Genomic DNA, 144,179 nt, shown 5'->3' with positions numbered 1-144,179 from the left:
GTTTTGTATTGGAACATAATTACCGAGGGGCCTGGCGCAGAACAAGAAATACAAGTCCTTTTCTTACACAAACATTTGCAGTTTGAGTTGGCTGGATACCTGAATACCAATTCTCTATGGGTTGGGATCCTGTAGGTTTATTTATCCAGTTACATTCCTGTTTTCAAATTTAATGACTCCCTAACTATCATCACCATGGTAGAAAAAATATTGATATGTAAGGTACAGGAGACAATTTTATGTTCAATTTCAACAGCAATTAAAAAAACTATTTAGCCAGAGACATCACAGAACAGTTCTATCTACACAAGAAATTGGATGAACTACATTACATTTTGTATTTCTTCTGCTTTCCAGAATGGGGGTTTAAAACTGAGACACAAGTAAACAGCAACTTTTTCTTAAGGTCTCTCCATTCTGATAAGAATACTTCATTACAGGAAACACAAAACCAAAAACAGAATCGCAGAACATGCTGAGTTGGAAGGAAACCTCAAGGATCATCAAGTCCATCTCCTGGCCTTGCACAGGACCATCCCCAAGAGTCACACCATGTGCCTGAGAGTATTGTTCAAACACTTCTTGAATTCTTTCAGGCTTGGTGCTGTGACCACCTGCCTGGGGAGCCTGTTCCAGCACCCAATCATCCTCTGAGTGAAGAACCTTTTTCTAATATCCGACCTAAACCTCCCCTGATGCAACTTCAGGCCATTCTCTCAGGTCCTATCACTGATCACCACAGAGAACAGATCAGTCCCTGCCCCTTCTCCTCCCTTCACAAGGAAGTTCTAGACTGCAGTGAGGTCTCCCCTCAGTCTCCTCTTCTCCAGGCTGAACAGATTAAGTGACCTCTGCAGCTCCTCATATGGCTTCCCCTCAAGGTACTTCACCGTCTTTGTTGCTCTCCTTTGGAAACTCTCAAATAGCTTAATATCTTTCTTATGTTGTGGTGTCTCAAACTGCTCACAATATTCAAGGTGAGGCTGCCCCAGTGCAGAGCAGAGTGGGACAATCCCCTCCCTTGTCCGGCTGGCGATGTTTCCCTGATGCCCCCCCAGGACATGGTTGGCCCTCCTGGCTGCCAGGGCACTGCTGACTCATATTCAACTTGCCATTGACCAGGACCCCCAGGTCCCTTTCTGTGGCACTGCTTTCCAGCATCTTATTGCCCAGTTTGTACGAACATCCAGGGTTGCCCCATCCTAGGTGTAGAATCCGGCACTTTCCCTTGTTGAACTTCATATGGTTGGTGATTGCCCAGCCTTCTTATTTGTGGAGGTCTCTCTGCAGGGCCTCCCTGCCTTCAAGGGAGTCAACAGCTCCTCCCAGTTTTGTATCAACTGCAAACTTTCTGAGTGTTCCTTCCAGTCCTGTGTCCAAGTCATTTATGAAGATGTTGAAGAGCACAGGGCCTAAGATGGGGAGCCCTGTGGAACTCCACTACTGACAGGTCTCCAGTCTGATGTTACCCCATTCACTACTACCTTCTGTTCTTGACCCATGAGCCAATTTTTCACCCACCAGATCATGTGTTTATCCAGCTGTGTGCTGGACATTTTGTCCAGAAGGATCCTGTGAGAGACAGTATTGAAAGCTTTACTGAAACCCAAAGAGATGACATCAATGTCTATAATGCCTATTGCCATTAATACATTTGAAAAAACTCTTTGTATTGTCCCCCACAATTCTGTCCAGCTCCAACTAAGCAGCAATATTACTACTTTGCAAGGATGCAAGGAGTACTACAAGAAGAAAATGGACATTTGATAGATAAAAATTATGAAGTGATCAATGGTCATGCGTAAAAGATAGACTTGTTCTGTTCTTATCTGTATTTGGAAGCCAGAAAGCTGATGAGCATGAATGCCTTCTTGCCACTCATAAAGCAAGACTACGTTAAAACACACTGACTCAGAATTAACATTTTGAAAATCAACAGACCTAGAAAACTTGCAGTCAGGAGATCTACAGAAGGGATGGAGAAGATCCAGGCCTAGAAATACTCATTTTTAGTGAATTCTGAAACACCAGAAGGACATTAGAACAATGCAGAGTGTTCAGCCATCACAGTAGGTCACCAGCACACTTGACAGCACGGCAGCTTAGTCTGTCTGACAAGGGATACTAGGCAGCAGAAAAATGAATTGTTAATAAAATTAGATGGGATCACAGTCACTAGAAGTCCACACTGGTTTACAAGATAGCATTTTTGTAAGAAACTAATGATACACAATGTCTGTGTGTTTTCTTCCAAAGGGATTAACACAGTGCTTGAAGCCACTTCAAAGAACTCATTAGCTGGTTCCCTTCGGACAGCCATCTATATGGAACAGGTTATTCAGTGCTGCTGATATAAAACCAGACTGTACCAACAAGCAGGTAGTAGAGTAGTACAACAAGATTGTAGTTTGACTACAGCATCTCAATCATCAGCTGTAGGTTACAATTAAGACCAAGGTAGTATCGATCTTACCACATTGGCAAGGAACTGCTCAGGTGAGAGATATGTGACTGATCTCCTCTGTAAAAAGAGGTGAAAATTTCACAAATGTCCTTGGTGATTTAACTTTTGAAACCAAGTCAAGTGGTTGGTATAACTTTGAGCATGTGAGTGAGAGACAACATCAAAGCACCTAAGAGAGTGGGACTTCATTAGTGACTGGAGTCCACATCAGCTTCTGATAGCAGTTGAAAAATCACAGAAACAGAAGACTTGACTACCCCAATCCAGTTTGAGCAGGAATGTGCTTTTATCCCTGGGTACAGTTTAAGGGAGACTATTTCAATGCCCACAGTTTTAGAGGGTTGTTGAAATATTAGCATGGGTGTGGAAAACAGCCAAAAAATTGTGCAAGATCTAGTGAAAAAGGCCATAGCCATGGCTTGGAGAACTGAGTCTGCTGAGTTGAATCAAGACTTAGAAAAAATGAAAAATTACGTGATTACAGAGGATGTTTCCCTCCTGACAGAAAATGTCATGGATGAAGTAGCTCTTAATCTAGCAGAGAAATGTGCAACAAAAGCCAGTAGCTGAAAGTGGAATCCCAGCAAATTCAAATGAGAAAATAATCAGAAATGTTTAACAGTGAGAGTAAGCATTAGAACAAATTGCCAAAGGAAGTAGTCAGTTTTTCTTGTCAAGCTATCTTTATATCAAAGCTCCAGGCATTTCTAAATTACAAGCTTCTGTTAGTTAAGTCATTGGGGTCCTTATGAGAAAGCCAGTCCAAAACCTAACGGCCCATGCCAGGGTCTGAAACTTACCTAGCTTCAGGAAACTCGGACCAGGTGAGTTATTGACTTCTCTAGCCTTCATTTTGTGGGTCTAAGAGATTAGTACAGGTTATTTTAAATTCTTAAATTCTTATCTACCAGCCTTATTTGTCATCTCTCTTGTAAACAAAGAGTTCCTCCAGCTTTTGCCTGTCTGAACTGCATGGGTAGGCGAAGAACTGTCTCTGCATCTCTAGAAATGCAAAGGGAATTTCTCCTTGTGGCTAAGTACCCTGTAGTAGCACAGGCTTGTCTTTTCTCAGACTTCTCTGTTTTTCCTGGAAAGAGGGTAGTTTCTCTCTATCCATTGCTCTCTTTCTCTCTTTTCTCCATCTCAAGCCACAATTGCCATGTCTCCTGGAAAATATTTTCTAGCTTCTGGAACAGATTATTATCCCTGCTTGATGCATATCTTCTGCAATGTATTTCTCTGGGTGGTTTTCAGAGCCTCTCAGGGCCCACTACTTCTCATGGTCTGGCAAAATCCCTGACCACCAGTTGGGACCTTGGTTTGTTTATTTTAACATTTTTAGTGAAAAAAACCTGAAATCAATCAATGCCAGCCATTGGTACAGAACAAAAAAATTAATATAGACCGAACACATTTTTATCTGCTAAAGAAAGACATAGAATAAAGCCCTCACCCAGTGTCAAATTAAATAAAGGCTAGTGTTAAACGTTTTGTCTTGCAACACATTCTACAATTGTTCAAGCTCTGTGGCAAGAAGCAATAAATGCCAGAGCCAAAGGCTTGTGGGGGACAAGTCATCCTGCCTCGTTGCAGAAGCTCAGGCCCAGAGACAGACACCAGGAGCACTATGGTTCATTTTGACTACTGTAAAAATTGGACAGCTCCAGGACAGATACTGGTGCCTGTTGGAAAGGATGGGTCAGACAAAGAGCTCAGCTTCAGGAGAGCTGGTGTCTCAGATAAACACATATGACACAGAAGCACTTACCTCTCACCTCAGGCCCTACCTCCGTGATACTTTGGTTTTATACTGCCTTCCTGCTCTGAGCGGGAGTGGGACTGACTTACACCATGGTCTATACTTCGATCTTTGCACTTCTCTTTGTAGTCTTCCCAATTTGGGGGATTTTTCTGCTCTGTTTAAAAACAGGAGACAGAGGAAACAGGTGTCACTGTCGTATCTGGGAAAAGCTGTCTTACACTTCACTGTGGCGTGCACACCCAGGCTGAAAATGGTGATCTGCCTCAATTCCGCTTTCTGGATCTCTGATGCTGCTTCTCATCGGGTTTCCAGCCCTTAGTTCCTTGCCTCATACAGTGCCAAAGCCATTGTTTTTTATGATGGAGCTATGTGGTTTCTGTGCCAGAATTATAAGTAAAAATATTAACATTTTTGTGTAGACTTATGCAACTTTTTCCATGAAAACCCTCAAAAATAGCAAAAGTCTTGTCTTGTCAGTAACCATAGGGAAGTGTATGGTACATGTGTGTCTTCTTAAAGCCACAAATGTTTCTCCAGAAAGAGCATGTTTGCAGCCCAGAGATATTCTGAAGGACATCATTTACAAGGCTTCCACCACAAGACCTCTGCAAAGGCCTCGTTAAGCAGATATATATGAAATCTCCTTTCCAGGCAAACTTTGGTCTACAAACACAGCTGCTCCTGCTCTTGAGCAGTCACAAAGCATGGCTACAATGTCAATTGGGTTGGGGCAGAGTCCCAACAGGGTACCACTTTTTAATAAGAGTGGATGCCTTTTCTATCCTGGACCAAGAACAGCAGTCACCAGCAGGGAACCATTGACTTCACCACTGTCTCACCTATGGCCCCAGCAATGCTTCCTGTTCTCTCCTACCAGGAAACACTATTGTATGTGAGATCCCAAACACTCTATAAAGCACTTTCAGCCTTAGCATGCATATCAGCACTTTGTAAAACACAGGGGGATGGAAGCACACATGCCAAATTCTTTAAGCAGAGAGACTGATTAGTAATGCAAGGTTCATCCTGAGGAAATGCTTGCTCTTGTAAAGTAGTGGGCTGCTGACACTCACATTTGAGCAGCCTTCGTTGCTCAGGGACTCAGATATATCCTGTGAAATCTGTACATACCACCATGTGTTTCTGAGGTTGGTGGGTGGATGTATGCCCATTACAGAGACTAGCTGCACAAATGCTCAATAATTAAGCAGTTAGTGGACTGCTACGCACTTATAAGGTACACAAGGCTCAGGGAGAGCCTGCCAAGAGCCTCAAGAAGTAATAGTTCATGACACTCTTGAGATATCTGCCAGATGCCGACACAGTGTTGTGAAGTTCCTATTTCAGGACATAATTTAAAAATACTTCTAGCTCAGGATTTAGATGCCAAAAAGCATTTGTGTTTGAATGGTAATGTAAACCATAAACCCAAGAGGAAACATCAGAGCCTTCTCCTTTTGTAGATACTTTATGACTAAGGAGAGTTAAGAAAATATTCCTTTATTGGCAACAAAACAAATCGTCCCATATGTGCAAAATAAACAACCAATTAACATATATCTACAAAGAAGGAATATTTTTACCTTCCAGCATTGCCCACACATCCCCAAATTTATATTGATTGCAACATTTGTGAGTATTGCACAGAGGGCAGATGGTGAACACTCTGCTGAGCACCGAGTTTGGCTGACAAGAAGGCATGGCAGTTTTAATAACAGCATCAGCAATTCAGCTTAGCCTGAATTTTCTCACGTTTCTGGATCTCACACCGGGAATGCTCAGTGGCCCAATAATTGCTTTAACATAGTTGCTTTCATATCATCAACTGGCTGGCATAATCACTCTCATGGTACTAATATAATCTTATCCTTTCAGTAGACACCAAAATTATTTGCAGTAGAAAAGCAGTCCCAAGAAGAGACACTTGTCTTCTTTGACTCACATAGGATCTACATTTGTAGATCTAAGTTCTATAAAAAGTGGACACTTGTATGTGTTGTGTATGTGTGTTTTCAGTATGCTGACCCACTGAAGCGGGCTGTTTGGGTTTTTTTTAATTTTTTCTCAATTAAGACTCAGATGGGTCTAAGCAAGTCTTAAAGATAACAAGACACAAGGCCTGCTTTACCCAGTATGTTTCTACAGGGGAAATGCAAAGACAACAGCATGAACAAGAGAATGCAACTCCCATGGCCGCAGCCATGCCTCCCATGCAGCATGTTTTCAGTGCATGTTTTCAGCCCAGCCACACCAGCCAGAATAAAGAATGTATTTGTTATTTCTCGGGTATTGTCACAGTCTCTTTGTAATTGCTGAATATATTCAATTGCCCCATACCACCCTTTTGAGCCAGCCCCATCTTCATTGAGTTTGAATATGTTGGGCCTCTGAGTGCACTAATTACTGAGCTGCAATGAGCCTCAGGTGGGGCTTCCAGTCACAGCCACACCCACACCCATGGGCCCAAAAAGCTGCATTTCAGCTGAACCCTGGCTGAGCTGTATTGGAGGAGTGTTACTCTCTAGCTTGTCCTGGCCATCACTAGACCTGGTCTTAACCCTTACCTACAGACTGAATTTCCCACGTGGTCTCAGACCTGTTTCATCGCCACGTATTGCCTCATGATCTGGGCTCTTCACTGGTTCTGACCATCGTCTCCAGGTTAGTCCTGCTCTCTCAAACGTGATTGGAACTGACTACCAGATTCAAAAGTACCTGAGAGTATCTGGGGAAAGGGCTGATAGACAGAAGGACTTTACATAAGACCTTGTTCCTCTACACTCTTGAACTATGAAGTGAGATTCAAGTGCTCAGGGAGTGGAGTTATTTTACCTCCCTCATACTTTTAAATTCATCCAGTAACAACTGCAATGGTGTATTAAGTGTATTTAAAAACATATTTAAACTCTCTACCTTCTGTTTTCAGAAGTACAGTGCAAGATCAGCATTTTACCCTGGGTAGTGATAAGAAAGAGCTTTTGAACTCCCATTACACTGCACAAGTGTGTGGGGAACTGCTCCTCATTAATTTAGAACAGAGGGAATTTTTGAATTCCAGAAGATAGACTAGTAAGTGTACTTTGAATGTGCCTCTCTCCTTTTCTCTTTTCACTGTTTTTGCATCGGCCTGATGTGTAACCAGATAGTTTTCCGAGATCTCTGTTAGCAAGCAGTGTTTAGTGTGTGAGCACCAAACCGAATATTATGGGAGCTTAGGGGCCTTTGACTGCAGAAAAAATGGTTTTTAAAGCAATAGCAATTGTAAAAGGATCATATTACAATAATAGATTTGAAAGCTTATACTGTGAAGGATGCGGTGGATGAGAGCTGATGATATAGACGAAGTACTTTGTGAGCTGCTGGGAGCAAAGCAGGTCTTGATTATTTCATTGACAGAGGTGGGTTGTGGGGGCAGCTGACACCACATTAAAGTCAGAGCTTTCAATCTATCCATGATTACCGTGGTACTTGGGGAAGGTGCAGCAGCAGCACTGTCAGTCATAGTCTGGATAAGGGAAGGAGGAGAGCCTGTATTTGTATATTCAGTAGAGCTTTGCGCTGACTAATGTAAATGCTGTTGTGATAAATATAATAGTAATTAACTCAAATGGAAAATTAGGAAGAAGGAAAAAAAAAAAAAAAAAAAGGAAAAGGGGAGTCCCAAGTAAAAGGAATTCTAAAGAGATCTACATGACCCTGACAGAAGATACCAAGGCCCAGATCCCCAGAGCTGTTCAAATGCGAGTCAGGTGGCTGAATAATTTTTAAGATCTCAGCCACAGTCTGGGAGGACAGAAAAAGAGCTGGCAGTCTACAAGCTGCTTCTTGACAGACTGCTCTTCTTTCATACTAAGAGGAAGCGTGAAAGGCTGAGCTGTCAATATTTTTCAGGATGTTCATGCTACTGAGAATTTCTCTTGCTTTTATTTACTGTGTCATAATGTTTGCATTCTGGTTTACATGTGGTATATGCATTGAAAGTAACTTGAAATTCTAGAGATTTCTTTGTCTGGTTGCCCAAATACAACAGACTTTATTGGCAGACTGAAGAAAAATTAAAAATGTTTTGGCTATAACTTCCTGCCATGATCAAATCAAGACCTTGGTTTCCTCAGACTCCTTGTTAGGACCACACTTAAGCAGCAGTGGTTTTTGTCTCTAAAACAGAATAGTTATTATTAGCTAAAGGCAAAACACATTCAGTCAATCAGATTCTGGTTTGGAGATGTTATGGATGGCATGTAAAATGAAGTACTGACAACTGACAAAATAACATAGCAATGAAATTCTATTCATAAATTCATGCTGACTAGTTTCCAAACTATTGTTAATGGCAACTTCTCTATGGATGTCAACAAGGAAGGAATGGGAAGGCAGAAAAACAAGAATCATTAAACTAAACTTGAGTGTGCATACACATAGAAGCATATGCACGTGTTTATTTTTACAAGTAAGATAATGCCATGTCCATTCTAAGTGCCACTTTTCTGGTGTTCCATCTGTGCAAAGGGCTCTTAGAGCAAACATGAAAAAATACAGGAGATGAAGGGAGGAGTAAGGGAGTATATGACCCAAGAGAAGTGAATAAATCATGTGGACACATACTGTGTGGGTAGTTTGAGCTGGCTCACAGGCAGCACAAGATGAGTCTGTCCAGCAGAGTATGCTACTTTGTGCTCTATCCCCTGGCTTTAATGTTCCACAAACATCCTGCTGCTCTCAAATGGCTGTAAGGATGGTTTTGAAAGCGTAAGACAAAGATAAGCAATACAAAGGTGTCCATAAGCAGGCAGAGCAAGATCTCAAAAGATCTGAACTTTTGCCATTTATCTTAATGGCAATAATGGTTATTATTTAAGTCATGCAGCAAGACACAGTTTATTGTTGCTAACTATGGCATTGCTGGTTAAAACTGGCAAGGTAAAACTGGACTGACAAGTAATAGGAAGATACACACTAGTCACTCCCACTGGCATCTCATTTTGGCCTTGCATCACAGTAACATTTTTATGAGTTTCATATTTGCATTATAAAGGATTGTCTTGAAACTCTTTGCTATGAAATAAGCTGATATTCTGACTGTTCTGTTCTTTACCTGGCAGCCTGCCTTTACATTACAATTTGATATTACTGTGACCATGAGATGATAAAATTTAAGTCCCTAAGAAAAGAAAGCCAGGATGATAATATTAGTCTTTAGGAGAGCAGATTTCATCTTCTTCATCTTAAAGCAATGGCTCCAAATGGGCAAGAGAGAGAAAAGTACACAAATATCTATCTTTTCTTTTGCTTTTGAAAAGTCTGTTGGAAAATGGTGCAGATATTTTGGTCATTCCACTCTGTGCCTCAGACAGCTGTGCAAAGGGGAACCCAGGCCCATCTCTGGGTCTGATAGAAGAATAGATCTGTGACTGTACAGCTCACCAGAATAAATATTGCTTCACCAGTGGTTATAGTGGCAAGACAGAGACTTGGTCAGGCAAGAGACATGGTGGGCTCCTGGCAGTTTATGCAGGAGGTAGAAGGTCTGGATGTGAGTGAAGAACAGAGTACTCAGGTGCAAGTCACAGAGGCAGGTTGGGAGTTTCAAAAAAGACAGAGTCAGAGGCAGCAAGTATGTGTGTAGGAAGCTGAGAGAGCTATTCCTTAATGAGTTTGCAGCATGCCAGTCCTTAGATTGACATGACTCAACCATTTGGTTTTTAATCTCTTCCTCTGCATGCATAGTGACTATTCATGAGAGGATTACTGTAAAGTACTCCAAAACTAAATGACATGTTTAGGCTCTCATGGCTACAGGAATAAAAGACATAGGCAAGCTTGAACAGCACAAGAAAGATGCATTTTTGTTCATGTTTTATGAGAAAGAAACTTAAAAGATCAGATACTCAGTGTCACACTCTTACTCACATATAATCATAACTCATAATGCAGCATCAGCTCTAAAAGTTCAGCTGCTGTTGCCAGTATATAAGTGAAATACCTCACATGGGTGTCACCTCCTCAGGATCACCTTGTTCTTACTGTTCAAGAGTATCAAGTAATGGGAACAGGTGATCACATCAGCTCAGAAAGTAAACAAGCCTGTATCTTCTGCAGATCTAATGTGTTAAAATGTTCTAAACAAGCAAGTGCCTGCCTAGATTTGGCCTGTAAGACAATAAAATACCCAGCTGTGTAACTGCAGAGTCACTGCTTGCCAAAACAAGACTCCTATGAAGCTGAAGTTTTATGTAGATTCAGGTACTGCAGGCTCACCCTCCTCTCCAGAGCACATTTTGAAATGTTTCATATTTAAAGCTCCACACGTATGTTCAGCAAAACAAGAGCCCTTCCTCCGGGGTGAGGGAGGGGGTATGGCAGCTAACTACCAGCCTAAAGAAAGAGGGAAATGAGTCACAGTAATTAAGTAGGTCACTTTCGCTTTGCGTAAAAGTGCTCTTCTAGTAGTCAGGTTAATCTCTGAAATAAAGAACTGTCTGGATTTCTGTCTGAGTTTGCTGTTTCTGCTTCAGATAAGTGGGGAAAGTAAGGAAAAATTCCCTGTAAAAAATTGGGGTTTTCAGCAGATGAATGTATGATTGTGGATTCTAGGTAAACTATTCTAACTCCCACTGATTGAACATGTGGTTTAGTAGCTTCTTAAAAAAAAAAAAATTCTTTAAAAAAACCAAATTCAACCCTCTGTAGCAGCTGCATTGGCTTCTGCTAATATTTGCTTCCCTTACAGTAAAACCTAAGCAGTTCAGCAAAAGCTGAAAACCTTTTCTTTAATCTTATTTCAAATCATGCATTTGAAATAATGAGTTTCTGCTGGAAGACAGGACACAACCTTAACCGTAGTGAGTGGAAGGTTGTGGTATTAGATCTACTTTCAGGAAGGCTCTTTGACCCCCAGAGGGTCGCAACATTTTTGGCCATCAAAACCCTCAAACAAGGGAGAAGTATTCCTATTGTCATTGTTCTGATGTAGCAGATAGACTGCTGGCTGGAAATATTGTCCCTGATGGAAAATTGATTATGGTTCAGTTCTGAAAAGTAGGTGTTTCTTCTGCTTTTAGTTACCATATTAGGTTTTCATAAGAAAAAACAAACAAACAAACAAAACCACAACCCACCCTCATTTCTCATGTTCCTGTTGCTTCCCTTAGAGCTCTGTGTCACAGCGACTTACTGAATGTGAAGCAAGCTGCTACTTCATATTTTTATCCTCCCCTTCTAGGGAACAGTTGCTTTAGGACTGATTCTGGTAACCTGATACCACTTGATGTATTTTTGCTGGAATATGGAGCCTGCATAAATTGCACCATAAGCAAATTTCTTTATAATGGAAGGATTGGGAAGCTGCAGCTTGGCAGGCCATTTCATTGGTGTGATTCTTTTAAGGTGGATTTTCCAGATGCTTTTTAACAGATGATATTGTAGACTCCTCAAAGGATATAAGGAATACATAGTTGCCACTATTTTTTAAAGCATCCCACCTGTAGACAAAATGCTCTACATTTGAAAAAGCTCCTACCTGCCTGACAGATACCCCTTGACAACCTGAAAGAAAAACTGCAGTTGTTTACACTTTCCAGTGTGCCTAATTATTTATTATCAGTGTTTCATGAGCCTGCAAGCTCCTGCTGAAATTGAGTTCAATCTTTGCAGTCTCAAATACAAATGAAAAGTTAGGTCTCCCCTCCCACAGAGATGAACTGACAAAAATCCACAAAGAGTAGTAAAAACCTATGCATTCATAAAACCAAAAACTTCTTTCCTTTTTTTTTTGGGGGGGACACAGTAGTTGATACAGGAAATTGTTTAGATACAGGATGGGCAGATGTAAGTGACTCCTCCCCAGTGCTGGTCCCAAAAAGGAGTTGGAACAGAACTTCAAGTAGAGGAACTTCCCCTCTGAGTAAAAGCTCCTGTACGTTATAGTTAGAGTGAGATCAGTCAAACCAGCTGGATCCATTGCACACAGAGGGCATCCATCCCAGGAGTCTGGGCTGGTAAGAGGCTTCGTCTTCTTACTGGTGTCCTGAGACACTCGCCACTTCCTGTAGTGTGAGTGACTGGCGCTGTCTGTCAGTCTGTCTGAAGCAGCATGTCCTTTGTCTCAGAGCTTTCCAGGGTGCCTATGCCTTTGCTAGGATTTCCTGACAGCTCTGAGAAAAACACTTCCTCCTAAGGCCAAGACTTATTGCTGCAATCATTGGGAGCTGCCATCCCTTTCTGCATTCAAATAACAGAGTGGAAAGCCCTAGCCAGTGACTTTGAGATGGAAAGCACTTTCCAGAGAGTTTAAAACTCTTGTTGTTTGCCTGGCATGGTCTGAAGTACTGAGGAATGCTCTGAACTATAAGGACCATGCAACCTCTGTCACCACATCATCCCAACTGGAGAGCTCTGTTACCACTCATTAAAGCTCCTAGACCATTCAGACTTGATTGTACTGTCATTACAGTATTATCTGTCCCTAAGATATTGCAGAGTAGTGCACCTTCCACCAGTTCTTCCTCTCACTGCAGCATGAGAATGCAAGTTGCACGTGGCTGAGCTGTTTGTCAGGCTGTGCCGAATGGGAATTTCTCCTGCTAAGGTAAACCTCCGTGTTCTGCCCGGAAATGGAGCCTAGCCCTTCAGAATACAGGAAAGAAAGAGATTTACACTTTATTCCTTCCACTGGAAAGAATGCTGCCCAGTGGTCAGACTGAAGTAAACATGAGATAGGAGGCTGGAATGCAACTCTTGCCTTATCAGCTCCTGGTCCCTGCCTCAGGAACCCTCTGTCATCTCATGACATTTATTATGGGCTTACCAAACATTAGAAAGCCTTCTGGGTTTTGGGCTTCTCTGCTAAATAACTTGTGTGATGATAAATGAGTAATTTAAACTTACAGCACTTTGCTTCATTCATCTCCAAAATCCTCTTAACGGGAATTTCACTGGGCTCCCTGGAAACTCAGTGTTGGTTTAAGAGTCTTCCCTGAAAGGCTGCAGACACAAAACATATCTTCTTGTTATGTACAAATAGTGTAATAACCTTAAATTGAGGTTATAATTCCACAGACAAGTGGTGAACAGCAGCTGAAATTCACACTGCTTGGGTTTTGTCTTCCCTGGAATGGGGTGGCTGCATTCATGCTATGCTGCTTCTTTCCACCTGGGTTTCCTTTACGTGCTGTGTAGCATAATTGTAACTGTGAAAATTAGCTTTTCTTTATAGAGTATCTTTTTGGATTCAAAGTCTGAAATAACCCGATCCCCTGATAAATTGTTGAATGAAAAAGTCTTTTTTAAGATTGTCTCAGAGGCTCCTGATCAAAGAAATGGTTAAAAGAAACTAAGCTACACATCTTCACATAATAATTAGGAAAATTAGATCCTCTCCCTTAGTCTTATGCTTTTACTCTTCAAAAACGAGGGTATAGCCTTTAAAAAGCGCTTTTTAAAATGTATTTTAAGAATATGTGGTAACCTGGTTTCCCCAGGCAAAAAATCATCTCTGCTGCTTGCTGACTGCTAAGGTGGAGCTGGTCTGTACCTTAAGGAGGGATTTCCCAAAAATTCAGCACCTGGGGATCTCAGTCCTCAGACACTGACTTTGTTCTATTGGTTACCCAAACACCTTCAGCTGTGAGAGTTGCCCGAGGTCATCTCAGCTTGAAGGTGTCCATAGCCATTAGGTTTGGGATTAAGTTTCTTTATATTTTATTTGTATTTTCAAAATGTGCAACAAAGAGGGGGTGTTTTTCGACACAAATTTTTTAGATAATTTTCATTTGTCTCCCAAATTCTTAAGTAGTAGCTGCTGAGATCTTACTTTCATCACAGATGCCTTACCCTCTACAAGGACCAAAAACTAGATGTGAACCAAGGGATGCAGCTAAAGGGGTGAAATGTTTTATTTTACTATAGCTGTGAAGAAAACAGTCAGGAAAGAGAGGTGGAATGCTCAAAAGTATGGAATGCGATATGAAACTACGGAGGTTGCTGTTTTATTAGCCTGAAAAAAGAGATAACTGTGAGGAGATGTGATAGAAGGGGAGAAGATACATAGGAAACACGTTTTCCTTACATCTTATATCAGAAAAAAAGTGTCATCTGCATGATCAGGCATCAGGTTTAAGTCAATAAACACAAAGCACAATTATTCTGTGGCATTCACCCATTCAGGACACCATGGCAGCCAAAAGAATAAATTAATTCATAGCAAAGTATCAGGTAATTTATAGTGAATAACTCAATCAAGACCTATTAATACAACAATCCGGATGTCACTTCATCCTGAAATCCCCTACCTTCTGATTGCTGGAAGCTGAAATGATGTATCAGAGAAAGATCACCCTGCCCGTACTACTTCTGCTCTGTCTCTAAGCATCTGCTATGGTCTGTGACAAGAAACAGGATCCTGGATCAGAACAAATGATACAGATATTCATACTGCCCAAGCTTGCACTGATTATGTAAGCTAAGTAATGCTCCACAGTGTAATCAAAAGCGAACATTATTTGTAAGAGCTACGTGTTCCAAAGAATTGTCAGGCCTTAACATTGCATTGAATTGACCAGAAGTGTTAGGAATAATAAAATTAGACACAGAAGTTCAGTTCATGTTTTTTAAAGTCTGTGGAAATAATAGTAACATCATTCAATCAACAGAAGAGTGATTAACTGGATACGTGTTTTCCTTACCAGGTTCTTTTTTACCTTTGGGGATGCAGAAAAAGTATTAGAAACTAATCATCAGGGTCCTTAATTTTGACCCAAATTACCATGACATTATTTATAGCAAGGAAAAGTTACTGTTTCACTCAGGGTGGGAATGTGAAACTTCTTAAAGCTTGTGGCCTATTGCCCCCTGGAAGAAAAGACAGCACTCTCATAGAGCAGAACCTGGCCAGGGTGGCTGTCAGAGGGTTTTGCTGTGAGAAAAGCTGCAAACTGAGGTACTTTCAGAAACAAAGTGAAAAACCAGTAGCTTTTGTTTCAGTGTAGCAAAGGATTTCCTATTTCCATTTCAAGACAGATGAACTTTTGATGAATAACAACCCATTTGGTCTTTGTATACCCCTTGATAGCCAGGGTGTGAGTGCCTGGCGGGTAGTGTCTTTCCAAAAACTTTGCTTCAGGGCAAGGGCAGTGAATGTTGTTATCTGAGAGGTTCATGACATTTTTCTAAGGCCATGAAACAGTTAAGCATGTTATAAGTATTTGTATGTATTGATACGTGTAAGAATACATGCACTCACACTTACGTATTCAATATATTCAAATAGGCTGCAAATTTCTAGCAAAAGTTGTGCAACTGAATCTGTTTGACAGTATACAAAATTATTAATTTTGGAGGTTTCTTAATTTTGTAATTTTTATTAAATATTTTTAAAGAGTCCTCACAGTTTGACTGTGGTGGTTTAGAAACACTTGTTTGTTTCTGTTGCTGAGTTTTCACTCTGGGGGGAAAAAAAAAAAGATATTTTCTGCTGGAAAAGATTCCTTACATACAAATATTTTACTAACTTTAATAAAAAGTCAAAGAAAAGAAAACATTCAGGTCTCTCGGCTCTTGCCAGCTCCTGCTGCTGCTATTTGTTTATAGTTTATTCCTCTATTTTTATTATTACCGACCATTTATTAGTACTGTAGTGGTGCCCAGATCTTCCCCATAATGTTCATTACTGCATGTTGCAGCACGATTTACAAACAGACTAGCTGATACCATTTCTTCCACAGAGACTCCCAGCACACAGTCAGCCGACCTGGAGCCAGGAAGAGCAATGCAATAAAATCACATCCAGGCTTTAGGGTATACGTTATGAGCAAACAAAATCAGGGAGGGTTTTGAACAGCTGCTGGCAAAGACTCAGATCTGCATGCTGTGGACACTGCTTTATCCATCCTTCTTAGGAGAGGAAGGGGCATTCCTCAGACAAAAAAAAAAAAAAGGCTTTTGGTCATCCTTCAGAAATAGTCAGTACTAGATTCTGGAGAAGGTGTATACTGTACCTTCAGAATTCAGTCAGGACTGAGTAGCACAGAGGGGATCAATGGCTCTGCAGTAAAACAAGCACTGGGTAGGACTGCAAGGACTTAACTGGTACAAAGAGGAGAGAAAGCCAGAAGTAAGCCTGAAGTAGGAGAAAATGAAAATGAATGAGTAAAGAAACTAAGGTTGCTGGGCCATTGGAGTGAGATGTGTCTGCTGGGATGCAGCAGCAGGATAGAGCTCAGTAAGCCCAGCCGTCCTCCACTATGAATCAAAGTAATTCCCTTGAAGCTAATGGACATGGTTTGACATTCATTAGGCGAGGACAGTGAGGGGATGACGGAAGATGATGATGATGCAAAAAAAATCCCTGGAACATAACTCATCTTTAAACCTGCTGGATGATATCTGGCTTGGGCAAGGCTGTGCAGTCAGGGATACCAACAGCAGGAGAATAACTCCATACCTGCCGTGACTGTGAGGCTGAAGGAAATGAAAGGAATTATTATCTGTAGTTTTATGTCAACAATGGCATAACATTAATCCTGCATGAACTAAACTGATAATAACTGGTAAGAACTGTTTATGGCTTATTCAATGTAAATTAAGCCAACAGTGAGTAAAATATAATCAGATAGTCAATAAATGTTAATTAACGAATTAAAAGCTTGGAGACAATCATTGGCAAGCATGATTATAAATGTTTAAATAATGCAATAGATGCAATAAATTAAAAAATAATGCAAAATATGTAAATTAAGTTAAATGGTCAGTCTCAGTGACAGAAAACATATATGTAACAGGTAACAGAATCAGCGAATAAAACTGCAGTGGTCTTGGAGGGTAGTATAAGGACAAAGAGAACAATATTGCCATATATCAGATGTTTTGTTTATAACGAAGCAATGATTTCTGGTTCTTTATAAGAAAACAAAAGATAAAACATACACATTCAGTCCATGAAAGAAACCATATCAGCAAAATTCACCAAGACAAGTCTGAAAGAGAGTGGAAAGTTATCCTTCTTTTTAGTTCAGCAGTCTGGAGACACCTGCCTTGGGAAGGTATGAAAGACATTATTTGCAATAACTTAATACTATATTAAGGATGAAATCCAAGTAAGCTCAGCAACTTATTGCAATCAAGGGTAAATTGGCATGTTAAACCTACAGTTTGTTTACAGTGATTATATAGCAGCCTCATAGCATGAAAAATGCAATTTGTTGGAACACATATCACTAGGGTATGTCTCTTTTGGCTGTTGGGAATTGTTCTGTAACTCAGATCATGCCCAATAAAGAAAAAGGCTTCATCTGAAGTATTGCTGTTGTCACAAGGTATTTGTGTCGCTGATTAACAGGAAAACGCTTGCTCCGCATCTTATTGTAAGGTCATTGTGAAGCAATAAGCAGTTTCTGAACTACGTGGATGAAGCCTATATTTTAAGGTTAAAACCTGAAAAATTATGTATGAGATAGGAGTCTTTTTGTTAATTTAATGTGTTCGTTCTCTTATCCCTCCCTGGCAGAACAAAGTCTCCCTGTTGGAGCTGTGATGCTGAAGTCTGGAGCTTTGTTCTTAGCACAGTTTTCTAGCTGGGGAGACCTGTACACTCTCACCATCCAACTAAGTCAGGTTTTTATGTGGCCTCTGCAAATCTACTGTCTTTCTCTTGTCTCCTGTATTCAAGTATTTAATTCCTAGATTCTATACTCAGGGAGCATCAGTCAGCATCTTCTTTAAAAAGCCCATTGGGAAAAGGGAAATACTTCTTTTCCTTCCTTACAACATGGCATATTCATTCTTCAGAATAAGCTCTTTCTGGGTATAGTTTGGTTAAAAATAATAATAATAACAAAAATAATAAATAAATAAATTAAAAGCAGCTGAAGACAGAATGAGTGAAGGTTCCTGGTTTGAAAAATACATTTTCTATTCTGTGTTTTGGAGGAGATTTTTATTGCATTTTTTTTCTGTTTGATTGTTTTGGTTTTGTTAGTGAAGAGGAATTCAAAAGAATGAAATTAAGCCTATGAACTAGTACCAGTAATCACGTTAAACATGAGAGAATTGAACTAGCAATTTCCCCCCAGCTGTAGGCAGTTTGTGAACTGCCAGGCAATAAACTCACTGCCATCTACCACAGACAGTACTGTTGCTGGTTTCCCTTCCCTTTGCCTTGGGATTTGCTTTGTATTCAGTGGATTGTTTCAAATCCTTGCCCACATTCAGTACGAAGGCTGCAGTCCAAGCACAGCCAAGGGTTTCCGCCTTTGCAATCACTGACCCAGGACAGGCCTTTCAGTAATAAACATGCTTCAGGGGACAGGCACAAAGAGGTGATCAGGTGCTGGAGAGCTTCCTGTTCCTGAACTCAGAAAATAGGTCAGGCGTCCTTCAGCTGCCCTGAAAATAATATAAAGTGGGTGAGGAATAAACTTGTTTTTCTTTCTTTCCTATCAACATTGTTCCAAATGCAGAGGGGAGGGGAAACTATCCATCTCCTACAAGCTGTACAAATACTGATGTTCAGATTATAGGTTGTTTAATCTTTCTTCTGCTGTGAGTTCTCCACTCTTTGGGCTGTTAAGGGATGTGGGTGGTTGAGCAGTACTGGGGCAAGCAGGAATGCTCTTGAAGCAGATCTCCTGCTAATCCCTTGGAGCACCATGGTGTCAGGGCACTGCACTGCTCTGCTTCTAGCACCTTCCCAAGCAAAATCACAACTTGGTAGAAAGACCTCCTTTGACTACTCTGGCTTTAATTTCCTCACTAATCCTGCAAACAGGGGGCGAAGGGGGTGGGAGGGGGTGTGTTTCTTTTCTTTCTTTTTTTTTTTTTTTTTTCTCCCCTCTGTACAAAGAAAAACCTCTCTGAAAAAGAGGGCCCGTACTTGGCATGTAGCATAGTAACATGAGCATAATAAACAAGAGTGGCTGTCCCCATAAATAATAAAAGGAATGTTTCTACTCACATGGCAGCTTTTCAGAGGAGAAAAGGCAGGGAATAGGTAGTCCTATGTAGTGCAATGTTGCAAGCTCTAATCCCCACTTCTGTTGTTTTCTTTGGCAAGCCACCAGCTAGTGAAGAAGGGGGTACCTCTCTGCTCTGCACTGCCTTCTGACTTTTATTCTCTTTCTTATCTCATGCCTTGTGCCTGCTGGAAATTAGAAGGCTCCTTAAAAACACCATTACATTTTTTCCTTCTGCCTGTGTGGCGTTTTATATTCTCATGACAATGGAGTCATGCTCAGCTAGCGATGCACTTGGACTTAATACTGGCATGAAGGTGAAAATAGACCATTCTCAGTTTAACATCTTCCTGATTTATTCCTGCAGCAAAGGTGATGAGCTCTTGATACAAGTGAATAACTGTATCATTGGAAAATGTTTCTGATGTTGTTTCAGCTGCTTATGTAAAAATGTCAAACTTTCTCACCATTAGGGACATGATTTACTGACATGTCAAAATTTCCCTTTTCTGGCCACTCAGTTCAAACTTTGAATATATTGTAGTTGGCTTCAGTTTTCAGAGCCATGTGTTAGCTACTGAAGTAGCTGAAAACACATGCAAATTATCCTTTTATTCTGGCTGAGGTTATGACATTAAAACAACAACAACAAAGCAAAGCCTGTGCAGAGAGTATCATAAATAATTTAGCTTAAGTGAATGCTGAAATTAGTCAAGGCACCGCATTGCTTGGCTCCAAGCAGTCTATTTACAGCCAGATATGTAGAGTACCCTCTGGCCAAAGCCTAGCCTTTCAAAAATGGAAAGCAGGAAAAACAATATGATCTTCTTTTAAAGAAGCATGTTGGAATGATCTGCGGGGTTAAATATACCTAGACAGTTCTCTGTGCCATAGCTCCAGCGGTCTTGGGAGAAAACAAACTGTTTATAAAGAGCCCTGAGCTAGGGAAGGAGATAATGAAATGTGCTCGTGTATTATTGGCAAGTGCTCTGAACGGTACAGGCAAGCTAAGTGCATACAGTATTATCTTGCGTAATTATTGGGTCACTGTACTGTAAACTAAGTGGCTTCTATACTTAGCCCTACTACTGCACTCACTGCCTGATTAAGGACTAGATTCAGCTCTCGCTCCAACTGGCTGTATTACCCTGAGCTCAAAGGACTGAATCACGGCCTACTGATTCTTCTTGGGATGGCCTTCATTTCTGGATAGCTGAGATGAACAGGGGGACAAATTAGTGATGGGCATTTCTAATCATAGCAGTAGGGATGCTCCTACTGCAGTCAAGCACCACACGACCTTTCCAAGGATCCCGGGGCGTTGCAGACACAGCAGGGCAGCCAGTGGACAAACCCAAACAGATGACTTGGAGAATTTCAGAGAAAGACAGAGAACTGATGTGAACTACAGACTACACCATTTCACGGTTAATCTCAGCTGGGAAGAAAGTACATGTTTCTCATACATTCCCTTGAATGTGGGTATAATGTACAAGGTAGCACTTGAGGAGAAACTTCTACCAGCACAGTACAGCAGATCAGGAAGCAAGTTATCTGTGGACCCACAGAATGAAAGATGACTGTAACAGGAAGGGGAATGGAAGGGGAAAAGTTGAAGGAGTTTTATTTTTGTGAGCGCTTTCAAAACCAGCCTCCTTAGCACCCTCCTTCAAGGGTCCCAAAGTGGCTGTTTAGTTGAAATAGTCATGGAGAATGGGGAAAAACCCCTAGATAGACCATGGCTGTTAGGTAAGCTGAAAAGTATGTGGGCATGTGTGTGTGCATATGTGTATCCCCATGCAAAACCACAGAGCTACAGAGAGTTTAACAGGCTAGTTGTAGTAACACAGGAGGACTGTGTCAAAGTCAGGAGGAGAGGCTGTGATAGCAATGGGTGAGAGGAGGAAAAGAAGCCAAGATTACAGACTGAGATGAGATGGAAACAAAGGCCAGGAACTGAGAGAAATGGGAAGTAGAAAATGCAGGAGCAACAGATGAAGTTGTAAACAGAAGACAAATGAAGAGAGAAGGGAAAATAAAATTAATTTTTTTGTTGGTTAAAAGAAGAATAAACAGCTTGAGACTTGGGAAATATGCAACGTGTTAAAATATATGAAACAGAAATCTTATGTGAAGAAAGTAGTGCAAGAAATCATTGAATAGCACTAACATGGCAAAGGAGACAATAAATCTGTCCCAAGATACTAATGGCAGTATTTTCTCTTAGCTGACAAGCAAAAACTGGATTGGATCTTATATCCTTAAGATATATCCTTATCTCTTAAGCAATGATACTACTTCTTCTAAGTGGGTGTGCCATGCTTTGCCAGGTCCCTACTAGTCTATACTCTGAAAAGCCTGCAGTATAGGAGTGAAAACAGAGATAACTGAAAGTGTAGATTTATTTATATGTCTGTATCATCTGACATATTACTAATTCTTTTCAAGTCCCAGAGTAACACCCTAAATTTCTAGATCATAAGGCAAAGTTAAAAATGTTCTTCATAACTAGGGCTTCTTTCAATTTTGCTTTCATGGGAAAATGTAACAACAAACCCTTAGCACTAAGGATTTCCTGTGCATACAGCCACTGTCTCCAAGGCAATCACTGGGTATATTACATTGTGTGAAATAGAGAATTTCCTCTGCCAGTCATGCCTGCCCTGTAAACCATGACCATCCAAACAAGTGGGCATGAGGAGAGAATGGTCATCTCTTGGAGAAAGAGGAGATGGTGAATGTGCCTTAGGTAGTAGACAAAGAATCTTTGACTACTCTTCACATCTAACGCATCCTTAATGCCACTTCCACAGAGGGGAGAGAAGGCAAACAGAGTCTGCTTGTGTCAGTTCCACATGAAATGTTAAATTCTGGCTCAGATTCTTCTAACCCTGTGTGTTTTAAGCTCTATAAATTTTCTTTTCCAAAGATTCAATTCTGTTTGTAAACAATGTAAAAAAAAAGGAGCCAAGATGTGACATAAAATCTTAGAAAAACTCCATTAAGACTTTCAGCCTTCATATAACCTGTGGAGTAGCAGTGGAAATAGAGGCTTAACCCTTTCACCTCTTTTCCAGTTGCAAGGTAGAACAGGCGTGCAGGCACACACACAAGGAAGTGGCTTTTACTGCATGACAATGCAACATGTGCTACAGCTCACCTCTTATCATTGGACTTGTACTTGCTATGAACTTTGTGTATTGATGTGGTGTTGTGAAATACTGTGGTAATGATGCTTCTATGTCTTTCTGTCTCTCTCTCTCTCTGTTTTTTGTTTGGTTGGTTTGGGTTTTTTTAAAGAGAAGACTGCTAGTGTAGTCTTTGGTAGCCCAGAAGTATATCATTTTTATGGCACAAAAATTCATATTTCTACCAGAGTGAACCAATCCACCTATGGTAAGTGCAGGTGGTTTGAATTCCTTGGATGTGTTTACCTGCTTCAGAGATGGCTAGTTATGAAAAAGGTAGCTTGGTTTTTGAGACTGAGAGGTGTGACTTTGTAACACTATAAATTAATGATGATATATGCTGGCAAAAAGTATGCCCAAAGCAACTTTATCATGAGAACTGTTTGGTTTTTTCATTTTTAAAGAGCTGAAGTCTGCTTTACGTATTTAAGATTAGGAAAAAAACCCTAACCTTATTGCACAGGACTATTTGCCTTATTAAGTCATGTTCACCCCAGAGATATAACCAGAGCACTGAACAAGATGCCATTAAGGACAGGTACAGTTATTAGAAATTTACTGCAAGTCAGAAGATCTCACAAGATGATGAACTTAGTGTTTTCATGAGCAATCTTCTCATTTCTCCTTGTGGAAGGGTCAGGATGCTCCCTGTGAATTTTAGGGTGAGGTCTAAACAAATGTTTCAACAAGCAGAAATTATTTCTGGAGCTTTTAGATCTTCAATAAGCTTGCACATGAAACAAGTTGTCATGACTCAATGATATTTTTTTCTGAATCCTTGCCTGGTTTGTTTGGTTTGTTTTGAAGGAATTAAATTGTGCTTGCAATTCAAACCTGCAGTCCGTGAATGCAAGGTAGAAGGAGGCTGATTGGGAGGAAAGTGTTATACATTCAGTAACCTTTCTGTATTTATTTGTTCAGCATGCTAGTTCTTGTGCTATTTGCTGTGAAGGAATGCCTGTACAAAAAGCTATGAGGTGGCTCAAATAAAAAGACCTTGAATGTTTTGAAAGCCTCCCCCTTGACTTCTGATTGAGGGGATCTGTAGAATTTTTGGCACATTATAAATCTGTGTTTACTGAAAAAAAAAAAAAAAAAAAAGAAAAAAAGCAACCCAACAGCCTCACTCTGTTTCTGGGTTTACATCTCTGAAAGTCTATGCCAGCCCCAGTTTATAGAATGTCAAGTGTTAATATTTCACAATAGATCCAAGACAAAAGAAGACTTTAACTACATTTTGGGTCAAAACATGTACAATTTTAAAGTCTAAAAATACTATGCAATTTGATCTTAAGAGAATGAGAAGATCCAAGCTTACTCCACATTGTTCCAATTCTTCTCCTAGAAACTTGAATATAAACTTTGTGTTTAAATATAAACCCACCTCTGGGGTTGGCCTATTCTCTTTATTTATTTTATTTGCCATGCTGTTGAAAAGGTCACATGCACAAAAAGAATGACCTGCTCCTAGTCTTTTTAAGCTATTGACAGAGTAGCTCATGCAAATCACTTAGTTTCATTGTGCCTCTAGCAATGGAAAGCAAACTATCTTTCTTATTCCTCAGTCCTTTTCTTTCACATTGCTGCAGGTTTTTTTTTTTCTCTCCTAAATACTCATTCTGGCCTTTGGTTACAGAAACACACATTCGGTATGGGATATAGATACATTCCACAGTTTAGAAGTACTCTTCTTCTAGCACAAAACTCTTCTTCTGGCAAGATAAAATCTTTCTTTACAAAGTCCTTGCTAATATCAACAGAAGTTGGTATTTCAGGACATACTATTTATTTTAATCCTATCTGCCAATTGTTCATATGCTTCCTGAAAAAAAGGCAAAAGAACTTTGGGAATAGTGGATTGTGTGGTATTACCCAAGGTATCAGTAAACTTGTAGCCTAAATCAGAGCTCTGAAGTCGAAATCTGTGAGTTTGTGTCATTTTCTGCACAGGGCCTTCTCATTTTTCCTGAACTTCTGCCTTCTGAATTTTCTTGGACATTTTCACACCCCACCTTGCATATGTCCCTCATCACTTGCACCCTGGAAGACATAGAGCTCTTTGTTTATATTATAAGCGATGTTTGACTACAGCGTGGTGAACACCTTTCATGAAGCCATGGATGAATCAAGAAGTTCAACCTTTTGCTTTCATTCCTCTCTCCCAAATTTTAGAAAATCACATTTAATCACTCAAATTACGAGCAAAACTGTAATGGATGAATGCTTTGTTATATTATACAAGCTTAGGGGCAGAATAAAGCCTTTAAAGCTAGTTTCTCTCACCATTTGAGGAAGGTTTCTCTTACAAAGGGGAAGGTTTTCCATCACTGTGGGTATCAGAATACACTTACTGTGACAGACTTTAGAGGCAGAAGAGGACTCTGAGACAAATTTAATGTCATTACAAAATATGATGATTTCTTTTGCTGACACCCAGAAACTTGGTGATGAGCAGAGGCACTGTGTCTGAGACATGTGACCTCCCTGAGGCACCTAGGTGTGTTCTGCTCCATCAATACCTCTCTGGCAATGGTTACATCAAAGTCCCAAGGATAGGCTTAAAACCACCTGCAAGGCTTTTGCTTATTTTTGCTTATTCTTCTGGTTATTAATTTAGCTGTCGATCAGAACTGAAGTGCACAGTTGCTCTTTGGAAGAGCTGAGTTTAGGGTATCCACTGGGGACTGGATTCCTGCACTTGGGGCATCACCTGTGGTTAAAATCCCCGCTGACTGCACAGCTGTAAATGACCTGGAAGGCAGAAGAAGCCAGGGCGATGCTACCATATTCTACCTCACCTCTTCTGCAGTTCCCAAACTAAGCAAAAACTACTGCTGCATTGTAATGCTGCCACTTAAAAAAAAAAAAAAAAAAAAAAAAAAAAAGGCAATTATAAAACACTGGTAAAGTGGAATTTAATGAGCTATCCATGAAATACACCTTGCTTTTTAGCACCTGAGGAGGCCTAGGCATTTGTAGTTTTCTAGTTCTGCTGTCATCTGCTCAGCACAGCTGCCATTGGTGCAGCTGAGCTTCTTCACTGGTGCTTCCTTGTAACTCCAACCTGAACTTACCAAGTAGGTATCCCTGGTCATCTGAGGGTCTTGGTTTCATAAGGGTACACTGAATTCAGCATAGCAGTGCCCAGTCAACTTTTCTTGAGGATCTTCTGATCTGTGTGTCTTCTGGTATGGACTACCAGTGACCACCTGGTGAATGGAGCTTTTCCTGTCTTTTTTTTCTCTTTAAATACAAATCATTTTGGAGCAGATAGAGCTATTTACAGTTGGCAAGTTGAGCTGTGTTGTATGTTGAGAGGAAACATCCAGAAAGCTGATTCTGCATACAGTAGAAGGAACAGGGCATGCACTGAGAGAGGGATCAGGGAGGCTAGGGATTGGAGACCTGTAAATAAGCATAATGGTAGTAAAAAATTTGCCAGATTCAGAAACTTGGAAGCCCCATTGCTAACCAGGGTTGCTACAAAGTTGCTTAAAAGGACAGCCTTCGAGCTGCTTTATTCTTCTCTAATGGAATACAGAGGCTTACTTTGTACTTGCTGGCCTTTAAAACTTATTTTTGTGTGGATCAGGCACAGAAAATGCTCGAATGCATAGCAGGATTGAATCTTTAAAGCATGCTACAATGTTTTGTTTATTCCTGCACTTTATCACTGCAAAGTCAATCGTCTTTGCTGGCACTGAGGCACTCACACGGCTGCTCTGCTCTTGGCACTGCCTGATAACAGGAGATTTGTGAAAATGTCTCTGTGCAAAAGAGAAGGGACTAGACAGAAACAAACTTTTCTCAGTAACTCAGAATTGTCTCACTGGTAAGTTTAGAGAGAAACAGATTGTAAGAATTCCTGTTGCCTTTGGAACAAATTGGGAGAGGGAGGAAACAGTATTCATTTACATTGTAAAGTCTTAATTTTTAAATAGAGAAAAAGAAAGAGATATTTAAGGAGGGAGAACCATGTGTTTTTCATAGCAACACTTTGCTTTCTACCAGCAGTTCTAGAATTTCCATTAGAGAGAAAAACAAATAACAAGGCTGCCAACCACAGAGATGAAAGAAGAAGCCAATGGAGAGAAACAGATTTTTTTCAAATAGTACAGCGATGACAAAATACCAAGGCTCATTGACAGCATTGTGAAAGCTTAAAATTATAGTTAATGATACAGTAGTGACTCTCTGGCATTTTAAAACACCATGGCACATGGATTTCTCACTGCATTTGCAGTTTCCTTCTTCTCTAGAGAGCAGCAAACTTAAAGTGATTCTGCTGCTAGGTAATAACAGTCAGTGTAAAATAATTATTGTCTCAGGCTATATCAGGCAATCCTCTGTACACTTTGTTATCAGCCTGCTGGGAGCAAATATAGCCTGGTAGTATCAAAAGTCGTTAGTTCAAGTCAGGACTTGGGTGACTGAGCAGGTGGAAGTTTTACATGTCAGATGGAGGAAGCTTAATGCAATATTGAGTAGCAGTTACATAAACTCTGCTAGGGTGTTACCACTCCCTTACAGACAAGCAAGCTGCAGAGGTTAGGAAGTTCGGAGTGCTTAGAAAAGTCATGTAGTCCACAGCCACAAGGCTTATCTTCAAGTTCTATTACACTAGGGTTTTACAGCAAATTGTTGCTAAGAAGTAATTTTGCAAGCTTCCTTGACTGCCTCTCTACCTGAAGGCAGGCCATTTTGCACCACAACTGAGAGTTTCTCTTTCCCACACCAGCAGTCGGCACTGACCTGTGAACGGGACACAAGATTTGCCATTCATTCAGGGTAGTTTTGTTATGAATCTTGTCTTGGAGCACCTACGTCTCTGCATCTGATCCACAAAGAGGTGGTACAGACAGCCAATGCTGCAAGCTGCACCCCCTCTGAATAAAATGCATACAGCCTGGGATCTACACTTCAGGCATCACCTCTGCCCAGAACCCTGACTCTGCGCTATAAACATAAGCTCTTTCTTCCTCCTTTCACTTTTGATTCCAGGAAGAGGGTTTTTTTATCTAAACTTTGCAGTAACTCAAATATCAGGTGAGATGTGGGAGGCCTTACATGAGAATTGCCTATAGTGGCATGGGTGAGCAGAGTATGCTCGTAGGAATGACTTGGACCCTCTTTGGTTGAGGAGAACTCCACATCCTAGTTGTGTCATCTCTGGTGAGTGCTTGTTACACACCAGATCAGTTATTCTTGGGTCAGAACCACCTTGTGGGGAGTGTGTGGGTGTGGGTGTGCTTGCGTGTGTAGGGGTAAGGGATGGGTCAAACCTAACAGAGTGGCATCGTATCCCTCCTGGCAGGCCCCTGAAACCCACACGGGGAAGCCCCAGAGTAGCTGTCTGTCACAAACAGCCCGAGAAAACTATAATACCCCACAACTCCTGGAGCCCCTAAGCCAGGCTCTGATTGGCAGGGACAGTGAGAACACAGCCCCTCACCCCGACCTGGAACCCTCAGAGTGGCTGATGGGTCAGAGACCCCACCTGGAGGGGCTGACCAGAAGTACCAGAGCAAATAAAACCATAGGCATGGGTTTGCCTCATGTCACAGCCCTGTCACTTGGACTTGCGAGAGCTGGTCTTCTACAAGGCTTCAGTGGTAGCTATATGATCTGCCTCTCCCTTTTTCTCCTTCTTTCTTTTTGCTCCTTCTGCTTCTCTTTCTCTGCTCCTTTCTTGATGCTATGGGTAGCTTGGAGATGGAGGGATTGGATCTTGACTTAAGTGTTGTGGATTAATAGTATGTGTGCTGAGTTGGTATTGTGGTGGAACATTTTGTCTAGCTTTTGTAATGGCCTTTTTGAACCTTGGCCAAGTTCCCTTATTTTCTCTCATAAATTAATAAAGAAACCTGTTTGGAACAAGCCCATGGCTTATTCTCTTGATGCTATCTCGAGGTATTAAAGAGCCCTATACCTATATTTTAAAGTAAAATTCCTAGCTGAGCCTGTGAGCTGACAGCTCCAGGGACTGGAGTCCCACAGTCCTGTAGGCTACTACACAAAATGTAGCTGGTGTGAATATTAGCTTGTGTCTTCTGGTTTAAATAAGTGCCAGTAACCAACAATATGAGGAAAGATAGAGTGTGGAAACAAGTAAAGGGAGTGAAACCATAAATAAAAAATTGTATTGCCTCTAAGTTACTGAGGGATATACAGTTTCAGGAGAAGGGTGTTTTAACACTAAGAAATGAAAATGAGCACACCTGAGATGGCAGTAAAGTTGAAAAAAATGAATATGCTCATTTGAAGGGTGGGACAGAGATCATACATTAAAATAAACACTATATTTGAAGAAGGAGCATGTGAAATGGAATCCAGAAATAAAGATTTTTAATAAATGGTTGTGACTTATTCTGACCAAGGAGATGGTACAAACAGTAAATACTGAACCTATGATTAGGATGAAGCAAGAGTACAATATAAGCAGTTGGATCCACTGATCATATCTCAACCTTCTGCAAGACTTTAAAATATCGAAGGATATATAATTAAAGATACTGAAAAAAAAATAAAAAGAAGATAAAACACAGCATATATTTTAGAAGTTGGTTATGCCATATCGATGAGGTATACATCTTTGCCAACTGATCTTCTTGTTGACAAGGAAAGTGTTAGATCCAATCCATCAGGATCTCAAAGAAATACATCAAGGAAGACAAGAGTTAAGGTAGCAAAGATGAAAATTAGTAGGAGAAAATGAAAGGTGGCTAACAAACCAGCTAAAGAAGATGCAAAAAAAGGTTAACCTAAAAATGAAGAGAGGATAGGATTGCTATCCCTTCTATCTGGGGGACAGAAAGGAGATATTTAATGTAAAAATCAATCCTGGCAAAAGAATGAAGTAGTACAAACTGCCCTACCTAAATTTACATTGAAAATTTCACAAATTTTGAAAAATCACAGGAGAAGGGTCTGGAACAGCCACTCAGTCAGTGTAATGAAAACAGTATTTTAAGACAGAACTTTGCAAGCCAATTTAAACTTGATAAATTGTAGAATGCAGATCTGACTCTGATAACAGAGACCCTGTCCTGATGATTTAGGAGATCCTTTCCAATTTTTTTTATATAAATTGGAATATGAGACCTGGAATACTTGTAGACCAGATGTCTTACTGATAATACATGAGATTATAATTTCCAATACCAAATAGCATTAAAGAATAAAGTGAGTTGTTCCATTATCACCTGTTAGTCTGAGAAAAGAGGTAGAGAAGTATAGCATTTTGTGAACAGAAAGACTTTGGAAAAATGCAGTTCTTTTTCCTGTTCAGATTGAACAACATTTTTTGCATGATCTAAAGTGGTAGTGTTTTACATTGATAAAGGAGTTGATCACAATGGTGAAAACTGTGATAAGCTAACAAAAACTTTTGCATCTTAGTTACAATTTCTTATTTATATGATCAGAATCCTATGTAATAGAAATATGTCTGGAGAGGGACTTTAAGAAGTAGCTTTATCTATTTCCTGTGGGATGAACTATACCCTACAACGTTCCTGACAGGTGTTTATACATTAACTTGTTTGTAGATATCTCCAAAGATGAAACTGGTTGAACTCCCCCAAGTATTGCAATGCTTTTGTTGCACTCACAGTTTGGAAAGATCACTTAAGGTCTAGTCACAAAACTTGCAGCAATTGATACCTTTCTTTTTAAGTAACTCCCAAATTTGGAGACTGTTATTTTATCTGCCTTCAGCTTTTTCTTCTCTTGATTAAACAGCACCAGTTTTTTTCCCACCTCTAATCCTGACTTGTCGCTATTCTTTGGTTTCAGTAAAACTGATCTAAACCCACACTGAACTCTGAAAGCCAGTGCTGAGTAGGGCAAGATTACTTTCTGTATCTTGCTGACTTTACTCTTCTTTATAAAGCCTAATATGACACTATTTATTCTGAAGTTCTTCCTGTTTTAGAAAAGAATCATTTCATGAAGGTGAGAACACGTGTCAGCAAGACACTTTCAACAAAAAGGAACTGAAACAAACTAATGTGAATGATGACCAAGATCTGACCCTTTGTAGAAATGTTTTTAATAAGCTATGAATAAGAAAAAAAACACCACACAATTAAAAGGTTTTGAGTTTTAGAAGGAAACACAGAAGCACATATAACAAGGACAGCTGCTTGTTGATAAATTTCAATCCAAAATTTTTGGAACTTGTTCAGGGGAGAGTACACTGGTAGAAATAAGCCAGTAAACATCAGTAGAATTTTTACTTTCTTTTGTTTGGAACATTGGAAACTAAATGAATTCTTGTAATAATTATAATTTTATCTAATAAAAGGGAGAAATGTTATGTTGAGACTATAATGGAAGAGAAAAATGTTCATATAATGGAACTGCTTTGTATTTTGAAATAATTCAGTGCTGCATTTGACCTACTTCCCAGCTTTTGCTGTTGTCGTGGTAAGGGGGTTCTGTGTTTTCAGGTTGTTTTGTGTTGTGTGTATGCCAAAAGCCAATGGCTCTCTGCTCCCAGTGTGCTTCTATTCAGATCAGGTTTCCTTCATGCATGCCAAGGAACATGTTTAGCACAAGGGGGAAGGACTCAGCCTTTGTCCAGGTACTTCTGCTCCTCCTTGTTGTTTTGGAGAGGTTTTTCTACGTAAACTGTACTTGCTTTTGATCACATGCAAGCAACTTCTGTGCATTATACAATGCGATTTAAAGACACATGATGTTGCTTTCAGTGTTTGTTGATCACACACTCTTAAGGAGGGTGTCCTTAAGGTACATGTCACCATCGAAGTCCAGGTACTGTGTGTTGAGTAGAGACATGAAAGAACTATGCTCATGAAATTATCTTGATTAATAAGGGCTCTATTTTGAGATGGGCTGCAGAGCCAGCTATGTTTGTAGCTCTGCACCACAAACTGCTGACTGGTACTTCCTCCAGCTTTGTGTTCCTCCCTCTACTTCTGCATCGGTTGTCATAATCCAGATGGGAGAGTTCCTGCTTGCACCAAGGGATCTGACATAGCGCACGTTGCAGGTGGTAGGATGCTCCGAACAATTTTGCCCAATACTACCTGGAGTTATGCCATGAACACAAGACCTCACTACTATCTCCACTAGTCAGCTCCACAAGGTCAGGGACTAAAGGCCTTCAGATTTACATTTGAAATGCTCTCCTAGCTAGCACAAACCTAGGAATTAATACTCACAGCACCACAGACTTTGTGGAATTTGAAAAGTTTATTATTTGCTCAAAAACATAGTAATGAGGCCTCTTAATATATATAATTGATTTCTTAAACAAGTTCATTTTAACTACTGATCTTTTCATTAGGTACAGAGCTTAAAAGCTGTATGAACTTAACACTTGGCCAGATAAGCAGAACAGAAACTATATTTGCTGGCTACGTTACAGTGACACATCACAATGCTCTGCTCAGCAAAAGGTTTTAAGAGTACATTTGAACACAGTGATTATCCAGTCTGCATATTTAAAGGTAGGGCACTGGATTATCTGAAGAAGACAAAGTGATATGGATACTGCAACTCTACTGTATTTCAATAGCTTTTTTCAGCCTAATTTCAGTGCCTAGAAGTTGTGCCACCACAATCCTGCTAAAAGTACTTCCCAATGTAATAGACAGATTTTTTTCTTAAAAGTTTTATGAAATTATTGCTGTTTCAAAATTGTCCACTTTTTACCATTTCTCTATTATAAGATGGTTAGAGAAATTTCTAGGAATTGTTACAAATCAATATGAATAAAAGGCAATTTTCTCCCAAGATGTCCATGGAAGAGTTCTTCATGTGAGAGAGACGCTGCAATACAGAACACCTTACAGGAAACATAGGTGTGCTACCTGCAAGTCAACTCCTTTATTGCAATGTTTTCACATTGCACCCTATTATTTTATTGCATCATCTACAACAGCATGTCCTTTCATTTCAGTAGAATATTTCACACTATGCTACAGCTTTTTCCCCTCCTTTCTACAACATTTCTTTATTATTCCATTCTGAAATTATACCAGGTACTGTTTTTTCATCACTATCTTGCTTCAGGGTGACTACAGATATATATAATTTTCCTTTACCAGTTATCATACCTCTAAAAGAAACAGAAAGCACTTGTAATTATATTGCCCAGCTACATGGCCATGTGTTCTATGTAATTCTTTTTTTGAAACTGCATTATCTAAGCTACAAACTACAAATGTACTTATCCTGCAGGCATGAGAAATTAAGGCTATAGATTAAGTTAGATTAAATCACCACCTAAAATGAATGGTTTATACATTCCTAAGATAAAAGTTAGATACATTAAATTAATGATTTATCACAGATGAACAACCAAAAGGAAACATGTTAATTATGACATCTTGACTTACACACTTTAAAAATCAACTCTTGTGCAGCATGTTCTTTGTACAGGTACCTTAGGTATTTCAGCTGCAGCAGCTTAACATCATCTCTTAATTGTTTTCCACAATCTGTATCTACTCCACTGTGATCTTCCTTTGGTTTTTTGTTGGTTTGTTTTTTGTTTTTTGTTTTTTTTCAGGATTAGGATAATCCTAATCAAAATAATAACTAAAACCTAACTTTCTTCTCTGAATCCTTTGTTTTACATTATTGGGGGGGGGGTGTCCCTCCTATACAAACTGATGTATAGAATCTAGTATAAATATAAAAGTACTGATTTTTAAAGTCTCAAAGTTCCTATGAGCACTAATCATACTTGAAACACACTTATTACTTGAATATTTATTGCCTCAGAAATGCAAAAGTTCTTTGGCTATTTAATACATGCATTGCCTTTGTAGACCTTCATTATTTGGAGAAAAAAATTGTGCATAATATAGTCACAAGATTTCTAGATAGAAATATAAGTCCTTATTACTTATAAAAAACCAGTTACTAACAGTGGTTTAAATCTTCTCTTTTTTTCTAGGATAATGGTCTCACTGAAATACTCAGTGACAATTATTTTAATCAGTAATGTTCAATGCATATACAAATTTCAGATTACTACTAGATATTGGATTTTGGTAGCTAGGAAATTGAACCAGTTGAGGCCTCTATGGTTCATTGAACACAGTTCCATGAAGCTGCAATAATACATGTTTATTACACTCTATTACATTTTTAAGCTGGTTTTCAATCACCATTACTGTTGGAAGACTATTTTAGAACCTCATTTCTGTGATTAGAAACTTACTTCAACTGCAGACTGTTACCCAGTACCAGGACTAATTCTGACAAAGATTAGCTGAAATGAGTAGGAGTTTTTCTGGGAGAAGGGCTGGTGATTAAACACTAAAATATGTAATGCATTAGGAAAAAGTTCCCAATCTAGAGATCTCAACCTGGTGGGAGTTTTTGTGGTTCCATTACTACAGCTCTTTAAACACACAGGGCTGACTTAACTGTTGGTGAATCTGAATTGTCATTCTGGCCATCTCCTATCTTAGCCTGGTACACCGGGCTGGTTTCTTTACAGAGATTAGCACATCTTAGCTTAGCTGGCCAGCTTGACTTAGCCCCAGCCTTGCTGCTTTTGCCAGTAAATCAAATTTCCCTTCCTCCCACATATCTGGTCAATGTACAGGTGAGTGCTAAGGTTTCTTTTCAGTCTTGTCTCAACACAAAACCTACACATACGCAGCACAACATGATTTCAATTTGTGCTCTGGTCTCTTTCTCATCAGTAGAAGATGACAGCCATACAGTGTAAGTGAGATGTGACTGGTAAGTATTACGGATTCCACAGCGCTCATTCTTAGCTGAACAGGTGGAATTAGAGTTTACTAGACGTGTAAAATTTTAAAAACACTAAAACACTTTAACCTGATTAACGGTAGCTGTATACAACACTGCAGAAATCAACGTGGGACTGCAGAAGTGTTGGTAAGGGGGTGAATTTTGAAGAAAAGTCAATCTCTGACTTAAGAGGTAGGAAGAAGAATGGATTTTTAATTATTTATTTTTTTTTTTACAAACCCTGATAATTAGGAGTCCCATAAGTGTCAATAGGGGTTACAGGAGAAAACTTTCCCTTGGAGCCATTTTTCTTCACATCTGTGATCTCATAAGTTTTATGCAATTAATAAATTTACTATTTAATGTTTTTTTGTTCTGTAGGGAATTGGGACTGTTCTGTAGGGCACTGGGGCCGCGTCTTCACTGAGCAGTGGACCATGCAAATAAGATATGAAAAGAGGATTGTGGATCCTGAGCTTTGAAATTCAGTGAAATCAGGAATTTATTAATAGTGGAATATTGAAACCTGTTTTTCTTATGTCCCAAGGCTGGTGTTTCCAGTGGATTCTCTCATGTGTCATAAGGGTGAGGGAAGATCCACCTTCATTCTTCCCTTTTGTATAGACACTGCTGTCAGCCCAGACACCTGTTTTCTGAAAAACTTCAGAATTAGAAATGTGTCTGTCTGAAACCATTCAATGGGCTCAGGGACTGTAGCTAGGAATGCAGGACGAGCACAAACCCCTGCAGGCTGTGTACTCAGCAACCTTACCCCTTTGGAAGATTGACTCTAAGAAGGGGGCTACTAAAGATCAGAGAAAAAGCTAACTTGAAAATAAACTATGATGTCTTTTGAATGAAGGTTTTTCCCTTTGAAAAGGTAGAAAATACAATGCACATGCATTGGCTGGTGATTTAGGTATGAAGCAGTGCTAAAGGAGTAAATGACACTGTTATTGCAGAAGTTTAACAGATTTGGTATGTAAGGTTATTAGCTAGAGGATTGCTAGCACAGCTCCACTGCTACTGGGAAGAGCCAAAGCATTAGTGCAGAGTCCCGCTGTGACCACTGGCACCTCACAATATACAGAATCACAGAATCACAGAGTGGGTAAGGTCAGAAGGGACAACAGCAGGTCGTCTGGTCCAACCTCCCTGCTCAAGCAGGGTCATCCTGGAGCACATGGCACTGAATTGTGTCCAGATCTTGAATATCTCCAGTGAGGGGGACTCCACTCCAACAACCCCTCTGGGCAATCTGTTCCAGTGCTGGGTCACCTGCACAGTACACAAGTTCTTCCTCATGTTCAAATGGAACTTCCTATGCATCAGTTTCTGCAAACGAAGCTGGCAAAGAGTCTGGACCACAAGTCCTGTGAGGAGCAGCTGAGAGAGCTGGGGTTGTTTAGTTTGGAGAAACAGAGGCCTGGAGGAACCTTATCACTCTACAATAACCTGAAAGGAGGTTGTAAGCAGGTGGGGATCAGTCTCTTCTCACTAACAATTGATAGGACAAGCAGAAATGGCCTCAAGTTGAATCAGTGGATATTAAGTTTGGATATTAGGAAAAATTTCTTCACTGAAAGAGTGGTCAAGGACAAGGTTTACAGGTGGACTTGACAATGATGGGTTAACAGTTGGACTCAGTGATCCTAGAGATCTTTTCCCACCTGTATAATTCTACAGTTCTTGCTCTTAGGGATACATAGTTCTTGAGCCTGGTGGAAGTGGTGCCTGAATATTGACCAGCTCTCTTGCGGTCCTCTTCCCTTCAGGGCATGTTCCCATGTGATTCTTCTGAGAAGGTCATTGAAAGAGGTGGAAGTTAGCTCTCCTAAAGCGTAGCAAAGGCTGCCCCCAACCTTCACATCTTCAACAAAGCCTTCCCTGTTTGTAAGTACATGGTCAAACTGCTTGCCATTACTCATTTTTTCCTCCACCACCTGTGTGAGGAAGTTGTGGTCAATGCTTTCCAGAAACCTCCTGGACTGTTTGTGCTTTGCCATGTTGTTCCTCCAGCAGGTGTCAGGGTGGCTGAAGTCCCCCATAAGAACCAGTGCCTGTGACTTTGAGGCTGCTTCCAGTTGCCTGTAAAAGGCCTCACCTACTTCCTCCCTATGACCAGATAAGCTGTAGCAAACACCCACAACAGTGTCCCCCTTACTAGTTCCCCACCCATAAGCTCTCGACTTGCTCCTTATCTGCCCCAAGACAAAGCTCAGAAGATCCCAAGCATTGCTTTTTTGCATAGAAGGCAACTCCACCACTGTGTCTCCCTGGTCTGTCTTTCGCCAATAGCATGTAGCCCTTCATACAAGATAGACGTGTTCTGAACAAGGACAGATAGCACTGTGCTTTAAATGCCAGAAGAGTTATATCTACACCAGAATTCATACTTTGCTGCACTGTTGTTAGCAACAGAAAGGTTTCGCTGGAAAAAATAAAATTAACATGGATGGGGTGTAGTAGAACTGTATCCATTCTGGTTTTGCAAATGATGTAAGTTCTCTTTAAAGGGTAGACATACAACACCAAATATTTAAAGAGATTCTTAGCATTAAAAATAAATGTACATCAGTGCACAATGCGGAGAAGAGAATTAGTTAACTGACATTTACTGTACATATGCAATTATATACACTCTAATGAGCAAATTCAGGTGCATGTGTGAAATGAAACTTTGTATTTAAAAAGCTTGGCGTCCTGTCTGTCCCCTTCTCCAGGGAACGTAATGGTATATCTGGAACAGCCAGGCTGTTACTAAACAGTGGGAAAATTGCTTTTGAGGATTGTGCTTGGAAAACACTTTTTTTCCTTGATGTGCAAATTCATTTGCTTTTGGGAATGTAAGGATGCAAAAAATGTTTTTCATCAAATTAGAAAAAAAAAAGAAAGTGCTACTGTAGGAGACTAATTAGTTAGCTATCTAAAATGTTTTGTTTAACGCCTGATTTCTTCTTTAAATATATAAATACCAGCTAGTGTTTTAAAGCTTCTGTAGCTGTGAATGGCTCTGCTGTCCCTCACTGCAAGCTACGTTTTTATTACTTCTTCCCAAGAAATTTATTTTGCTGACATGGGCTCTAATCCAGTAAAGTGCTAAAACATATGCTTAATTTTAAGCGGGTGAGTAAAGCCAACAGAACTTTCCTATGCTTAAATCTAAGTACAAATTTGTGTTTGGCTTAGCTGGGGTTATAGTTTCTGGGTTATGATCTGAAGGGCTGTGTGTATTTCACAGAATGAGTGCCCTCCTAATTAAAGAACAGGTTTTGCAGAGTTTTAAGATATTTTTTTATTTATCGGAAGAGCTTGAGAAGAAAAAAGTACCAACAACTGAATACTAAAATTTTTGCACATTAATGCATTCCTTTAAATAGGTATGTCATGTATCTTCTAACCAACATCCCGCAGTTTCCTCTTCTACCTCTACGTAACATTGCAGTAGCTGAAAATAGCTGTGATGCCACCTTTATTTCTGCATTGGTTTTCCCAATTGTATCAAGATTTTTACCTTGGCAAAGAGATGACCTTTCTCAATTCTAGCAAGCTGATGAGTTGGAAGTTCAGTGTTTCTTACTATTTTGCTCTGTGACACGGAAACATTTTTAACTGTGGGCACATACAAGTGACCTTTTCCCATAGAAAAGGTAAAACCATGGGAGATTGTAACTGAAACGTAGCTCAGCTTGGAACCTGAAAGTCACACAAGTAGAACAGGAACTTGATGATTTTGATGCAGTAGCTAGAGCGCAACTGGTTACACAGTGAAATGTATTCCTGCAATTTTCACTTCCGCTGGCAATCTCAGAGGGACATGGGACAGAGTGGACCTGAAATCTGAGCTATCTTCTCCTTACAAGGGCTTGTATAAGACCCAGAAGGAAACAAACCAGCACAGTTCTCATATGGCTGATTCTGTTTTGTTAGACCAGTGAGTTTTTCACAGAAATGGAGGACTCAGTACCCCTCTTCTTCAAAATTTACTCTGTCTAGTACTTATTAGCTTTAGAAAGCTCTGAGTTATCTTTTTTTTTAATATGGGATGGCTTAAAGGCTTTGTGTGTTTTATTTGTACCTTGCAAGCTGTCAAGTGCTGCAGCTGAAGTGAAGAAAGAATGCAGAGAATCTGTACTAAATTTTAATTTTACTTAATAGCAGGCACAGGATTTGTTCAGAGAGTTTTATTATTGGATGAGGAGTTAAGGTAATCACAGAGATGGGGCAGAAAGCCAGAAGAAGATGGAAAAATCTAATACTGTGAAACATTTAGGTTTAGAGAGTACTTTGGGTTATTTTTTAAAATATATTACCCACTTACCAATAACCTCCCACACATTTGGGGAAATTTAAACGCAATATAATTATTGCACCTTGTGCGTTAACATATATAATAAGATTAAGCATATTGCAGTTTGCACTCTCACATTTACAAAATGTGTAAAGGAAAGGGATCTGGCTGAAGTCACTGAAACAGAAGAGGTTAAAATTAGTAGCTGGAAACAGAAAGAGCTATTAAGACACTCTGCAAGGGTTTTTGCTATGAAAACATTCACCTGATTTGTATCTGGAATAGGGAAGTCATTTGTTTGGACTTCAAGGTAGGTTTCCTGTCTCAAGTCAGCAAGTTATACCTGTCCAGGAACACTTAAGTCCATTCTTTGTCTCAGGTTTGAACACAGCATAAAGTTTAAGCAAGTGATTGAAAGATATCCCAAATAAAGATGGACTTTAGCAAGAGGTTAAATATGTTTTCTGATCAAGACCCTAAAGATAGGCAGCAACTATGTACCAGTATTATATAAAATCTAAGAAAAGTGGAAATTAATTTTTATCATTACTTTATACTCAATTTCCCACAAAGCATAGGAAACAGTGGATTTGGAAAGAAACATAGTTTGTATTTATACAAAGTATAGTGAAGCCTCTTAGCTTTCTATATTTTATGTCACTGAGTTATCATAAATTGTTTCATAAAAAATGTGTATGGTAGCATTAAATGATACTGAATTGTCTTCCTAGTAGATATTGAGTAAACTGTGTGCTATATGAACATGTATAAGCTTTTATTCATACATTTTTACTTTTCTTGTTCAGAGCACTGAAATATCTGTAAATTGCTGTCAAGGATGCACTTTTTCCAACTTAGTCAAAAGATTGATTTAATATGGCAGTCTTTCCCAGTTTTAAAACAATTATTAAAAAAATTCAGAACTGCATTGGCTAGGCTAAGATATTTTCCTGCAAGTGTAAACATTCTTCTAAGACACTCATGATCCATATAAATAAATGTGGTTTTTTGAAGATATTAAAAAAAAAAATCTTACCAAGTCTCCAAAAACATAGTATTTTTCTATGTCAGATGAATACACAGTCTACAAAAATGCTTCACTGTAACACAGATCACTATTCTTTTAAAACTGAAAAGCTTGGGTAGTCTGTCTCGATGGATTTTCCTTCAGCAAAGGCCTTTTCCAAATCTTGTGAAGCTGCTAGAACTCATGAACCACTAAGGCACCTCTTAATCACATCTTTATCTCAAATGTCATGTTTGCGCTCTACTCCTAAATAGATGAGCTGTTAGGAAGTGAGAAAGCTGGTGCTATCTTGAAGAAAGCACAGCAACAACCTGGAAAACCAGGGAGTCTCAGCAGTGATAACAGAGCTGTTTGTGTACTCTGGATTGGAAAGAAAAACATCAGGGCACAACAGCTTTTCTTAACTCCACACAAGGAATTTAAGCAACGGGAGTTCACTAAAGTATTTGAATAATTTGTTCTGAAACCCATTTCTTTAACAAAACATTTAGTCTACCTGAATGATTATACTTGTTTGATTTTTTAATACTGTTCATAAACTCGGAGTTCCTAGAGCTGATGTTTCTGAATAAAGAAGACTGACTGGAGTTCAGTTTGTTTTTTAAACCAGAATTGCACTGACATTTAACAATGAAAGAAAAAACGGTAAACTAGAATACTGAGAATACAGTTTTCCACAGACCCCCTCCAAACAAACGTCAATAGCTAGATTACTCCTGCACTGCAAAAAAAGGTGGGTTTTTTTAATAGCTATTATATAGTATAAGCCCTCATAGTGGAATGGGGGAGACAAGAGTTGAGAACTTTCATTTGAGCAAAGCTATGCCTTGATCATAAGTTTGGTTTTATGCTGAGAAGTGACACTCGAATTTACTTCCAAATCCAGCATTGTCCACTTCTCTACAACAGGCTGGTCAAATTATTGCACTATGGCACACTGCTGACAACTTCTATATAGAACAGTAGTACAATGTGTGAAGTTTCATGTGAAATAAGGTGAATTTCTGTATTTCCTTGTCATATTATTAATCTAAATTGTAATTCTTTTTATTGCAGAAGCTGCGGTTGTAACCTCTAACTGGGAGCTTCCAAGGAGTGCCCTTGGCCAGTGAATGCTACCTATGTATTTCTCACCCTGAAGACTGACAGACCTCTTGTTTAGAAGAACAAAAAATAAATTACCAGTTAAACTTTTTCAACGAAAAGTGTCTTTAAAATTGCCAATGCCACCCTTTTCCATTGTGAAAAATTAATTTTAAACTCAATTTCAGAAATAATTGTGCCAGTTGTTGTGGAGCGGTTTTAACTGGACTTTTCCTCTTACCTTCTCTAAAAAGCATTCTCAGGAAATTTCAGCATCAGAAACATCAATATCAAGCTGAAAAATTGACTGTACTTTGGAGAAATGGTTTTCCTGTACCATATGCTTAGAATAATTCCCTAATCCTATTTGAAAAAAAATTTCATTTTCTAGCAGTGAAGAATATAAACAGTCTGATGAAGGTTTAAAAACCATGAACTCATACCTTGTATGGCAAAAAAATGGATAATATCTAAAATCTTCAGGGAAAGAAGCAAGTCTCTGATTCCTGTGATTCATTGATGACTGAGCTTTGACTTGCACCATGGTAAGAATTACACCCAGAATTTATTATGAGATAGACCTGCTTAGTTCTTGTTTCAGACACACAGGAAAACGGTTCATTTCTAAATTTCAGTACAAAGAATTAATTTCCTAAATAGTTGTTCTTTTATTTTGGAAAGGTATTAAAAGCTGACTCAAACTTAACTGCTATAGAGGAGAGAAGAGCAACTTTAGCAATAGGCTCAGACACAGATGCAGTGTGGGGAGTCTGGAAAAGGGGAGAAGGGACGGTGCAGCTCACTCACATGATCCCAGTGCTTGAGCACTGCAGTAAATACTGGTGATGGCACAATGAGAGATGGTCTTTCCCTTTCCTGTGGCAAATCCCTGTTTTAGCAACTGTAGGCAAAAGGGTCAAATATGTAGCTTGGTATTAAACTTAGCAGAATAAACTCCATTTCTTGCTCACAAAAAGTATTCATGTCCACACACCATCCTATCTGTCTGAAAAGTCAGGTATTGCTTAGCAAAGTTTCAAACAGTTGTGCTGGAAGAGCTGAAGAGCAGTGTGCTTGAGCAGATGACTGGGCAGACCATGAATTGTCTGCACAAGGGTCGCAAAAGAGAAAGGTTTGATTAATGCACCTGAACATTTACAGCGGAGCAACCCCGGTACAAAGTACAGCTCTCTGTGACTTCATGTTTCCATTGCATCTTCTTTCTTGATGCCCCATTTCCCATTTTTTGTAGGGTATTTCTGTCTGGGTTCGGGGAAATACTATTTTATTTACAGTGACAAATTTCAGTGATTCTCAGCCCCGTATAACCTTGACTCAAGATAGGCTGAGTAGTAAACTCACTTATGAAACAGACCTACTGGGATGTCCCACTAAAATCAAGGATGCCTGTCTTTCTGTCACAGGAGGACTTTGATCCCTCTTTGCAGGTTAGCGGGTTGGGACCCCTTCAGCAGGTGTTGGTGTGAGGTGAGCGGGGAAGAGGGATTCACGGGACAGCACGTGGGTCCTGCTCATGTGGTGGCATTTTGGAGATTAGTGAGAGCTATACCTGAGACGGATGGGGCAAATCACACACTCCGTCTAAAGCATGAAGGAATTTAGAGGAAGCGCTGCTATTTCTGATAGAAAGCATCTGGCAATTCCCTCCGAACAACTGTTTCCGATGTAAGGTGTGGGGGGTTTATTGTTGCTTTTGGTTTTTTTTAACAAATACTGATTTTCTTAGTTTCTTCTTCCCCTTACAGACGCTGCACTTCCTCCCTCTCAGCTCTCGCAGACCCCCGCAGGCTCCCTTTCCCAGGCGGACAGCCCACCGGCGCGGTGGCCGCAGCCGGTGTGGCGAGGTGTGGCGAGGCGGGGCCGAGGCGGGGCCGAGGCGGGGGGCGGATGCCCGCGCATCCCGGTATCCCGCTATCCCGGGAGCGGTTGGGGGGGGGGCGGCCCCACCCAGGGGGCGGTGCCGGCGCAGGCCCCGCCCCCCCTCATCCCCTGCCCCGCCCCGGCGCCCATTGGCGCGCGCCGCAGCCCCGTTAGCGCTCGCGGGCCGGGTCTCGCGATGCTGCGGGCGCCGCCGCCATATTGTGCCTCTATTTTGATTCGGAGCGCAGCGAGCGCGGGGGGAGGGGGCCGGGAGCGGCGCGCGGCCCCAGCGGCGGCTCCGGAGGGGGCGGGAGCGGCGCCGCCACAGCCACCGCACACACCCGCACTCACACCCGCTCACACCTCCGCACACACCTCCGCACACCGGCCCGCCCCGCCGCCCGCGCCGCAGCACGGACCCCCCTGCCCTCCCTCCTCCCTCCTCTTCCTCCTCCTCCGCCCCCTCCTCGCCCCCCGGAGCGGAACGGCGGCGGCGGGAGGCTGCGGAGCGGGCCGGGTCGGCGGGGTCCCCCCTGCCGGGCGGAGGCGGCGGCGGCGCTGGTGGCGGTAGCGGCGGCGGTAGTGGCGGCGGCTGCCGCCGTGGTGGTGGGGGAGGCGGCAGAGGAGGAGGAGGCGGAGGAGGAGGAGGAGGAGAAGCGGCGGCGGCAGCAGGGTAAGGCTGACCCCGCCGGACGGGCCCGGCGGTGGCTCCCCGGGCCGGTTTTGTGGTCCCGTCGCCGGGGGGCTGCGGGCAGAGGCGCGGGGGCGGGGGGCCGGGCGCTCCCGCAGAGTGAGGAGGGCAGGGAAGGCCTGCGCGCGGGGAGGGAGCAGCCCCGGCACCCCGCTCATCCCGGCGTGCTGGGGCGGGGGTGGGAGAGCAGCGAGGGCACGGGAAGCCGCTGCGCAGCGGGGCGTCCAGCGAGAGATGGAAACTTATTTTCCTTCGCGAGCCGCCGGAGCTTCCCGGCGCGGGGAGGGATCGGGGGGCTGCGGCGGCCCGTGGAGGGGCGGGAGCTGCCAGCGGGCTCGCCTGGCTGCGGGCGGGAGGGAGAGAGGGAGGAAGGGAGGGAGAGAGGGGGCTGGCCCGGCGCTTGGCAGGTGACAGGTGTGAGTGCGCTGGGCGACACTCCGCCATTTGAGGATGAGTATCCGAGCGCCCGAGGTGCGATTCTTTGGTGCCGGTGTCTTTGCGGGGGCTCGCTGGGCTCGATTCCATATATAGTATATTTGGGACGTCGGTTTCCATTGTTCTAGTCAGTTTAATTGTTGAGTAGAAATTCTTCAAATGGTTCTGATAAGAGGGGTTTTGAAGAGAGGAGACGCGAACTGTTTCTCGTTTTCTTCTTTTTTTTTTTTTTTCTGTTTTATTCCTCTGAGAGACCTGGGAAGGCTGTGCGGAGGTGTGTAGTGCTTTGTCTCATTCATTGAAAGGCTCTTACTAAAACTCTGAATGCTCAGCCCTAGCAAGGCCTTCAGGGCAGAAGTCTGGTGTTCTTTGTACTGTACCTGGTCGCTCAGCAGGGCCTGGTTTGTGCCCAAGACCTGTGGGTGTCCCTGTATTAATGATAGTAAGTACATACATAAAAAAGGGAATTCCAGAGGAATACGTCTCAGAAAGGAGTGGGTTTCAAGTGTGATTTTCTAGTCATTATAAGTTAAGGGTATTGATGTAGACTGACTAAAGCAGTTTCTGAAGTTCAGCTGTAGAATGCTGGAAACGGTGCTGCATATAATTTTCAGCACTCTAATGTGTGTCTTCTGAACATCAGCAGGAGTCAGATAAAGTCATTCTCTTAGACTGTTCAGATTGGTTTGTATCATGATTTTAGCTACAGAAATGGTACTGCACACATGCTGCTTTATAAGGAGGGCTAATGACACTAATAGCAATAGCGTTATATTCATGATTGGCCACGGTTTCATGAAATTGGGAGTAATCTTCAGCTTGGCTGCTGATTTGCCAGATAACCAGGCATTTGCATTTCATACATGTAATGTAATTATTTGTTCTTTATCTATTCTGTTGTAATTGGGTTTTGTCAAACCCCAGAATTCTGATACCTGCTTTTGGCAAGAGGGAAGTTCCACTGACACATTAGGAGGCATGCCATCAACTTCAGTAAGTTCTGCTCTCCAATTTAAATTAAAGTTTCAGTCATTTGTGATTGCTATCCATATGTTAAACTTAAGGATGCTCATCTGTAGATAGTACCTTAGCTTGTGCTGCAGCAGAACGGACACTGAGTTGAATCTCAGTTTCTTTTAAAAACTGAGAAAACCTGTGTAGTTTTTCTCATGTTGCTTCACAGGAGAACCTGCAAGGGGGAAGAGGTAAGGGAGGCAGTTGGAGGAGAACTCAGTCTGTGTCATCCCAATTTTGTGTTTGAGATGCTTGGTAAGGCATCATCCCTGTCTCATTACGTGTGGGGGCAGTGCCATCTTGCTATGCTACACTACCCTTGCTTATACCAACTTTCCAAGACTGTGAAATGTAAACCATTTTCCTTCAGAACATAAGAGAAGTCATAGTGTTCTATTCTCTTCCTTTATATTTGCTGATACAGAATATAGAATAGAATTCTTGAAAATGGGCACTCTTCCTATGACAGTGTCCTGGTAGAAACTTCTCTTTTCCAGCAGTGACGGAATGGAAGAAGATAGTGGTTTTCCTCACTTGCTTTGAGTGCAGAGATCTTGTGTTGTTTTGTGATGGTCTTTGGCTTTATAGGTAACTGGTATGTTTTTCAAACCATGTAGAATTAAACCTGTCATCTGTTCTTTGTTTTGTGTTTTTTTTTTTTTTTTTTTTGCTAGGCAGCTTAAAGAGCTGTTGGCAGACTATTTCTTTGTGAGAGTGTGCTTTGAAACATAAAACTAAGTTACACTTCATCCTATTACAAAGTTCAACCTCCTTATCATGGTCTTCATGACTGGAAGTACTGGAAGAAAAAGTTGGTCAGATGTGACCTCAAGTTTATGAAATGTGTGTAAATTTAGGACTGCGGGATCAGGCTGATCTTTTCTGAACTGCTGCAAGCGGAATGCTGAATGATGTTGCTGTTGGTGCTTTTACAGGAAATAGAACAAAAATTCCAGTGATTCAGAACTGTATTTTTTTAAAGCTATACCCAAAACTCAAATATTTAAATGTTTGAAATGAAAGTTAACTTTTGTTACCACGAATGTATGCAGTGATTCAAGTTGTATTATTTTTTTTCTTCTTTCTTTTTAATTCCGTAGTTGGTTATCGCAGCTGGGCAAGTGGAGGCTTTCTGTTTCAAATAGGAGAAATGCTGGTGGATGCTCTAAGACACCTTGAACCCTGCTTAGCAGACTGGTCTGGTTTGGAATCCACATACTAAAATGCAACTGCGAAAGCAAGAAAGCTGCCAGATTTACAATAGGATGATATTTTTTTTACAAACTCTTAATTGTAGTCAGGAGTTTCAGTATAATAGTTGTTTCAGTTTCACCTTCTTTTTAGAATGCTTACCAGAAAATCACTGACATAGTATTGATGCTTTCCTTGACAGAAGTTTTTGTAGACCTTTATTCTAATTATACTAAAATTAGGGATTTATTTTTATTGAACTGATGAGCAAGCTCAATTCTCATTCAAGAAAATATTCCAAACGCTATACAGATGTTTACTGAGTTTTCTAGTTTTGTCTTATGCTGCCTTTGGATTTTGGAGTTCCTTAATTGGTTGTAATAGGGTTCAAGTGAAAGCAAGTAAAATAGCTTGACATAATTAAAGTTAAAAGATCTCTTATATTTGTGTATAATATCCTGATATTCTTGGAACGTGTCTGTTGCTGAAGGAATGGCATCACTCGGGATGTTCTTGTTGCCATAGGTGCAGTTAAGGTGTCATTAAATAGTTAATATTTTTAGAATATGTTAGATTAATTTTTTTTTTGGAGGTGGCAAGAAGTTAAGCATAAGTTGGTGATGTGCTAAACAAATTGTGAGCTAATATCACAGAATTTAACCAGAAAAAGACTATTTTTTTGTAAAATATGCATTATATTCTTAGAAAGTAGCTATGTGTAATCAATTTTTGTAGCAATATGGAAATTGTGTAGCTCTTTCCTATTCTGAGAACAGATCAGGATCAGATGTCACTCTTTGATGATGAATGGTTTAAAACTCATTCAGATCCTGCTTGTACTGTGAGCAGAGTTTAATTTTTCCATTATTTAAAAATCTGTGTTTCAGAATGTATGTAAACCTCGTTCTCTGTTTAATGTTTAGACAAGCATTAACTTAGAACAGCCAGTGGTAGAAGAAAATTGTAGGTTGTATATAGGAATTTTTAAAAAATAAAAAAACCACTCAAGCAATGCAAACTGTGCACCTATTAGTCAGGATATTGTTACACTTGCTAGAATTTACCAAAATCAGGACAAAGATATTATATATGCTCACTACTTTGATTGTCTTAAGCTAGATGAACACTTAAATGCAAAGTGTCTTAAGCTTGTTCTGAAATGAATCAAATCTGGTGATATGTGGTGCTATCTGGTGATCTGCTGGGGCTGTCAGTGGGGAAAGCAGAATTCCACCTGCCTTTCCCCTCATTGAAAGCATGGATTTGAGTTTCTTTTTCCTGCAAAGCTGCCAGTTTTCACAAAATCCTCTTTAGTAGAATCCTCTTTATCTCTGAAACTTTATTGTGTCCTTTAAAATGCACTTGAAAATGATTAGAGGATGCAAATACTTAATAAAGGACAAATAAAATATGTAAATGCAATTTCTTTAAGAAACCTTAGTTAATTAGACATGCTAGAAGATAAATTTTTGCAGTTTGGGACTTCAGAATCAGCTGTTCTCACATGGATAAGATGCTGAGATGCACCTATTTTCTGTGTGGTTTTTTTTTTTTTTTTTTTTTAAGAAATAGTTGCTTTTGGATTTTGTTTGTCTGTGTAGTGTATAAACAGTCTTTAATTTGCCTTTCTGAAGTCAAGAAACCTGAAGATCTTGAGCGATTATGTTTCCTTTGATCCTGTATCTCAATAAATTTTGAGCTCAGTCACTAATTTTCGGCAAAGAAATTAGCCAAGGGGCAAGGGCCTGAAGATTTTACATTTTAATAACGTTGAACAAAGGTTAAACTTGTTAAAGTTGATGACTTCATTAAGATCATCTCTTTAGGGGAAAGTTTTGCATGAATTCAGGAGTTACCTGTGTTTAGGCGCCAGTTGGCCCGCAGACAGTTGTATGTGGAGTAAGAACAAGGTGTGAAGTGCAGTACTCTTTTCTTCAGTCAGTAGTTAGAGGACTTGAGAGGTTAAGTATATTGTGGCTAGTGCTTGAAACAGAGCGGTAAGATAATAAGCATCTGGGATAGAGGTGGAATGTGACTAATTGGAACACGGGAGCATGGCTGAGACAGTACACATCTGTGGGAAAGGGGGCTTTTGCTAGTTTTGCTATTTATGGGATGGTGCCCTTGAGAGCAAGGTTAGCAGCGGCTGCCAGTTCTGGTTTACTAAACAAAAAACATGTTAAAATAAGTTCTTAAGAAGATGAAGACAAAACAAAAAATGCGAGGGACAATATGTAAGGTATCAAGCAGACTGCTGGGCTGCTGAGATTTTCTTATAATAGTGGTACACTTTTGACTACAGTGTAGCAACTGTTGTTGTGAGTGGCCCTGAGATGTTTGGTGACGTTTTTGGTTCCACGTGTACAGAGCCTCTTGAGCTGTGCCTGAGTGTTTGTGTGGGTCTGATTCAACAGGATTGCCTAGACTGACACAGGGCATGAAGCAGCACAGGGCAAGAATGTGTAAACTGCATAAGACATATGTGGTGTTCTCAAAAGCAATTATTTTGTTGTCAAAAGCATTATTTTGTTACATCATATATAGTTGTAGTTTCTTTATACAGTGTGACTTACATGTTTGTTGCATGCTTAGAGTATTATGCAGTCATGTCTGTGGGCTGTTGCATGCAATGGCATATTTAATGTACTCACAGGTCTAACTGATTTCTCTGTGAAGATGGGCCAGGCTGATTTAGTAAGTTTGAAATTACTTGCTTTTTAATATAGATTTATTATGGACTGAATATTTTATGGTGTATATTGAGTCTTGAAATAAGTATTTACCTGGTACATCTCTGTTTTGTAGGTAATGCTGGTAGAAATGGATAAGAAATCCCTGTCAGATGGGAAATGTTCTTATACCTTTTAATTTTATTTGTTGCAGCCTGTCTTTATTGTTCAAGAATACCTTGCTGTTATCAAGTGTTTTCATAGATGACTTATAGAAAGATCAGGCATAAATGTGTTTAGAGAGTAATTCTTCGAGACTATCAAAGCTAGGGCTTTAGAATGCATCTTTCAAACAAAATTGCGTTGTGTGTAAAAATATCTTTGATTGGTCCATCTGGTTATCAGTGTTCTCAGGATGTCTTTTTCAACAGGATAAAGTAACTAAAAAAACACAGTAAGTGTCAGAATTTAACTACCCCACAAGACACCAGTACTTTTTACTGATCCATTGCCTCAGAAGCTGTGATTAACATGTACATTCAGATAAGTCATTTGTTTTCCTGGAGCCGTTTGGGGTTTTGGAAATCAACTTCTGCTTTATACTGCAGGGTAGAAATGCAAAATAGTCTTTTGCCATGTAAGTCCTAAGCCTGATTTCCCCAGGTGGAAAAAATGAACTGTTTCACCTACATGGGGTGGGGAAAAAAGCACACAGTTAAAAGAAAAATTGTTGTACACTGTGGCCTGTAATTATATCCTTTGTCAGTTCATGTTGCATTTAAACTCTTGAGAAAAGCCTCTACCCCCTGGGTCTGTGCTATGCTCTGTGTCTCTGTTTACAGTACTCTAATGTCTTTTTACAGCACTCATATTTTTTTCTATCTATTTTTCTTTGCTTTTTGAAAAATCCATCCCATGCAGAATTGATCTCTTCCAACCACCACTTTTTCTATTGACACCCCATGGTATTTGTGGGTGAGCTAGAGAAGTGGGAATTGGCTCTTTTATAGCCCCTCTTCACTCTCCTTTTGCCTTGTGTAGGCAGTATATGATCAATACAACTGAAGCATTAGTTCCCCCTTGTTTAGACTTCTTGTTGTCGTTCTTTTTTGTTCTGATCTTTCTCGGAAACTTTTATTTCTTAAAAGACCTATTCAGCACTTGTCATTTCGTTCTTGTTTTGTTTCTCCTTCAGAGTATCAATTGATAAGTTTGCCCCTGCTCCATTTGGGCTTTCCTGAGCGAACGAGAGGGGGGGGGGAAAGGGGGTATTAGTTCTATACTTGGATTTTTTTCAACTCATTCATCTGGTTCAAACTGCTACTTTCCATTTGTTGAACAAGCATATGTTTTTCTAAATGGAATGGTAGGTTATCTTTCTTAAAGAGCCTTCTTAAGTCTAACAGGATTAAGCCTGGGAACAGACAATCTCCAGTAGCTCAGCAAAAGTATGCTTAAAAAGACATTTATGTTGATAAGTACAAAGCAGTATGTTTCACATTGGCTTATGAAGCTGTTTCAGTTAAAATATTTGGTGTCTTGCTCCTTTTTTTTTTTTTTTTTTTTTTTTAATACTACTTTTGACTTTGGTAAATGGGGACAAGATAATTTTGTGTGTGTGTCCCAAACTCTATATTCAAAGCTGTCTTACTGGAATAATTGCCAATACCAGATTATTATGTTTTACTTTTGCTTTGGTATTGGCTAGAAAGTTTGACTTGGATTAGGCCCTTTTGTGCAAGCACTGTATAAATATTTATCAAATAAGTCACTCCTACAAGAGTTTGCAGTCCCATGAATAGTAAAATTGTTTACCTAGATGCATATATTGGATTAGACAAAGACATTTAGCAAAGTATATTATCTTTCACCTATTATGCCGGTTAGTTCTCCAACCATTTTAAATTGCTCCAATCTTTAAAAATTCATTAAAACTGTTTTTAATAGTTGTACTTCATTTAGTGATGCTTTGACATGACTTCTAATATTTGGCTGAAATACATACAAGAATTACAAAATTACTTGAGGTAGACACTCACCAGCTTGTGTGTGTTGGTAGCTGCTTATGACAGAGGTGGGTGTGTCATAGCTGGGAGCCGAAGGTTATTACAGTGGATCATGTCTGATACACCCAGGAGTTCAGTCAAAATGAGAACTTTTTTTTCTTTGTAAAATGAGTTGAATATAAGGGAAATTTAACCCCTAAAAATTTTTTAAGAAATATAATTTACTTTGTAGTGTATTTGAGTTAGGACTTAGTATGAACATATGTGTAAAAGGGATTGCTCCAGGGATTTGCTCCTGTACAAGAAGCATGTTTTGATTTTCCTTTTCCATGCCTAAAGTGCAATGCTTTTTGGTTCCTCTTCCACAGTATCTGGTGAAGGAGAATAAAGTAAATTGTAAGCAGCAGGAGAAAACTCATTTGGACGGGGGAAATTCCTGTTCTCTCCAGCCTCTTGTGTCCAGCATGTGATGTGTTAAGCAGTAAGGTTCAGAGAAAATGCCCATTATTTGTTTCTTTTTTTTTTTCCCCTGCATGGGGCTGAAAACCCCTGTGGTTTCCAGACTGAAAGGAGAATATAATTTCTACCAGTAGTGCTTTCATACATACACTGTGGAGGAAAAATGCCAATTAGATAATGTGTTACCTTCATTGTTCTGGTTGATACAGGTCTTGACAAAGCTGTGAAAGGTACAAACAAGATTGCATCATTTTGAATGAGTGTCATCCTTCCATAATGTAGCAGTCTGCATACAGAGGTTGCTAGTGTAGCTGCAGTTACCTGTGCAGAATGGTGTTTTTCTGGAAGAGCTTCAACATTGACTTGAGTGAGTAGGTTTGGTTTATTGGTACAAAAATATGCCTTTGCTGCCATGGAAAGGAATGCTCTAGCTATTTTGTTGGTATTTTTGTATAAATTAAATACTCTTGGAGTAATAGAACAAAAATGGCTTCGAGATAGCTGGTTTAAAGCAAAACGTGGAAGAAGGCAAGTGTTTGCGAGCATCAGGGGCCAGTCCGATAGTTTGCTGTGACTGAACAGGGAAGATTCCTTTCACTGACACAAGCAACTGGTCCCTCATACTAGTCTCATCTGTCTGTGAGCAGTCAGTCCATGGGCTGGGGGTTAGAGAACTACCCAGTTTGCTCTTTACCTCTCTTAGGTAATCTCATGGAGTGGGACTAACCCCTTGGTGCTGAGGAGCTCTTAGATCAGTTTGGTAGTCTACTATAACTTCACACTGATGGGATTGTTTTCCACATCAATGCTGGGGAGTGGATTTGCCATGATTTTTAGTATGAGCCAATAAAGAGTTTTTTCTGCAGAACTAAGGTATGGTGAAGAAATAGAAGAAATAAGAGTTAATTAAACTGGTATTGTTGGTGAAGAAAGCCCCTCATGGAACTATAGACCTAAGAGTGGTGTTACCACAGACAAGCAGAAAGACCAGTTCAGGGATTCATCTCTGCCCACTGTGGCACTGCATCTGTTCGCTAGGTCAACTGAAACACTGAAATGGTGCAAATCACAAGCTAGCCCTTCAAGAAGTAGGACAGGAACTAGCTGAACTTAACCACAGAACTCACTGATGTGGATTCTGCTGCTATGTTAAATCTTCACTAGTGACCTACCTGGATGAAAGATGACAACAGTAATTTTTCTTCTATTAGGTGAATGTAATCAAGGAGCCTTAAATGCTTTTAACAGGTGTGTTTTTATTAGAGTGCTTTGAGTGATGGTGCCTGCAAGAATCCTTGCAAGTCTTCTCTTTGCCAGTGAGAATGACTGTGTTTTTCTAAGGTGTTTAGTCTTCAAATGTTGTAGTCCGGTTTTGCCGTGGAGTACGAAATTCAGGTCCTATTTAAACTTGTGAAAGCGTGGCTAATAGATAAGCATAACTGCAATGAGTTATGTAAACTGTGGAAGGAAAGATTGAGAGAATTGTATAGGAAAGAGGTGCTACACTTGTTGACACTTGAGGAAAGATGTGCTAAAAATGGGATAGCAAAACAGATTTTTGTAAAGATATTCATATTCCACCTGTGTACAACAAGGGAGCATTATCTGAGGTGGCCCAGAGTTAGAGCCTTTCATAACCTTTAATGTTTGTAAGAGAAAACTAGTGAATCTGTTAAATTATTATCTGCTATTTGGACTTGTTAATGAATATAAAGCTTCATTTAATGATGAGTGAATTAAAACTAGTGTCTAGGTATTCTCTTTCTTTAAAACACAGAGTTTGGAAGGACTTGGTAACAAAACAGTAGTTGCTAATTTGGCCTACATGTTCAGATTCTAGGCTGGCATATACTAACAACTTTTTCAAGCTAAAGCTTAATGTAAGTGTCCATAAGTATACAAAATACTATACAAAACACAAGTGTAGAAGCCTTATCTGGGTGTTGAAGCTTGATGTGATTCCTTTCTTGTTTTCTTGGTTGCGTTTGTTTATATTTGTTTTGTTTGATTTTTTGTGGGTTTAGGTTGCAAGGAGTTACACTGTGACAGAGATATCTAAAGTCAAAGTACCACCTAATGGTATTAGCGAGTTGATGGAGCTACAGGCTTCCTTCCTGTTGAAACTGGCCAACACAACAGGCCAAACTGGAGTTTGTTACTTCAGTGTAGAGCCAATGGCAACTCTCAGGAATGAGTGGGGAAGTTCTTGCCAACACAAATGAGACTGAGACCTGCGACTTGCCTTAACATAATATAGTTACACTGAAAAGAATACTTTAGCTAGAAAAATACTCAGTTACACTAGCATGGGATCTTGTTAATTAAAAAACAGTTGTCTTCATGTTTGAAGTTTTTAAGAGTCCTGTAGCAAAATACTATTTCAGCTTTGTCTGTGTGACTTCAAGCTGCTGCCTGTTTGTGATAAGGGCAAGTCATCACCTTACACTGTCATATCAATGAGCACTGCAGAATGCCCACACTGACTGTGCAGACTGTCAAAATTTATTGTTTTCAAAAGCACTTTCTCATTTCATGTTTTACTGTTGCAGTGCAGCTTTTGTGACCCTTGTAGCTTTGTTTTCAGGTGTACATGAGTTGTCTAGGATTTTAAACTGATTTAGGAGAAACCTAGCAGTGCAGCTTTGTTTGCCTTCTGGACTTAGCACTATACTGCCACTGCTTTATCATCCTTTCTGAACCTATTGTGAGAATGAAATTATGTAATTGGAAGGAATAGTACTTACTTTGCTATTCATTTATGGGGGAAAACTGTGGTGGTATCACAAAATTAAAGCAAAAAAGATTTATTTAAGAGCTTTGTTCTTGCCAGTTCCTGGAAAAGTCTCCGTCTGCATTTTTGAATTATACCTGCCTGTAACCGATGGCTTAGTATTTTTGCAGGACAAGCATTAGAAAATTGGGATGGGTGAAAAATTGAATTCTTGTGAAATACGGAGCTAATTAGTTATGAATCCTTTGCCACTTTATCTGCATGACACTGTTCATCTTATCTTTCAAAAGTTGGTCTACTTCTATTAACAGGCCTCTTATCTTTGTTGCAAATGCAAGAAATGTATTATTATGTCTAAGTTGTAAACAGCTATGGAAACTAGCAGAGCTACTTTTCCTCCATGGACTTGTTTAATATTTATTTTTATTAAAGGGTTCCTGGCTCTCTTTAGTTTCCTGAAAATACCGAATATCTGGCTATGTCTGTGGTTAGAAGATAAACACTGAGGCTTAACGATTCTTCTTAATTGTGTGTACTTTTTATATTTTCAATGTTTAAAACTACAGTTGTAAAGAGAGAGAAAAAACACAGGTGATTTCTTAATAAAAGGCTATAAGGTGATATAATATCCAGAAAACACCATGGAAGGTCAAAATCTGAGTGGGCATGGTTTATTTCTGTGCTTTTGATCTGCTGCTCTCTGCATAGTTTCCAGGAGAGGGCCTGTAATAGGGACAGTACAAGGACAAAATCTTAGTTGAACACGTTCTGGATTTTATGTTAATTTTAATCTTCCATATGTCTTACTGCTGTTGTGGGAGTCTCTTTGCTTCCCAAGTGGTGTGACAAAGTGGAGGACCTTACAAGGTTAGAAGCTCTTTGCTCGCCTGATGCTGTGAGGCATCTTTGCTATTGTTTGTCAACTTCCCTCTGTTGCTTTCCTGAGCTGTCATTTTTGGAGCAAGTTACTTACAATTTTTTCCTTTTGAGTATCTAGTTGTCTTGTTAGTCTGTGTCAAGGCCTTTGTAAGGGTTTATAAAGGTTATGACAGCAGGAAGCAGTAAATACTGAGAAACCATGAATACTGGAGGTGTTTCAGCTCTTCGCTGCTTTCCTCTCCCTTTCCCTTGCTAATCTTTCCTTGAATCCTATGTGGAATAAAGTGAAGAAAAAAGGAGTGGTGGTATTAGTCCCTTACGTAACAGCAAGTACAGTGATCGCATCTTTCTTTCCGTAACAAAAGGTTGGAGAACAACTAGCGTTATTCTCTACCTTGAAGGTAGTTCGCAGAGAAACGAGGGAAACCTAGGGATACAATAGCAAATTCTAAAATTATGCGTTATCAGTTCCTAGGTGGGAAATCTATTTTATTCCAGAAGAATATAAATATGGCGAAATATTTGGGAGCTAGAGGAATAGCTGTTTAGACATCTGTCAGTTATTTTTCCCTCCTTGTGTATAAATTACGGTCTTGGAAGAAAAGCAACAGGAAAACCAAGTTGTATTGGCATCAGCATGGGTATTTCTGTTTGACTCTTGCCTATCAACATCTGTTGCCTCGGGGTGTTGTAGGGGGTTTTTCCGGGTTAATGGATGGATTTTTGTTTATTTTTCTGTACTACTATGGATGTGGCAGAAAATAAGTGGAAACTAGAGGCTTCCTCCCAATTGTTGCAGTGGTGGTCTTGCGTTTGTCCTTATATATGTTGGTTTGGGAACTAATAGAGAAGAAAGAGAAAACAACAACTAGTTTCTGTGACCATGCTTCTCGTATTCTTTCCCCCATTTTCCTGGCAGCTGTTCTGTCAAAAGTCCTCCACCATTACCAGAGCTTACTGCCAGTGTAGTTTCACAGGTAATGATAACTGCAGATACAAAGTTAGCATGAAACTACGACAGCCCAGCTGTGAGCTTCTTCCTAGTATAAACACCCTTCATATCCAAGGGCCTCAATTCCTCTTCTAGAGAAGCAGATTGACAGAAAAAGTCATTTCTGCAGCTGTGTTAAATAGCTAAAGGTCTTTTCTTCCCTTCCTCTTGGTGGGAGGTTCTCCCTTGGGGTTGTCCTGCCAGTCTTTCTGAAATTTCTACACAGGCTGTCACTTCAGGTGCTGTCTTTTAGCACAGTTATTTCTGATTTGCTGCTAACAACTCAAGGAAGTGGTTTGCTGTTATTAACCCTTTTTTTTTCCTTCTGTAGAACATGTATATCTCCTTCCTCTTACCGTACAGGCCCACATTATTGCTTGTTTGTAACAGCTGCCAGAGGCAGCCTTGTGTGGTTGGACAAGCTTTTAAACTTCCTAAATGTTTATTCTAGTGCTAAGACAATGTAAAATCAAAGAAGTCTGTTTTAGTGTTGAGTACGTCCTTGATTTATTTTTTTTTCCCCCCTCGTCCAAGATTGTCCTTAGGAAATGTTAAGGGTGTAATTCATAAATCAGTGTAAGTTGGCTCTGCTTTTTTCTCTGTGTTCACCCTGGTGTTCATCTGACTCAGAGCCAAACTAGCAGAAAATTGACAGAACCTTATCTCCTACCTCGATTTTGCTCTATGAACTGGCTTGCTGCAGAATTAACGAAGCACCAGCATTGGCTTAGGTCATGGGAGGGGGAGGGGGAATGCATGCCTGGGAGCAGGAGGAATGAGAATGGCAATATTGAATTGTTTTGAAACTGCATTTTAAGGAGTGGCTGAAATACCCAACCTTACTGTCATTGAGACATTATGAGTAAATGATATATTGGTAAACAAGTCAAGTCCTTGATTAAGAGGATAGAGGAATTTATTTTTTTGCCAGCCTGGCTTTCAGTAGATATTTACGCAAATGCTGGATTTACCAGTGACACCTCACCCATCAATTAAAGAAATTGGTTGAGTTTTGTAAAGAGCGGAAGAATGGAAAAGAAAATACTGAGCCAACCCAGAAGTAAAGGAAAGCATTCAAGCAGCCCAGAACTAGAAGTGTATGTGTGTGTGACACAGTCCCCTATGCTCCTTGACCAGGAGAGAATATGATGAGGGTTGCTGGGAAGTTAAATCTCAGAGTTCATGAGATAAACTGAGACGTTTCTCAAGGTGTGAATCACCTTGGATAAATGAGAAGGAAGCAGAAATTGCCCTGTAGTTACTTGGTTCATGATTAGGGAACAGGAGGGAAGTTGGAGCTCATGGTACTTAACTGCTTAGTTATGTGACTACATGCCCACTGGCCCACTTGCTTCACACCTTTCATTTTGCTTGCATCTGTTTCTGTGGGAAATAGGACCGGGGGCTTTCTAAGCAATACCCAAGTGCCTGATAGTGGCCACACATTTTAGTCGTGACCAATTGTCAGTGAGAGGCGATGCTGTCATATTACTAAAGGGGATGTTTTGAAAATGGTTGGTGTACTTCCAAGGAGTGGATGGATTTTTTTCTTGGCTCATTAGCCACTTCCCACCTACCCACCTCTCAGCTGATTAAATTGCTATGGAATGGGAGTTTGGTTAAGAGATTTCGCCTTTTTGGAGTCCGCAGGACAAGGCATTAGTGGTCATGACTGAGGAGAGCGTCAGAGTTGGGTTGGATGCTGCCTTGAGGCTTGTCCTGCTGTGCCAGTTTGAAGTGTCATTGCAAAATGTTTTTAAGCATGGCAAAATGAAAAAAAGAGAGTTTACTTTTGATTAGAAGCCTAGTTCTGAACAAACTGGTTTTTGATTAGGCTTAAATGATTCATTTAATCTCTTATGGTTAGATTCAGATCTCATGACAGTTCCAATTCAAGGTTCTTTCTTCATTTTTTAAATGAGTGAAAGGAATTGGTAGTTTCTTGACAGTAATATTTTAACTTTTTTTTTCTTTCCTCAAAGAAGCCTGATGGTCACAGATGTTTGTAAGGGAGACGGTTTTTAATTTCTTCCCTTTTTCTTCAACAGTTAGGGATAGTGATGCTGTAAGTATATTTGCTCTGTTAAAGGACATGATAATATAGTTTTCAGGTATTTGGTTTTTACCTTTTATATCATGCATAGAGAACAGACATTTTGTTCTATTAGTATTTGAGCAAAACCAGAGTGAGGAATGAATCTCTGGGCGAGGGATGTCTTCTCTGATAATCTGTTCTGAGACTTCTACTTCTCTTTTCTTGATCAGAATCATGTTTATTTACTTTTTCCCCTTGACAAAAAAAGGTACTTTGTTGTTATCCCTACAAGTTAAATACATCATCCAACTTCGTGTAGGTAGCAATTTTCTTTTTGCTGCTCAGTCATGTCTTTCTTGGACTGAGAGAATGAAATTTAAAATGTTGAAAATTACTGGAATTAGAGGGGGAGAGCCTGAGCTTTGAGTCTTAAAATCATGCTGGTGTCTTATGTATTGAGGTAGATTGATGTTTTACCGACTGCTCTGGTAAAACTGTCTTTCAAGAGCAGATCCAATTCCAAGAACTGAATCAGCAAGTCACTGTAGGCAGGAATTTGGGCTTCTACATGGAGAATGTTGTAGTTATAAACAGTACTTGGTAGGCTTTGTATCAGTAGCACATAAGTTAACAGAGTACTGCAGGGGGTAGTCGAAGACTCTCTCTAGTAGGCATTATTGACTCACTTGTCCCTCCCAAAGATCTGCAGTTTAAAGTAGGTATTTACTGTGTGAGGCTTTTTCCACATTAAAGGTTTTTTCCTCAGGACTTTTCCTTTCTTTGTTTACCTGAGTGTCCTACAAGGGAATCTGCACTCACTTCCTTAAATACATGTTTTTAACCTTTTCTTCCAGCATACAGTGACAGACCTGTTTCAAACTAGAGCTTTAGTTGTTTTTTGTCTTGCTGATTGTGGCAAGGGGAATTTTTATTATGATTGGAAAGTGAAATTTCTTGTTGTGAGTGCTCTTTAACAGATGATAGATTAGAGAAAAAGGAGTGTAGGGTAATTGAAGTGTTGTTTTCTGAATATATTTTTTGTTTACTTGGTAGCATGTGCATGAAGAGGTGACAGGAACAAGTAGTAAAAGAAACACTGCTTGCTCCAGTGGTTTTGCAATGAGCTGCATGATACTTGGTGGTGTTTGAGCTCCAGCTCCTGAAGTTAAAATTTGAACGTTCTTAAAATACAAGCTTCTGTCGTTGGAGGCTGAAGAACGTAATCTGCATATGTAAAAGTTCAAAGTTAAAAATCTGGGGGAAGAATCTTGCTAAAAATAAATAAAGAACAACAGTAAAACCCCCAATAAAGCAACCAAAAAAAACCAGAAAGCGAATCAAAATTCCTTCAAAAAAACCACAAACAAAAAAACCCCACGAAAAACAAACACAAGAACCTAGGGTTTTCTAGATTAATTTTGTCTTCTTCTTTTGTTTTCCCTATTTTTAATCTTTGAAATCAATGAACTCAGGTGATGTTGAAAGAGGAAAATAAGAGAAATGCGGACAGGGTTCCAGGAGTGGGAAAAGTTCATTCCTAGTACTTGAGTCAGATAAAATTATCAGGTGTCATTAGCAATGAATGTGAAACTGAAAGCCTGTGCTGAGTTTATAACTGCTCAGAGTCCAAGCCTTCTAGACTGGTTTTATCTTTTACCTGCCATGCTGCCAGGGAGAGACTGTGGAGCCTAACATTTTCCCATATACCTTAGAATTTCCCAAAACTTAGCCTCTAATGCTTAGTCCGCTCCATTAAAGGGTATAACTGCAGGTTATCTGGAATGAAACAAAGTGAATGAGAGAAAAAGGACATTTTATTGATAAGAATTCCTTTCTCCTTTCTTTCTTGCCTTAAGTCTTTCAGAAAAACAAAGCCCATTTTTATCTGGTCGTTTGTACTGATGACTTTCTCACTTTTGAAACTGGAATTGCAAACACTTTTAGTCAGCTTCATGCGGATGACTTCAATTGATGTAAAGTTACATTTGTTGTAAAGTTAGAGATGTAAAACTGTCCAACTGAAAATTGGGTGTTCTGAAGGGTTTTCATAATTGAGTGATAAAATACAGATCTAAGCAAATGTACATTGAAACCGTTATTTTTGTGAATTTCCATATACCTGTACAGCTCAGTTACTTGATAAGCTTTGTTCATGCTTCATGCCTTGCTGAACTTGCAACTTCAGTGGACTTAAATCCAATTTTAAGGAACCTAGTGGAAAGATGAATTGGTGTTCAGCGATTACTTTCCTGTTATTTTACCAGACTGATGGGTACTAGCCACTAGTTGCTAACCATGGAGTAGTTTGCCTTAACTCCTCAGAGATTCACTGAAAGCTTGAAATCAAATATATATGGTCTTTACTACATATTAATTCAGTACTTCAGACTGTATTTTAATTACAAAGCGATGGAGGACCAGGAATTCTAGAAGGTACCTGAAGTCAGCTATGAGTTTTATTTTCAAAGACGCAGTGTCTTTAAACATGTACATAAAAGTGGTAGACTTGAGAACCAACTTTTCATGATTGCTGTAAGCAATATTGATGTGACTAGTTTTGTTAATGGTAACAGTAGGTTACTTTATTTATAACTAGCACGATGCTGTTTGGCTGTTAGCTCTAATGTTCAGCAATCATTCTGCTTGTTCCTGTAATTGGAAATCACACAGTGCCAATCTAACCGTTCCCTCCTGTTAAAAATACAAAGTGCATCTTCCCCCACACGTGGGCTTGTCTTGGCACTTCTTTGGTCCTCTTCTGTGCAGCTCAGTTTGCTAAAGACAGATTCAGGCTTCCCCTTTGGCACCAGAAAATCACTTTCTGCTGACATAGCAAGTGGCATTTCTTCTTTTGCGTATCCAGTGAGCAGAAGACCCAGAAAAAAGTTTCTGATGTGGTGAAAGGAGAGTAAGACCTCTTCTGACAGGTAGCAGCAGCAACCTGTTAAGCTGGACTGGATTGGAGGGATGAGGGCACGGAAAAATGAGGACAGGTATATGATAAACAGATGAAGAAAGTTCACTGAAAGTAACTTACTGGATTTAATAAATAATATATTATTAAAGGATTTATCTCATAACTTTGACTTCAAAAGAAGTTGTGGTGCAGGACACTTGCCAAAAGAGCTCTGTGGTGGTATTTAGAAAGGAAACCCTCTGAGTGACAGCAAACTGGTGTTGTTTGCTCAGCTACCCATTGTGGGATCTTCTGAGAAGGTGGATTAATTTAGGCCCGTAATGGTACAGTAAGACTTATGTAAGAGAAAATATGCATTTTTAAATAATGCGGTTTACTTTCTGTGCATAAACAGGTAGTAGTTGTGTTGGGTGAAGTATTTGGGCACATCAGAATTCATGTCTCTTTATCACAGTTGTGTAAGACCACGTAAGGTGCTAGAATAAGTACGTAAATAAAATTGTATGGTTTTGGGCTACAGTTTGACCATGAGTTTATCAGAATTAAAACCCTAGCAGTAGTGTAGTGAAACCTGACCCCTGACAAGGTGTTTTTAGACCAGATGAGAAGCCAGACTGCTGTCACAGGACTTCAGTTTGGTGTTTCTTTTACAATAGAGGCTACTGTGGAGTTATTCCACAGGACAATCATTTGAAGTCATTTGGTCAAGATCTGAGAAATACACTGCTTATTGTTATTTTGTGCCTCTTAATTGCTGAAGAAGTGCACGCTTATGGCTAGTGTTTTTGTCTGTATGGATTTGGAAGTGCACAACCTTAACTCCTGGGAGGGGATAAGCAATAGAATAAGAGGCAGAAACAGATGCACAGGAAGTTCCACCTGAATATGAGAAAGAACTCCTTTCCTGTGTGGATGACCAAGCACTGGAACAGTATCCAGAGAGGTTGTGGAGTCTCCCTCACTGGAGATATTCAAGAACTGTTGGGACACAATTCTGTATCATGTGCTTTAGGATGACCCTGCATGAGCAGGGAGGTTGGACCAGATGATCTACTGTGGTCCTTCTGACCATCCTGTGTAAGTTGTATTCAAGAGAGACAGACTTAATTAAGCCTGTGTCAGTGTTTCACACTTAATTCATTCCTGCTTGAGGGTTGTTTTTTTTTTTTTTTAAAGACAAAAGTAGTACAGGCTTTCATGTATGATTATTATTACTGGTTTGGCATATTGTAGTATCTATTGGAAGGTAAATAAGGAATTGAAGTACTAAACAAGATCTGCTGCTCATGTTCCAGCTCAAAAAGTACCCTCTGCCCAGCAGTGGCTGAAAAGGCTACAGTGGCATCAGAAAAGATTACTTGGCATCAAAAATTCTTCTGAATCAGTATTATAAGGCTCATTCTTTAATTACAGTATTCCTTATTTAAAATTCTAAACTGTACTTTGAATTAAATCTGATGATAAGTATAAGAAGTTAACAGGTGAAGAAAAATGCATTTATTCCTTATTCTAGAAGTTGGTAGTGTTAACAATGTCTCGTGAATTCTTTGAAGCAAATTCATAGCAAGAACTACAGAAGTTGGACTTAGCTGCTTGATATATTTTCAATTTAAACACTTGAAAAGATACATGTAATTTATTGAGTTTTCTGATATGTTCAGAAACTTGGCTAAATGTGAAGCATGTATGTGTAAATAAGATATGAATTTAAATAAAAGACTACTCCCCAAATTAGTGGCATTTTTTCCTTTTGAGAAAAAGTAAAACCAGACTTTATTTTAGATATTAACTACAATCCTCTTAAAAATGGTGCTGTAACCAAAAGGAAGTAGAAGGTTATGTGCCACGGATGCTGCTTTTGAGTGCTTTTGAAGGTGCGTGCCCCCAGTGTCTTGCATGACATCCTAACATGATAGAAACCAACTTCTGTCTCAAAACTTTGTCCACGTAGTTGTAAACTTGGGTAATTTGTATGCCAGTAGCTCTTGTCCCCAAGATAGAAAGTGCTTATATCAGTAGAGTGCAACCAACAAGGGTTCATATCTTTTCCTGGCCTTGTAGAGACCTTTATGCGGGAGGAGTGAGGTAGATCAGTAACAGAAAGGCTTGTCAATTGCTGCTGAAGGTTAAAATCCTATCAAGGAGGTAGGGTGCAGCCCTTACACAAATGAGATAGCTAGTATTGTGAGATGAATTACATTGGTTTAGTCTTGTTACTTTGTCAGGGCGTAGAAAATGTGCTTACATATGAAGGGGCTGTAAATAGTTGTTACTGTCTTAGCTTACAGTTTATTTTTCCCTTCTTATGCATTGACTAGGATTTGTTAAAAGAACAAGTGCAGTAGGCTCTTGCCCACTTGTCTGAAGGGCAGACATCCTGTATCAGGTTTTGTGTGTGAACTAGTGAAAGAAACAGTAAATGATAAAATGCACTTGTTGAACAAACAGGAAATTATAATGGGGAAAAGACTGAAAGACCCAAGAGTGTAGCTTCATGAGCATTTCTTTCCATGTCAGCACTGGCATGGGCTGCCCTGACCTTAGCTTCTTATTCCTGCCTTGCCCCTCACTTGTACTGGTGTAACCAGTTAATGTGCCAGGTGGCTATGCAGCAAAGCAGATTGTGGAATTTACCATCAGAAAAATATTATTTTTAACCTGGATCGATTCCCTGACTGGCCTCACTGCTCAGCTGCACAAACAGTTGTGCCAGCACAGCTGAGGAATGAGGACTGCTTAAGCTGGTACTGCAGTGGAAAAAGTGTTGTGAAACTATAGCTTAATCTGTGTGTTCTAGGTACAGTTGTACTATGCTGGCAAAATATTCCTCACACAAATACAGCTTTTATCAGCACAGTTTGATTGTGGAATGGAGAAAAGGATAATTGCGGATTTTGCTCTGATACTTTCACATTGTCAAAATATAAGATACATAATACAACACGTCTGAGAGTTCTGTAATGATAACTACTGTTCTTTACATAAACTGATTTCAACTACTACGGATCATTAGAAAATTAATGAACTATAAAATCAAGATAACCTCTGTTTATTTTTGCTGTCTACTTGGAATATATGTAATGTTGAGATAGTTGCTTCCTTTAATCACATCACAGTTCCTGCATTTGATGAAAGACTAATAGCAACCTTTATTTTAGAAGGTGAGGGCACCAGAAAGTCTGACAAGTAATGAAATTCACAGTTTTTTAGTAGATATGAAAAGAAGATTCTCTGAAGAAGAGGTTTAAGATTTCAGGAGGTAATATGCAATTTCTTAAAAATTCCTTCTTGTGTATCTATGAGTCCCCTTGGGAAAGAAAGAGTCATTTATTCTTTGTCCTGAAACTTTGACTCTCCGATCGCTTGTCAAGTGTCCTGCGTGTAGGCAGTTAGATTCTTTTATTTCTTTTCTAATTTAGCTGTCACTTAGCTTCAGTTCTCAATCTTGTGTTGTAAATGGGGAGGGAGGAGAGGCAAGTATTCTCCCTTACTTGAACTTTGAATGTTGATATGTTTCAACGTTGTTATGCTTTGCTTTTAAATTTTGTAATTCTGCATATTGGTACGTTCTGTATACAATGATGAATAATTTAGAGCTGATACTGCATTTCTTTGTATTCAGATACCATTCAGCTAAGATGGGCTTTCTTCAGTCATGTGCCTAATAGTGCATTTTTAGGATTTTCCAAAGAATGCTGCACTATTTTATTTTTTTTACTCTCTGGTTGGTAAATATCTAAGCTCTCAGGTGGCTGTAAAGCAGTTTAATTTATTTCATTTGTTAACTAGTGTTTGGAATGCCTTCTGCCCAATTCAACTTCTAAATGTCTGTCTGGAAGGGACTTTAATACATGCACAATGAGAAGTCAGAAGTTTTGAAACAAACTAGTATTCTAAACACTTTTATTAAGCATTATTTACCATGTAATGTTGAAGTCAAACAATACAAATTGAGAAATAGAAGGTAGTGTTACAGTACAAATTTGTGCTTCGCTTATTCTTTTAGAGTTCACTATCCCTATGGCAACAACTGGAAAGAGCTTTTTCTAATTATGTAAAGTTTAAGGTTTCATTAAAATGGAGGGGTTAAAAAAAGCAGCTCCTAAATTTCTACATTTTGTGGCTTGGAAAGGAAACGCAGATCTGCTCTTTGTAGACTGTTTTTTGCTGACTGTTTGTAGCTTTCCTAAGCACTGAAGAGAAATTTTAATATAAGGGTAAGCTTACTGGATCTACACAAGAGTGAAATTGTTAAAAACACTGATATTTTAGAAAATTATGCAGTAGTTTTGAAGCTATAAAGACAACTCTTGCAGAATTTCTTCTAAAGTTGGAAAAAAGAATATGGGCAATGCATTTCACTGCAATAGTAGTTTCTTTTGCTTTTGAATCTATAAGAAACATATTTCTAATATCCAACATTGTTTATAATGGAATTTTCTTTACAGAATTCTGAAGTTAAGGTAAGAACTGGGTTTTGTCTCTTACAATATAAATTGAGATACGAGGAAAACTTTTTTTAAAAGGCAAGTTACATATATTTTTGTAGAGTTTTAAGTAATTGTTAGATTAGTTTTTACTATGAAATGTTATGATGAGTAGAAAGTATTTTTTTTTACTATTATACATATTAATTTTACTATTAACCCAGGCTCAGGAGCATTTCATCATTCTTCATTCTATATTCATATAACTGAAATGGCATTGTTCGCTATAGGATTTGTTGATTTAGAGTAGTTGATTTGTTTTGTTCCTGAAAGATAGGAGGCCTCTCAGGTTGGTGGTATTGATATTGGCATTAAGTTTTTATTTGACTGGAGCCATCAATCCTGCTAGGACGCGCCAGTGGCAAAAAGGGATTGATTTTACTGTAGCTGAAACAAGCAAGTGAGAATATTTCAGAATATGTTTTAACATCGTGAACTTAAATGGCTGTAGATTTATTAGTTCTAATTTTATTTATGGTAACCTGTGTTGCATTATGACAAATACAGTGGATTCTGCGGAAGGCTTGCTTTACGTTTTGCTTGCTTTGTTCCTTGCATTGCTTTCTGTGCCGTGTCACTAAGCCTCTCTCCTATGGACTGAAATTAGTCATGTATTCTAAACCTATCTAACTCTCATTGATACAAGAGAGTATAGTATGGCCAAAATTGGCTCTGCAATGTCTTGAAAATTTATCCAGGTGTGATTTAGTTACTTACTATTATACACTGAACTGCTGTATCTGTCCCCAGTGGCTCCCAATGAAATGGTTGAGTGGTCTTGGTTGGAGTCATTAAAACTGCCACATAATAATAGGGGGTGAGAGGCCTCATCATCTGCAGTCTGAGACAGATTTGAGGGATACCTGGAATTTTAGACTGATTCCATCAGTGGCCCAATCACTGAGAGAACTGCTTTTTGAAGACTTGTATAAGGGTACCTGACAGTGTCACAATAAGGATGTAACATTTCCTGTGGCAGTCTACTGGCTGTTTTACAGCTTAAACACACCTTTAAGGCTAAGGTAGAAAGACATTTAAGCTCTTACTCTGAGGATTTCTTGTGTAATGACCAAAAGTGATTGCATGTCTGTCTTGAGACTAATCAGTAGGCATTCTGGAAGATCTGTAGGATAAGAGGAAGCCACAGCATTTCAAAATATTTTTAATAGTTTTTTTCCTTCACAGAAGGAATTAACTCTACCACCTCTTTTAAAATAACTAACCATTCATTTGCAACATGGTGGTAACTTTTATTTCATGGAAAGTGTAGCAGTTTCCATTCCTTATTGGAAAGAAGCAGCTCTTAGGGCAGTGAGGGGAAAATGGTGTTTAAAAAGTCCGTCTGAAACGTTTTGGTTTGGGTTATTTTTTTCCTTAGTTTCATAATGACTGGTGCCGGTAGCAACTTACAGTAGCCCTTTTTGATACATATATGCTTTTCCATTTACAAGGATTACTGTTCTCTTGGCCAATAGATGGCCATCCTGCTTTTATCTAGAAAGTCAGAGTGAGATCTGCCAGCTGCAATGACATGGGACAGTGTGGAGCTTGACAGTTTTTTCTGAACTTCAGTTCAGCATATGATATTGAAAAAGGTTTTCCACTGTTTATACTGGCATCAAAACTTTCCTGCTGTGAGAATAATGTTAGTAGTTGATTTGATTTTTAGCAGTGTAAAGTATGGCATTTTAAAATTTCAGTTTCAAATATTTAAATGGGTTCTTTTTGATGTCTAGAGAAGACATGTGTCTGGGTTAGAAAGAAGTAAGTCTTACTCAAATGGAACTAGATTCCACTGAAACATGTAAGCATCTAGTTAGTGGAGAGGGATCTAAAGGTCTGGAAAAAACTGTTGGGACTCACAGTAGCTACTGATCAAGGATTTGCATAGAACCCAACAGTAGTAAACAAATAGACAAGTAGACTTGGCACAGAGGTTTGAATTTAATTTGGACTCAGTCACAAATTGCACTGAGGCCTATATTTTTTCCTGTAGCTCTTCCTCCTACCTTATTCAGCCTAGTAACTTTCATTTATTTATCTCTGTGTGGTTTTCCCTTCAGTTCATAAGTAGGCAGCTGTCAAACTGAATGGTTTTCTCCAGGTACTGCAAAGGAGGAGGGTGCATGTGTTACACATGTATAAGTGAAGAAAAAGTATTTAATTATTGTATTTAAATACCTAACTTTACTTAATTTAGAACACAGTTGCTGATGCAAAAACACTGTAAAAGCATCAAGTCAATTAACTTTTTTTTAAGAAGCAGATTTGATACAGGCAGCTGTGAATCTGAATGGACTTCAAAGTACTTCTCAGTGTGTCATCTCCTCAAAGGACAGGAAAAAAGGCTTTTCAGACTGAACATGAGAGCATAGCCAGCATGCTATAGGATGTGGTCATTCCTTCTCTTCAGTACTTGTGAGGGTGCATCTGACAGTCTTGAGACTGCCACTGCAAGAAATGCTGACAAACTGGAACAAGTTCAACTGAGGGAACTAAGATGGTTAGTGATGTAAGTGGAGAGGCTGAGGAAACTCAGCATGTTCCATGTGGGGAAGAGAGGTCTAAAGATGGACTCGTACAGTTGGAATTGCACGCAAGATGGAAGAGGAATACTTTTCTTGGGTGGCAAACAAAATGACAAGAGATAAGTCATAGGTTGCAAAAAGGGAAATCCTGGTTTCCCAGAAATGTAGTGGAGTCTTCATCCTTGAGGTTTTTCAGAATTTGGTTGGACAAGGCGTGGTGTACCTGGTTTAAATCTGAGTTTAGTCCTGCTTTGAATAGGTGTTTAGAGCTGTTGACCCTTGCAATCTAAATTTTTCAGTAACCCTGTGAAGATGGAGTTGGTTTTTATTGCAGACTATTCAAGAGTTTGTGATGGTTTGGACCTGGCTCCCTGCCAAATGCCTGAACTCACAGTACAACCTCTTTCTCCTCCTTTCTTCCCTTAGGGCAAAGGAAAAAAAAAACTATAAAAATTGAAGAACCTGAAACCAATCAAATTATATCAAAATATGTATTTTTATATATATCACGGTTATATACAATTAAAATACTATGTATACAGCAAAAGGACCCCAAACAACCCTGAAAGGGAAAGGGGAAAACAGGACAAAAAGGGACAAAACAAGAACAGATATGCACAATCAAACCCAAGTAGTAGCAAAATAAAGAACTAGCAAAATGAAATCTCACCACGTCCCTCAGAAAAAAAAACAAGACCGCCAGACACTGCCAGCACTCTCCAACCTCCCATGTAGCAGACCAGCGGTCACTGCAGGCCTCAACCTCCAGATAAGCAAGACCAGTGCAGGGTCCCACTGCTCCTGAACCTCACCGGAAGAGAAGAGAGCTGGCTCCCAGGAAGGCCTAGACTAAAACTATCACAGAGTTGTAGGCCCAAGTTTAGAAAACATTACAGATCAACACTGTTTTATCAGGGATGCTGCTGGAAGTGCTTTGAGACAGAGCAACTTGAGATTGTATCGTTCCAGTCTGAGGCTGCATAAGTTGAGACTAGTGCTTCCTAGAATATACTTTTACATGTTTCTTAGAAATGCTTTTGATTTGGTTGTTTTAGGCAGTCGCTGCTCTTATGCACCTATTCTAGCTGTAGAATTGGTTTAATGTGTAATCCAAGAGGAGTGTAATAGGAGGGGAATATACAAATGATGCAGTCATACCACTGATCCAGTGCTGGCTGCTAAAATAACATAACACATGGCTCATAACTCACTGCTCAAATTCAGCTTTTTGCTCTAACCATGCTTACAGGGTCTGTAATTCAGATTCTTAATTAAAGTTCTTGGAAAGTGGGCATAATTTATGTCAGCCTATTTCATTGTTCCTCTCAGTTTAGCAGTAAAGTGTTTGACTTCAGAATAATGAAGTTTCAGACTTCTTACACAGTAGGATCTTCCAAGTCCCCTGGATATGATACAGGTGAACATACCCAAGATGGTTTGATCTTATGCAGCAGTTTGTTGCTGCTAAAGCATAAGGAGTATCCAACAAAAAAGGAAGGTATTGTCTTCTAATCAGTCAGTCATTTGAATTTGACCCAGAGAAGAGGTGGACAAATACCATGGCCAGAGCAAGAAAGATGTCAGAATTGCAGTGTCTAGGAGCAGAGTGGAGAGAGAAGGCAAGATATGTTCTCTTAGTGAAGAGTTTGGTCTTTCCAGCTCTCTCATGCAGTTTCACCCCAAATCTCTAAGCACTTGCTGAGTAAAGGAACATGCAAGATTGGCTTCCTGCCAGACAATTAACGTGCAATGCAGGTCTTGCATCTCAGAGTCTTCTCATAGAGGAAGATTCACGTAACAATCTTCTCCTCACAGTGAGTGAGAATAGTGGTAGCAGACTTCTTGAGTATTCCTCATAAGTGGACTGGAAACAGAAGCTAAAACAGCCAAAATCAACTCAAGATGGTTCTGTGCTTTCCTTACTAAGGTAGCTTCTGCTCTGGACTTGTGCTGCAGGAGGCAGCTGACAGATCTAAAAATGTTAATGCTGGAACTTCATTGTATGCATCTGGAACACTGAGTGGCTCTTGGCCTTGATTTGAAAAGGTTCATAGAGATTTTGGACATATATATTCAGAGATTTTTTTCTACTTTTTCTGCAAAAGAAAGTAGGCTAGAGTGAGTGTTAATTCTGGAATTACTTTGAAGAGTTGAATATCAGAAAACTTTTAGTTGGCTGATTAGCTAGCTGTCGTTTGTATTGAAGCCAGTAGATTTTAGCTAAATATTTTGAAGTAGTGTTTTCTTTGGGGGGGGGGGTGTAATGAAAGGCCTTAAATACTTTGTTTTGGTAAAACTTGATTATTTTGCATTTGTATGTTCAAATACATATTGTTATTCAATTAACAAAGAGCAGAGAAGTTAAGAAGAGTGAAATGAATGTTACCTGTGGAGTCCTTAATCTGAATGAGCACAAATCTCTCTTTAGCAACTAATTCTTTTCTTTTTTTCAGGCATAACATTTTTGCCACAAATCATTCGCTTAGTTTGATAGTCTGAATTATAGGAAAAGTTCTGCTTTTGACACGTTCAGTATCATTACCATCCTGCACCACTGATTTAAGTTACCTGGTTATTTTTAGGTTATTTTAATTGATCTGATTGAAATTGTTTGTTCTTGAAATATGAATAAGTATAGTAAGGGTCTTTTTGCCTACAGAGCAGGGAACTGTGACTGCTTTCTGAAAGGAGTATGTGGAAAGTAAAGGGAATACTTGGAGTTACTCAAACGTTTTGGATTTCTTGTGGCTTTTTGTGACACATACGTTCACTACTTAGTGAATACCAGAGAAAGTGTAATTTGATCATACGACCACGTTTGGTAAATACTAGTTTTGTGGGGACGGCCTGTTCTGTCCATAGGGGGAAAGCTCACTGCCAAAATCTAAAAGCTTTCTCTGTTATTTGGTTCACTGTTCTTTTGCTCTAGAGGACTGAAATACAGATGCACGTTACTTGTGACACTAATCCATCTGTGTTTGCATTAGTTACTGTAGTGTTTGGTTGATAGGGTTTCAAACTATACTTCTGTTAAAACATGGCTAAATGGTTACCTGAGAAAATACTTTGATAGATGATTTTTCAAAATTTTAACACAGGACCAGTGAAATACTAAAATCTGATGTGATGCCCATAGCCTGCTGCTGCTTAGCAACTGTTTGAATACTTTTTTTAGGTCTGTTATATATGAAATAGAACTATTTTTGTTCTGTTTTTTGATGCTTTCTTCCAGTTTTTCTGTAAATGAGGTATTTTAAAAGGGATTAGCAAGTCTTCCACACATAATTTGAACAGGGGTAAGGTTGAAAAGACTAGCTGAAAGCTCTTTAAGTGTTAAATTTGTGTTCCTTCCATTTGGATTGTAAATGAGAATAAAGTACCTGTAGCTAGACATACTTTTAAAAGAAACATTCCAAAAGCTTATTTCTTTGGCACCAAATAATACTTTTTTTCCTCTAGGGAAGAATATCAGGGAAGAAGGCAAGCATTAGCATTCTGTGAAATGGTTTTTCATCTTCAAATCATAGTTCTGAGAACTATCTGAGCTGACACAACTACTGCCAGCCTCTGTTGCTCCTGTTGGCACAAGCATTTGATTGCCAAAGTGATGAACAAGGCTAGGAAACCGATTTAAGTTAGAATTAATCTAACCCCTCCAAAATATGGGGTTATTAAATGGACTAAGATCTATTCTGAGTAAGTATTCTAAGTTTTTCATCTAAGTGTTTGCTCAGGGGAGAAAGGGGAAGTGCCATCCCTAGTACTACTGGAGAGAAAAGCAGGATCTTACCCTTGAGAAAACCTGGACCTCAGGCTGTTCTGTGTGCCACTTGTCCCAACCTCGTGCCATGCCTGGTATAATTCTACTTAAATAACGCATATCAATGGTTTTGGTATTAGTGTTTTGTAAGGAAACTTTGATATACCAGGAGTGGTAGTTCCACAATGTAATCTTAATTGAGTGGTTAATTAATGATACTGAGTTACAAATTCAAGTTAAGCAACTTAAACTTCATTTGCATCATGAGTGAAAGTGCGTTTAGGCCTAAACTGTGAATGTGAGTTCTTGCTTGAAACGCAAAAAACTTGTGTGGTGAGGACTACACATGACTCCTGGGAGGAAGTTGTGTGGTGTCATGACTATACATGACAGCTAAGAAGCAGCAAACCGGCTTGTTCCTTCCCCTTCTAGCGCAGTGCACACAGCCATGGGTTGGTGATGATCCACCATGGTGTCTTGTGCAATGGCATTCATGTTAATGAATTTGATCACAAATTCCACCACCAAGCTTCAGACTACACGTGTGTGTGGCATATAATGTACATTTTGACGTGCAGGTAACTGTTGATAGATACTGTATAGGAAAGAACACTGAAGATCGTAGTCAGTGAAGTTGTTTTGCTCTTAAATCATACAGTTGGTAGCTTGTAATGGCTCACAGACTCTCTCAAAACCATCCTTAGTATCTTTTTGCTTTTCTCTAAGCAGATAATCCCTCTAAAGCCGGTGTACTGCTCAGGAATTTTTCACTTTTCTTTTGAGTGTTGTTTTGCATAAACCAGGCATTCTCAAAGTAGTCTATGAATCACAGTGAAATGTTACATGAATGTGGCTTCAGCAAGCTGAATGGGGGTTTGTGCACATTGCACACCGGTGCTGACAGAGCCCTTAAAATAATTTTTTGCCAAATGTTTGTATTCTGCTTTAAGTGCCTGCTTAGCATATGGAGAGTTAGAGATTTTGACCCTATGACCTGGGAAAATTCTTGTTTCACAAGTTAGAATTACTGCTGTGTTTTAAAATGAAATCAGCAAAGAGACTGCGCTGATAAGAGTTTTCGGAAGAGGATACAGTTCAGAAGTGTAATGTTTTGCCAGTGCATTACAAAAGAAAGATGATGAATGAGTTGAAGTTTGATAAGAAGAGAGAAATTGTCTCTTTGGTTGTGTTCCAGTATGTTAAAATCAGAGTGTGCAGTTCTCTTCCTGGCATTACTGTGGAGTTACTGCATTATGTTAGGCAGGGCTTGAGTGATGTGTGTGCGAATGAACATCGTATGGCTTAGCTGTGATGATACTGATGTTTTACTCTTTAACTTCCCAGTGCTTTATGTTTTGTGTTTTTTTTTCCTGTAAGAGGAATGTTATTTTATGTGTATTTAAAGCCTTTACTTAGTTAGATCACCATTAATATAGTCTGCTCTGCAGTAGATATATAAACTCTTGAACACTACACACCAGTTTTAGATACAAATGAATAATAATTAAAAACAAGATATATTTAAAGCAGGTGATAGTTTTGGAGTTTGGCTGTCATGATGTGACTGCACTGGCATTAAGTTATTCAGAGTATCATAACTATTAATTTGCCTTTTGTTCATTCATGCTCTTTGGGGGCCTTTTATTCAGTTATTGCAGTGATCTGTCTTTTCGTTTGTAGAATATGATGAACAGTACATAACATGGCTATGAGGGCAAAGACTAAACAGCATTATCCATAGCAATGTTATTGTTCATGGTAGCCCTATAGCAGGAAAAGAGAATTTTAAATACTACTTTTGTTGTTGTTGTTCTAATATGCGCATTGTCAGAGGCTCGGTTTAAAAATTTTGTAATGAGAATTCCTCAAGCCTCTCTTGCTTGCCGTGTGAAATGTTATTGTATCTCATTGGCTGAGTTAGAAACTTAGTAAAATATGTTTCCCTCCGTGGCCCGAGGAGGTTTCGGCACTGTGCCATGACAACTGCATTCAAAAACATTAGCATTAGTGTTGCCCTTGCTGCAGTCGTAACAACCCTTAGACCAATAGAATAAATGAAGGATGGAGAAATCTCTTGGCTGGTTGACTCTATTCTGGGAACGTTACAAAGAAAACAAGATTCATTTAAGTCTTAGAGCAGAGGTGGTAGTTTCCTCCAAATCAGTTTTCCAGACCTGGAATTTTTTTCTCCAGCTTCTGCTTGTGGCAGGAGTTAGCCTTATATGCTTTATATTCCCTTAGACCCTTGTAGTTAACTTTACACTTTCCTCAGTAAGAGGATTGAAGTGTCAACCTTTAGGCAACCTCTTGCCACTCTTACTGGTAACTCATGTGGACCTATACTAACACCTTTTGAATTTGTTTCATCTGTTTGTCTAAACCACAGCTAAAGTTATCTGCTTACCTGGTTTAGTCAGATTCAAGAGACATGAAGGAAACAGGGCAAAGAAATAATAAAAAGACCGTACTTGCCAAAGGTGAATGTCTTCCAAATAAGAACATGCATATTTTGATTTGAATTTCAAAAAACTGGAGAGAGCGTCAAAGGTGCAAATAGTCCTGAACTTGAAATGTGTGCTTTTGTTTCATTTTGTAGTCATGTAAACATTTGAGAAGCAGGTTTTGTTTGAGTAGGACTTGCAGATCTCTGGTTCCTGTATCTTTGTTTTTTGACAGTGGACACCCCTGTCTTGCTGAGCCATGTTGCAGCAACCGTGTTGTGCCAAAGTGAGTCAGTGTCTAGACTGGGCTTGCACACCTTAGAATGTAGAAATTTAAATTAAAAAGTAAAGAATGGAGATTGGTCTAATGAAATTGGGGAAATAATCAGAAAAACTTCCTCACAAAACCAGGAAATAGCCTGTGCATTATGTGGGCCTAAGAAGGAGTGAATGATGCAAATGTCTTATGATTTTTTTTCCCCCCATAAATTAGTGTTTTCAGTTAAAGCAGCAAGAAAGATGCATCATAATTTTTAAATTTTTGGGGAAGAGCTTTTTTTTTTTTTTTTTAAATCTCATTTTTTATGTACTAGGTGTGCAATAGCAACATTTAGGCCAATATTATAAGTAAGCCATTTCTTTCCTCTAAGGAAAAATGTAATTCAAGTACTAGAAAAAAGGACACAGCATATGATGTGAATAAGAGAACAATTGGCATCCCTTGTTACTATTGGGATTTTTGTGAATATGTTTTTCTTAATGTAATTGTATGCATACAACTTGCTGTGCAGCCTGACTTCAGCAAAGTCATGTAACTGTATGAAGAAATTCTAGAAGCATTACTTAGCTACACCAAAATCCAGTGCATTAAAAGAGTTCGTTGTCTTCGGTTTGGACACCACTGATAAAAATGCTTTAGGTCTGAAGGGGCCTGTAAAGATCAGGAACATCTTTCAGAGGGTCAGGTTGCTCAAAGCTCCGTCTAACCTGATTACTGCCAGTGAGGGGCACCAACAACTTCTCTGAGCAATCTGTTCCAGCCTCTCACCACCCTCATCACAAATAATTTCTTCCTTATGTCCAATCTAGATATGTGCTCTACCAGTTTAAAATGATTACCCAATGTCTGTAGCTATGGGCAGTTATTGAGATACTTTGATTTTGGAATATTCTCCCTAAAATGCTGTCATGTCCCTTGGTCTCTCATTAGCTTCATTTCTGAAGCTAATCCTACAGTTGTAGGACAATGGAACTTTTTAGCATTTCTTAGGGGTACTTGCTTTAGTATCAGTATGAAACACAGAAATAAGTCTTTCAAATACCAGTCTAGTCACAAGCAAAACCACTGTAAGATTGGGTTACATAATGGAAGCTCTGAGATTTGTAATGCTGTTGTTGGCTTCTGTTTTGAACTGCTGAAGTTCAGCTATTTGCCTGGATACAGAGGCTTTCAAGAGCTCTGTGAACTGAATAACCCAAAATACATATCAGAAATTGAACTACCTGGTAAGCTCTAAAACATGGCACAACAGGAACAGGGCTTGTCTTGTTTGTTCTCATATGAATCTTAAAAAAATATGGTAATACTGTCAGTGGGAACATATTAAAAGCGCACAAAGTTCACCCTCACACTTTATAGTGCTGTGAAAATATGACAGCAGGATAATTTTACATTCAGCAATTGTAGGTCACTCTAAGTGAAAGCAAAATCATTATATATCATGCAGATAAATTAACTTTTCTTCAACTTTTAGGATTCTCTTATCTTTGAATTGGAAATATAGTAATGAAATTGAAATTTTTTTTTTCTGGATAAATCCGAGAGTTACTGCAGTTTCAAACCCCATAGGTTTGAAATGTCTCTCTGACACAGTCTTCCGAGTCACTGAGAAGAGTTTAGTGTTAACAGTACTCTTACTTAGTTCTGAATTGATGACGCTTCATGCTGTTCTCTTTAGGATGAAAGCGAAGGCGTGCAAAGTTAACAGCAGGCTGTGAGTAACTTTGTTTTGTGAGATGCTTTGTAGCTATGCTGTAATAGAGGGTGATCTCTTCAGTGGTTGCCTGGTAAAACATGAACACCTTGTTTCACAGAATCGGGTGACTCCTCAGTAGGAAACCCAGCAGTTGTTGTTTACTGCCGTATTTCAACGTGGATTTGATTCTCTTTATACATGATTAAATCCAATTTCAAACTGTTTCCATCTAAATTTATTTCTCTAAGTCATATTCTTCTTGTCTTATAAAAAGAAATTGTTTACGTATAGTTTTCAGTAGAGCTTTACATTGAGGAATCCTGAGGTATTCCTGGTCATGTGATCTTCTAAGAACAAAGAGCAACATCATACCCTTCCTATGTGCTGCCTCGACGGTGGCCCTTCAGATAGTAATCATGTGCATCAGTCTCTTACTGAAAGGTTTGAAGTCTAGTGTGTGTGCTGTATTAGTTTGATTTTAAACTGGGAAATCGCTATTAAAAACTACTGTAAATATCTAGCTTGCTAGAAGTCATGATTCTTATTTCATAAGATGTCTGTTGCATTTAGCTGAAGATTTTAAAATGAAACATGAGCCTAGCGAGCATAAGCTGAATCCTACCTGATTTCTGTGAAACTGCCGTGGGACTAGTGACTCTGGAGTTCAGACTGACAGCTCTGAAGCAGCCAGTCATGCTGGACTGTGGTTTTCGGTGGTGGAGCCAGGAGTCTGCAAGCTCTGCAAGATCCAGGTCTAATTGGAATGTGGTTTCATACTGTTGAAAAGGGCATTTGGAGCCAAGAGGTTTTGAGATAGGCTTCTGTGTGCTTAGGCTACAGGGTAGTCCCCTTTGGCCCAGAATCAGCTATTGTAGAGGTTCCCAAAGCTATTGAATGAACTTGTCATTCACATCCATTTTATTGCTGCTGTTGGCAGTAGGTTACTGGCACATTCCCTGGACATCTACAGCTTTTTGGGGGATACTTGTTCAAGGAAGACTTTCATCTGATTTGAACTGGTCAGATACAAAAACTGAAACTTTACTAACTGCTCTGGAGCCAGCTCAGAGCCAGCTTTCAGAATTGATCTGTTGGTAGTGATAAAAAGTCATGAAAGCGAGGGGATAGCGACAAACAAAGTAACACTTTGTGGTGCTTGTTACCGTACTTGTTACTGTGGTCACAACCAGAATGTACAACGGGCTTTGTATCACAATCTTAACACTTTTTTGACTCCAAACTATGATGGTCTTTGTTGCCTGTGACTCCGACTCTTCCTTCTGTTGCAGCTTTTACTAGGAAGTAGTAAAACACTGGAAAGTGTTTGAAACTTTCACAGCTAGTGATGTTTAGAGTACTAAGTATGGAGCTAAAATGACCCTTTTTCTGGCTCAGTAGGATATTTATGATCTTATGTTAATGCGCATTGTGATCAGAGAATCTGTGAGAGATTATAACGCGCAGTTAGATTTAAACTTGTTGTTTTAAAATCACTGCTTCATTTTAGGAAGGCTTTCTATCTTTGTCAGTCATCAATCAAAAGCAGATTTTAAAGGAGATAAGTGAGTTGAAGAAAATAAGTTTAATCATGCTTCTGTGTAGACTATGTCACTGTCATTGTTTTAAATTTTTTTTTTCAAAGATTTTTTTAATAAAGGCCGGTCATAGGTTTTCTTGCCTCTTTGCCCGATTGGAATTGTTTTTCTTTTTTTCTCTTCCTCTAGCTCTCAGAACAGTTGCATCGGAAATAATGCGTACTTTTCAAAATTCAAAAAACCTACGTTTGACACTAGACTCCAGGAGTTCATAGAGGATTATCTTTATGGAAGTTTTATGTTGCAGCCAAAGCAGAAGTTTGAGGGTGCAGAAGGGGAAAAAAAGGTGCAATATACTTCACAACTTTCTCATTGTTAATCTGTGGAAGAAACCTAATACCATAACAGTTGGGGATGTGAAGGTTAATACTTACTACTTGACCTTCCCATGAATTGATAGTGGAATTCTCATTCATTGAGAAGCTGACAAATGGAAGCGAAAATGCAGATGCAAAGAAGAGAAGGGAGTAAAACTACTTTTAAAGGTAGAGAGGTTTGATTATCTGGGTAAAATTAGCATGAAGAATATTAAGACTGGAATCTTAACACAAGGCAGAATTTAGAGTTACTGTTGAGTTCATTAATATAATCAATAAAAATACCCTGACTGCGTTACGTAATGCAATTTTTGCTTTGTGTACTTCATTTCCATATGACATCGTAGAGTTGCCATGAAACGGGTGCTGCAAGGCACATAAAAAATGTATGGTTGCTTCTGAGGTGAAGAAAATGCTTCATCTAGATAGGTTTATAACATTCTGAGACTTCAAATTTCTGAGTTTCATCAAGTACTACATTTATGATACACGTGGCATTCAGTAGTCTTGATTTTTATCTTCACATATATTTCCACTGCAATTTAGTAGGTAGAGCCCCAGTTTTCAGATTCATGTGGTTATTTGATAGCAATTAATTGCACTTTTACTGTATTTATCAGAGAATAAAACTGAAGAAAAACAGCATGCCTAGGACTTTCTCCTTGTGACCTTTAAATTTCAACTTGAGTAGATTGATTTGTTATGGTGGAGACGGACGAGAGGACTCGACTCCTATGTTCTCTTCTCCACCAGAAGGCTGTCTTGTGATGGTTTTTAAAGGTTTTGTAGGAACTGTGTGCACAGAAGAGCACTGAGAAGTATTGCTATTAAACTGTTGGGCATGCCTTGGAGAAGAGTAGAAAGAATTGAAAATGCCTTCTCAACTGTCTTAGAGGTGTTTTTCTTTCCTCACCTCTACTTCATCTCCAGTAAAAATGAATTAAAACCCTTTTTACAAATTTGAAATCTTTCAGATCCAGATTTCTGTTGTTAGCATACTGTGGGAGAAATACAGGTCAAATTTCAAACTGTCAACTCTAGTAGTAGTTTGAGACAAGCATATTAACTCTTCTGATAGATTTTGCTCTAGTGAAACCATATTCCTGAGGAATTCTCTATAGCGATCTTAGAAACCTCATTTTTAAGGTGCTCATATAGCAGGTTTGCCAACATATTGCTGAGCTATGGAAAGGTCAGCTGTGCTCTGGTAGAAGCCGCAGAATGACATGCAGTAAAAGGAGATGGCCTTGTTTTTAGTCGATACTGTAAGGGAAGGAAAAAAATACGACCAAATTTTATGTAAAACCCATTAATAGAATCCCTTAATGTGTACATTAATGTGACTGACCTAGCAAGAATTAAAATAATTCACAGTCAAACAAAACAAAATCCTGTTTTTTTTTTTTTATTTGCTCAACATGAAAAAAAGTACAACCTCAACTAACTAATTTTCCTTGAAAAAGAAATTATGTAACTGCTCATAGTTTCCAAGGAAATACCTGACAGATTAAACCTGTTTAAATGTTTTATATGTGCACGCTTTTGCTATGGGACCCATTATAGTACATTGTTATTCAGGCCAGGAGTTTTAAAGACATTATGAAATGTATTAAATCAAAGTTTATTTCTGGACATTACTCTTTGTAATGAATTTGGAGAAAGAAAAAATTACAAGTCGTGCTTCAAGGTAGGAATTGCTTCCAGGTATGGTCACTTAAAATAAATTTCCATAGGAACAGATTATTTCTTTGAACTGTTGTGGAGTTTACCAATTTCCTCTTGCTCATCATTAATTATGTTATAGTAGTCTTTTGATTTAATCCAATTCAATGATGTGTTTGGGAAGCACTCTGAGTCATGCTTATTTGCAATTCTGATTTATCCAGTTTTAGGGTCACACAATGAAATCAGGTTTATATCCTCCTTGTTCCTTCGTGATCTTGTTTGGATTCGGAACAGTGCAGAGTAGAGATCTGGCAAATAGGTAAATGGAAGTGTCGCTATTTAGTAGATTGAGGATGAGATCAGTAACTATCTGTGATGGGCTAAATTTATTAATTTTTTGTTCAGGAAATGGATGGTAATTAGTGAAGTATAACTTGTGGATTTTATAATATTCTTCTTTAAGCAGAGAAGCTGGTAAAGAGCTGTTGAAATGGTTCAAATTAGCCATGGAAAAGCTGAACAATATATTAGAACAATTAAATTCTGCTAGGAACATTTAATAAACCAGTTTCCATCATCCAGTTCTCACACTTTCTTTTAAAATATGCATTTAAAGCATTAGTGATGTTAGTGTAGGCTTTTATATAATGTCGTTTCACTTCTTAATCTCTTTTGCAGAAAGAATATGGGACTCTGTGGGAGACTGTTCTTGTTTCTATTTTTTTTTTCCCTTACAAAATTGGTCTAAATTTTAAGAAAACAACTGTATGTTCAGGCTGTCTGATATTTGACTCCATGTAAACTTTCAGAAAAAATCTGTTAGACAAGAAGACAATTTCATTGTTTCTTGATGTTTAATTTCTAAATGGCTTTTTGTATTGTAGTTTCTCGGAGAATCGTACAGTTTTGGTTTTGTTATTCTTGGGTTTTTCTTTTTTCCTGCCTGCAAGTTGTCAGTGATGTAGTTAAAACTGTACAGCCCTCCATGGAGCTAGGAACCAATTTCTTTAAGGAAAGTTGGTCTTACATGCAGAGGTATCTCTTAGTTTTTATTTATTTTCTCCCCTCCATTTGGTAGGCACCTATAGTGAGAGTTTCTAGGCTCATATGAAACGAGGTTGGAGAGGTAGGTTGCAAGAGAAGAACATGGCATTTATTGTCTGATTTTTCTTTATTTTTTCCAAGCAATAGAGATATAAAAATGCCCTCCTAATTAATATTCCATATTAATATGAGTCATACTTTATTGTTCAAGCCACTTGGTGTAAACTCCTCAATAGAAAGGAACCTGAGGTTGACCTTCAGTTGAACTATTCGAGGGAAACATCAGAATTGAGGTCTGACTGAAAAAAACAGTCCATAGAAACTTTTTGACTTTTGTTGGCTTGGTGTTTGTATAGGCGCTTGGATGAGATAACAGGAAAAATGTTACTAAATATATGGGGGAAAGTACTGCTCAATAAAGCGTGGGGCAAGGAAGGGAGAAGATAATTTTCCTTCTTTGAGTTATTCAGTGGATAGATGGATAGTTTGGGAGAATTGTGGAACTACTTAGTCCGCTGAAGGAACCTGAGAGAAGTGTAGAGGGGTTGGGTGATTTAGGATGCTTTGTTAGGATATGGAGGTGTTTTATTCAGTCGTCTTTATAATTGCTTGTCTGTATCTGCTGTCTTTCTCTACCTCTTGGATTCATCAAAAGAAATACTAGAAATTCCTTGGCTGCTATTTCAACAGGAAGTTCAGCAGCCTCTACCGGGCTTGTATTGCAACTTGTTGCATATGATTTGCTGTCATTACAGCAGTATTTTTTATGCAGTGTCTATAATCGGCACCATTAATGCTTCAAGGAAATACTCTCTCCTCTGTGCATTCACTCTTCTAAGAAATACTTAGAGCCAGGTTTCTAAAATGAGCTTTTAGATAGATTAGTTTTATAGCATTTTAGCCATGTGAGTAAAACACAGATGAGATTAAAACCATAGAAAAGCACAAGCGATTTACTAGATGTTGCTGAAGTAAAAAGGAACTTATAAAGGTTGTGTTGATTGGAGTTTGGGGAAGGTGAAGGGTGTGCTGGTTACTTTGGCAGTTCTGTGTATTTCCAAAAGCTGTTCTGAATTCACAAAGGCTCTTTCCAGAATGGTAGCTGACCATAAATGGGACTTCAGTCATTATGAGCATGTCATAACTTCAACTGGAATTATTCTGTACAGCAGTTTTGTTAATACCAGCACAGTTATCTGTGATATTTATTACAGCATGGACTGTATTTGGAGTTGCAGCAAGAGAAGATTAGTAATGAACAAGAACATTCTAGTCTGTCACTTCTTTGTTAAGATTTTGTCAGGTATAATTATTTCATAAGATCTGGTTTGGCAGAATTTACTCTGAAGAACACTTGCTTTATAGGTGTTTTGTGAAAAGTCAGTGTGATATTAAGGTTTATATTAAAGAATTGTCTGTATGTTGAACATGTCCTTTGTCAGAAGAAAGGAGACTTTAAAATTTATTTATTTATTAGCTAGTTATTCGTCCAGCATTATAATGGCCTAGTATTTGCCATCTGAATCATATTTCACATTGTCATCCTTGAATTTTTTAACAAAAAAGAGAGGCAGTTTATTTTGCGTCTCATACTCATGGATCCTAGTAGCCTTGGGGAGATGACACATTGTTTACTCTGGTTTCAATAGTTTTCACAGAATAAAGCTTCAACAGTAGCTCCATCATGTTACGATTTCCAGGCCTTTTAAGTTGTCTGGGGATCATGCCAGTAGTCTTTAAAAGAACACAGCTAATTAATTCTTCCGGTTACTTAGTATTTCTGGCATAAATGAGCACTAGGATCTCTGTGTGTGTCTCTTTTCAACATTTAAAGTCACACTGAAGGGGTTTTTTTGAAGTAGCTAGAAACAGGATGTAAAAGGATCAGTAAATGGTCATTACTACAAGAATAACTTTATATTGTACTGCACTCCAGTATTTAGAAGTTGTGTTTTGTTGAGACTACAGACACTGAAAAATGAGCTAGAATACAAAATAATTTATTGAAGTGAAGCACTGGGGTGATGATGTGGAGCATTCTTATGGTTTTAAATACTGTTTTTCAATTTATTCTGTGTGGTTTTGGTGAAAACTCTACATGCATTAATCTCTTTCCATGGAGTTTTTGCTATAACAGCTGTGAAGGTGCTTTTTTGCCCATCTGATAAAATTTACATAAAGAGTAAGTACAAACTTCTTAGTACTGTACAGGAAAGTTGAGATGGAGATTATAGAATTTACTGTTCTGATAGAGTGTATTGTGGTATGAATGGCTTTAATGTAGGTTAGAGAAATTGAAAAGAAAAATAAGAGGTCTTAGAAGGATTTTAGGGGACTAATTATTTAGCAGGAAGTCTTACGGACTGTTCAGTAGACAATGGGTGGGAAAATGGCATTTACTACTGAATTAAGGAAAACTGGTTTTCTTCTTTTTAATAGAATCCTCTGTTTTTGTGGATTTGCTGTGATCTTGTCAGATACGAATTTTAATTAGGGAAGTATTGCAGTACAGTAATTGATAATCTCGTGTTTCATTTTTTTGGGGAGTGTTTTTTTATTACATCTAAAGTGCCTCCTTTCCATGTCTCAAGGCTTTCCTTTCTCTTCCAGAAAATGCTGGGACAGAAGAGATGAGTACTCCTTTTACTAAGGCCTAAAACTGCCTGTTGAAAAACAATCCTGACCAGGCAATATACGAATGGCCCAAGGAAGCCAGCAAATTGATATTCAGGTTTTACATGACCTGCGACAGAAGTTTCCTGAGGTACCTGAAGGTGTTGTGTCCAGATGCATGTTACAGGTTAGTGTTCCCTTAATGTATGAGTAAGCAGCAGTGCTTTTTTAAGCATTCTGTGTGGGTGCCTCCTATGAAAACAGATGTTTTTCTTACTGTTTTTCTTTATGAAACAAATACAGCCAATTCCTTTATTTTGCACAGCAAGCAAAGTGTTAAATTGGCCTCTCTTTTTCCGTGTCTAATCAGGGGTGGCCCAAAGTAAACCAGCCTATAAATCAGTAATCAGTGTGTGCATGGAGGCCATGGTCTCACCAGTCAGTATGCTCATGTCTTATGGCCATCTCAAGAGCCAAAACTAACTGTGGCAAAACGAGGGATGCAAAGCCAACTTGAGTCCAACAGGGACAATTTAAGGCAATGCTGTAAAATGCAGCATTTTTAGAATTTTATTTTGGTTTTTGTTTGAGGTTTAGGGCAGGTCCAGAAGCAACTTGGCTATCTAATCTCTGTCAGACTTTGAGGTAATTAGTGGGCCCTTGCCTACATGCCGGTTGGCCCCAGTGCTTTCCACTTCCAGTTCCCTTGGCCTGCAGAGCCAGCACTGGTGGCCTTAGGTATCTTCTGCAGCAGCAAGTATGGTGTGGGCACACCCAAATTCTCTGTCTGACTCAGGTGGTTGTAGCTTAACATCCACCGTGTTAGACCTGAGAGGGTGTGATGCACTGGTGTGCTTCTGCCCAGTGCTTCCCAGGGCTTTGGCTACCACATGGGCTTCATTTGTTTGCTGTTGCTCTGGAGTCCATGTCGCTAATTAATGGATTTCTATTGGGCTTGAAAGTAGCAGAGCATTTTCCACAGGTGCTGCAGCTCATTCTAAGGCTGTGGGCTGATGTTCTCAACATCTGTGTGCTGCTGTCTATTTTTAATGCTGCCACTATTAGGATATGTGCCCATGTTTTGTATCAGCTCCTGCTCTATAATACCATGTTAGCTACTTCCTCAGATAAATCAATATGCCCATCTAAAGCCCAGTAGGGTCACCTAAATGCCTAGAATTAACAAATGCTGATAGGCTTACTGAACTCTGTTCCTTAAACGTGTTTGCTTTGCATTTCCCAGCGATTCAAAGCATCCATACTGATTAAATTTTTTGCATTATCTAAGATACTCAACCTTTGAGTACTCCAGTTAATGAGAGAATTATCTGAATATTCATAGTGATCATCTGTAAACAACACTTGATTGGAAAAATGATGGGTCATGGGTTCCCAGAAGCTAATAGTCTCTGGACTATGGCAAGGAAATCTGTGGTTACGAGTCAACATTCTTTATGTCATAATTGTTTGTCTTGATATTTATATGTATTTTTGTTTATGAAATACATGTATGTGTGTACTCACAAATGTATATGTACTCACACACACATCCAAATACAGTGTTTGTACTGTTGGCAGTAGAAGTGCGACTGTGCCAGTTTAACATTCATATTTTCAAGACTTTATCATGACTCTCCATTCTTACTAAGAAGAATCATTAGACCATCATTAGACTAAGAAGCTGTGAAAAGTGCAGTTCTTTGAGAGAATTGCTTTTGGTTTATAAGAAGGCAAAATTTTGCTTGGGGCTTGTGAGGTTTCAAGCTTTCCCCAACCCCTTCTTTTGAATTATTTAGTTGAAGAGGAAATTGAACCACACTGTGTTTGTTCTCAGGACTGTACACTGCAAATTTTATATTAGTGCTCTGTAGGACTTAATACTACAAGTACAGTTTTGTTATTAAAACATGAGAACTGCTTGTTGAGCAAAGTCAGCAGACTTGACAGGGTGAATGCATCAGTAATCACCTAATCACCTTTTGAACATAATTCTTGATAAGTTTAAAAGCTAATGCTTGTCTTTAGGGAGACTCAGCAGTCTTCATAGCATTGAATATAGTGATTTTTTTTAATAAAAAGAGCCTTATAATTGTGAAGAAAAGATACTGTACATCCCATACTTTGACAGATTTATGGGAGGAGAGTTTAGCTTTTGAGGAAGTGTTGGCCAGCTTTCATAAGAAACTCTTCAAAAAAAACTCCATTTCCATGTTTTTGTTTGAGGGTTGGGTTCCATGTGTGCAGTATTTTTACACTAATTAGTTACACTAGAAGGCTACCTGGTTTTGTTAGTTAACCCAGAGCTAAGACTCACCAACAAAATCCTGTCACGTTGGTGGTTCTTTGAAATTTTGTGAGCTCTGGTTTCTCTGACTCAGCTCCTAGCTTTACTGCTCTGAGGTACTAGGGCTTTTTGGTTTCATATTTTGTGGGGGGTTTTTTTGTTTTGTTTTGTTTCTTTGTTTTTTGGAGTGGTTTTTTTGTGGTGTGTTTTTTTTTTTTTGCTTGCTTGGGTTTTGGTTTGTTTGAGGGGGTTTGTTGTTATAAAAGCTGTCTAACATGACTATTTTAAACCAACAAATGTTGTACTTGGACTGTCAGGAAAGATTGAAAAGCAGAATTTGAGAGTACTTGTGCACGTGTTTGCAGTACTGTTGCAACAGTGTGTAAATCCTGAGTTCTGCTGCCTTGTAGTTAAGCATAGGGAAAGGAATCCCAATAAAGGCAGTAAGTGGTGGAGGTCAAAGCCAAGTACTTGAGGACATTATCAGGTATAAGAAATGTTGTGTTTGCCTTACCACCACAATGCCTGATATGTCAGGGTGAAGTTTTTTTTTTAAGATAGGAATTATAAGATATCCCAGGAGAGAATCTGAAAGAGTTTAAGCAGTTAATAGTTTGTAATATTATTGATGAGGCTTTTGTAACAAGGAAAGTTTCTTCAGATCACCGTGAATTGTGCATGAAAAGCTGTACAGATACTTCAGTCCTCCTTGAATTCTTTTTATCCAAATAGAGCTTAATGTTAACAAAGGTTTGTAGCATTTATGCTTATAATGAAAAAAGTTATGGACAAATAGAGGATGAAAATGTCTCAAAGTAGATAGTCCACTGTTGAAATGTCTAAGCAATATATAGCTTACTAAAAACAGAGAACCACCAAAGATCCAGTAGGATGAAACTTAAACCCTCTTAATTAGGGAGTAAAAGGTCTTGGACTGACAGTACTGAATTTTCCTAAAAAGTTTTGTATTTCTCTGTTCTTCCCAACAAGCCTCCCACAGTTCAGCTCTCCCATTCTCCTCATTTAAAGGAGTCCCTGCAGTGCCTGCAGTCTGTGGACGTTGTTCCTGTTGTTCTGTTTTTTGTGTCTGGAGCATTCTGTAATGCCTGCTCCTCAAGTCTGCGTCCTCTCCTTGCTTCCTCATTTCCCTCCAACATTCTTATTCTTTCTTTTTTTTTCTTTCTCTTTCAGGGTGCCAACATTTTAAACTCAATTGGGACATGGGCAGAGATAAGATGAGGGGTATTGTTTTTCTGGAATATGCTCAGTTCTGCCATCAACCGGTTCTCTGATCTATAAAGAGCTAGAAGCGGTTGAAACTCTGCCTCATCCAGCCAGAAGATGCCAGGGGTTCCATGTGCCCCCGTTTCCCCTTTGAGTTCTCCAATTTTCTCATTGACGTCACTGAAATTTTGGACTTGATTGGATGCAGTCTTAAAAAAGAAAAAAAAATTGTCCAAAGAAATGCATTCAAGCTGAATGTAAGGGCCTTGCAAGCTTGGCCTGTTCCTTTTTGGTTTGGTATTTTGGGCCTTTCTCTTAATAATTTTAATTCACTTAAGTTCATGCAAAATCTGCCTTTAAGATCTTTCTAGCTTGTTTTTTCTGTGGCATCCTATCTTTTTCTCTTTTCTGGCTCCCTTTTCTCCTTTGCAACAAATACAAGGCTATTCTTCTTATCTTTTCTTACCCACTGTTCTGTCTGTGTGTTTCCTTTCTTCACTACTAACTTCCTTTGATTACTTTGTCCTCTGGTGCTTATTCGAAACTAGAGCCGATATGCGTATCATCAATTTGACCCATTTTCATATATATGAAGACTTTTTTGCAGCAATCCTTTATACACAGTTGTCTTGTTAGGTAGCCTTTAGGGAATCCTGTTATTTTAGAAGGTTTTGTGGCTGAATTTTGTGGGGGATTTTTTAAGTTCTTTTGAAGAGTTCAGAACTGCATCTGATCTGTATGAACACATAGTTTTGGGTTTGTGGGTGGAGTTTAGCCTTGTCATCCCTCTCCCACTTCTGTTTTCATTTTTTCTTCTTTTTTTGTAAATGCGTAAGGTAGAAATGGTCTTGCTTTGTCTGCACACTACTGTCACCCTTCGTATTGGTTGAAGGATGAGAAATAGGTCTGCTAGTTTAACAAAAGTAACTTGATAGAAAGCATGTAGCATGGATCAATTTATCTTGCTTGTGTTACTCTTTAACTAACTGGTAATGTTACTTCTTGGCATGTGCAGATTTTTTCCTTGGACACGTGCATTTTTCCTAATACCTGTTTTCTGTGTGCTGGATGAATTTGACGCCTCTTTAGTTTTATTAACATCTGGGCCTGAACAGATGCTCTTCTGGCTGAAAGTATTAACCTTTATTTCCTGGGGGGCAAGGGGAGGGAAGTTCTGTAAGAAAAGTGATTTAGACAGAGCACAATATTAAGAAATTATGCCACTGACGCATGTTCACTTTTTTCTAAAAGTCCTGATGTAGGAAACTAAATTGGGAAGATCAGAATACAGTATTGCTAAACGTGGAAAAGGAGAAGAGAGATTAGCATTTTGCTTCTGAAATGTTCTTTAAAAGCAAATTACCTAGGTTTTGCTTTCTTTGCTGCATTATCCTATTACAGGTTTTATAAAGTAATTTTGTAAAAATGTAAGTATTTAAGAGCTGTGCAAGCAGTGGTTTAAAATGAAAATACAAATGTCCCCCAGGTTTTCCATTATTAGTTTCATATTGAAAAAGAGTAATCCTGCAGTATTTGTATAAATTGAATTTTTACATTTCTTCTGAAGTCATGTACAACTCCTTGGGTCGGCATGTTTCTTCTCTGCATAAAATTCATTTTCCATTTTCAGCAGCAGGTAATGCATAACTGGTATTGAAGTATTTGGGAAAGCATTTAAAATAAGCATATATTTTTATTTTTGTTTTTAAGTTGTTAACCAATAACGTGCAGATGCTGTGAATCCACTCCTGCTGTCATTTTCCTCCTCAAGCCAGAGATTTGGTCTCTGCTGAAGATTATTCTGAAATTGAGAAGGAATAGGAAAAGTATTCATCCGAGGTGTATCATACTGTATAGTGTTAGCTTTTCCAAGGTCCAGGATCTCCCTGTCATTGCTTCAGCAGCAATGCTGACCTCTGCCCACGGTGCTCTGGCTGTCTCTGTTCTCAGGATAGTAAGCTTCACATGCAAGCCCCTTGTGTGTGCATAGCAGCTATGCTAGCCAGCCACCTAAAGCTTCCTGTCTCATGCTACATTGTTAATTTTTCAGTTGTGATTGGGTGTTTACAAGTATAACTGTGACAGTATTTCATCACTAATGTCAAACTTTCATCTGTCTTTTATAGAATAACAATAATTTGGATGCCTGTTGTGCGGTTCTCTCTCAGGAGAGCACAAAGTATCTCTACGGTGAAGGAGACCTAAGTTTTTCGGATGATTCTGGGATTCCTGGACTACGAAATCACATGACATCTCTTAATTTGGATTTGCAGTCACAGAATGTCTATCACCATGGGAGAGAAGGAAGTAGAATGAATGGAAGTAGGACTCTAGCTCACAGTGTTAGTGATGGACACCTTCAAACCAGTCAGTCCAACAATGAACTGTTTCAGCAGGAACCACAGACAGCACCTGCGCAGGTTCCACAAGGATTTAACGTCTTTGGGATGGCTAATACAGTTAGTACTTCTAATCCAGGGCAGCATCTTGGATTTCACCTAGGCAGCAAAGGAGTATCTAACTTGTCTCAACAAACGCCCAGATTCAACCCCATCATGGTAACTTTAGCCCCAAACATTCAGCCTGGTCGCAATACCCCTACGTCTTTGCACATACATGGTGTACCTCCTCCTGTACTTAACAGTCCACAGGGAAATTCTATCTATATTAGGCCTTACATCACAGCTCCCAGTGGTACCACTAGACAGACGCAGCAACAGCCAGGCTGGGCATCTCAGTTTAATCCCATGCACCCTCAGCAAGTCTACCAGCCTTCGCAGCCAAGTCCCTGGACTACTATTCCTACATCCAGTACTACGCCACATACCTCATCGCAACACTCAACGCAGCCAAACCAGCAAGGCCACCAGACTTCTCATGTCTACATGCCTATCAGTTCTCCTACTACTCCACAAGCACCTATGATTCATTCATCTGGTAGCTCTCAATCTTCTGCTCATAGCCAATACAACATTCAGAATATATCCACAGGACCTCGCAAAAACCAAATTGAAATCAAACTTGAACCACCACAAAGAAACAGTACTTCTAAGTTGCGTTCAACTGGCCCTCGCACCTCCACTGCTCCCTCTTCCCTCAACAGCCAGACATTAAGTAGAAGTCAACCCACTGTTTACATATCGGCCAGTCCTCCAAATACTGATGAAGTGATCACACGTGGTCAGCCCAAGGTCTACATTTCAGCAAATGCCACAACAGGAGATGATCAACTTGTGCGGAACCAGCCTACGCTTTTCATATCAACAAATCCTGGAGTATCTACTACTGCTAGGAATATGTCTGGTCAAGTAAGCATGGGTCCTGCATTTATTCATCACCATCCACCCAAGAGTCGAGCGGTGGGCAACAGCACCACTGCAACCTCTCCTCGAGTGGTGGTTACGCAGCCTAACACAAAATATACTTTTAAAATTACAGTTTCTCCAAATAAGCCCCCTGCAGTTTCCCCAGGGGTAGTGTCCCCAACTTTTGAACCTACAAACCTTCTAAACCTTCCTGATCACTATGTTGAACCAGAGGGTATCCAGCATCTTACTGACCCTGTTTTAGCACATGTGGATAGGATCAGTGATGCACGGAAATTGAGTATGGGATCTGATGATGCTGCCTACACGCAAGGTAATATTCTTAATATAAATCGTAGAGATTTTTGACCAGGTTGACCATTCAGTGTGTAGATTACAGAACAGAAAACAGTTAGTAACCTTTGTGATGTTAATATTAGTGTTATCAACTTTAGCATTCATGAGCATTTCTAAATAAATAAAAGTGCTTCTTAAGCAAATCATAGATTTCTTTTTATGGTAAAGACATGTAACTGAATACTTGAAGGTAATTCTTCTGTTTGTCTTAAGGAGATACATTATCTGTTTAATGAAGTGGAGCCATAACATCTTTGGTTTTATGTTGTTCTGAAAGAAACATCTACTCTTGTTCGATTTGTCTTAATGATTTAAAGTTACAAGTCCACTGTCAGATTTTGGAATCAATTGAGATATTGTTTCCATTGGGTAATGTTCCCATTTTTTTCTTTTTGCGAGTGTTATTTAAGCAGGAAGAAAAGCAGACTTCAAAAGCAATTAGTGGGACGAAGTGTTGGCCTCCGTGTTCCCTACTGTGTGCCTGACAATAAAAGTCTTCAAAGTCTTGATACTTACTTCTGTTACGTTATAAAATGTGAGAAGGAACACCACTCCAAAGTTAGCTGTTTCACAGGATCAGTAGTAATGAAAGGGTGAAACTTAAAAAATATGTGATGTGGCAACGTAACCTGTCAATCTTTTTTATTGTTTTCATGGGTTTACAGGCTTTTATTACCAACTTGATGGTTTATTAACCTTTCTGAGGACTTTTTGTATAAAGATAATAAATGAGCTTTAAGATATTTAGGTAGTATTCAGGAGAAGTTGTCAAAATAATTTGTCTTTGACGTCATTGTTCCTCTTTGGACCTACCAAACAGTTCAGAATTAGAAAAACGGGCTTGTTCCATAACCACTGTAAACATTCTTCAGGTGAATTTAGCCATTTTGTTTTATGTAAGTAAGTGCAGCGATCAGGACTCTAGAAGCCTGGTCTGCATCTAGAATACTGGATGAAGTAAATGAACACTGATTATAGCTTGTGCACTACTTCTGGATGTAGTTAGCTTTAGTGAGGAGTAGTTAATCCTAACTCAAAAGTTTCTAAAGGTTAGGTGTCAAAACCAAAAGCTAATCATCCTAGACTCTCTTTTACATTCAGTGCATAGTTAAAGAACTTCAGAAAATGACTCAGATAAGGAAAACAAATTGCCCCCCAGAAGTAATATTCCCTTTCCTTACTTTGGAGGGAGACTTGACTGGCTGTTTTAGTCTTAGTCCTAGAAGATTTTATATACCCAGAAATTAAGCAGCTGAAATGTTGTCCTTAGGCTCTAAATACTCTTCTAGATCATGAACTTACTTCCCAAGCGTTCTGCATTTTGGGTACTTTTTGATGTAGGGTATCCCTTTCTCCTTTTTTACCTTTCTGATGCCACTGACTTCTAGCAGGTCTAGTTCTTTACCTCTTGTATCCTTGGTAGCAATGGCCGCTGTAACATGCACAGTCTCCACAGGCTGCAGGTATCTGCGTTCAGTTTATCAAGATGAGGCAATCTTGATACACAACATAAGAGTTCAGAAGTGTTGACCTCATACCTGCTGTGGGGCCCAACTCTTCCTGAACCCAAGACATAAATGCAGCTTTTAGATGAAGTGTAGATGCATGATGTGGGTTGGTACAGCTTTAGGGACCTCAGGGAAATACCATCTTTCTGTGTCCGTCACTAGTTCATATGAAGTATACTCGTGCTTCTGAAGTTCATTACATAACAGAAGATTTCTGGCATGTGTGCTTAATTTCTGCTGCAGTAAATGCAGTATTTTTTTACATTTTTGTAATTATTTAATCTTTGGAAAGTTGAGAAGTCTGGGATAGGCTTGCTTGTATAATACTGATACCTGAAAGTCCTAGTTACTGCTTTTAAACATGTCTCTTTTACTTAGCCATGGGTTTTTTTCTGTTACATACCAAAAGGGATTTGAGTTGCTTGATGCTTTCCGTTGTGAGGCTGTGTTCTAAAGTGCTTATAATTTAGCCAGACTGTGCCAAAAACCTTCCATGCGAGGTGATTGTCTCATTCTAATTTTAGCCAGAGCAGATGAGTAGTTTCTCTGGCCATGATTAGAGAAAAATGTATTTTCGTCAGCTTTTCCATTTCTGCCAGAATGCTCCTTATCTTGGCAGGGAGAACTGAAACTGGCTTGGAGTAGGAGAAACCTTGGGGTGGAAGGTAGAGTTGCTTTGGTGTCAAAAGAAATTTCCTGTACTTTTTAAATTTACTTTACGTTTATATGCATGGTCCAACCCAGGAGAACAGATGATATGTTGGATCTGTCTGCAAGTGCTGGTGTCTGCCATCTGAGAAGCTTTACTTAGTTATATGTGTAGGCACTCCAGTCTCTTTCCACAATTAGATTTCTCTTTCTCTTCCCAAGTAAGTGGCAGCAGGTAGTAGGTGGCTTCCCCAGATCTCTGTCTTGTTTGCTGCCAAACCTGGAGGTTATACAGTGTGAAAAAGAGTGGGTTCTGCTCAGAAAAAATGACTGTTGTTACCATGGAATGCTCAGTTGTATCTCTGGCACTGACTCTGTGATGCTAAGAAACTCACTGTCACCAGACTTATCAGAAGTGGTTGCTAATGGATGTTTCTCATTTTCTGGGATTCCCATCTGAGATACTGTGGACATGCTTGTGGAAATGTTAAGCATCTGCATCCGCTACTGAAGTCAGTAGGAATTAATAAAGCTGTGAGAAGAGTAATGCTAGGTGCATGCTCAAAAGGACAGCCAGAAGAGGATGCGTTTTTATGCCAATCTGTTTAGTATCAGTTCTTTGTGTGTACAGGGATATTGGTTTCCATTACTTAGCAGAGATTTCAATTTATAATTAGTTTTATTAATATGAAGTAGATAAGTGAGATTTCAGTGTATACTTTAGTTTAAAGTGTTTTATGGATGAAAAAGGTGAAATCCTGTTAGAAAATTTTGTACTTAGATACGTTGTGGTGGTGTATTCTCACTCTGCATGTAGTTGTGTTGAATAGCGAGGCTAAATAATTATTTAATAATTGTTCATTCTGTGTGTAGTTTTCCATCGGTATAATGGGAAGGCATCCCATCAAGAAAATGTATAATTGTGTAATAAAATCTTTAGGTAGATGTGTTCTTACTTGGCAGCTTAAGTCCCTTAGTAAAGTGTTGCATGGTTTTGACTGACTATTTTCTTTAGCTTGGGAAAGGGATGGTATGCAGAGTTAAGAGTGAATCATTGATACCATCTATAGGTGGTATGTGTGTGGGTGCATGTTTGCTTAGCAGTTCTTGTCACTGTGTTTTTAATGTAAATAAGTGAATTGATAAACTAGATAAGTAAATTAAAATTTTGCATGGTTCTTGCTTTGGCTTCTTGGAGCTTTTTAAAATTTTCAAAAATAAAAAAAGCTGCAGGAACTAAGTTTCCTAAATTCCTAGCAGTCCTTGTAAATGCTTAGGAAAAAATACTTGAATGAGATACAGCTGTGCCCCATGCTCCAAGGGGCTTTGAGCCCGTTGCATCATGTGATCTAAGAAAAAAATGCAGCCTTGTATTTGACTTTCTATATCAGGCCCCACTCTTCAGTGATGCTCTCTTTAAAAAATTAAGGGAAGAGAGTGTTGAAAAGGGAGAACAAAAAAAAAAATCAGTTTGAACTATTGAAGTTGCATATCAAATGACTGAATTCTGTGCAGCTTCAAAGACAGATTTTGAAAACATGCACGAACATAAGTGTGTCCTGAGACTTTCACAAACCTACTGCCACGCAGTAATTGCATTGCCAGAATTCCCCTCCATATTTGGCAAACCAAGAAATCTCAGGAATTCATAGGTCTGTAGAATAGAGTGAAATCATTGCATTCCCAGATTAACTTAGAAACACAATAACAGAAGACACTCTAGATTTAAAATTCAGATTCAAAGAGGCTTTGAGAAAACAAGTATGCATGCATTTCCAAACTTACAAGTGTACTCAGAACCCGTGTGAGTAGGTCTCTAGGACAGGAAGAGTGAACTTTTGTCCTCCAGACTTTCATGCTCCCTGTAATTGTATGATATGTAATGATATACAGCCTTTGTGTGAAAAACACGCACTTTGAATGTCAAAGGAAGCAGTGGCATCTGCTAGATCATGGAGTGTACTGTGCTTGCCAATCTGTTGAATGTGAACCTACAGAACTTGAAAAAATTGAATGCGCTAAGTACCTTGTTTGCCTGTAATTAAGAAGTTGAACTGCAGTGTTTTTCTGAACGTTTTCAGTTGCTCTGAGAACGCTAGAGGGAGCTGAATACCTAAATTGGCAGTTTCCGTTCATAAATAATGCAGTGGGATATGAGGAGGAGTTGTCTTCCCCACCCCATTTTTTTTCCTGCAGCTGCCCGTTTAGTACTTAAGCAAAATTGCCAAGTTCTGTGTGAAAGTCTCTACTTAAACTAATGTCTTCCCAATTCCTTATCCAGATTACTTTTAGTAGTAGAAGTATAGCATAGCAATACTGAACGCAGTTGTTTGGAACATGGTGCTAATAATGCCAAGGTCACAGGTTCAATTCCCACCATATTGACCATTCACTTAAGAGCTGGACTCAGTGATCCTTGTGGGTTCCTTCCAAATCAGAATATTCTGTGACTCTCTGACTGAGTTAATATCAAATGATTCTTCTTGTTTAATCATAATGCTAGTTTTGTAATGAATGTTTTTAAAACCTGTTGGGATTTGAAATTGTAAAATAGTAAAGTAGTCACAAAGCTGCTGGGAGAATAAAATGGCATCACTTTACAGACTTGGTGTGAAAATGAAGAGCAAGTAAAGGTGCTGTGGGCATCCATTAGTGCCTTCTGCTCCTTGTGCGATTCCATGACAGCTGAATTTCTAAACCACAGAAGTGGGAGAACATTGAAATGGGAATATGTGGGGGGTTTCCCTTTATGAGAGAACTGAAACAAAAAAGGAGGTGGAGGATGCACAGGTCAAAGTCTTGAGTCCATGCAGTGCCACCTGGAGATATTCTGGTAACATTTTTCCTTACCTATCACATCCAGTGGTGCTGGCTGCTTTTCAGCAGCCTGCATCCATAGCTCTGAAGAGTTCTGAGTCTGGTCAGTAGAGCACAGCTGTGTTGCTGCAGATCAAGTACCAATAACCTGAGCTTTGAGATGTTGCCTCAGCAGTAATACCAAGGCAATAAAAATAGAAGAGACTGTCTAAAAGTGAAAATTAAGGAAAAAGGGCCTGTATTCTCCCTGCAGGAGTAGAGGCAAAGCAGTCTTTGATTTAATTTCTTTATAGTTGCAGCTGAATTTGTAACTTCTGGGGTTCATAAATGAGAAAAGTTTCTTCCACTATTTCTAAAAGGCTTTTCAAGAGGGGTTATTGTCTTTTGAGAATACTTACCTGATAATTCAACAAAACTCTTTACCTTGAGGTTTCAGTTATTACATTTTTATGTTACATATGAGCACAGTTCCAACTTTAACTATGGTGTGACTACTTTGACCTGAGATGAAGGTGCCTTTTTATGCAAAGCTCTCTGGTTTGATCAAAACCTAGCAGAAGCTTCATCAGCTTTGTCATTTCAGTATCTTGTGAACATGTGACTCAAAAGCCTAGACTGGATCTCAGTAAGGCTTTGCAGTCTGTAACGCTGGACAGAAATAGTTTGGCATGGTTCCTATTTTTGAAGAACCTCTGGAAGACAAAATTTGATGTGTGAATGAATGAACAGGCAGGAGTTGCAGCAGAAGACAGTTCTGCCTGCCAGAGATGTGGAAAGTTGCATCTTTTTGATGTGCAATTTCTTCCTCTGCTACTACTCAGGAAACTTAGGCAACCAAATCTGAGTGCTTCTAATTTTTTGATACCTGAAGAAATCATGATGAACTAAATATTATGTTACAGCTAGAGTTTGACTTTAAGACTTTTGTGAAGCAAACTCAATCTTTTGGAACATCTTGTTATTGCTACTTTTTTATGATGTCCATGGTGCTGTGAAAGTATCCATGGTCTGTGAAACTGATCCCAGTTTGTGTGAATTACTCATATAATGGATGAATTAATGTTGAAATGATAGCTGAATTTATTTAAAGAAATACTTTTTTTGTAGAAGGGGATTATGGCTTTGAGAGGTTATCTGCTCTTGTGATATTTAATAGTAAATCTAGTTTCAGTGAAATGAACTCATTAAACCGCATGAATTTGCGTCTTCTGCTACATATGTTTGTACCTTTAAAAAGCTGTGGTTTAAATGCTAACTTCATTGTTTCTAAATTGGGCCTCCTCATGCCTGTTGCTTTACAAATAGTAAGCAGTGTTAGAAATTAGAAGCTGAGCTAATGGTTCTGCACCATAGTTTAGGGATAAAATTACATGCAATCCAGCCTCTGTGATGATAAATATCGCTGTTTGCTAGTCATATTGCTTATTTCTGGTTTAGTTTCATTTGGTATGCTCTACTATGATGAACACTGGATTATGTTCCAGTCCTAAGAGCTAAAGCATATCTAGTGCTCCATATTGCATATCCTCTTTATGCTACCTGTTTTACAGTGGTGAGGCTGAATGCAATGCAAAGAAATATTTGTTGTCGGCTTCTGGTAGTCATTCTTGTAGGTTTTTAGAGATTATAGTTAAATTTTGCATGGTCATCTGTTATGACGTATGGCTCGTTTTCTTGTCTGTAATTAATTTGTGCTGCATTTAAAAATGCAGCACATTCTGTCTTATGGCAGAGATTTTCTTGTGAGGAAAATGGAAAAGCAATGGTTTTGTCTGTATTTTCCCAAAAGAATACTAACTTGCTTCTTTATCTGATATTGCCATGTGAAGGATAATAAAGTAGATAAAATGGGACTTTATGTATTGCAGCTTTACTGGTACACCAGAAGGCCAGGATGGAGCGACTTCAGCGAGAACTTGAGGTTCAAAAGAAAAAGTTGGATAAACTAAAAGCAGAGGTCAATGAAATGGAGAATAATCTAACACGAAGGCGCCTGAAAAGATCGAATTCTGTTTCCCAAATTCCGTCAGTAAGTTGAAACGTCTGTAGGCTATCAGCCTAAACCACAAGTGTGGTCTATCACAATAAATTGAAGGAAGAGTTGTTCATATGTTGGCAATATACTAGTGGCAGGCAGTATATATAGAATTAAGCTGGTAAACAGTGTATCTTAGAGTAAAGACTAAATATGCATTATTTAACCACAACCTTGCAGTTCACTAATTGCTTTGTGAAGTATTGCTTTTAAAGGCAGTCACAAAAGGTTTGGCCTGCTAGTCCTTTCTTATGTTCCAGACTACAATTTAATACTTTCCACACCAAGTATTTTTTGGTCTTTATGTGTATACCAATCTCAAGGAAATGATTTAATGCACCAGTTTTCAGTGCATTCAGCCATTGATTTGGTGGACCATTGGCTATGTCCTGACCACAGCCTGGAGTTGTTCAGTCAGCTCTGAAGTCTGATGTGAGAGAATTAAGTGGGTTTGAAAGATTTTTGTAAGGTTATGCTTGGATTAAAAGAAAGGTGGTCATAAGGGAAGATTTTTAATCTTCATTTCTGAAATAACTAAATTCTGTCTACCTTTGTGTGAATGATAACTGTTAATAAAGTGGGGAAATTTAGTCTAACAGGCAGATTTATTTTTCCAGCTGGAAGAAATGCAACAGTTGAGAAGTTGTAACAGACAGCTGCAGATAGACATAGATTGCCTAACCAAAGAGATTGATCTTTTCCAAGCAAGAGGTACAGTATGTCTTAGTACATCAGCAACTGTAAATGTTGATTTTTTTTTTCTTTTTTTCACTGTCTGCATTTATCAAAAGAGTCTGTGTTATAAGTGATAGACACTGTTTGCAAAATCATCACATTAGTTTGAGCAAAACCATGGAAGTAACTGTCCTTTATGCCTGTTGTTTTTGTTGGCTTTATGATTTTCCTAATCCCACAGTCATTCCTAATTCATACTTGGCTCAGAAGAGAGAAACTTGTGATGCCATTTACTTAATAAATGCTGAGGAGAAAAATCTGGTTATCTGAGTATCAAAGCAAGAGAAAAAGTTTTTTAAAACATACAACTATGGACACATATGTGTCCATCTCTCTCTTTTGGTTTCCACGTCTGTCTATATTCAGCCTCTCAAGTTAGCAAATATAATCTACAGTTACAATTTCCAGTGTGCTCTGCTCCTCCCGCTTTCCTTGTCTGCAGGGACACAGCCTTTGGTCATGAGGGTGAAATTATGAGACAGCTGAGCCAATTCAAGAGCTGCCAACAAGAGGTCCCGTTCTCTTCCTGCTTCCCTCTCATGCCACTTACTGAGCTCTGGCTCTGTATTAGTCTTTTAGACCCTTTGCAGAGCTGATTCTGTCCATGAGCCAAGCAAAAACTGTTGCATTGCTGGAAGAGCTTGTTACAGCTCATGTGAGGGAGAGGCACGGGTAGGGAGAACTGAGATAGTGAGAGGGAAGGAACTAGTACTTCCCACTTTCAGCAGCAGTGAGCTGTTAGGTCAGTTCAGACATGAGACATGGAAGTTCTCCTTCAGATAATATACCTGCAGTTAAGGAGAAAGTAGACAGGTGTACTGAATGTAAAGCTGTACTAAAAACCTGACCTGACATAGAATGTTTAAATTGTAGGTGATTTTTTTTATCTGCTTGTTACAGGAAATTGGATGTAGGACTTCCTCTGAGTATTAATTCTAAGCACGTATAATACACTGCATAGTAGGTAACACATCTCTGAGTATAGCTGCAATTTAGAAAAAGCTGAAATTGACTAATAAAATAGTGTTAAAGCATAGCAGAAAAAGATACCTTTAAGGACTTTAGTCTGCTGGATTCTGTCTCTACTTTAGATTGCATATTTTGGGCAATAAGTTCCTTAAAATGTATTGTTGACATTGCTAATATCTCACTTGGATCTGCATTGACACCTTAATATAAAAGGTGATAAGGGAATAATAGTACTGTTACAGAATTACTGCCAGAAAAAAAAATTGACATGCTTCCCTACTCAGTTTTATTTTTTTAAACTGCTGCACCTTTTTTTTTTTTATTTTTAGGACCACATTTTAATCCCAGCGCTATTCATAATTTTTACGATAATATTGGATTTCTTGGTCCTGTGCCACCAAAACCCAAAGGTATTGTACTGATAAAATTTGGATTTAATTCAAATATTTGGTTTGCATCTGCTATTAAGTTCTGATTTACAAATCTAGTTTAAATGTTGATTATGAAATAGATTACTTCAAAAGTATATGAACCTTTCATTTTATTAGTATTGGCAGTAAATATGCTTCTGTTTGCTCTTGTTTCCTTTCTATTCATACATTCAGGAAAGAGAAGTATATTAACTGGATTATGTTAAAGATGGATAATATATTGGAAGTAGTTTAAGTAAATAGAAGTATCCGTCTATAAAACTGAGCATAAGGTACATTGCTTAGGGATGACTGAAACTCACTTATATGACTTTATTATTGTTTGTGATGAAGAGTGGATTTCCTTACATGTACCAATAACTCAGTTTGGTTACCCTGACTGGATTTCCTGGCTGCTGTAGAATTCATATTAACAAATTACATGAAAGCCTCTTCTGAGTATTATTACATATAGTTCTAGCTAGTTTAAGAGGAAAATAATGTAGGCCGGTAGGGCAGTCAGTATTGCTGAATATTAGCCAGCCTTAAACATTCTGCTTGTCATTGTTTTGTACATTACTTCTTTTTTTCCCTCTCGGGTTGTCAAACAAAGCAGAATAATTACGTCTTGTGTGTTACATAAAACAGAGAATGAAATTAATGTTTGCAACAGCATCATACTATGAACTTTAGACAGACCACCAAGTGCAGTAGATAATCCACTAATGTTTCTGTGCAATCTTTCTGTGCAGGAAGTTCTCCACGTAATATATGTGTGTGATTGGTCCTTATCATGTGCAGTAACTGTTGTTACAGAATCTCATCTTACAGATTTCTGACCGTTCTGTATTGTAAAATGGTCTAGATAAATAGAACTTTCTTTGTCTTCCACACTGCTTGTAACATCTCCAAACTGATACTGTTTTTCATGCTTTGTAAAGCTCTTTTTTTATCTTTTATCTGAGCTGTTAGTGAAAATACTGACTAATCCATGCACAGTCCTATGTTACAGCTGAACCATGAAGAATTTATAAGAAGTTCTGTCAATTATTTATTTACTGTAGTTCCCTTTACAGTAAATAAAAACTAACCCATCAAAGAAGAAAATTTAAATTAATTTTCTGTGACTAGTTGTTAACTACATTGGCTTGTCTTCTAGGAACTCCTAAATTTAAGTGTTTGATTCAGTCTTGAAAATGAAAAATTAACCGTGACTGGTTTATAAACTGCTGAAGTCCCTTTATCAATTGTCTGTCTTTCCTTCTTTCTTCTTAAAAAAGTATCACCGGTGTATCTTAGTTGTTCATTAACTAATTCTCAGTTAATTTTAAGCTTCAGTTTAACTGTCACAGAAGCTTTGACTTAATCCACAATTACTGCTGTTCCCAAAAGAAAGAAAAATAATTCTTCCTGCAGTTGTGATCACTACCGTTGTACTTCATGAAGGTCTTATTGTCATTTTGCGGCAACTGCCGTTGTCTAGTTGCTGATGAGATGTTCTGCAGTTGAAATAATGGGCTGAAGGACTTTGCAGTTGCCTAAACTGGGAACCCTTAACTTGAAAAGTCACTCATCTGTCTTTTCATCTTTTTCATCCCTTTTCTCTTCTTTTCTCTGTTAAAATAGTCCAACACATCATGCAAAAAGGTGCACTTGTATGGTTAGCAGCATTACTCTGTAGCATGACAGAGCCAGACAGTTTTTTCTTTATTGTATCTGCCTGCTGAGCTGGCTTGAGGAAGAACTGCGGATACTCATTCTAGGGTCAAAAAGTTAAACATGTCAGAAGGTTACAGAGCATTTACTTCTTGTCATAATGAATTTTAGACCTCAGACTTCTAAATCTTGTGCCTGTTTCCTGTGCTGATTAATTTCTAAATTTTATCTCCTTTTCTTGCAATAGCTTTGAACTGAGGGAGGAGAGGAAGAAAGCGGAGTGAAGGGATGGGAAACTTGCTTTTTATAGTTTCACCTTGTGCCTTTTGGCTGACTTACAATCAGTCTGTAGTCAAGGGGGTGGTAAAAAGCTGCTTCTGTCACTTGTAATAACTGTGCTGTTCTCAGAGGAACAAAATAGTTCTCAGTTACTGAAAAAAAAAATAATCTCAAAATTCTTTCCATACTGTTCTTGGTTAGTAACTTCTTATCTTATCTCTTTCATGTCACAGATCAGAGGTCCATTGTGAAAACACCAAAGACTGTTCCAGACACAGATGAAGATGAGGGAGCTCAGTGGAGCTGTACCGCCTGTACTTTTTTAAATCATCCGGCCTTAAATCGCTGTGAACAGTGTGAAATGCCAAGGCATTTCTGAGCCAACAGGCCCATTACCTTCCGTAAAACCACAGCAAACATATGAGGAATTATCCAGTCATTGGGGGGCAAAAAAAGCATTTACATGTAGGATTTTGTAAAATCTAAGTTGTGAGGAGACGGTATTTTGCTAATGTTCAGTGTCAGCCCACAGAGCAAGCAATACCTCAGTGTTGTGCCGCAGGCAGTTGAAATGGACCAGCTGAAGGGTAATCTGCTGAAAGACTTGCCAGCTGCCTAAGCCATGTACAGTATTACCAGTGTCCCAGTAACACACACCACGTTCAGTGCCTGGGTGTTGCCCATCCTCTTCTTTGCCCCGATGTCACTACTGAATTTTGACAGGGGAAGGGAATAGAGTGCTAGTGTTTTTGTTTTCAGAGCTCTCAGTGAAACACTACATGCACAGAGGAGATCTTAAAAGGAACAAGGTTTAAATATTTAAACTGTTTGCTGCCACATAGTGCCTTCGATAAAGGGAAGAACTTCGCAAATCAGTGGTACTCTGCCTTGTCTTCCCTGAAAACATCTCTGTGAAGCCAGAAATCAGTACAATTATGTCTAAAGATGAAAAGGAAAAACTGCATGCGTTGTCTGTACAATACACACAGTGAAATACCCCAAAGCTTTTCCTACTGTACATAGCTCTAGAGCCTGCTTTAAGTGATTTCTTTTCTTCACCTTTATTATTTTCTTGTAATTCTGTATGTATAGTGTAATAGTCTTTTTGTTAACTTTCCTTTTTTTTCCCTTTAAGTGATTAAGCACGATCATGTCCCTTTTTTTAAGCTTTTATCTGAGAGAAGCAATGCCTTAAAATAAGAGCATTAATAAGAAACTATGCACAAAATAGCTTTCCTCTGCTCATTCTGTACATTGCTCTTGTAAATGCTGATGATCTGTGAAGACCTGCAGATGCAGCGTGGTAAAAATGCAGGAAAAGTTGGAAGAGTTATGCATATAGTTCACTCTGTACACTGAGTTTTACGGTGGGTGACACAAAGGTAGCATTTTGTCTGGCATGAGGAAACTTTATACTAGGAAACTTTCAACCCACCAACAGATCAGCATCCGAGTTGAGCTTGCTTCATCTGCTGGGTGTCTTGCAGACTCCTGAAGAGAGATTCGTTGGGGAAGTACATACAGTGCCAAAATCAACAGCAGCAGCATCGTACAGCTTTGTTCAAGGACTTTAAATGCTTTCCTGTTTTGGCAGCCAGTTTCTAAACCTGACTTTGTGGAGAAGTCTCATATTTATAGAAAACAAGGATAGCAATATTTAGGACAACTGAAATAAAAGCTGGAAAAGAGAAATCAAACAGACTTGAACACTGAAGCAACCTCAAGCATCTCTTATATTTTGATGGTCTATTTTTTTAAGGAAAATACTCACATGATCGGGGATGTATGTAACCGAGATCAAGAAAATGGAATTCCAGTACAATATGCATGAAAGACGGCACGCAAAGAATTATGTAGCAGCAGCACTTAGCGTGAGGCTGGAGGGAGTGCTAACAATGTAGCAAAAGATAAAGTAGACTGTCACCCACTGTAAACATCTACCAGTGGACACTTTTATTAGGAGTTTTACAAGTGATCTATGTGAATGCACAGAGGCCTTTGTTTTGAAGGCTTTACAATTTTTTATGTGGGAAGAAAATGTCAATCCCAGGTAATTAGGCAGTAGACCCAAAGCACTTGCATTCAATGCATTTTGTTTATAAAATGAGGCCTTGTTTTTCAGCTTCATCTGCAGTTCTATGTGAAGATTGACAAATCAGTTTTTACCTGTTTATTAATAAAACCTAATTTGGATATCTTGAGTTGATGGTTTTGTGATTTAGCTGGGTAAACTGCCTTTGTAACAGATAAGTTATTTATAAAAATTAAAAAAAAAAATTATATTCTAATGTTTTCTTCTGTGATTTGTTTGCTTTTTCCATGCTGTGGAGCAACAGAATACTCAACGGAACAGTAAGCATGAACAGTATTAAAAGTAGGATGATTTCTTATGACCAGAGTTTTTACTTAAGCTTTTGTTATGTAGAACCTTGTGTCTCTCCTCCCAGGCACTGTTCTGTTTAATTCAGGGAGGGTACGGAATGTATTTCATATGTTGCACTGACAAGATGTTTCCTGACCAAAGACCAGTTCTCTTAACTCATAGACTAATAAGCTGGACAGAGGCCCTTTTTACTTCATGCTTAAGGGGTTTACGATTTTAAAAATATTTTTCTAATCAAAATGGGTAACCACTTTGTCCAGGGCAATAGATGATATACTTACATTAATATAAGCACAGTTTAAAGATGAACATGGTTAAACTGTTTTTTGATGCTGTGTATATAAGTGCTGCGAGATGTGCAGTGTTCCTACACGTCTTTCCCCCATGGACCCTGTCTTAGCAGACATTCAATACATGGAGTTGGGCTTTCCTGAGACATGGTAATGCTGTGTAAACAGTCCTTCAGGACGCCTCTATAAACAGATCTAGCAAAAAGGTAACTGTAGATCCAGTAAAAAACATTCCTTAACTCATGCAACTGGAGTGCCTTAATCTGCAGTGGGAAATGAAGTGATTGGAGCAAGGAGGCCACCTGTACTTAAAAAGCAAACAACAAACTACAGTCAGCTGTGGGGTGGAAAGAGCATATTTGGAAAATAGGCAAGATGGAGTTCTGCTCATTTTATGAAATGCATATTTGATCTTTTCCCTGCATTTATTTGAGAGTTTATTTTTCTGAAGGGAAAAAAAATACTTATATCCTTGCTCCAGTTAGCTATGTGGAGCCATCCACACAGTGTGAGTGTGTATTGGGCAGTCTGTTCAATGAATGATCCTGAAATAGTGGGATAAGAGAAATTATGTCTCCAGTGTCACCTCTTCCACAGACTTTTGTCTTCACCTTCAGGGGTTTTATATTCTTTGTGTATTTCAGGTCGCATGTATCATCAGCACTTCCTTCAAGCTGATGCTGGTATAGTGACATATCACTATAGTATGTCTTCATTGGTTTCAATTTAAAGGATGAAATAGGACTGGATTTCACTGCTGATTTTTTTTTTTTTATTTTTTTCCTCAGGATAACTATAAAGAAATAAACATTTGCTGTAAGCTTAAACTTTGTATTGCAGACATCAGTAGTGTATCTTGGATGCTGATTTATTACTTGATTTTCTCTACTATCTTTGTCAGACATCTCTGTAACTGTAAAAAACCCCCACTTTTTGACAGGAAGGCAGCTCCCCTCCTGGGTTTCAGAGATGCTCCTGTTTTTTGTGAATGCTGAAGATTATCACTTGATCAAGTTTCAGAACTGGGGTAACATTAAAAATGTAGCAGCAGAACTGAGACAAAGAGATGTTAACAGGCTATTGTGTGTCATCATCTCTGTGGAACTGACTCCACCTTGCTGCCTTTCTAGATAAATTAGAAAAACCTTTGTCTCGTGCAGTGTTCACTCAGTAGAGTTGTTCTGTTGCCTGGGAGTGTGGTTGGGTGTGGCACCCATGAAATTCAGATTAATTGTGAGATTTTGTGTCTTCCGTCTCAAGCTAATAGTAGATTGGTTTGAAAGCTGCATGGTCAGTATTTGTGCCTGTCTGTGTATTTGCATTATCTGTGTGAATTTAATCAATTTTGTGATCTGCAAATGTCTACCTTCAGTGTATTTTGTAGACGACCAGGGACAAAAGTATCCTTATTGGTACTGCATTTCTTCAATCAAATTCCTCTACTTTGAATGTACATTGGAGCTTGGACACAAAGGGAGACTTGATTAAAGACGTAGAACAAATAATTAAAAAAAAAAAAAAAAGCCAACTACTGAAATTTACTGAGTATTTACTGTTTTCAATACTATCTTGGAATTCTAAGATGGGAGTGTTGCTACAAAGCACTGACACAAACTTTCCAATACAGTTAATTAACAGCATATATAATGCAGCTTGTGAATGCACAGCAACTCCTAGGAATATTTAATTCTAACTTTAGCAAGAAAAATGCTAATTTTTTTATCTCTTTATTTGTTAAAAATACCCTTTTAAGTTGAACGGAAAATAGAAATTAGCTTTAAACTTTTGATTCCTTTCATTGGTACAGAGTAGAACGATTACAGTGTATTCCTTTTTTAAGCCTGACTGCTTGAATAGCTCTTTTATTGCTTACTTTGAGGAACAGTCTTTGATTTTATGTAGTCCAAAATGTCTTGTAAGGTTCATATTTTGAGGTGCGTTGTTTTAATGGCTTTGAATTCTATGACTTTTTTTCACACTGGTTATAGGAGCACAGTGCCAGTACAATTTTGATGTAGTTGATGTGGTAATGAATGGAGATGATGTATATTGAGCATTTCTAGTGTGGTTTTGTCTTAGTAGGTATCGGCAGACCACATCCAGGCTGTGACTGATAAGCTTTGCCTAACTTCAGGTTCCTACTGCAAGTGATTTAAAATCCAAGGCTAAGAAATACTGTGGTGGAGACACCAGGGAAATGTCTGTCTTTTGTTCTTCATACGCAGAAGCAAGTGGTGTTGCTTTTCTTGCACCCTTCTGTAACATGCAAATTGAAATGTGGCAAACACGAGGCCTCAAGGCTGGAAAAGGATGTACTAGAGGTTCACAAGGCTTTCATAAGAAAAAGACAGTGGGAAGCAAGTCCCGAGTGCCTCATCTGGGTGGTACACAGCTGCTTACCCACAGCAGAGGAGAGGGGCCTGCATTTAAAAGGGGTTGTTCTTCCTGAATGGTGTCGGAAGTTGGGCACCAATTCCTTAAAACAGTCTCAAAAGAAGGACCAGGGCATCAGTAATTCTAGATTAGCTTTGTACCATCGTACTACAACAACAAACCCTTTAAAGTTGTGTTTTCTCATTAAGGTGGTAAATCTAGAAGTGAGTTCAAAACAGGTGAATGAGTATTCATAGCTCTTCTGAGGTGACAGGAAACGTTTCAAATGAGAGAATGAGTGTTTGTTCAGAAAGAAAACTTGATTACAAAAGTTATCAGCCCTAAAACATTAAATAAAATATAGTTTTATAGTGGATTTATGTTGATCTAAAATTATAAGCAAAGCAATGTTTGTATGTACAGCAGATACAAAAAGATATTTCATTTACAAACTGCTTATTTATAGTAGTAACTCTGTACTTCACAGTTAGCTGTAAATTGGGGACCCTTTTTTCTTTATTATTTGGGCTTTTTAATACAGATTTAATATTTGATATTTCATGTCCTGCATTCTGGATAAAACAAAGTGGGTTGGACAGATTTGGTTTTTTTACCAAGTCTTTTCTCATTTTTGCTCTTGTTTCTTATATTTGTTTTGTGTTAGGCAAATTTCCAAAATTACTTGTTTAGTGCCTTGCCTTATGGTCATGGAGACTTACTGTCACCTTATCTAGGGAGCTGCTGTTTGGAAGAAAGATGTAGGAGATACTTGGATGTGTTGTACCCCTTCCCACTACTCTGGTTACTTTGGGGCTGGAGCTGACTGGGAAACTGTGGACAGTAGTGAAAAACAGTGTGAAATGCCACTTAAAAGGCATTTGACCAGAAGTGTCATAGAATCATTGAATGGTTTGGGTTGGAAGGGACCTTAGAGGTCACTTAGTTCCAAACCCCCTGCCATGGGCAGGGACACCTTCCATTAGACCAGGATGCTCAAAGCCCCACCTAACCTGGCCCTTGGTTTGTCTAAGGAGACTTGTTAGATTGGTCCATCTCAGTCACTGGCTCACTTTTGAAAGATCCTCTGTTCTTGTGGCCTGGCAGCTCTGTGCCAAGAAGGGAGCAGAATGTAAACCCAGCATTTAGCTATTCCCTGTGCTTTTTTTCATCTCTGTTCTTATCTCTGCCTCTGTCTTTTCAGCATTCCTTTTCTCCGACTCTAATTAGAGACTTGTACAAGCACTGAAGCCAAGTTTTGTAGCTATCCAATAGCTACAGTGAAAAATTGGATTAAAACTGGGATACATCTTTTGTTTTCTTTCATGAGCCTTTTTCTTCCCTCTGTGTTTTGGGGCCAGAAATCGAATTTAAATATAACCTGAGGAAAGAAAATACTGTTCTTCCAGCAGAGATATTTGGCACAATTATCATGAGTTGTCTTTTCTGCCAGCAAGAATCACTCTTTGGTAGCCAGTGTCTACAGATTATATTTGCTGTCATAGAGAGGTTGTTGGATGCTGTCACTGGACATCCAGCTTGAAGTCAGAATGGTTTGATGCTGTGTCACAGCCTTGCTCAGTGGTTTGGGGAGAGTTGTGTAGGTCCTTGTCTGTCTGTTCCGTAGCTGCAGTATGACCTTTCTCACTTCTACACTGTTTCTTCTGCAATTCCCCTGCAATTGAGAAAACATCTTTTCATGTGTTCTGTCCACGCTCCTATACGTTAAGGTTTTGAAGAAGTGGAGCTGTGTGCTAGAAGGTCATACTCGGTTGCTGCAACTAAGCTGCTGCTGGGCTTGAGTTAAAAAAAAAAAAAAAAAAAAAAAAAAAAAAAAGGCAGCGTGACTCTTGGCTTTGGAAACCCTTCATAGTCTTTGGCACAGCTACCCTGTACATGAGAAAGAAAATGTCTTGTTAGTGCTTTTTGAGCCGAAGGACATGACAAAAGCTTTCCCTCCTTAATAATGATTAGTAATTTGGGTTTTTTTCCTGCTGAGCTTGATACTTTTAAATTAACTGGCTTAGGCTTTTTGAACCCCTAAGGAAAACCAAGTGCTGTGCTGCCTGGCCACTGTTCTGCCCCTACGAGCTTCACTTCTGGCCCTGGGAGTCTGGACTAAATGAAACAGAGCAGCCAGCTAGCATGGGCTGGGGCTGAATTTCCTTTTGTTAATGGACCCTGCAGCTGCCCTGATGGATCTCACCAGGCAGGGCTTTTCTGCCAGCTCCACAGCCCTGGCCGTCAAGCTGCACCCTCCAACTGCATCTGTAGTTTTGCTCTGAAAAAACAAACTTAACCATTTTTCAAGGCAGCTGTGATGTGTTCCAGTTCTCGATGCTTCCTGAAAAAAACAGTAGAGTTGAGTGATGGAGAGAGATACTTCTCGTGAGTTACAGTTGCACCCAAAGCAACAGTTAAGCATAGCAGTGCCATATGATGCGGTGCTTGGACGTTTTCCTTCCCACTTTGAGAGCCCAGGAATGTTCAAAGTGGATATAAGTAATGTGCAAAGGTATGTCTTGACATAGTTTTGTTGAAAAGTGCATCATTCATCTCCTAAACTATTGCTTTGCATTGGTTTTCATTCTCTTAACTTCCTGTCTTTTCATCCTGTTCTTTTTCTGGACCAATCCCTATATCCCAATAGCAAGATTGAACCTGTTGATTTTTGACTGTGTACAGTGGTTGAGTTCAAGACTTGAATAAGCATCTAGATCCCAGTGGAACATCAGTCTGTCACTCCCTGGCAGACATGCTTTTCTCTTGGTTTTTAAAACACCTCTAGGAGTCATAGTACTGCCCCAGAAGGTGGTAGGCTGCCATGTGTATCTTTTAATTTCACATGTGAAATTCATCTGATGCAACTAAGGCAAAATGCATTAGTAATGCCTCAGAGTGGGGATTGCATCACACCCTCCCCCCCACACACTCCCAGCTGGAAGTGTCCTCATTACTTGTTTACAGTGATGCTCCCATTCTCTGTGGAGCTGTTAATGAGCTATGAATCCTGTGTTCTGGCATCAGAATGGCACACCCTCCCTAGGGGCAACAGGGAATGGCTAATCTCAGCACTGCCCATCGTTAGGTCACAGCTGCTGTTTTCTGATTAGTGCAGGAGCGTTTTCACTTTCGAAGGCAAAAGGAAGTTATCAAGGGGTGATTTAATACTTTTTCTGAATTTTATAACTCCAGCTAGATCTTAGGAAGGTAACACAGTTCATTTCACATCACAGTGGGCTTCTGCTCTTACTGCCATAACCTAATTTATTTTCATTTTGTTTTAAGAGTACAAGCATTTAAATCCAACCTTATAAAGACCAGTGACTAGAATGCACCAGTGAAGAAACTGTTAGGTAAGGGCCTGACTAGGTGGCATACCTTGGATTGCTCAGGGGCTTGTTATGTCTGTCATTAGTTGTCTGTTAGCAACTCCTATGTGAGTCTCTAAAGCCTCAGTCATCGCTCATGTTTGACAGAGCTTGCTTTCTGTGGTCTTCTCCACCCCGAAACCCTCCTGTAGTGTGTTTAGCTACAAAAGCTGCTCCATACCTGTAGTTTCTCTTGGCTGCCTCTGGTGGGTTTTTATCTGGTGGTTTGAGAGAGTGCCTGCCAGCTGTCAGGACACAGGCACAGTTAGCTCTCCATGTCCTCGAGCCAGCATGCTTGCTGACCTTTTCCAGATGTTTTTTTCACAGGCCTCCAGTATCTGAGTCAATGGAATTTGCTTTTCCTGCTGTTTTAGCCCTTTCCAGTCAGGAGCAGATAAACCTGCTGCAGTTCTGAGAGGTGTTATACCATGTTATGGGCACGGGGAACTCCCAAACCATGTGTTTTCTCATTCTCTCTCGTCTTTCCTGCTAGCGCGTTTGATGGTGCAGGGCTTGATGTAATGCACACATGCTGCTGAGTCACCCCTGAGCTGGCAAAGGTTTTATTGTACTCTTAACCCAATACAGAGTGTCTGGTCCCTGGGCAGGCAGGAGCGAAGCTGATGTTTCCTGCTTCCTTCAGAATCACATCCAGGCCAGCGTAGGGGAATCTTTGCTTTTAGCTGTGTGCAGCTTTCAGTGCAGGTTTCCCTGTGCTTCAGGTGCCATGTACTGCAGAGCGGTGTTTCCAGGCTGGGCCACGGCAGCACCCTGGCAGTGTTTAGCAAAAGCCCGTGTGCACGGAATATCCTGAGTTGGGAGAAACCCACCAAGATAGAGTCCAGCTTTTGGCCCTGTTCAGGACACGCCAAGAATCATATCATATGCCTGAGAGCTTTGTCCAAATGCTTCTTGAACTCTGTCAGGCTTGGTATTGTGACCACTTCCGTGGGGAGCCTGTTCCAGTGCCCAACCACCCCTCTGGATGAAGAACCTTTCCCCGATAGCCAACCTAAACCTCCCCTGACAAAATTTCAGGCCATTCCCTCGGGTCCTGTCACTGGTCAGCAGAAAAGAGATCAGTGTCTGCCCCTCCTCTTTCCCTCACAAGGAAGTTGTAGACTGCAGTGAGATCTCCCCTCACTCTCCTCTTCTCCAGGCTGAACAGACCAAGTGACCTCAGCTACTCCTCACAAGGCTTCCCCTCAAGGAGCCCTCCTTTGGACGCTCTCTAAGAGCTTATTATCTTTCTTATACTGCAGTGCCCCAAACTGCACACAATATTCAAGGTGAGGCTGCACCTTATGGGTCTTTTGGGGTGCCAGCTCTGTATTGGTGCAATGTAAGTTAATATTGATACATCATAAAATACATATTTGTATTTATACTAGAATTTATTATATATAAATATAAAATATATTTTTCTAAATAAGAGATCTATACATTGTAAAATTGTCTGTGTTTTCTGGAAGATTTGCTTTGGAAGTTGTTCAAGAAGGGATGGGGATGCCTTTTTTTTTTTTTTCACAGATTCTGGTACATATGGCATTCAGAAGGCATGTGTAACTTTTGTGATATCGTTACTAATGGCTCTGATGTAAGTCTGCCTTGAAAGGGGATTAACTGCATTCACCAGAACAGAAAAAAAATGTATGGAGCCCTGAAAACCTAGAGCTGGATACCACAAATGCAGTAGTTAAAGCAGGCCTGAATAAATGAAAACAAATACGGCACAGCATTTGGAATCATCTGCTGGCCTGTGGGCAAATACAGGCTCCATCAAGCGGCTCAGGAAATCTCTGCTTTCAAGCCAGCATTGCTGCTTTGCTGGTGAGGTGATAGCTGGACCTAAAAGGTTATTTGTGCCTCTGGCAAGGAGCTCAGAAACAAGGCTGCAGGCAGGTTTCACATAGCTGTGAGCTCAAGCCTGTAAGTGCTGAGTTGCACATCCAGCCTCTCCCTGGCTAACGCAGAATTTTATTTTCAGTTCTGTGGAGATGTGGGTGCATAACCCAACTACCCAGCTTTGGGCAATTGTACAGCTGTGGTGACCCCACTCCGTAAAAATGCAAGGAAAGAAGGTGTAAAAGGAATTCAATAGGAAATTGTGGCATTTTGAATTGTTCTGGGAGAAGCTTTCCCCCTCGCCCCTACCCCTGAATCCTGCCTTACAGTTGCATGCTGGGAATATTTGTTGCATATCTGCCTAACTGTTGATTGACACATATACAAGATAATAAACTTAATTAGTTAAAATCCCATGTGTTCTGATTGCCTGCTAATATCCAGAGTACACCTGGAAAGACTTTAGAGATAACGTGTATAAGGCAATGCTATCTGGGCTTGGAGAGAGAGTGTTTTTCCAATTAATTTCTGCCTAAGGATTGGCTGTGATACTTATCCAACTGGCAAACCTAGTTTCAGATTTCAGCTTTAAAATATAATTGGCAGCTCAGCAAATTCATAAAATTGATCCCCATTCACACTTATTTTTGGCTTGCATTAAGAATGTGCCAACCTGGAACTCTAAACTTAACCCCGAGTGACTTTCCCAGGGCTGCTGCCCTGAAAGGAAAGCCTGGCAGCAGCGCCTGGGCCCCAGCCAAGATAAATCCTGAGCCGCCAATGGCAGGGCAGTCATAGCTTGAACTGCAGGTGAGGCGGGAATAAAAAGATGGAATAAAAGGTGGATTTTGCAAAATGTCCCCTTTCTGAAACCTGTTATTCTGCATTTGACGCTCACTGCTCCACAGCCTGACACAGTGCTGCAGCTTCTAAGACTGTCTGAGCTGCTGTGTGTGCTTTTGGGGCTGCTTAAACATAAAACACAGACCAAAATCAAGGTGTGGTGTAAATGCCTAACAGTACCATGTGTTTCAGCTCCGTGTACAAAGCAGCAGATCACAGAAGCCGACAAAATCATTTCAGATGGTGTAATCAAGCCTCACCCACAAGTACGTGCTTTCTTTTAACCTGCAGGAGCCTCTCTGGCCAGGAGGCCAAGGCAGAGTTGATTTCGTGCTGAGCAGAGCTGAAACTCTGCCGCACAGCCCTCCAGCCTGTGCTGTCGTGTCGGTCCTGTTCCATGTGCAGATGAAGGGCAACTTCTGCTGATGGGATTTATGTGAGTGGACAGGACCGGCCTCTGAAATTCAGCCGTGGAGCAACAATTAATGTTTCTAGTGCTACCACATTGACACCTTGTGGTGAACTTGGCCATCATGTTTTTTAAAAATACATTATTGGATGTCAATTGCTAGACATTTCCTAGAGGCTTCCACTTGGCTGTGTATACTTTTTCTTTCAACAACTCTACTTAAGCCTCCTTGGACAAATTGAAATATTAGAACATCAAAGAGCAAAGTGCAGAGACTGACCTAAACCAGTCTCCCAAATACCATCCCCAGTTGCATATCAGTATTGCAGAAGATGAATAGAAATAACCACAGGAGAATTCTTTTTTTACCTTTCTACTGATCTAGAACTTGGATTATCTGCCCATTTTTTTCTATAATATTATGTATTTGACTTCAGCTGAAACTGATATTCACTTTTTCCCTCTTCTTCCAGGCTTAAATATGACCTAAGGAAGATGCTCTAAAGGTTTAAAGATCTTCCATCTGGTTCCTAAGTGAAACCAGTGCTCCAAATCCACCACATGTCATAGATTACATTATGAGTGAAAGGATGTGCAGATACTGAAATTCTTCTCCAAGAATGTTTCCCTGCTGGAAATAACATTTTTACAAGCTTCTGTATTCCCTTCAGCTTCTTCCTAACAGGACCTCCTGTGGGGAAAACTTGGTATTTCTCATTCCAAGGATGGTTTTGGGTAACGCTTATAATTGTCTGCCAATGACTGTGTATATTTTGGCATTAACAAATCATACTCAAGTTTGTTTCCCTGCTAAATATTTCCTCAGTACCACTTTTGGAACAGTGGTGGGATGGACTGCAACCTTTTTCAGGCCATCATGGCACTTATGTTTTTGGTTTCCCTGTAGCTGCACAATGTGGTTTTATTTATGAAGTACATTTTGCCATTTACCATTTCAAGTACTAAAAGGCATCACATTCCTCTGCCTCTCCTGCTGCCCCCCTTAGCAAGCACTGGTTGTTCTTTAGCCTTGTTAGGCAGTTCTTGTCTCTGTGCAGCTCTCCTGACAATGCCAGGAGAATGTTAATTCCTGTAGTAAAACGAAGTCTAATCTGGAAACCAAATCACCAGATGGTGCAGGTATCTCTGTCTTGACTTAGTTTCAATGCTGTAGTTCATTTGGTTGCTAGAGTTGATGCTGCTCCTTATTTAGCAGTTTTCTCAGTTGTTTGGAGTGTCTACAGATATTAGATTACAGCTACTAAATTCAGCAAGCTGCCAGCCACAGGAGAGTTGGACCCACTTTGCTCAGTGTTGCAAGTGTGCAGATGGGTGGCAGCTACCTTGTGCAGTCTTTCTTTGCACAGCAGTTCCCTTCTGAGGTTTAGCCTTACCATATGTGACATTCAGTACTTGCTTCTTCAAGCTCTACCATTCATTATTTTATTTAATTTCTTTTTTTGTCTTTTATTGAGAAAATTTACTTCTGTTTGCCCCATTTGCCTTTTTTATGTTTTGTTGCCTGCTTCTAGTTTGTTTTTTCTTTTGCCATAAAGTGTCCTAATGAGAGTTTGTCTTCTCTATGAAACCAGTAGTGCTAACAACTCCCTTCATTGTACAAAGTAGGAAATATTATGTGAAGGATGAATGTGGCTTTTACAGTAGGATTTAAGGTAGTTAAGAGCATATGGTGGCTGAGTTTCTGCTAGCATCCCTTCTGATCCTTAGAGAAAAGGAAGCTGTATGAAGTCAGCACAAGCACCTATGAATGTAACTGTGCCTCTGTTTCCTTCCCCAAACAGCTTTTGCCGGGAAGACTGCTTTAAGGTGCAATGGGAAAACAGCTTGAGCATATCAGATCTCTGCCAGGCCAAAACCATCTATGTCACGGTTTTAACAGCACCAACAAAACCCAAACCAAACAATATTGGGGGGGGGGGGGAGGAAGAAAGAAAAGAAACCCATAAAACCCCCTTCAGCTGGAGGATGCTATCTGGGCTTGAGCCAGAGGAATATGTGGGACAGCAAGGCAGGAGGTGAGCATGCAGGGAGGGAGCAGGGAAGTGAAGGGAGCTTAAAACTAGAGTTTGGGGTGGCAGTGTGTGCAGATGCATGGTTTTGTGGAGGTGGAAGGAGAGGGTTTGGGGTGGCAAGGTGTTTGGTAACTTGTGCCCCAATCCATAAAGATTGCAATGCAAGTCCTGAGCCCAGCAAGGAGAAAAAAAGGGAAGACGAGGAAACTGTTTGACTCAGTGAAAGAGGAGGAGCCAGCAGTGTGGCCACAGTGAACAGTTCTGATGCTTCTGTTCATCGGCAGATACGCATCATCTGATTTCCTCACTGCGCTCAAAACCGTGCCAGCCCTGAATGCATTGTCTGTCCTAACTTTCTGGCTCCCTGCCTTGAGTGTGCTGTCCACATAAATCGCTGTGTTCACAGCTTTGCTCCACTTGCATGTCTGTTTTGATTGCATTTGCCAAGTCAGCACTTCAGTACATCTTACTAAGGAGTTCCTCTGAGCCTGCTGCAAGGCTTCAAGGCAGCGAGCCCAACTTGGGGTGGAGAAGGGATGTGGCTAAAATGCTATAAAAAAATCCCTTCACTAAAGATTACAAGTCACAGCACTTTCTTAATAATGCTAGTGACAAGTGGTGCTGTAATACTAAACACTTCACGAGAGTTCAAAGCATTCCACCAGCAGATAGGAGGTAGATGCTACAGGAGCCTTGTGTATCCATGAGTGAATGCAGAGGTCTGTCACACTTGGTGCAGTACAGGCCTTACTTGTTCTTCTCTAGCAATCCAACGTTTTTCAGGAGGAGAGAAGTCATGTTCTATTTAGTTGTTTGTGATTAGTTCAAATGTTTGCTTATAAATTGTGCCAGCTCTTATGGGAACTGAGTTAAAATATTATCTAAACTTCTCCGAATAATTGGCAAATACAACTGTTTGATACAGAGCAAGATTATCTACTCCATACACCTTCTTATGGCCTTAATTCTTATGGTACCTAAGCTTACCACAGTAGTAGGCTTGTCACCCATGTTCTGTGAAGGAGAGATTTCTGTACTTAAGAAGAGGGGGGAAGGAGGTACTGTGAGCTGCCTAGGACTGCACGGGGTGCAGAGGATCACCCTCTTTCCCCCTTTTTATGCTGAGAAGTTGTTGCAGGGGTGACCTCCACCCAAGACTTCTCAGTGAAATATTTGTGTATAGTTTCCCTAGCCTCTTGCAAGGGAGAATGTTGGTGGGTTCCTGACTGTTTGGGAACGAGTGAGAGTAGAGAAAGTAAGAGGATTCCCTTTTCTGCCTAGTTGGACTTTTTTTAATCTTAAAATTAACTTGGCAACACCGTAAATCTCCCTTGGGAAAGCAGCCCATCTCCTGGAGGATTGCTCCCGCTGCTTCCAGCTTCTTCCAAAAGAGTCTTGACAACCAAAAAGCAAAGAACATCAAGGGCTTTCTGAGCCTGTTAAGATTTATGGGTTCATTTTCAACTTGGCAGTGAGAGCCAGCCTTAAATGCATCTCAGCAGAGATACCAAATAGCAACAGCCTCCTACCCTGTCTGCACAAGAGCTGCCACCTCCTTTCTGTTAGCAGCCCCTTCCCTTACTTCAGGACCTGACAAAAGCAAAAAGAAATCCTCCTGCTTTGGAAAGGGAAAAGGGCCCTGGAGCATGAACCCCATGTGCTTGTGCTGTGGTGAAATAGCGAAAGGGTCTGTGCTTTCTGTGGGCTTCTGGCCAGCAGCAGAGCTCCTCTGTGTCACAGGCAGTGACACAGAGCTGCTGCTGAGCTGCCCTTCAAACAAAATCTCCATGAGAAAAAACCCTCTGGTGAGCACAAGAGCCAAGAGAAATCAATTTCTGTTTAGCACCAAAGTCTGATTTATTTTCTCAGACACTTTCTCAGCAGAATGCACATTCTATGTGTTTTACTAAAAGATTCCTCAGTAAATAAGACTGAAATGAAAGAAAAATAAGTTCTTAAACATTGAGAGAGGCTTTTGAATGACCACCAAATTTCTGTGCATCCTCAAAGGAAAAGGAGAAAAGCTTATGCACATTTCCAGCAAGCCAAGGGCACCATATAGAGGCTGTGTGCCAATTTTCCTGTAGATTTTTAAATGTTTTCTGTGTTAGAAGACATAGGTACGTTCCAGACATGAAAATAAATGTTGACATGGTACAGTTATATCCTGCTCTGATGCTGTGGTATATTTTCTGAATGCTGTCATTTGGGACTTGCTTTGTTTGAGTAGGTGAAAGGTATTTTTTCCACTCGGCATCACACTTTGTCTGCAAGTGTATAGATGCATAGAGCAGTAGCTGGGAAAGACCTGGTACAGGTTGCAAGGCAAGCTGATGTACCTGGCCCTGCATAGGCACAATGTAGGCATTTAATCCATGAAATGTCTCAGGTTGCTTCAGTGTAGGTGAGGGGCATTGTGTATCTCAGTGCAAATAACCACGGCTGTAGAACTCAAGTACTTTTCAAAGCACTTCATCGGGGTTTTTTGGGGTTTTTTTGGTACAATTTCTATTCTTTATGCAATATGCAGTTGGATAAGTTTATAAGCCATTCTGGCAACCCATATGACATATGGAAAAAACTGTCATGTTCTGTGAAGATAAATTGTATCTCCAAACTCCAAATTATCATTTTCTGGAGCCAACCACATTGTCAAAAGAAATTGAACAGATACAGTATACTTATTTCCTGAAGATTCAATTTTAACACCACCACCAAGAAAAAAGAGCTGGTGGTGGTTTCTAGAGGGAAACAGGTCAAACTATCACCGCTTTCAAAAAGTCCATCGTGTGATAGTGTCACTAAATGTAAATTAAATTACTACTCCCTTTTCAAAAGCAAGAGAATTCCAGCTTCTCAGGGAGGACCATGTTTCATTCCTGCCTGGAACCAACAATACTGATTGCACTTCAGAGAAATTAAATACTTCAGGGTCAGAGAGTTTGAAAATCCCACCTGAATGATGAAACATTTCGGTGCTAAGAGGATTGGAAAACAAACAAAACCAAACACTAAACAAAAGCAAAAAAATTCAAACAAGCCCCAGAAAATAAAGAAGACATTATCCAGAACAAAGTGCTATAGATGAACATTTTATAATGTGTTAAAGCATTTTTAAAACAACATGTCATACTGACATACTTAAACTTTGGTATAATGCCAAGAACCCTCAGGGTCAAACTTAGTATTTGAATTATAACCTGAAGAATTCAGTGGAATAATGCAGAAATTAGCAGCTTTACAGATTACTGAAAATCAAACATGTCCCAGCAGAACATATTTTAAATATTTGTAATCATAAATTATCCCTATAATTGATTGCATTATGGGGCCACATTTGGTAATAAAGGGTTAAGCCAACAAGTTTTCTTATTCAATAAAAGAGACACTTAAAAGCTTTTTTTCTTCTTTTTCTCCTCTTGGCATCTTTGGGATTTCTGAATTTTTTTAATTACCAACCCTGAGCCCTCAGTCCACATCAGGAGTTACACTGAAGATGACTTTTCTGTTTTGCCTTACGTTGTGTGTGATACCTGAGAAATGTACCTGCAGCTCTCTTCAAGGGCTCTGATATAGCTCCACCAGCTCTGCTAGTGATTCTGTGTGTTCTTAGCATTGCTTAACAAATATGAAATGTGTCTTTGAAAGCTCACTTATATCGGGCTGGGCTTGAATCAGGTAATAACACAGGACCAAAGATGCCTTCTAGCAGAGAGCACAGCCCTCTGTTAGGGGAAAGAGCCCAAATAGTTTTCTATGCTAGCTGAGCAAGCGGTCACGGGAAGGTCATGGGGGAGCCCATTACTGGGGACGGTGGAAGTTGAACAATAGGTTAGGACTTGAAAACCGTGCCTTATGTTTTCAGGGCATTAATGAAAATCTATGCCATCCTGAATCCAGTCACCAGTGAGGTTCAAATGCTGACAGCCCAGTTACCCTGAGCCCTGCTGTTCCCTTTCCTGGAAGGTGGAATGGGATCCCACTGCAGTGGACAACAGCCTTTGCCCTGACTCGATGTCTGGTGCAACATAGCTGGTTGATGCTTGTATTCCTGGAACAGCTGTAACCCTTGCCATAATGCACTTTAATAACAGTCAAGCCACAGAGTAGCATCTTTTTGCCCTAGGACTTGTGCTTATTGAGAAAGGTTTACTCTGGAGATTTCACAAATTTCTGTGTCTTTGAATCAGTAAAGCCAAACAAGGAATATGATAGAATCATAGGATGGTTTGGGTTGGAAGTGACCTTAAAGATCATCTAGTTCCAACCCCCTTGCCATGGACAGGAACACCTTCCACTAGAGCAAGGTGCTCAGAACCCCATCCAACATGGGCCTTGAGCGCTGCCAGGGTTGGGGAATCCACCACTTCTCTGGGCAACCTGTTCCAGTGCCTCACCACCCTCACAGAAAAGAATTTCTTCCTAACATCTAATCTAAACACACCCTCTTTCAGTTTGAAGCCATTCCCCCTTGTCCTATCACTCCAGTTCCTGATGAAGAGTTCCTCTCTGGCTTCCTTCTCGGCCCCCTTCAGGTACTGGAAGGTGCTATGAAGTCTCCAACCAACCTTCTCTTCTCCAGGTTGAACAGCCCCAACTTTCTCAGTCTGTCTTCATAGGGGAGGAGTGCCAGTCCCCTTATCCTTGATGTCAGGGTACAAAGTCATGACCTGGTTCATCTCACTGTAAGGAAAAAGGGAGCACAGCTCCCTGTGTATGTTTACTTGCTGGGCAGAGGTTGGCCTTTCAGCTGGGGTGGGCCAGTAGTCACTGTAAGAGGCACTGGGGTATGCAAGGGCTTCCTGGAAGAAGCCCGGTCTGTTGCTGGAGTCCAACAGAAAGGGCTGCCGTGAGGGCTGGCTGGGGGAACGCTGCTGCTGCTGCTGCTGCAGCTGATGCTCGCTGTACAAGTGAAGCACGTCAGGGGGAAGAACTGTGGACTGCAGCAAAACACGCTGCTGAGTCCCCAGGGCCTGTTTGTGTCGAGCACCATCAGGGACGTAGCAGCTCCTCTGTCCCGTTCCGTGCGTGCCGCAGCACTCCCGAGGCCAGCTGTGCTCTGGGCACATCCCGCCCGGCGCAGGGGGGAGAGCTGTTTGCTGGAAAGGGCGCCCTGGTGGGCAGCTGTGGTCCAAGCTGTGAGGGTGGTGAAGTGAGAACAGCTTGTGCCTGAGGTCATCGCGGCGATGAGGGTTGTCCATCACCTCCCTGTCCCGAGAGGTTTGTATGGACCAGTCATAGCTGTAGGTGCCTTTGCCAATGGCCATGGCTGACATCTGCTCCAGGAGTGGCTGATCTTGCAGTGGCTCTGGCTGTGGCAAGCACTGGTCCAGCCCCAGGTCAGAGCTGGGACCGCCAGCCCAGGCGGTGGATATCTGCTCAGGACAGCTCCTCTGGGACCTCTCTGAGCAGGAGGAAGGCCCTACACAACCTCTGGCTTCTTGCAGAGTTTCTGCGCAGGCTTCACAGGGTGCAGGCTCTCCTCTGCTCTTGTACGGTGAGCAGTTCCATCTATCCTCCTCTTTCCCCAGGGTTAACAGGACCTTTGTTTTGGCCCTGAGCTCATCAGCAACTGAAAGCTGAGCTTGACGTAGTCTCTCTGGATGGTAAAATTTGCATTTATTGCCATAGGTGCATTTTTTACCTGAAAGAGTCAAAAATATCAGACAGGAGTTGTCACTAGCACCACCATCACTTAGCACACTCATCACTTCTCCCCAGCACCAGGCATTTGCAGGGGTGTGATGAGCATGAACAGAGAAAAGAGGAACTGCTATTTTCAAATTTAGTACTGTTGGCCCCAGATTTAAATAATGCTGACATAAATAACAGGGTGAAGCAACAGTGAAAGGAAGTCTCTGCTATTTTGGAAGTGTCTGATACTCATTTATGTTTCGGTTCAGGCACTCAGTGAGCTGGGAGATCTGCTGCTACAGAGGGTTGTTTTAAAAAAATGGCGTAGGGGTGCACATTGTTGGGAGGGGAAAAGGGGGAAAGTGTTTGGATGGCCTTTCCCAAGTGCTGCAGCAAAAGTTCACTTCACAAAGTGAGAAACGTGTGCAGGCAGGGTGGTCCACACAGACACGGTGCCCAGTTTGGGTGCTGTGTGTAGGCAAGGATGGAGGAGCCAGAAGCAGCTGCTGCCTTGGCTGAGGTTGAAGCCACTTAAGCAGGAGAGGAAAAAAGCATCACACTTTAGAGCAGCCCCAAGGTAAGTCCCCTACCACATAAAGCAGGACAGCACATGGCAATGACACTTAGCCGAAGGAAAGCACCACTGGGATATCAGGGGCAGGAGGAAGAGGAGGGACAGTTCACAGCATGGGAAGAAACCCACCATAGGGGCAAGGCTGCAATTTTTTTTCAGGAAGCACTGGCTTTTTGCTGAGGAAGTTATCAAGAGTAGGTCCATGCCGGCCTAACGGATCATCAGGAGGCATAAACCTGGAAAAGTAAAAAAAGTCACGGATGTAAGCACTTGTCCATGCACACTGGATGTCTCAATGGTGTGCATTTCCCCAAAACATCTGAGCTATTAGGAAACTCAGGAGATGTTAGTATGTACAGACTGAGGAGAGCTCAGCTCAGCCTCACAGGCATGGTGCAAGTGCCTTACTGAAAACCTTCCCCAACGGGATGGTGAAGGCACAGAGAGACCAGCTTCCTGTCTCTCCTGTTCTAGAAAGCTATGATTACGAAAGCACAGGAAAAAAGTGCTATTCTGTCTTGTAGGGAAATTAAAAATACCACCAGCCAGCCTTCTCTCATGGCTTTCATTCTCTTTCTTATTAGAAATAGAAATTAAAAGATACCAAGGCTTGGTTTAACATCCCAGCTTGAATTGGAAAGAAGCAAAGCTGGTCACTGATGCTGTCATTCAAATAGAAGAGTTCACAGAAGAGTGACATGAGAGAGTTTAACACCAAGTAGTAGACTACTCCTGAGGGAGTAGGAACTCAAGAAACAACATAAGAGAAGTTGCAGTAAATTCCTTTCACAAAAAGGCTTATGTATTCTGCTACTGGTGGGGCGTGCATTGATGTTGGAGCTGACTTGGCCCATAATGTTTAAACTCCAGATCATGTAACACAAACTGTCTCTTACCTGTTACAGACAAAAGAGTACATGAGTAGTCGCTGCTCAATAAACCATTTCCATTCAGGGTTTTCATTTTGGAGATCCCGGTAGTGGTCATTGGAAACAATGACTCCATCTTTCTCATAAGCCACTTTCACTATGTATCGATCATCGTAGCAAACTACCCTCTTGCCTTTCACCTTCCGAGAGGGTGTGTAGACAAGGATCGATTGCTTTTCAAGCTCTTCAAGAATGTGTTGATCTGATTGCGTGGTTGGCAAAAATGGATGGGGTGGGGCGGGGAGGGGGGGAGAAGGGGAAGGAAAGAGAGAAACTAACTAATTAAAAATGACCAGGTCTCAATCATCTGCTAAAAACCTACAGGAATCTAAAGATGTTTCAGCACTTTAGGCAACCTACAGTGTTGTGATTTTCAGATGCACTGATATCTGGTGGTTATTTGGCAAAAACTTGTAAAATTTGAGACACTCTCTTTTGACTTTTAAGTCTTACCTAAGAGGATACCTTGAATTCTACATCAGAGGCATACTGAACCCTTGTAGTGCCCTTTCTACCCTGCTAGATGCTAGAAGGCTTGTAACCAGCCCTAGTATGAGCTTTATTTGGAGATAAAATGTGTGTGACAAAATAAATAAATAAACGTCTTTTGCTGCTATTGAGAACACTGACTTCTTACCATTCCTGGTCTGCCGAAAGGCAGACCCCCAGGTGCTTCATCTGTGGACACCAAACTGCTGGCACAAATCCTGCAGATTTATTCCCATACAAACTGAGCCTCACTCCCCTCCACAGACTTCTGCTGATACATTTCCTTCTTCCAGAAGAGGAACCCTCTTCCATGAGGGTTCCTTGTACCTTTTGTATCGGGTAACAGGCTAACAGGTAATAGTCATGCAGGAATGAATGACACTCTCCTGGCTGGCCTTAAAAGCTCTGTAGACTCACTGCGAGCTGAAAAACTCCTTCTTTAACTCTGCTGGCAACAACTTGTGCTTGTAAAGTAGAAGGTTCAAAGCAGTGTAACAAATTCTTCTAAGTAATTTTAGCTACTAGCCAGGAGCAGTGAATGGGGCAATGAATTAATGGGGCTAATTTAAGTGATGGGAAGCCTGATACACAACTTGCGCTACGCTTGTCTTTGCAGGGCAAAACTGTACTGGGCTCTTCACACCCCCTCTGTCTCTAAACCGCACCTAATGGTTGCCAAACTATGCCCAGGGTGGTGACCTACCTGCAATGGGACTGTCTTGTCGAGGGGGCTCCTTTCTCCAGAGTGGGACAAAAACCTTGATGTATGTGTGCCCCCTCTGCCGAAACCAATCCACCGCCAGCTGGATCCCCCAGCAGGAGAATACCAATTTGTTTCCATGGCTATAAAAAAAAGGAGGATGATGAGGCAAAGCTTTCATGAAGTTCTCTTTAACCAAGCCAGTAATGAAAAGGCAAAATAAACAACTTTTGTGTCATGCACCAGTTTCCAAGAAAACAGCCTGTCAGGGTGCCCTGGTTGGACAGATCCAAACATCTCTTCAGAAGCAGAACCAAAAAAAATTTATCTGAAGCAGTCTGGATGCTTAAAAAAGAGATATCCTATCTCCCACTTCTGCGACCCAAGCCTGTTCCTTTCGTCTATATCTACATCTGGATGGACTTGGGTCCTAAAGTACCAGCAAGATATTAGGCCATGTCAAACCCTTTACATGCCTTGTCTGAGGAGTAAGAGTTTCTTCCGGCACCAGTAGAAATCCATTAGACTCTCCTGTGAGAAACAAAGTGTGGGAATTTTGTTCTGTGGTAACAGTGCCATTAGGGATTTTAATGGCTGAAGCGGCTGCAGGTGTGATCACAGAGCATTCAACTGCTGATCTTTTTTGGAAACAAGATACAAACTATGGGGGAAGGAAAACTGCAAGAGGCAGGACAGAAATTATAGAGAACCTAACCCAGGACACCAAAACCAGGACAAGACATCAGTGGAGATGACCACAGGCACCTCAGGACCATTTTTATCTTGCCCTAGTTGGTTGATTTTGTCTTCATTGCTCAGAGAGGTAGGAAAGCCCTAGAACAAGTGTTGTAGAGGATACTAGCAATATCTGCAGTACTAGCAATAATTCTGAAGAATTATTAATATTCAGCGTAAGACAGAAAACAACCTCAAGAAAAACAATTCAAGGTGATGTCCTTTCTAAGTTTCTCCCCCTCCCTGAAAGCTGTTACTGCTAGGCATTCAATTATCTAAAATTTGACTACAGTGCAGTGTGTGTGTAAAGGAAGGTCATTTGTTAATTGCCTCTGCACAAGGAAACTAAAATAAACTCTGCACAAAGTCCCAAAGGAATTAACGCCCTCACAGTATCTACAGAAACCTCATCCTTGTACTTTGACCTTTCTGGCTAATATCACCACAGTCTCACTCAGGCTTTCACCTCTGGAAAAATGCACTTGTAAATTACTCTCTCAATTGCTACACCCACCTACAGTGACAGAACAGTCAAGGAGGATGCTGTAGTCTTAAATGACTCTCCCATCACCATCCCCCAGGGATTCATCTCTAGGCACTGCCTACATCAGCCTCATAACCAAAGCTCCATTTTACACCCAATAAAAGTTTCCATCCTGAAACGGTGACCACAAATGAAAAATAGCACAATTTGGAGGAAGAAACCTCATTGCCTGTTAATAGATACCAAGGCAATTGGAAGCCTTACAAAAACTTCAGCAATAACAAATGGTCTGAAGTGTTTGACACATCTAGAACAGCTGTTTTGTTTGGTTTTAAAGGACAGGATTTACCCAGGACAGGCATAACATCACCTGGAGAGGTGAACTGGAAGCTTGGGTGGCTTTTTCAGATAACTGCCTTTAAAAGGCACTCTAGGTACATCTTTGATGCCACAACTCAAAGAAAGTTCAGCAACAGCCTCCCAGCCTCCTTTAACATTGTCTACTTATATATATAATCCTGTGAGCTTTAGGGAAGCTATTCTAGATACACCCCAGGGCAGAAGGTAAAGTACTCAAGCACAAGTGAGTAGGCAAAAAGGCCAAGTGGAACAAGCAAATGGGGCACCTGGAACTGTTTCTTAGCATTATCCCTTAATCCATTTCCTGCTACATTGCTACAGCCAAACCTGGGGACTGTGAATCTAAACCAGTCCGTACATGTGTGGTGTGCTGCAGTGTCCACACAGTGCCAGTGTCTGCTGTGCAGTGGAGCAGGGGACTCAGAGCTCTACATTCTCCCTGTGTGGTCACAGATCAGCTCCTGCCAGTCACTTATGTCCAGTCTGTGGACCATAACTGATATGTCATAACTCAGTCTCATCTCTCCGTCCTGCCAGCAACTCAGTGCACTGCACTTGAGTCACAGACCAGCAGGGCCCATTTCTCGGAAAATGGATCAGCAGTTTAGCGTGCAGTAAGTCCTTTTTAAATTGTGCAATTTCAACTCCTTTGAGAGGCAGTTCAGGCAAAACAACTCCTTTTGAAAACTGCAAATAGCCCCATCTCCACCCATTCACGGCACAGCATCTGTCACAGCTTTGTCAGAAAGGGGAGACCCTGGTGCAGGGCTGCAGTGGCCTAGCAAAGGGCCTTGGCACTATCACAGCTTTTAAACTGGGTGCAAGTGCAAGCACTAGAGTAGATACCCTCTTTGGTGTGCTGTGAATAGGGTTATGACAGTTCCCTTTTCATATTAACACAACTCCATTTCTTTTTTCCACTCGCCTTGCTAACTGTCCTGCCCACTTCCCATGAATAGGCTGGCAGGCTGGCTAAGTTTCTCATTAGGTCTGATGGAAACACAAAGTGTACTGAGACATTTGAGGAGTGAGACTGGCTGAAGGCAAGGTTATTTTCCATTCAGTTTCTATGGGTAAGCTGATTGATGGTTGAAGACTGCCAACTCACATGCTTTATTACCCTGGGGCATATACATCCTTTTCAAAACCTTGCAGTGGGCCTTCAATGCCAACTCTGAAATGCTCCAGAAATACCAGTCCTAAGATATACATACAATGCTCGAGACATTTTTCTCCATACAGGCAACTGCCCCTTGAAGCTTTAACTTTTTGATTGTTTCATCCCTAAACTGCTGCTTCTGCTGCACTTTTATGGTTGTTGGTGCTGCTGCTGATGCAGTTTTCCACAGCAAGGAAACCTAACATCCTTTTCCCCTAACTTCTGCAAAGAGTCCTTCTCTGTCTGACAGCAGCAAACCAGAAAAATTAAAACAAGGATACTGAAAACACTCACCAGGCCCATCCCATTAGCCAAAGTAAATGCCATTCAGCACCATTTTGAAAGGCATCAAGGATAGGAAAGCAGCTCCTCCCAGGCTGTGCCAGTTCAGCACCAGCTGAACTGACAAGCTCAATAGTCTCCTCCATCAGCCAAGTAGTCTTCATCAAGTCAGAGGTTGGGATGTCTGAGAAGACCTGTAATACCTTTTATTTTCTGAAACTCAAAACTGCTTCACATTCCTCTAATTCCTTTTAGGTGAGATATTAGGACTCCAAATCACAACACCAGACTTCAATAACCTATCAGGCAAACATCTCTTGGATTCATGCTTTGGAATTTATTCTAGAAAAAAAAAATTTAAGTTTCACATGCCACAGGCATGTGTGGCTTCTCAAAAACCCCTTTTGGTGGGCATGTGGTCTAGGAAAGCAATACAATGTGCTAGCTCAAACCATCCACTGCACATACCTGTAATGCTTGGTTTAAATAATCTCTGTCTAGCGAGCTGCCATGCACAGGCTGGCACAGAATGATGATCTCAGAGCTTTCCCACAGTACTCCAAGCTCAACATATGCCCTATTTCATTAGCTACCAACATACTCTGAGCCTCCTGCTCAGTGGCAAGAGTGCATTTTCTGTCATCTTGGAAACAGTGCTCTCCTCTGCCTTGTCCACCTCTGCCTGTTCTAAAAAAAGCCCTGGTAAATCATTGAGGACAAGGCTGTGCCAGGAGACCGGAGAACAGAGTACATAACCAGTCAGGGGTAATGCCCCTGGCACAATGAAAGGGTGGGTGAGCTGAGCGGGTGATCAGTTCTTCTGCAGAGAAGCAAGAAGGACACCTCCAGAAGGGGCTAGGGGGAAAATGCAAAGTGGGGCAGGAGGTCCAAACACCTGGCTACCTGAGTTCATGGCCCAGACAAGGCCAAGCAATTTTGGTCTGGTGTGTATTTCCCACTCCTCATGAGTCACCCTGAGCAAGAAACCCTTGTTTTCAGCGGGGATTTCTGCCTTCACCCAGAAGATGGCATCATTTGCTTAGTCTACAGTTGCTTTGGATGTGCTTGTCCACTTTGCCGTCTAACCAGAGGGGCTGTGGTCTCATCTCACCTCACAAGATAGCAAACAAAAGGAGGAAGCCCTCCTTTGCCCTGTCCCAACCTGCAGGGACAGGCTTGGCCCTGCTGAATGCACAGCAAAGTTAACACAGAAAACAGACGATAGCCAGTGCATCCTGGACTCTTGACTCCTGGGTTCTCTTGCTGTCCAAACTGCTTGGGTAAACAGATGCCAACTCACTGCTGTCTTTGGACATCCCATCCACAGGGACATGCCAGGTTCCCCATCAGTAAGACTTCTTTCACAGTGCCAAGGCACTGTTTAGGAAATGTAATTGGACAGGATGGGTTGATGTGACATTTCCCAGAAACAGAATTATTAAGGAGGAAATTAGTCTATTCATTACAGGTCAACTATCAATTCCCTGATCTTTCCATAAAACTGAAGCCAAATCTAAACCCAACAAAAAATATACAAGCCGGGAACATTTTTGGGTTTTAATTGCAAGTCAAAACACTACACCTGTGACAATCGTTAGGAACCACAGTCACCTGTCTTTATTTCCCCTCTCCTTCTTAGGTTAGTTGAGTGGTCTGATTATCTGTTCATCAGTTTTTCCTGGAAACTTCTCAGCATACAGGTTCAGAAATCCTAGGTACCCATTTGAAAAGGCAAGGAAATTCAATGGTGAGCTAAAAGGGAGAGATACTGCCACAAACAGTATTGGTTAGCCAGCTGCTGCCTTATAAAGGGTCAAAATGTAGAGCGAGCCAGTGATTGCACGTGACATGCATATTTATGGGCATCGAGACATCAAGAACCTGTGCATCACCCAAAGAAAAGGAATAAGTGATTGTTCATACATTATACATCAAATATATCAATGCACCTCTCACCTGAAGAAAAAACATTCCTCAAGCCATCACCTTTAAACTTCAAAAGCTTCAGAAGAAGAGAGATATCTTTGAGGAAACGGAGCTTACCTCATTGCAACATTGCTGCCATCAATCACAATGGGTCTCAAGGAATCGGAAGAATCACTTTCGTCTTCTCCAAGTCGCTTCAACCCCGGTGTAGTGCTACATGACCCACGGGCAACAAGTTTTAGTGGGGAAGGCTGAGCCTGGTTCTCCACAGCTTGAGGTTTACTCCCCATGCGAATCAGTTCTTTCAAGACATCATCCTCAAGGGCCTCTGGGCCCAGGTTCTCCAGCACTTTGCAGATGTCCTGCTTACCATAGCCCAGCTTGCAGAAAAGATCCAGCTTGCTCTGGTTCACTTCCACCCCTGCTGCAGACACTTTTTTGGAGTGTGGTGGGACCGGTTTGCTAGAAATTGAACCGGCCACTGCCATCTTAGCAGGCATTTGCATTCCTTTAAACCCAGTGCTCCTGTCTTCCTAGAGTTGTCCAACAGGCATCAGCTTTAGGGAGGGAAAGATTAGAAACAACAAAATACAAGTGTTAAGGAAGAATGGGCAGTAATCTCAGTTATTTGCCCAGTGCACAACAGCAAAGAGACCATCAGATCAGCTGTCTTCTCTCTGAGGAGACCATCCAGTCTTCTCTCAGACTTTAGGCGTTTTTCTGATCCACTCTCATTTATAAAAGCACCAGAGTGTTCCACACAATGTTTGTCACTCTCCAAACATTATGTCAGACAGGTGTCAACTTAATTCATGAGCTACACCAGCCTGTCTCTACACAGACAGCCTGTATGCGTGAATTGGTTCTTCAGACTTACCTCACAGGAAATGATATCAAGGACAGTGTAACCGGGGGATTTTCAACTTGCTCAGTGTGGTTTGTCAGCCAGAGATAAATATCTGTCAGATGTTATTGGATGGGCTCAGGTGCCATAGCAACTTAACAAGTATAGCAAGTTTTATCCAGTGATTTAAGGAAACGTGCTGTTTGCAAGGTATCTGGGAACTCTGAACATTTTTTATAGTTTTGTCTTTCCTGGCATGTGTCTGTCTCTATGCACACAAGCATACGTTATGAAATTCTGTCACTCATCTACTCTGATAATGACTGACTTACTCTTTTCCTGTTACTTGTTATTTCAGTGAGGGCTTTTACATTCAGAGAAGCAGCTTGTTTTTTGAAAGCTTTCAGGGCAGTGCTTGGAGGCAGGCAATAGGCAATCTGGAAAGCAGTTTCAATTTCACTTATATTTATTGTCAAGATAAACTGGTAATTCAGAAATGAGTGTGCAAAAGTAGCAAAAAAGCTACTTCACACTTCTCCAGAATGGCACTATCTATGTAAGTTTCTGGTCTACCCAGCAAAAGAAGGTGATGGGCAGCATATGCAGAAATACCCTGAACTGCTTCAGCCCAACAAGTGTGACAAAGAAGGGCATACACAGTGACCACTCATTCATCAAGCCAAACATCTTCAGTCACTGCTGGCATGCTTGCACTGGAGCTTCTCCTGCCACATCACTCCAATTATTGGTGCTACCTGGATGAAAGCTGTGGCTGGTTCTTCTATCCACGTGTGGGATGTAAGGGTGACCCTGCTCCCTTTGCTGGTTAAGGTCAGCAAATGACACAGGATTAACTGACCAAACAACCACCTCAATGACGAGCCCAGAGCCGTAACATGTTGTACCCACTAACTCCCCTTCCTAGTCTGCCAGCCATTCCCTGCCCAGCAGCCAGCCACCCCCGGAGCTCAGAACCCAAAACCATGTGGAGGAAGGTACAGAGGTACTGGAAACAGGGAGCCGAGAGAGGAGTCAGAGTGAAGCTCCTACCCAAGGCATAAGAGCCTCACTGAGCTGTGGGGAAGAAATCCACATTGTGTTTAGTTAATTTAAAACTGTTTAGTTTGGCAGGAAAGCATGATAATTACTTATAACCCCACCTCATACAACTTTGACCTTTACTTTTCTAAATGGCTTTATAACTTTCAGGTGTTCTGTGGAAGAAATTTGGCAATGATGTGAAAAATGAGAAATGCATCGGTAAAATAAAAAATACCTTAACTATGTCGTAATCATAAGTGTAAAGCAGTTGCCATGTGTATTTTTCCATCTAAACTAAGGCATTGCTTATTTTAGTCAGTGACTGTTTTTCCTCACAGTGCACTCCATAAATACAACCATTTTTACATCTAATCCCTGTTTTTAATTCATTGACTAAAGATGAAAATGTAATTGACTGCTTTTTCATTATTGAAACGGTTTCTCAGCTTTGAAATAGCTATTCACTGAGCTGAAATACATGGATGTACCTAAGTATAGCTGAAGCCATCACATCTGGGCTAGCAGTGGTCAGTGGCTCAAAACACTTACTGTGTACTACTTGACACGGACAACACTCAGGTCACCCTTCTAAAGAGGGAATCACAGGACAAGAATATCACTAGCTTACATGTTAGTAAACAGTCAGTAGTGTGCCCAAGTCCAATAGCTCAGTTGGTTGCTTGTAACCAGCACAAAAGGAGAAATTGTCCAGCTTTTGCTATCACAAACAGGCTATAAAATCCCATTTATAGACTTTTTGACCGTAGTTTTCAAACTACTTAGATTTCCACCTGCCACTTTCCTCCCTTCATCTCAGCAGATCCCATTGGGAAGCTGTTCTTGTTTTCACTCCACTGAAAGCTGAAATCTTCTCATTTCCTGGCTAAATTTATCCACAGGTAATGGTGGGCCCATCCGGTGTTCTGGCTTAAAAAGCACCCATCTCTGTCTGTTGACCCCTTGTTGTGACCCCAGGAGCACACACATTCACACACACACAGAGGAAATGGCTTCAGTCAGATATCCAAAATTCTGTTTTAATCTTAACATTCTAAAATGTTAACTTTTAAAATCTTAACTATTTTTAAAAGTACTTCTGACCAAAAAAATCAAAAAGACCTCTTGTGGTCTTTTGTCTTTCTTTTATTTTGACAGATTTTTTAAGATCAGAAAATAATCATTTGAAAAACTTTCTTAAAAAAATAGTGGCAACTACTACATATTGAATGACTCTGAAGAATAATTTTGTCTTGTTCTTCCAACAGGTGTTTGCTCTACTTGTGACCAGTCAGAGCAGGACCTGGTGCCCTGCAGGTGTGTGTTTGAGCAGCACCTCCAGCGGCCTCGGGCCACAAAACCACCATAAAGAGCAGCTTGACTCACAGGGAGCTAGGACTCCTCAAAGTCCCTACCAAAGCCACATCCTGCCTGAGCACAGGCAGAGGGGACACAGGCCCAGACAGACCTGGCACTGGTCTAGGCAGAGCAACTTTAGGTCTTCTCTAAAGTAGATGTGTGTGCTGAATAACATAAAGGCTGGAGCAATAGCTCCCTGCTATGGTAGTGTTCCCCCTCTCACCTTAGGTCTGGACCACCTCTTCTTCCTCCTTCACCCCTGAGAAAAACACTGCAAACCACCTACGACAGCCCATTCAAGCCCTGCAGTATTTCTCTGAAAGGAGATGGGCTGCTCTGCTTTCAGAAAAACAAGGATTTTTACTTTCACAAATCAGAGATGCACATAAACTCTTAATAACAAGACCAGTCATTTGTTGTCTTGATGACTAAGAAGAGCCTTTTTCTTCCCCAACCTCACTGCTCCTTCTGCCAAAAATAATGAAGTCAAATAGCCCGGAGAGCGAGGTGTACTCACAGGTAACTGCACTGGCTCTGCACCTTACCTGACAGCTGTTCTTTCTGTGCCCAGCAGTACCGTCCCACCACCCGCCAGCCAGGAGCTGGATTCAGAGCAGCACTGGCCTCACAAGGAAGTCACCAGCTCGTATTTAGAGGCTTTATGGCAAGGCTGATGTCAACTGAGAACAAACAAGTGCAGTGAGCAGGAGAGAACTCATTCTATAGGAAGGTTTTACTTCCTCATTTGGCTGGCCAAGCTCTCATTTAACTGTACAGTTTGATAAACTTTCACTTCAGTTTTCAAAAGGGAAAAAGAAAAAAAGAGGTTCCCAACACATCTCAGTTCTGAGTCACAGGCAAAGATTAGTCAAGCCTACTCTGGCAGGAATCCATAATGTGAGGTAGTAAGAACATGGCATATGAATTCTGGTCAAGTGAAAACTTTGCCACCAGGGTTGCTCTGCCAAGTCAGGGTAGCCTCACTCCCATTCACCTGGCAAATTTCTGGCCTTCAGGGACACATGAAAAAAAAAAAGGAATTTTTAAAAAATCAACATTTTGCTTAGCAACTGATATTGCAAAGCCTCATTCAAACACCTCCACATCTGAGGGAACCTGGTCTGGGAGACTACAACAAAACATGAAAAATTTAGCAACCCCCTCTAAACTACTGGCACCTCAATCAAAAGGCTACTTCAGAGACACAGAACCTGTCCACAGCAAAGACTGACAGGCAACTCCCAGCAGAAACCAGAGGTTTTCCTCTGCTTGTTCCTTACCTTGCTGAAAAGAAATATGCCCAAAATCCAATTTTGGGCAGCAGAAAGGGTTGAAGACTCAAGGAGGGGTTAACCTCTGGGACCATTTGGATGCTGCAACCAGCTCTTGCAAGTGCAGTGCCCTCTGCCTCCAGGGCCAGGGAGGGTGGGGGTGCCCTGCTGTGGAAGGAGAGCACCTCTGCCATTGTCAAAAGGTGACACAACAGAGCAGGGTTGACCTTTCCCAGTCAGAAATCCCTCCCTTACTTGCGTACTTTGTGGGAGGAAGCAGGGTGGCCAAACCCTTTGTAGTGGTATCCTGTTTAATCCAAAGACTGACTGCTGGTAAGCAAGCCTCACCATTCATTTCCAGATGGTTCCAGTAGATGATTATGCCTTTGCATTACACTCAGGGTCCTGGAAACTGTTTGGGATCCAGGTTGCTCTGCTGTTGTGTAAAGCAGTGCCCAGGCAGTCACAGGATAAAGAGGCAGCACACTAGCTCATCTATCCTACTTCTGGCACAACACTTCCTCTGATCCACAAAGGTCTGCCGCGGTAGGTTAGTGGATATGGAAATAAGGGAGTGTTCCTAAGATCACAACTAAAGAAACATGTTGGTTTGCTGCTGCCCAGAAGAGCTATTAACTTGAACAGCCACAGCCTTTGACTCCACACCCCTGGAGAGGAAGGATCCTCTTTGCTCCATTTAAGCTTGCAGAATGCCATACAACCACATTACGAGACCACTACGAAGCAGTACTATTGGAAAGGAAAGTTGCTGCATTATTTATAATCCAGGTAGGCAACAGAGCAAAGCATAACAACATTGCATAGTATCATTTTAACCCCTATTTCTCACTAAAATGTTTTCTTTACTGCATAAATAGGAACAAAACGGAGCTTATAAAAAGAAAAGAGAAGTCAATTAGATAAGACAATTTCCATTTCTAACGAAATGACTAAGCCCATCTACTGTAAAAAGCCATGAGGAAAAGACCTCAATATCTTTCAAATCGTAGTCAGCCAGGAAGGCCTTTACCCAATTCCTGAAACATGTTAAGAGCCTTTACCAAGGTGGTCACCAGTTAACAGAGAGACCATGAGAAATAAAGGAGCATATTTAATTTTTCAGATGGCCTCAAACCCCTTCACTCACCAGGACAAATAAACATTTGAACACCCAAGGTTTCATAGACATTTGCTTTCTCTGCTGTGCTCCCTTGTGCTGACAAGCATGCTGAGTTTTCCCAGCACAGATTTATTGCTGCTCAAGGCTGTTGTTATGTTGAAGAGGGAAAGAGCTGCGGTGAGAGAGAGACGTTTTCAGAGGTGAGGTTCTCCCCACTAATGGATATCCTGATGCAGAGCTGAGGACTGAGGATGTAGTGGCTTGTGAAACAACTAGACCTTCACCAGAAAGAATCACTACCAATCTCAAAGTGGAACAGCTTTTTTGTTGCAGCTCCTGGATGCTACGTAGAGGACCAAGCATGAGTTTCAAGGAGGCTTCCTGTGCAAAACCACTTTCCTGATGGTGTTAGACTTCAGTATGAAAAAAACACTCTCTTGAAACTGGTACTGCGGAACACCTCAGGTGTTTTGGTCTGCACAAGCCAGTGAGCTATTTGCTTTGCTAAAGGAAACAGTCATTATTGCATCATCTCAAGAGAAAAGCCTTATCACCATCTTCCTCATCTGTAAAACTCCACCTGCTGGGAAAATCAAACAAGTGTATGTGGCCATACTGTCCGTGAAAATTCTTTAGCCCCTAACCAGCATAAGACATTTGAGATAAAGGAAGTGCTAAATCAAATGCAGGTCTATTGCCAGGAATATTTTAAATAGTTCTGGAACTAATACATTCCTCATCCTGCCTCAAGCAAGAATATTTCCCTAGTGCCTTCAAGGAAGGGTTGGGTCAGACCTTCAAGCCAAGCTCCCTGTATTCAACTGTTACACAGTACTAGTTACGCTCCCAATTTTAAATAGGGATTTTGCACACTTCGACGAAGTCTAGATGTTTGCTGACAATGCAGTGAACTGTTGGCAGCTGTTTGCTGCCAGTGCTGTTGGAGACACTGGAAATTTTGACTTGGAGACAGTTTTTTACCCCTAACATCTACATCACTAACTTAACAGCTCCTACTAGAGTGACAGCTCAGTTATTGATGGGCAATCCTGTATTCAGGCTGGTAGAGTGCCACTATCTTTAGAAGATGCACTTTTGCCAAAACAACTGCCTTTCCTATATCCCTAAAACTGTGGCATTGTGGTGAGCACTCCATCTGACCAGGGAGTAGGCAGAACAAAAAACAGGGAGAACTAATTTCAACAATATTTCAACAAAAACAATGGTAACTTCTTGGAAAATTACAACCCCATCATAAGATCTGATGTAGCAGGATCCCAACTTGGTTTTGCCTAAAATATCTAATTTTCCTCTGCCTTTTATATAACAAGATACTGTTATTACTCAAGTGTTTTCCACTTGGCTTGTAACAAGAAAGTACCTTTTATAATCAGAAAGTCCCAAACAAGTTTCAAGTTTAAAAGTTTACTGCTTGTTCAGCTTAAGATTTCAGAAAGCTCTTGGAGCTGTCTTTCAGCTTCAGTAATTTATGTCATGCTTGGAAGACTTAAACCTCAATATGGTTTACTGATACCTTTTAACACACCTACTACGTTTAACCAATACGATAATGGCTTGCTCACTGAGAAAAAGCACTTTGTATCAGTAACCAGACCAGGAGTTTTACACAGAAATACTGCCCTGTAGCAAGTTGTCACATAAACCTGTTATTTAACATTTTTCAAAATGCCTGTGCTACCCCTATGTATGCAGCAGGTGACTGGTTACAAAAGGAGAATTACCCATGCTCTAGGAATCTTATAAGCAAAGCCTGTAATCCTGTTGTCAATAAAGTACAAGTTTTACACGAAAAAAATCAGGCTACAGGAGGATGAGATGAACAAAGATAAGAGCAGCAACTGATTCAGAAATTATTCTAAACTTCTTGAAAGTTTTTAAATGCTTCTCCAAATAACTAAGGGTGGGGGAGATTTGTTTTGTTTTGGGGTTTGGGGGGTTTGGTTTGGGGTTGTTTGTTTGTTTTGTTTGGGTGGTTATTAGGGCTTATTTGGTTTGGGTTTGGGTTTTTTTGGACAAGTGGAAGGAAGTAGGTACAGGTTTACCTAAAGAGAGTAAAGATTCTTGACAACACAGAAACAGAGGCACATGGCACACTCTTCCACCCGTGCATGGGGCTGTGCAGAACAACTCTTCCAGCACATATCCCAAAGGAAGAGCCAACATGCCAAACCATTGTGCCAAAACAGAATTTTGATGAAGAATGCTTATGTGTTGACAGCTCCCAAACCCACATGGAGCACAACTGAGATAAGTTTCACAAACACACTCATGCTCTTTGAGAAAATAAACGGGAAGCCATCAACAAGAGGGCCAACAGCCACCAGGCAGAGCCCACACCAGGAGAAACACAGGGTTATTGTGGATGTTTTTGGGTAACTGTTTACTGTGTCATTCATCCTGTAATGTCAACCACTTGTACACAATCTTTATGCTACTTCTACTGACTTGTATGATATCCACGGGATTATACAGAGATCTCTGTTGCAAAACCCTGCCCCTCTTCCACTTGCCTTTAGTGCTTTAAGACTACACCCCATTCATAACAAGGTTTTGGTCAAGAACACTTGAAGTCTTGGACTCAGGTTCAAGAGAGATAAAGAAAACTACAGTAACTACAATACATGTTATCAAAATAGGTCTCCAGCTTCCTTTTATCCACAGAATACAACAGTTTAGAGTCTACATCCTATTTTTAAGCTGTTGCAGGTAAAGGAAGCCAGTAGAAAACTCTGAGGAGCTGGGTTTTTTAAGTCTTCAACCTCTGAACAAAGAGCCCAAAGCATGAAGAGTTCCCCTTCAAACAGGCCTCAGCTATGTCAAAGTGTACAAGTTGATGTTTCTGCTGCAACATTTCAATGTTATTTCTCAACATTATAGAGGAAGGTGGGGTGTTTTTTGTTCTGTTTCCTAACTACCACAAAACACTAAAGGTCAATACTGAAACTGAGGTTGGAGGTAGCACTGACGAAAAGGAAATGAGGATAGGGAAGCGTGAACTCTCATTAGATTAGAACAAGTCAACTCTTCACCTCCCAGGTAATAAAAAGCCCTGTCCACTCCAACACCTCTGCATGCCAGGAACGACAGGAAATGTTTGTGGTTTCAGCTGACCATACAGCTTGCCTGTGCCATTTCCAGAAAAACCACATGCACACAACCATCATTTCCAGGGACCCTAGCAGTAAATCCCACCTAATCCAGAGTGCTGGGCCATCCACATGCGTGTCAGGGGAACTGCGATCCCTCCAGTGTTAGCAGACTAGCCTAGAAATGCAGTCCTAAAATAAGGGCATATTTTCAAAAGCACTAAGGCATATTGGAAATCAGAAACTTGAAACCTTCTGGATGCACTGATTTTTTAACCCTTTATGATGAAGATTCTTTGACGACCGACACAAGTTGACTATTTACTTCCATACGCTATTCATATAAAGGTTCAGTTCCTAAGCATTTACCTTTTGCAAGGAAAAGAAAAGCCATTTCTGCTGCAGAAAAGGGAGCACATTCACCTGAAACAGGGTGTTTGTTTCTAAATATCAGAAGTTCTGTATGTCCCACATACAGGTAGGGGCTAGCTGAGCCTATGAATGCCTGCTGAAACTCTTTGCGCTGTTAAGTTACAACTCTTCAGTAAGAGGATCTCCGGTGTCCAGCAAGAATTCAGCGTTCTGCCCGAGTGGAAGCTGTTTTTTGTTTCTACGATTGCCATTTCCTAAAAGCAGCAAGAACTCAATTGCTCTACCATCTCCACAGCCTTGTCAAATCTGCAGTGCAGCAGCACTTCAGTGCCTTCGACCACTGCTGCACAGTGGTGGCAGCACATGGAGCTGGTGGGCCTAAGCCAAGCAGAAGCCCTTAATTTTAAAGGAAGGAAAGAGTTTTAAGTAGTCACATACAAATGGTATCTGCCCACTTTCTGGAAGGACTGTGCACAGCACGCTTCTCTCTCCCCAGGTCTTCTATTACACTCATTACCATGACACCTGAAAGTGCAGAAAGGTAAAAACAACCTCCTTGAAGAAAGGAGGTACGTCATGCAAATCCTCTCACAGTGGAGAAGGGTAATTCACTTGTTAGTGCATTCTTATGTTTCCAAAAAGCTTTAGACAATAATCCTTACCAGAGATTCAGACCAATTAACTAACATAAAATACTTTATTGAAACCATAGGTTTGGAATCACAGCTTACCCCGACAGTCATACACTGGGCATTCATAGAATTACAAAGTTGGGCTGCCAACAGGAGGCAACTGCTTTTATCCAGTACCTGTACATCCATTTGACAGAATGCTGGAAATACTGGAAGAAAACATATTTTAGTCCCCCTCTTTCTTTTCCTCATCCTTCATCTGTACCTGGACCTCTCTTTGTCTTTTGATTTCTTAGGACTTCTGCTTCTGTCTGCTTTTTTATCCCAGTCTCTTACTCGGAAATCTTCTTTGTATTTGTCTTTCTGTTTGCTGTAAGCGTAATCTCTCTCCTGAGAACGGCTGCGACTCCGATGCCTGTCTTTCTTCTCACTCTTCATCCTCTCTCTACAGCGCTCTCCCTCATGTTTTCGATCAGAATCCTGTTAAAGAAATTGGACAGATACGCGGTTACAGACAAAATGGGAAAATATACAAAGGCATGAAGAGTGCAGAGAACTAGAGAAGAGTCAAGCATAGTTGGTTCCTTAGCTGGGGCTGGTACTACCTGATTCACATGGATTCACATCCATGATGACTTGAGAAAAATAACACGAGAAAACCCCTACAGAAGCCATACAAAGAAGATAAGTTTACAGCTTTTGTCAGGGCGTATGGAAAAATGCAGGGCTGTCAGGAATGCTTCTCCATGTATTTCCTAAGGAGCATTAGCAACAACTGATTGTATCAGGGATTCCACTCAGATGGATATTATTAAACTCTTCATAAGCATCACACAAGCTCCTAAGCCAGATTTGGATTTCGAATTTAAGTACCCAATGCAAGTGTTTCCATCTTAAGTTTTAGTTCAAGCCCCACAGGCTTGAACCAGTGCTATGCAGATGCAGAACATTTTTTAAGACATGCCTGTAATAATTCTTAACGGCCTAAATTCTAGGCTTCAGCAAAATGAATGACACTGTTACAGAGAACAACAACGGACGGACATGTGCAAACTACGTTTCCTTGAAGTTGGAAGTCCACAAGAAGACGCAGCATGGAGAATACGATCCTCTTAAATGCACCATCAAACAACAACACATGGTATGTGAGTTGAAATGGAAATAATGAGCTAACGAAAAACTAGTTATATTTTGCAGGCTTATGGGTATGACCAAATACTGAAAACACATGAGGATATACTCATACACAGGCATAGTAAACTTTAAGAGGTCCAAGTTTATCTATCTAATTTAAAATGACCTAAAAAGGAGAGACCAACAGTATTTACTACAAGTGGTAACGGTGCTTAAACATGCATAAAAACTCCTGAAAAAAAAAAAGCTGCAAGTTCAGGGATCCAAAAATGAGGAAATTCTGAACTTTCCTAGATTTCTTCATGTTGTCACTGAGAATGCTGACTGAGTGGGCTCAGTGCGCAGAACAGATTTGCTCTGGAGAGAAAAAAAAAATAGGTAACAAAGGAGGAACTGCTGTCAGTAGAACGACTGCTCCACATGTTGCTCTAGGCAGTATGAAACCACTGAGACTGTAGATGCACGAGAATTACTATGTGGAGACACCAACACCTGTACGGGCCATGGCATCATAGCAGTTTTAAAAGTAAAAAGATACAGATCACTTAGTAAGTCGACATTCCATTTCAAGAAGCTCTAAAGATGTTATTAATACAAAACACTGATTTTTGACATGTGAATCAACATTTTTCAAGCACCGCTAAAAACTAGTTCCTTCTTATTATTCAATTAAGATATATCATGAAACAAAATAAAAGAGAGAGCTTCAGAATCCTGCAGAAAGATACACACAAACCTGTTAAAAGGTGGCAGACACTTTTGTTTTGAAGGTATGACTGATCACCTGAAAGTTCAGTATTACTATATGCTCTAGCACACAGATACAATGTATGGAATTTGAATGACAACACTAAGCACAGATCATGACGAACTCTGAAAAATGTCTGCATTAAATGACACAGTGTTTCTTTCCTCGTTTCAGATATGATTTTCCTAAATACGCACCATGACAGTAGCATTCACATTTGTATCGCTGAAACCTATACTCCATGTACAAACAAGTGAACTGTATTTATTTAAAAGAACAATGAAAAAACTCCAAATAGTTTTTAAGCAGAAAGCCAGGGATCAGGATGGTTCCCAGAGCAATCATCACTTTTAGAATTACACAGGTAATGCTGAAATACTAGGGTTACAATAAGCAACATAAACCCCCTAGATAAACACACACATCAATAATCACAGGTTTGATCTATTACAAAAAAAAAATTCTCCTACTGCTGGCTACAGTAACCTCTCGGGTGGCCAAGTGCCTACTCCACGTCTTTAATGTCAAACTTATTTCAGTAAAGATGTTAAAATCTGAATCCACCAAAAAGTGGTGCTTTGAGTTATTTATAAAAACTTTGTCCATCAAAATGATACACAGCCATATCACTTTTCTACCCAAAAACCCTCACTCTCCATATGTTTGAACAAGACATCAAGTTTCCAGCCCCTCTGTGGCAAGAACATCAGAAGGCGGACATCAGAAGATGGACATGCCGGTGGGTGGAGTACAGAGGAACAAGACAATATTGGCCAGATAAACAAGTGGTGGTTTTTGTGTATGCCTGCCTTCTACCTGATTTGTTGCTGGAGTTGCCTCCCAGCACGTGGGAAACAGGAAGAAAGGGTTCAGTTGAAAAATCTACCCTGTCAGCACTGGAGGCAGGCTACTGGCCAAGTCAGGGCAGGGAACAGGTTAGTGAACGCTTGGAGCTGCAGACAAATAGCCCACGTTGAATGTCATAGAAAGAGCAACTTGCTGAAAGGATTAAAAAAGTCTAATAAGCATTGAGTTAGCCAAGCTCAGTGACCTTCATAGAAGCATTTAAGGTATAGGTGTACAGAGCAAGTCTGAAAGGGACACAAAAAAGTCACCAAAGTAGCTACTACAAACATGGTGTAGTATTCTGAACTAATAGAATGAATTGCATCTTAATCCACCACCAACACAAGCTCCATTACCTCTTAAATAAGACTTTACATTTTAAAGTCTTTGGCATAGAAAAAGGTCAGTTTTTTAAACACTCTAAATTACTAAAAACAATATTATTTTGATATCAAATCTTTTACGTACTAAGTCAAAACCATGCTGTTTTGGAAGGGGAAGAAAAAGGTTCCTACTTAAAAACAGGCTCTCTCCTACTGCTGAAGTTCAGCTTTCTCAATACAGGATCACAGCCTCTCATCAGTTAATGACTAATGACTGAGTGATGATCACCCCAATTCTTAATCCAGCACCAGGCTGTGTTGTTTGAGGAAGGAAATATGAAAAGAGGAAAAGACACTTCTCTGGAAGTTCATGGCTGACTCTGCCAAAAGTAGTCACTTCTAAACAGCACCTGCAGGTAAATCAGCTGGAAATACTATGACCACAAAAGCAGAATACATACGCCACCTCTACATACATTAAGCACACCACATATAAGCACACTAGTTAAAAGGAGCAAACAGAGACAGCCTTTTCAGAGGGAATATTTTGATCAAACTTGACACTGAATCTAAAAGGAACAGCATGCAAAATGCAGTAAGAGCAGGAAATTAAAACCAGAAAAATTAGTATCTCTGTTGAAACCATGCAGTACAGAAATCTGAAAGTCAGGAATCCCTTATGTTGCACAAAAATCCATTGGATAGGCCATATTTCTCACAGATCCAGTTATCTTAAAAAATAAAATCCAAGAGAAAATACACAGAAAAAACTGTAAGGGGAATGAAGTTGTAATACAGATCTCAAGCAGAAGCATGACCTGTATTCAAAGAAACTACCAAATCCTATTCACAAACCCACATGGTAGTCCAGCCTCCTGCCCCAGACCCACATCCTGTTACCTACTAAAAGCAAGCCACAACACCCTACCTCTTCTACCCACTGGAATCAAGTCAAACAGCATAAGATTCAAAAATATATTCTTAAAACATCAACACTGCTGAAGACTCAGGAAACAGGAGTCAGACTAAGAAATGGATGAGTCAAAATATACTAAAGAAAAAAAAAAATCACCAGCAAGAGAACAGAAAAACAACCTAACATCATGGAAACTATTCAGAAAATAAAACCCCTTCAAGTCATAGCTGGAGTTCATAGCACAAACTGCAATTCCAGTTGCCAGAAATTCCCACTATAAGCCCCTGATCTCAATTAAAATCGCTGCCACACTAAGGACTTGGGGCAGACCTTTCTGTATGAAGCATGGCTATTGTGGTCTTTGGCCAATTAGTTGTGGGAGGCCTGCTGTTGTTCTGTTTTAAAGTTCTTACTTCAAATATACTTTATGATTTACAAAATAGGGTTAAGACAGAATGCTTTGTTTGCCTATTCTAAAAATGCTACCATTCACAAAAGGTTCCATACTGTTACCCTCTGTGCCGGCCTCAGTATTCATACTGAACATACTCCACCACATGAACATGCTTCCTTCCCCTGCTCTGGTACGAGTTCCACAGATTAGGACCAAACTAAAAATAATAAAAAAAAAATTAAACTGTCAAACAAGATTTCTCAGCTAAGTTGGCTGCAGATTTCACTGGAAAGGCCATGCCCAAGACACTTACTGAATCTCTACGTGACAGTGAGTACACAATGCTCAGTATGTACATATTATACACTACACACTAATAAGAATACTCAAATCCAGAGAGAAATGTTCCTCCCAGAAATTCATTTTCACAACTCCAAGAGGGAACTGTGATGCTTGTCATCAGAGAATAGAAGTAAGCCTCCACCTGTGATTTTGGGCATAAGAAAGCTAAGCTATTTCCAGTGAAGTGGTTAAAGGTGAGTATGAGAGAAGAAAGCCATGGGAAAGAAATGCCAGAATACAGCAGCAGAGACTACAGGAACAAACCACACTAGGAGCAGGTGACAAAATCACAAAAAGATACACATACACATAGAACAGATCATACAGTGATGTACTAGAAACTATTCTCTTCCAGTACCTGGAAACAGCACCAGGAATCCATCTGTCCTCATTCACGTTTTTGTGCTATGAAATCCACTGTGCTATGAAGTCTCACATCCCCTTGGAACAATTATGACAGAGATTAACCCCTTATATTGCTGCTAGTACTTGCTGTGCCATTTGCAGGGGTGGAGACTTCCAAATGATTTTTAAATGTTCTCTGCTGATAACACATGACCAGGTGTAATTTCTGAACCATCAAGAACAAAGATTACTGCCAGAAATACCCATTTCAAGAGTGCTGAAGCGACAGCGTCAATCAGCCAAAAAGACAGGAGGAAGTTTAAACCAACAGTAATCCAGACCTCTTGTCTGTACATGCTCCAGTTGAGACTTCAATTATCTGAACAGGTGCCTCTTCTCTGCCCAAGGGACCCTGACACAATTAGTACACAGCGACAAAAAGACTTTATCCATGAATGAACAATAGGTCTGACTGGTGGCACTGAAAGAATTTAATTACTAATGTTCACGAAAAAAGTTATTTTTAAGCATCACAGAAGTAGTGATGTAACGGAACAACAGAATCGTGAATGCTCTGCGTACACACAGCTTACAGCAGTACTCAAAACTCATGACAGGACAATTGCTTAATTTACTGTGGCTGAGACCTTACCACTTTCTACAAAGTTGGTAGAGGACAGCTTTGTTCTCACTCATAAAGTTTGCCCTTTTAAAATAGTAGGGTTTGGGTATTTTTCTTTTTCAGCGTAACTCAATTCTCCCTAATGCTCGCACTTCAATGATGGTTCAACCCTCCACTTTATCACTGCAGACCTTGTTTCCACAGAACACCAATGTCTTGACTATCCCAAGTCACAGAAATGTGAGAATGCTGTCCTGACAGGCTGCAGTGGAACTAACGAAAAACAGAACTAGTGTCACCTGATGATCTCCTCCACAGGCCCAGCCTTACAGTACCATGTGCTTGAACAGTATGGATGTAAGGAAACTAACACACAGATTTTACAGAAATGCTTCCAAAACAGTTAAAAAAAAAAAAAAAAAAAAAAAAAAAAAAAAAAAAAAAAAAAAAAAAAAAAAAAAAAAAAAAAAAAAAAGAGGCAAAGAGATCGGGGTTTTTTCCATATGGTAACAAGTCAACACACGATGGTCTGGCAAGAAAATGAAAAATGGTCTACAGTCATGAAATATGATTAACTACTAGTTTATGACAGGGAATATGTGAACAACAGATACAAACTGCTCAAGATCTCCTACTTTATGAGAGGCTACACTGCCTCTTCAGGACGTTTTGGTGAAAAGCCACCTAGATATGCCAAGCTGCAAAAGTCAAGAAGGATTTGGAAAGCCTCTTTTATAATCGTATATTAACAACAGCCTTCTGTAGGTTCACAACTGCTGTATTTTAAGGGACTTGGCATGTCATGTCCTCATTCAATATCAGACTTTTTTCCCTGGCTTCTTTTATGAGGAAACCAATGAACAGGTATAAAGTTAGTGCATGAAGAGGTAAGTACCTTAGAT

At 40.1% G+C, this 144,179-nt stretch overlaps 3 protein-coding genes across 5 annotated transcripts in view; 1 reads left to right on the top strand and 2 right to left on the bottom strand.

The window, feature by feature from the left end:
* The first annotated feature begins 42,924 nt into the window (after positions 1-42,924).
* On the top strand, positions 42,925-103,336 carry TAB2 (TGF-beta activated kinase 1 (MAP3K7) binding protein 2). Of its 3 annotated transcripts, none has more exons than XM_027887342.1 (7): positions 42,925-43,050; positions 82,819-83,008; positions 88,456-89,968; positions 96,833-96,993; positions 97,617-97,710; positions 99,033-99,113; positions 101,282-103,336. In XM_027887342.1, the coding sequence occupies exons 2-7, from the start codon at positions 82,907-82,909 to the stop codon at positions 101,425-101,427; spliced, it is 2,097 nt and encodes a 698-aa protein (XP_027743143.1). In that variant the 5' UTR covers positions 42,925-43,050; positions 82,819-82,906; the 3' UTR covers positions 101,428-103,336. The 3 variants fall into 3 exon arrangements, with proteins under 3 accessions (XP_027743143.1, XP_027743144.1, XP_027743142.1); XM_027887343.1 differs by lacking the exon at positions 42,925-43,050 and adding an exon at positions 43,488-43,777; XM_027887341.1 differs by lacking the exon at positions 42,925-43,050 and adding an exon at positions 86,297-86,586 and having other exon boundaries at positions 82,895-83,008.
* Positions 103,337-119,175: 15,839 nt separating this feature from the next.
* On the bottom strand, positions 119,176-128,370 carry ZC3H12D (zinc finger CCCH-type containing 12D). Its single transcript, XM_027887373.1, has 5 exons — positions 127,982-128,370; positions 122,922-123,061; positions 121,697-121,931; positions 120,930-121,036; positions 119,176-120,236 (listed from the first exon to the last, which is right to left on the bottom strand). Exons 1-5 carry the CDS (start codon positions 128,368-128,370, stop codon positions 119,206-119,208), a joined length of 1,902 nt encoding a protein of 633 aa, XP_027743174.1. The 3' UTR covers positions 119,176-119,205.
* Positions 128,371-137,653: 9,283 nt separating this feature from the next.
* Positions 137,654-144,179, bottom strand: part of PPIL4 (peptidylprolyl isomerase like 4) — an 18,706-nt gene continuing 12,180 nt past the window's right edge. Inside the window, exons 12-13 of the mRNA XM_027887371.1 lie at positions 144,173-144,179; positions 137,654-138,087 (exon numbers count right to left, since the gene is read on the bottom strand). The exon at positions 144,173-144,179 is cut by the window's right edge and continues 129 nt beyond it. Coding sequence (XP_027743172.1) covers positions 137,863-138,087; positions 144,173-144,179 — 232 coding nt within the window. The 3' untranslated portion in view covers positions 137,654-137,862. The remainder of the gene's footprint in view (positions 138,088-144,172) is intronic.

Source organism: Empidonax traillii, unplaced genomic scaffold, assembly GCF_003031625.1.
Source record: "Empidonax traillii isolate 1590-97213 ecotype Southwest subspecies unplaced genomic scaffold, ASM303162v1 scaffold207:size1520225, whole genome shotgun sequence".
NCBI lineage: Eukaryota > Metazoa > Chordata > Aves > Passeriformes > Tyrannidae > Empidonax > Empidonax traillii.
The sequence above is the reverse complement of the archived record's forward strand: the minus strand, read 5'-3'. Positions and strand labels throughout refer to the sequence as shown.

Excerpts from the sequence above, each read along its gene's own strand:
- TAB2 (XM_027887341.1), top strand. The coding sequence starts at position 86,461 with ATGTGCCCCCGTTTCCCCTTTGAGTTCTCCAATTTTCTCATTGACGTC. Across the intron at positions 97,711-99,032 it reads TGATCTTTTCCAAGCAAGAG|GACCACATTTTAATCCCAGC; the intron begins GTACAGTATGTC and ends TTTTATTTTTAG. Across the intron at positions 99,114-101,281 it reads TGTGCCACCAAAACCCAAAG|ATCAGAGGTCCATTGTGAAA; the intron begins GTATTGTACTGA and ends TTCATGTCACAG.
- ZC3H12D (XM_027887373.1), bottom strand. The coding sequence starts at position 128,370 with ATGCAAATGCCTGCTAAGATGGCAGTGGCCGGTTCAATTTCTAGCAAA. Across the intron at positions 123,062-127,981 it reads GGCAGCAATGTTGCAATGAG|CCATGGAAACAAATTGGTAT; the intron begins GTAAGCTCCGTT and ends TTTTTTTTATAG. Across the intron at positions 120,237-120,929 it reads ATTGCAGCCTTGCCCCTATG|GTAAAAAATGCACCTATGGC; the intron begins GTGGGTTTCTTC and ends TGACTCTTTCAG.